At 46.2% G+C, this 141,872-nt stretch overlaps 5 protein-coding genes, 1 long non-coding RNA gene and 1 pseudogene across 12 annotated transcripts; 4 read left to right on the top strand and 3 right to left on the bottom strand.

Annotated features, from left to right (window-relative positions):
* Positions 1 to 38,346: 38,346 nt before the first annotated feature.
* On the top strand, positions 38,347 to 43,150 carry LOC134729495 (single-pass membrane and coiled-coil domain-containing protein 4-like). The gene has a single exon (XM_063598995.1). The coding sequence runs from the start codon at positions 38,549 to 38,551 to the stop codon at positions 38,726 to 38,728; it is 180 nt and encodes a 59-aa protein (XP_063455065.1). The 5' UTR covers positions 38,347 to 38,548; the 3' UTR covers positions 38,729 to 43,150.
* A 2,284-nt stretch (positions 43,151 to 45,434) lies between these two features.
* Positions 45,435 to 71,370, top strand: MEIOC (meiosis specific with coiled-coil domain). Of its 4 annotated transcripts, XM_055101735.2 has the most exons (9): positions 45,435 to 49,700; positions 50,207 to 50,341; positions 55,412 to 55,566; positions 58,459 to 58,563; positions 59,451 to 61,308; positions 62,464 to 62,598; positions 66,448 to 66,628; positions 67,058 to 67,176; positions 70,029 to 71,370. In XM_055101735.2, the coding sequence occupies exons 1-9, from the start codon at positions 49,695 to 49,697 to the stop codon at positions 70,032 to 70,034; spliced, it is 2,700 nt and encodes an 899-aa protein (XP_054957710.1). In that variant the 5' UTR covers positions 45,435 to 49,694; the 3' UTR covers positions 70,035 to 71,370. The 4 variants fall into 4 exon arrangements, with proteins under 4 accessions (XP_054957710.1, XP_003805929.2, XP_054957712.1 ...); XM_003805881.5 differs by having other exon boundaries at positions 45,435 to 49,763; positions 67,058 to 70,372; XM_055101737.2 differs by lacking the exon at positions 45,435 to 49,700 and having other exon boundaries at positions 49,786 to 50,341; positions 55,464 to 55,566; positions 67,058 to 70,372.
* CCDC43 (coiled-coil domain containing 43) lies at positions 70,519 to 83,122 on the bottom strand. Its single transcript, XM_003805882.7, has 5 exons — positions 82,685 to 83,122; positions 76,971 to 77,058; positions 75,087 to 75,222; positions 73,669 to 73,727; positions 70,519 to 72,127 (listed from the first exon to the last, which is right to left on the bottom strand). The coding sequence occupies exons 1-5, from the start codon at positions 83,120 to 83,122 to the stop codon at positions 71,940 to 71,942; spliced, it is 909 nt and encodes a 302-aa protein (XP_003805930.5). The 3' UTR covers positions 70,519 to 71,939.
* A 470-nt stretch (positions 83,123 to 83,592) lies between these two features.
* LOC100979196 (sulfotransferase 1A3) lies at positions 83,593 to 95,276 on the top strand. 2 transcript variants are annotated; one of them, XM_063598994.1, is made up of 8 exons: positions 83,593 to 90,279; positions 91,675 to 91,826; positions 91,931 to 92,056; positions 92,146 to 92,243; positions 93,651 to 93,777; positions 93,873 to 93,967; positions 94,466 to 94,646; positions 94,769 to 95,276. In XM_063598994.1, exons 2-8 carry the CDS (start codon positions 91,679 to 91,681, stop codon positions 94,879 to 94,881), a joined length of 888 nt encoding a protein of 295 aa, XP_063455064.1. In that variant the 5' UTR covers positions 83,593 to 90,279; positions 91,675 to 91,678; the 3' UTR covers positions 94,882 to 95,276. The 2 variants fall into 2 exon arrangements, with proteins under 2 accessions (XP_063455064.1, XP_034797586.1); XM_034941695.3 differs by having other exon boundaries at positions 83,593 to 91,826; positions 94,769 to 95,254.
* Positions 95,277 to 95,287: 11 nt separating this feature from the next.
* LOC100970435 (SAGA-associated factor 29-like) lies at positions 95,288 to 97,476 on the bottom strand (annotated as a pseudogene).
* Positions 96,755 to 97,896, top strand: LOC134729494 (uncharacterized). Its single transcript, XR_010110628.1, has 2 exons — positions 96,755 to 96,877; positions 97,084 to 97,896. It is a non-coding gene; the product is annotated as an uncharacterized LOC134729494 (long non-coding RNA).
* A 15,872-nt stretch (positions 97,897 to 113,768) lies between these two features.
* LOC106634375 (nuclear pore complex-interacting protein family member B6-like) lies at positions 113,769 to 135,887 on the bottom strand. 3 transcript variants are annotated; one of them, XM_055101997.2, is made up of 9 exons: positions 135,774 to 135,887; positions 134,495 to 134,592; positions 134,095 to 134,252; positions 124,293 to 124,472; positions 120,590 to 120,689; positions 120,282 to 120,426; positions 116,146 to 116,206; positions 116,001 to 116,036; positions 113,769 to 114,650 (listed from the first exon to the last, which is right to left on the bottom strand). In XM_055101997.2, exons 3-9 carry the CDS (start codon positions 134,212 to 134,214, stop codon positions 114,123 to 114,125), a joined length of 1,170 nt encoding a protein of 389 aa, XP_054957972.1. In that variant the 5' UTR covers positions 134,215 to 134,252; positions 134,495 to 134,592; positions 135,774 to 135,887; the 3' UTR covers positions 113,769 to 114,122. The 3 variants fall into 3 exon arrangements, 2 of the variants coding, with proteins under 2 accessions (XP_054957972.1, XP_063455063.1); XM_063598993.1 differs by lacking the exons at positions 134,095 to 134,252; positions 134,495 to 134,592; positions 135,774 to 135,887 and adding an exon at positions 127,975 to 128,571; XR_010110627.1 differs by lacking the exons at positions 113,769 to 114,650; positions 116,001 to 116,036; positions 116,146 to 116,206; ... (3 more) ...; positions 134,495 to 134,592; positions 135,774 to 135,887 and adding exons at positions 127,250 to 127,382; positions 128,621 to 128,804 and having other exon boundaries at positions 124,437 to 124,472.
* Positions 135,888 to 141,872: the final 5,985 nt, after the last annotated feature.

Here is a 141,872-nt window from a genome sequence, read left to right as displayed (position 1 = left end):
ACGCTGGCTGGAGGCTGAGTCAGGGCATGAGTGGGGGCTGGCGAGAGTGGAGGCAGGGAACCTGCCATGACTTAGAGGAGACTGGGCTAGGATCTTGGAACGGGTGATATGGAGGTCAGGGGTCTCAGTGACTCAACAGAGCAGGGTTTAGAAGGCAGGAGGGAGGGGGAGGAGAGGCAGGATTATGGTGAGGGATGGAGGGGGAGGGCAGAGCTGGCTCAGGGAGGACCAAGGGGCAGGCCTGGGAGTGAGCAGGAGTGGAAGCAGGGAAGGGAGTGGTAGACCCCTGCAGGAAGAGCCCAGGGCTCTGGAAGGAGTGAGGCGTGTGGGGGGCATGTTTCTGCTCAGTCAACAGAGGCCTGGAGAATCAAAGGCTCCCAGAAGCCCAGACCAGGTCAGTTCATCAAGGAAGGTTCTCGGCAGCCCCCTCCCCATCCTCTCGGGTTACACACTGGTGTTCCCTATTTCAGGCCCTCGCACTTGCCGATGGCCCAGCCTCTCCTCCCCTCTCCTGCCCCCACTTTCCCCAGGGAGGGACAAACACACTTGATATATGAAGTGTTTCCACCTAGACGCTTGGGAATCCCACAAAGGCTTCAGTGTGTGACAGCCCCTCCCCCTTCCTCCCCCAGCCCTTTCCTCTCCTCCTTCTGTCTGGGAGTCTGGGAATGGCTCCTTTACCTGGGGGTGTCACAGAGAAGGGGGGACATGCGGTGGTTGGGGATGTTCCTGGGCCTCTTAAGCCCAAGATCGGGTGGGTGAATGTGGTGAGTGTTGGGGGCGCAGGGTGATGATCGCTGGCTTCTCTGGCTTCCCAGAGGCTGGAGGGGCTTGGTTTCTATGACTGCCTCTCTGCCCACCTCCTTCCTTGCTGCTGATGCCCCATCCACTGGCCCGGGGGAGTGTTGCACACCCCCCTTTCCTCCACATAGGAACCCAAAGGAGAGAGAAAACCAAATTGTCAAATGCTCCCTATGTGCTAGGCATTGTGCTAGGCCATTTTACAAAAATAATCTCAGCTCCTTCCTGGAAAGCTTGTGAGAGTTTACAGCTGAAGACACAGCGAGGCGAGTATGGCACACTGATCAAGACCATGGACTTGGATGGCAGACAGACCCGGGACCAGATCCCAGCTCTTGGCCTCATCAGCTCTGTGAATGGGGCAAGTTTCTTTACCTCTCCTCCCCCAAGCCTCAGTTTCCCCATCCCTAAAGGAAGGATGTACAGCCCTCCACAGAGTTGTTAGAAGTATTAAATAAGATGGGTGTGGTGTCTCACACTTGTAATCCCAGCACTTTGGGAGGCCAAGATGGGAGGATCACTTGAACCCAGGGGTTCAAGACCAGCCTGAGCAACACAGGGAGACCTCCTCTCTACAAAACATTTACAAATTAACCGGGCATGGTGGTGCATGCTTATAGTCCCAGCAATGTGGGAGGCTGAGATGGGAGGATCACTTGAGCCTGGGAGGTCGAGGCTACAAAGAGCCATGATCGTATCACTGCACTCCAGCCTGAGTGACAGAGCAAGACCCTGTCTAAAATAAAATAAAATAAATGATATTGGCCGGGCGTGGTGGTTCACACCTATAATCCCAGCACTTTGGGAGGCCAAGGCGGGCAGATCACTTGAGGCCAGGAGTTTGAGACCACCCTGGGCAACATAGCAATACCCCATCTCTACCAAAAATACAAAAGTTAGCTGGGCATGGTGGTGCACGCCTGTAGTCCCAGCTACTTGGGAGGCTGAAGTGGGAGAATCACTTGAGCCCAGGAGGCAGCAGTTGCAGCAAGCTGAGATCGCACCACTGCACTCCAACGTGGGTGACAGAGCAAGACTTTGTCTCAAAAATAAATAAATAAGACATTGTTCATGAAATACCTGGCAACCAGCCTTGGTAGGTGCTGAGATTATAATTGTTGCCACAGTCCCATCCCCATCTCTGGGCGCTCTCTGCCAAGGTCTGTCTCAGAAGGCAGGAGCCGTGGGCCCTGTGGCATAGGCTTGCCCCTGGAGAGTGGGGTTGGGCAGAGGAAGCACCTGCAGGGGAGAATGCCAGTCCCAGGAGCCCTCAATGGAAGCACAGCGACGAAGGCGATGGTATACTTGACTCCAAGAGCCTGAAGTCAGGGGGCGCGGGGGACACAGACATCCCACCTCCCACCCACAAGCAGGGGAGGATCCCTGACATCACAGTGGGTGGTGGCTCTGGCCCAGGGCTCCTCCTCTGACTCAAGGAGAAGCCGCAGCTGGCCTTGGGCCACACCAGCCACTTACATGGCCCACACACAACCTGTGTACCTCACTCTAACTCCTCTCGCCACCAGCGGTACAGTGAAGAGGGGAAACGGGAACACGTGGATGTTGGGAATAACGTGTTACGTGTGAATGAGCCAGTTTGCGTTGAGCCTGCAAGCGCAGGCACCCGGCACCCATGTGGGGAGTACATGTGGGGTGTATGTGCCTTACATTTTATTTCTACATGTGGGGGTGCATGTGTGCGTACATGCTTGTGGCCGCACAACTCCCAGACTCACCCTGGGGTCTCCGGGTGCATGTGTGTGCCATGTGCCAGGATGTCTGCATGTGTCCACGTGTGTGACTGCTTGTCAAACAAACTCCCTGGAGCTAGGGCTCTGCAGGAAGGGTCAGACGGCAGTCTGAGACACTTTTCATGTGTCAGGAAAACCAGGCTCCCCTTTCAGGAAGCCTGCCCAAGGAAAATAAACTAGCCCAGCTCCTGGGGCAGAGGGGGAGGGCGCAGGGGGTGGGGAAAGAGAGAAGGTGGCTGAGACGGGTGGCGGGGGTCACAAAGCAAGGCCGTCAAATGATGCCCCTTTGACCCCACTCCATCGACCCTCCTGGAGACCCTCTTCCCTCAGCTTTGTCCTAAGGGGGTTTTGTCCTCTTTCTCTTCTTCAGGCTCTGTTTTCTCCTCTCCATCTCTCTTCTGTCTCCACGATTTCTTCTCTGCCTTCTTTTTCATTTGCCCTTCTCCCTCCATGTTTCTCTCTCCTCCCAACTCCCATTACTTTGCAGCTGGCGGCCTGCCAGTCACCTGTCTCCTTTCTTATCTCCACTGCAGAAGCCAAAGCTGTGGTCTACCTATGAGAACAGGTGGTCAGAAAATCCCGAAGGCCATGGTGCAGGTTTTTATTAACTTTTATCCTTCGATGCCAGGTTGGCTGCAAGTCTCTGGCCATTACCTCCAACATGGAGGTGATCTTTCATTCATCAACTGGCTAATTGATGTCATCTTTTATCTTATATTGATTAAGCACCTGGTTTGTGCCAGGCACTGTGGTTGGCTCTAGAGCTACCGTGGTGGGCAATAAGCGGGAGAAATGAATGGGTTCTGCCTCGCAGAACTTTCAGACTGATGGGGAGTCAGAAATTAGTCAAAGTCACACACAAATGTAAAAGTAACTTAAGGGCTGCAGACAGAGGGGTAAATACCTGTATATAAGAGCCGCTAATGAGGGAATTAACATAGTCAGGAGGATGGGAAAGGTTTCGTAAGGAAGTGATAGCCTAGGTTGGAGGGAAAAGCAAGAGTTAATCAGGCCAAGGAGTGGAGGGGGTGAGTGTGCATGAGGCAGCTGGTGGTAGGCAGAGGGAACAGCAAGTGAAAAGGCCCTGAGGCCAGAGGAACAAAGTCCATTTGTGTAACTGAAATAAGGCCTGGAAGAGAGGGGGATCTGGATGAGGCTGGAACAGTAGCCTGGGCTACATTAAGGGTCATTCATCACCACGGAAATCATCTTGATTAAAAAGCCAATATGTTTTATAAGTGTGATCTATTTGATAATTTTTGGCTTTAGAGATGGTCACTGTCACCCAGACTGGAGTGCAGCCCCAACCTCCTGGGCTCAAGAAATCCTCCTGCCTCAGTCTCCTGAATAGCTGGGACTATAGGCATGCTCCACCATGCTTAGATGATTTTTTTTTAATTTTTGGTAAAGATGGGGTCTTGCTGTGTTACCCAGTCTTGTCTTGAACTCCTGGCCAAAAGCAGTCCTCCCACCTCAGCCTCCCGAAGCACTGGGATTATAGGTGTGAGCCACTGCACCCAGCCGTATAATTTTTAGAAGTTAAGAAAGTATAATTTATCTTTTTTTTTTTTTTGAGACTGTGTCTTTGCTGACCAGGCTGGAGTGCAGTGGTGCAACTGTGGCTCACTGCAGCCTTGCTCTTCTGGGCTGTGGTGATCCTCCCACCTCGGCCTTCTGAGTAGCTGGGACTGCAGGCGTGCACCACCACGCCTGGCTAAATTTTCTATTTTTTGTAGAGATGAGGTTTTGCCATGTTGCCCAGGCTGGTCTCCAATTCCTGGCCTCAAGCAATCCTCCTGTCTCAGCCTCCCAAAGTGCTGGGATTAGAGGCATGAGCCACCGTGCCCGGCCAGAAAGTATAAATTAATCAAGAAGTTTTAAATAATTTTATGTTTTTTTTTCACCACAACACCCTCCACACATATTTGGAGAACAATGGGGCACAAACCTGGGCAAGAGTGGAAAATATTAATGCATGGTCCACATAGGATGCTTGGTCCACTTATAATTCCCAGAATCTGTGCAGATTGAGGGCCATTGTGCTGGAGAAGAGAGGAAAGGAGGGAATAGAGCGTCACCCCAGTGTGTTGCAGGGGCCTGGGCCAGACAGAAGAAACCAGGCTGAGCCCTGTTCTACACCTCCCCACTCGGACTCCCACACAGGGTCCCTCCCACCGCAGGGTCTGACCCTGGCTCTCTGCCATGCCCACCATGTACTTAGCCCCTAACAGCTGGGGTGGCTTGTGTTTAGGGAGGGGAAAGGGATGAGACAGCCGAGCAGAGAGGGGAGAAAGAAGCATTCAAGTGCTACTCAAAGTGGGGCCTGTGCACCAGCACCAGCAGCATCGCCTGGGAACTCACTGGGAATTCCAATTCTTAGCCCCCACCCTAGACCTGCTGATCCAAAATCTCTGAAGTGAGGCCAGCCTTACAGCATACCGTGTGTTTTCACAAGCATACCAAGTGATACTCAGGCACTGCTAAAGTTGAAGGACCCACACTGGAGAGGGCAAAATGTTGGAAGTGCTCAAGGCTGAATCAGCGACAACAGGAGTTGAGTCCTCCATCCAGCTGTCATCTGTTGCCACCTCCTCTATGTCACCCAAGCCATTTTCATGGAAGCCTTTTTGTTGGAAAGGCGCAGAGATGGACATGACCTGGCTGTCTTAGGCCTGCCCCTCTTGATTCTCTCCCCAGTCTCTGTCTAGCCTCTTGTTCTGGGTGGGTGGAGAGTACCCCCCTCATTCTCGTCCATGAGTGTGGGGATGGGAGAGGAAGCGTCTCAGGAGGGATGTCAGGCAAGGCTTCCTGCAGACCCAGCTGTCCCTTCCAATCCACATCCCACCCGCCCACCCAACTCCCTCACAACAAGCACACCCAGCAGCTGCAGGAACCACCCTGGCCCAATGCTGGCCCCAATGTCCCCAAGCTCAGGGGAAGTGGAGTTCAACCTGTTCTTCCATGACTGCTCCTCCCAGGCCTCCCCAAGGAACCCAGACCCACCACAGCCTGAACCAAGACATCTCCTGAACCCTTTTCTCCCTCCCCTCAAATATCCTCTTCTGGAGGGCATTGGGAAAAGCTGCCAAAAGTCAGGTCCTCACCCGAGAACCCCCAACCTGAGCCCCAAACCTAGCTCCTCAGGTCACAGCCACTCCCACCGAACAGCACCCCTCGCTGTGGGTGGGATCCCATCGCCACACAGGCCAGGCAGCTGCCTGGACCACCTGCCCCAGGAGAGACCAAATGGAAGGCCAAGAGGAAGGGCAGCGGTGGGGAGGCTCTGGGGGAGAGGAAGCGGGGGCGAAAGGGCTGGGGCCAGGAAGTCTAGGATGTGGGAGCTGGAAGGGATCTGAGGGATCAGCTTGTGACTTTTACAAGCTCAGAGAGGTTGTGTCTTGCTCAGTGTCACACAGCAAATTGGTGTCACAGCCCAGCACAAACCTGATCTCCCAGGCCAATGCTCTTTCCAGACCTCACCCAGAGGGGAAAGGTAGCCAGGGGTAACTGTTCAATGAAAAGCTGCAGCCTACACTACTGCAGCCCACGCCATCACACAAGATCTTCCTCCAGGGAGCTGCCCCAGTGGACGCCTCATTTCTTCTCCCCTATCACTCATTCCACTACTCACAACTGCCTAGAACTTGATCCATTAGTTCATCTCACATTCACTCCATCTTTTGTTTTTGTTTTTGTTTTGAGACAGAGTTTTGCTGTTGTCGCCCAGGCTAGAGTGCAATGGCGCAATCTCGGCTCACTGCAACCTCCGCCTCCTGGGTTCAAGCAATTCTCCTGCCTCAGCCTCCCAAGTAGCTGAGATTACAGGCATGTGCCACACCCAGCTAATTTTTTTGTATTACTAGTAGAGATGGGGTTTCACCATGTTGGCCAGGTTAGTCTCGAACTCCTGACCTCAGGTGATCCACCCGCCTTGGCCTCCCAAAGTCCTGGGATTATAGGTGTGAGCCACCACGCCCGGCCCACTTCATCTTTAAAACTCTCTGTCGTAGGAGAGAGGGAGAGGGAGAGAGTGTGTGTGTGTGTGTGCATGTGTGTGTCCTGCCTTCACCATCAGATGAGGGGGTTTCTTAGACAGAGGGTATGTCTCCACCATCACACTAGGCGTTCCTAGAGGACAAATGGTGTCTCCCTTCGGTTAGAACAGGAGCTTCCTGAGGGCAGGGACTGTCTTCCCTACTAGACTGGGGTTCCCTGAAGGCAGGAGCTGAGCCTCCAGAATTTTGTGGGTCTCCTTCCCACCTCCGCAGTTCTCTTCAACTGAGACAGCCCTGGTGTTAGACTTTAACAGGAGGAGGCCCTCAGAGTGCCTGGTTCAGAGACCACCTATGACAGAAATGCCGCTGGCATTTGAAGCCACTGGGACTACCACCTCGGGACATGATTGGGGATTCTCGGACAGCTCTTATTCTTTGCGCATCCCGAGATTTCCACTTGTTGTCGCAGTAATCACCAGCCTTGGTGTTCTGTGGTTCCTGTTCCACCAACCCTCCAGGGAAATCCTCTCTGAAGTTTTGAAGAGAACTCACCATACCTAAGCTGACCCTCTGAACAAAGGGAGGCTTGTGGAAACAAGGGGTTAGAGGAGAGGGTTTTCTTCTTCTCCTTCACCAAGGCTTCTGGGGATGGCTAAGGCCGATGACTGTCTCTCCAAAGCCACCCTCCACCCCGCCCCTGTCCCGCGTTGACCTTCCTTCTAATATACCAGCCCGAGGTCACACCTTCTCCCACGAAGGGTTGGACGGCAGTTCAGCAGAGGCCGTCCAAGTGAACCCTCTCTCTAAGGAATGGTCATGGCGTCTTCCTCCCTGTTTCCCAAACGGGGTGCTGGGATTTTTGTCACAGGTCCCAACTTTCCCAAGTTCCAGTAGAATTCTTCCTGGAACCTTTCTGGTATCATCACCCCGTGCATCTAACAGTCTTAGCCCCCAGCTGGAGATGTGGCAGGGCCTGAGTGAGAGCAGTAAGTACAAGGGGACCTCAGCTCTGTACCAGATGTAACAGAGCATCCCCCCACAGCTGTCTACCACACGGCGCTGGGCCTGACAGGAGACAGGTCGCTGCCAAGATGGCATCCTGAGAACACACATGTAACAGGCGGGCAAGCGGTGCTTCCTCTGCCACCCTCCATGGCACCAAGTTAGAACACTACTATCAGGTACATAGGACAGACCCAATGCCCATCTGTGGATAAAGGAAGTAAGGCTCAGAGAGATTAAGCTGGGCTCAGTGGCTCACGCCTGTAATCCCAACACTTTGGGAGGCTGAGGTGGGTGGATCACCTGAGGTCAGGAGTTCGAGACCAGCCTGGCCAACATAGTGAAACCCTGTTTCTACTAAAAATACAAAAAGTTTAGCCAGGTGTCATGGCAGGCACCTGTAATCCCAGCTACTCAGGAGGCTGAGGCAGGAGAATCTTTTGAACCTGGGAGGCGGAGGTTGCAGTGAGCCGAGATCATGCCATTGCACTCCAGCCTGGGCAACAGAGCGAGACTCTGTCTCAAAAAAAAGAAAAGAAATAGATGCAAGGCCCCATGCTATTCAGAAGAGCTGGAACGTCATGCCAGGCCTACATTTGGTTTCAGTGTCACCACCCTTTGTGCCACATCTTACAGCAGTGCCAGCTTGGAACCAAACTCAGGCCCCCAGACTCCCAGCCTACTCCCAGGAGCACCGTGTGTAGCTGAGCAGGTCATACACTGCACAACCCCAGGATTGTGCTCCTCACATTGAGGTCAGGGCAGATGGCGTCCCCTGTAGCTGTTGCAGGACATGACCCCCACGGCTCCACGTGGAGGTCCTGCCTCCACACTCAGTCCTCAGCAATCTGTGCACACATTCAACACTTGGGGCACACAAATCCATCCCCTCCTTCTCCTCTTCTCCCACTAGCCAGAGTGGCAGGCAGCAGGAGCTCTTGGGGGCAGGTGGGGATCCCTGAGGAGTGTACACACCACCTCCCAGGACCACCCTGTGCTCCCTGCCTCTCCATGTAGGAGCGCTTTCTGCCATACCCCCCATACCCTCTGTACCTCCCCATACCCCAGTTGCCCCCTCACTGTGCCCACACCCCTGCCTCCACACTCATCCCCACACACATATGGGTACATACACCCACACACACATGTGCACCATGCAAGTGAAGTGCAGGACCCCAGATCTCCAAGCTCCTGTCTGAGATTCCACCAAGCAGGGGGCTGAGGGCTGAGGGCTGGGGGCTGGGGGCTGGGGGCTGGGGGCTGGCCTCCCTTAGCAGAGCCCTCTCCCCCTCTACTCGTGTGCAGGGCCCTGGCCCCTCCCGGGGAACAAGGCTGGGATTAATAAGCGGCCTGGCTCTCTCCCCTAATGGGCTCCAGCTGCACAAACATTCCCAGAATTCAGAGCCGGCTCTGTCTGGGGCGGCCCAGGCCTCAGCCCCAGCATTCCTGGCCCCCTCCCCCAAGGCCTGGGCCAGCTGCTCCGGAACTCCAGCAACTGGCTGGGGATCGAATCCCAATTCAGCTTCTCCAGAGGTGGGGGGCAGTGGAGTGACTGGGGCTGGGGTGGGAGGTGAGGGGACGGGAAGAGGTGAGTAAACTCTGAAAGGACACCTCCCTACCTGCCCTTCCCCCGCCTGCCGGGCCCACCCCTCCCCCAACACTGCTCACACCCTTAGCCTAGGTGCCAGGGCCCAGCTTGGTCTTCCCTAATTTGTCTCACCAGGCAGGGCCCTTGGCTGGCAGTGCCAGGAGGAGGTAACCCAGGCAGGGCTAGGAGAAAAGATAAACATCTCCCCTTGTGTTTTTAAGAGATCCAGCTGGGTCTCCATGGAATCTATGGCCTGGCAGCAGCTTAGTTTAAACAGATTATCAAGCAGGGGGAAGGGGTGGCAAAGGGAGCAAGAGGAAGAAGGAAAGTAGGGGTTCTCACCCTCCCATTATCCAGCTGGGAGTGACACTCAGGGCCCCAGTGGGAGGAATCCTAAGTGGACAAAGATGAGCCCGTGAGGATGATGGCTCTGAACTTGTCTTCCCAGATCCCAGGCCACAGGGGTACAGTCATTCCGCTGTCCCTGATCTGTCCTTGATCTGTTGCCCCCAGTTACGCCTGCTGTGGACACCAAGAGCTGAGGCCATGGAAGGAGTCCCATGACTCCTGTTGGTGCCAGGGTCCATCTGAGCAGGGACTAGTGGAGAGCACGCCACCTAACAGAGGTGTGTGTGGCTGTGTGTGTGCCTGTGTCTCCCTGGCCAAGCAGAAGCAGCTGAGTCAAGTAGCACCTGCATGTGGATGTGGCAGTGTGTGTGCGTGCGCCAGTGCACGTCAGCCTCTCTGTGTTCAAAAACGCCGTAAGCTCCACGCTCACTCAGAAAGGCTGCCTGCTGGCCACCCCTCCCTGAAGCTGCAAGTGTCCCTCCCACGGGGCATGCGCCAGAGAGAGGCTGAGAGGAGAAAGTAGAGGACAAACAAAAGAGAGGTAGTGCCGGGAGTGGTGGCTCACGCCTGTAATCCCAGCACTTTGGGAGGCAGAGGTGGGCAGATCACTTGAGGTCAGGAGTTTGAGACCAACCTGGCCAACATGGTGAAATCTCATCTCTATTAAAAATACAAAAATTAGCTGGGCGTGATGGCACATGCCTGTAATCTCAGCTACTTGGGAGGCTGAGGCAGAAGAGTTGCTTGAACCAGGGAGGCGGAGGTTGCAGTGAGCCGAGATCGCGCTACTCCACACCAGCCTGGGTGACAGAGTAGGACTTCGTCTCAAAAAAACAAAAGGTTGATGAGGCGAGAGCCCTGAGGGAGGCTGTGCGGGCAGCCGAGGCACTGACTTGGGAGTTAGGAAACGTAGGTCTTGGCCTCAACTCTGCCAGAGACCAGCCAGGACGTTGGATGTTTCACTTCCCTGATCAGTATCCTTCCCTTGAATAAGAGAAGATTGGACAAGAGTCTCTCCTGAGTCCCTTCTTGGATTCCACTGTGATGACAGCTGGGTTGGGGGACACGGGAGGATGCTACATCCTCTCAGAGCTGCAAGAAAGGGGCTCTGGAGGGGCCACCAAGAGCAGCCTACAGGGACTGCGTAGAGGGTCCCTAGTCTCTCTGGCCCTGAAGAGGAAATTGAGAAAGGGGTGTGCTCCCTGTCTTGGGGAGTCCCGTTCTGCAGGGAAACCAAGTACACCACAACATGGAGACAGATAAAGGCAGGTGATCTCAATTGGCTGAGCTCTTGGCGGCTGTCCTGGGTTGAAGGGGAAGAGGGCCATTGAGCCAAACAACAAGGATCTGTTTACTCTCTACTCTCTTTTTTTCACGTGCACACAGCAAACACATGCGGCCCCTCCTCAGGCCTCTGCAGGCCGAGGAATGCAGACCCACCGCTCCAGGTCTTGGTCCCCATCAATCACACTGCCCATGCATGTCACATCACTTGCTTCCTCGCAGTCCTGGCCATTTCCCCATGGAGGCACAGAGGGAATGACACTCTCACAGCATTTGAGCCCTTTAACTCATCATTGACCTGTATCTCCACTCCCCACCCCACCCCCAGCTATGGGACCAGCTCCTGAGTTGCAGGGAAACAGTAAGGTGAGACCTCCTTTGCATACATGGAGAAACTGAAGGGCTCTGGGTGGGACGGGAACTCAGGAATTGGACCCCATTTAGGACTCTATCCAAGTGAGCCTCATCTAGCTGTTCATCTGGCATTTCGTGAACACCTACTTTGTATTCAGACTTGTGTTATTAATAGAAGCTGAATAATACAAAGAAATAACATTTCTCCCAGGGGTATCAAATCAGAGGAAAAAAAATCCTTCCCCCAAACCAAAGGTGGACTGGAACCTACCATAGACTGACCAAAGAAACAGAGCCATCAACATGCTATTGAATTTTAGAGCTGTTTATTTGGGCACCAGAGAAACAGCAGACCAGACGCCTGAACTTCCCAGGCTGAAGCTCTGGACTACAAAGCTGTAGACGCTTAGCAGGGAAACAGGAAAGGAGGGAAGCAGCCGGCCATGGTTGTGAAATTCTGAGGTCTAGAACCCTAAGGCAACAAACTGAACCCAAAGCCTCTCTCCTCTACTCCCCACTCCCTTCATTTTTCAGTTATCTATTGAGTAAATAATCCACCCCAAAACTGAGTGCTTACAACAATACAAGTTTTTCTTTTCTTTTCTTTTCTTTTTCTTTTTTTTTTTTTTTTTTTGAGTCATGCTCTGTTGGCTAGCCTGGAGTGCAGTGGCACGATCTCAGCTCACTGCAACCTCTGCTTCCCGGGTTCAAGCAATTTTCCTGCCTCAGCCTCCCAAGTAGCTGGGATTACAGGCATGTGCCATCATGCCTGGCTAATTTTTTTATTTTTTATTTTTAGTAGAGACGGGGTTTCACCATGTTGGTCAGGCTGGTCTCGAACTCCTGACCTCAGGTGATCTGCCCGCCTCGGCCTCCCAAAGTGCTGGGATTACAGGCATGAACCACCATGCCCAGCCAATAATACAAGTTTTTCTTTGCTCACAATTCTACAAATTGGGCAAGATTCAGTGTGGACAGCTTGCCACACTGGTTCTGGAGCATCCAAGATGCTTCACAAATATATCTGGCCCCTCTGCTGGGACGGCTGGAGGAGAAGGGGGCTGGTTGGGGCTCTCTCTTTTCCTTCATAGTCTCTCATCCTCTGGTGCTTCTCCCTCGCTCTCTTTCCCTATAGCTCCCTCTCCTCCAGGGTGGCCAGACCTCTTTACATGGTGACTGGCTTCCAACAGGGAAGAAGTAGAAGTTGTCAGGTCTCTTAAGACCTAGACCTCAGGTTGGGCGCGATGGCTCACGCCTGTAATCCCAACACTTTGGGAGGCCAGGTGGAAGGAACACTTGAGGCCAGGAGTTTGAGACCAGCCTGGGCAACATGGCAAAACCCTGTCTCAAAAAAAAAGAAGAAAAGAAAAGAAAGAAAAATTAGCCAGGTGTAGTGGCACAGGCCTGTAGCCCCAGCTACTCAGGAGGCTGAGGTGGGAGAATCACTTGAGCCTGTGAGGCGGAGGTTACAGGGAGCTATGATCACACCACTACACTCCAGCCTGAGTGACAGAGACCTGTCTCCAAAAAAAAAAAAAAAAAAAAAAAAAGACCTAGACCTCACCTGTCAGGGCATCAGTGTTGCTGCCACCATTGGTCAGAGCAAATCACAGGCCACCCTGGATTGATTGATTTATTAAGTCAGAGTCTCACTCTGTCACCCAGGCTGGAGTGCAGTGGCGCACTTGGCTCGCTGCAACCTCTGCCTCCTGGGTTCAAGCCACTCTCATGCCTCAGCCTCCCGAGTAGCTGAGATTACAGGTGTTCACTACCACGGCTGGCTCATTTTTCATATTTTTTGTAGAGATGTATTTTTTGTTGGATTTTGTCATTGTTTGTATTTTTTGTAGAGATGGGGTTCACCATGTTGGCCAGGCTGGTCTCAAACTCCTGAACCCAAGTGATCTACCCGCCTCGGCCTCCCAAAATGCTGGGATTACAGGCATGTAATCAGGCGCCCGGCTCCACCCTGGATTTAAGGAGACAGAAAATGCACTAACGGAGCAGCATGCGCATGAGGGGACGGCATTGCTGGTGGCCCATCTTCGCGGACCACCCCGCCATCCCCCTAACTTGGCTCCCCTTTTGTTCCTCCTTGGCACACTGAAGCACTGTCTCCTCTCTGGAGTGTCGTCCTTCTTCTTCTCCTATACCCCATGTCCAATCAGTCCCCAGGTTCTGTTATTGATGCCTCCTCCATGTCTCTCAAATCATTCTTTTTCTTTTCTTTTCTATTTTCTTTTCTTTTCCTTTTCTTTTCTTCCCTTTTCTTTTTGTTTTGTTTGTTTGTTTGTTTGTTTGTTTGTTTGTTTGTTTTTTGAGACAGAGTCTCGCTCTGTTTCCCAGGCTGGAGTACAGTGGGGTGATTTCGGCTCACTGCAAACTCCACCTCCCGGGTTCAAGCAATTCTCCTGCTTCAGCCTCCTGAGTAGCTGGGATTACAGAGGCGTGCCACCATGCCCGGCTAATTTTTGTAGGTTTTTTTTTTTAGTAGAGACGGGGTTTCACCATGTTGGCCAGGCTGGTATCGAACCCCTGACCTCAAGTGATCCACCCGCCTTGGCCTCCTAGAGTGTAAAATCATTCTCACAGTCACTACCATCCGCTGTTATCCAGAATGCTCAACGGCTTCCTAAAGGGTCTCCTGTTTTCACTCTTGCTTCAATACCATGTTGCTTTTCAACTTGCAGCCAAAATGAGCATTCCAAAGGCTACACCTGTGGGGTGCTGGATGGCCGGGGACAGGAAAGTCAGGAGGACTTGTGCTTTAATATGTGCTCTTTTGTACCATGTGTGTACCTTTGCAAAAACTAAAATGACTTTTAGGGCCTGGTGCAGTTGCTCACACCTGTAATCCCAGCACTTTGAGAAGCCGAGGCAGGAGCATCGTTTGAGCCCCCGGAGTTTGAGACCAACTTGGGCAACACAGGGAGACCCTGTCTCTACAAAAAAAAAAAAAAAATTATTTACGTAATTTTATTTTATTTTATTTTTGGAGACAGGGTCTTGCTCTGTCACCGAGGCTGGAGTGCAGTGGCACAATCTTGGCTTACTGCAACCTCTGCCTCCCGGGTTCAAGTAATTCTCATGCCTTAGCCTCCCGAGTAGCTGGGATTACAGGCATAAGCCACCGCACCCAGCCTTACACAATTTTTTTTTAATTAGCTGGCCATGGTGGTGGTGTCCCAGCTACATGGTGGAGGGAGGGTGGGGGCTGAGGGGGGAGGATCAACTGAGCCCAGGAGGTCAAGGCTGCAGTGAGCAGTACATCACTGCACTCCAGCCTGGGCAACAGAGTGAGACCCTGTCTGAAAAAACAAAACAAAACAAAACCCCCCACACACAAAACAATTGACTCAAAATCAAATTTAATAATAAATAAAATAAACCAGATCCTCACTGTGTCACTCTTCTACTGGAAACTCCTCAGTGATGGTCCATGGCTCCCAGGATAAAATCTGGACTCTCAATGGAGCTTAGATACCTTTCAAGATCTGCCGCGCCTGGCCCTGCAGGCACTCTTCTCAATTTTGCGCTCTATGTTCCAGTCGAGCCGAACTTCTCTGAATTTCTTGCATTTCCTTGAAAGTACAAATTCTCTCTTGCTTGCAGCTTTTGCACAGGTGACTGCTCACAACACTCTATTTATTCTTCAGGTCTCGGCTCAGGTGTTTCCTCCAGGAAGTATTTCATGGTCCATAAAGTTGGGGTTTGATGTCTCTTCTACAAGTTCCCATAGTGCCCTTGACTTTTCTAGCATTCTGCTCATCACATTCTACCATCTTTTTGTTTGTTTGTTTTAGACAGGGTCTCACTCTGTCACCTAGGCTGGAGTGCGGTGGCGCAATCTCGGCTCACTGCAGCCTCGATCTCCTGGGCTCAGTTGATCCTCCTGACTCAGCCTTCTGAGTAGCTGGGACTACAGGTGCATGCCACCATACTGGCTAATGTTTTGTATTCTTTTGTAGAGACAGGATTCCACCATGTTCCCCAGACTTGTCTCAAACTCCTGGGCACAAGGGATCCACCGGCCTTGGCTTCCCAAAGTGCTAGGATTACAGAAATAAGCCACTGTGCTGGCCTGTTTTGTTTTGTTTTGAGACAAGGTCTCATTCTGTTGCACTGGCTGGAGTGCAGTGGTGCGATCATAGCTTGCTGCAGCCTTGAACTCCTGGGCTCAAGCAATCCTCCTGCTTCAGCCTCCTGAGTAGCTGGACCACAGATGTGCACCATGACGCCAGGCTGAGTTTTTAAATTTTTAGTAGTGATGAAGTCTTGCTATGTTGCCCAGACTGGTCTCGATTTCCTGAGCTCAAGCAATCCTCCCGCCTCAGCCTCCCAAAGTGCTAGGATTACAGGTTGAGGCACCACACCCAGCCTCACACTCTATTGTCTTTACCTGGTTCTTCACTTGTCCCTCCCACCATAGCATACACTTCCAACAGGGCAGGAACCAAGACTGTGATGCTCCCTGCTGCTTCCCTAACACCCGTGCAAAGGTGCTTACTACTTACTGATGGAGGGAGGAAAAGGAGAGGGAGGAAGAAAGAAAAGGAGGAGAGAGAAAGAGAAGAAAGGTAAGTTGGTTTAAAAGCTGCAGCAGGTCAGGAAGCTAATTTTGGAATATCAAGTGGGGAGTTTTACTGTAAGGAATTATGTGGCCATGTGGACTCAACCATGTGAATAAATATCATAGACATTAGATACAAAAGAGATACAACCATTACATGATTCCTTTTCTAGAAGTTCTGTAACAGGCAAAATTAATCAATAGTGATAAAAGTCAGAATAGTGGTTACCTGTAGCACAGTACTCACTGGAAGGTAGCAGGAGCAAAATGTTCTCTCTCGTTACTTAGGTAGTGTTTACATGAGTGTAGACACATGTAAAAATTAATTAAGCTGGCTGGGCACGGTAATCCTAGCACTTTGGGAGGCCGAGGTGGGCAGATCACTTGAGGTCAGGAGTTCAAGACCAGCCTGGCCAACATGGTAAAACCCCATCTCTACTAAAAATACAAAAATTAGCCAGGTGTGGTGGCTTACACCTGTAATCCCAGCTACTCTCCCGAGGCAGGGGAATCACTTGAACCTGGGAGGCGGAGTTGGCAGTCAGCCGAGGTTGCACCACTGCACTCCAGCCTGGGTGACAGAGCAAAACTCCATCTGAAAAAAAATTAAATAAAAGATCAGTGCTCCTCACACTTGAATGTGCAAATTCCCTGGGAATCTTGTTAAAATGCAACTTCTGATTCAGAAGGTATGAGGTCAGCCCCAAGATCCTGCTTTTCTAACAAGCTCCCAGGTGATGGCACTGTTGGAAGGGTAGAGGAGGGGCCAGAATGCAGTTGGAATCACACTTTGAGTAGCAAAGACCTAGAAAACTAGCATTATGATCCAGACGCTGAGGATTCAGCCCTTAAAGGGAGTAGCTGCCATCAGCAACATCAGTAAAATGTTCAGAAGATGATGCAGGAGACAATACACAAAGCAAGCCTGACAAAAATCTGGCCCGCGTGCCTACCCTTCCATTCTTTGATTCTGTGACCATGGCAGACATCACTAGTGGATCCCAGCACTATCTCCCACTAAGCCAAAAGGATGCTTCAGAATCCATCTCACCACAGTACTCCAGGTAGTCACCCAATTAATTACAGTTGGCATGAGAAATAACCCCACTTGCTATTTCTGGTACTGTGGTTAAGAGTCTGACTGCTTTTGCTCCACTCTGGCTAGTTTGATGCCCTTACAGCAGCTTTCATGAACGTCAGTTATTTTAATATGTTGTAATTTGAGGTAAAGAGAGCCCTCATTTTGTAGTTTTGGATGTTAAATGAGGCTGGGTGTGGTGGCTCGTGCCTGTAATCCCAGCACTTTGGGAGGCCAAGGCAGGAGGATTGCTTGAGCCCAGGGGTTTGAGACTAGCCTGGGCAACATAACAAGACCCCAACTCTACAAAAAAATTTTAAAAATTAGCTGGGTTTGGTGGTACACGCCTGTAGTCCCAGCTACTTGGGAGGCTGAGGCACGAGGATCTCTTGAGCTCAGGAGTTCAAGGCTGCAGTGAGCTATGATCACGCCACTGTATCCAGCCTGGGTGATGGAGTGAGATCTCGTCTCAATTAAAACAACAACAACAAAGAACATTAAATGATATTATGAAGGTTAAGTGTCTGGCACATAGAATGTGCAGATATTCAATAAATGGTGGCTAGGCCTGTCACGGTGGCTCACGCCTGTAATCCCAGCACTTTGGGAGGCTGAGGAGTGCGGATCACTTGAGGTCAGGAGTTTAAGACCAGCCTGGCCAACATGGCAAAACCCCAACTCTACTAAAAATACAAAAAATTAGCTGGGTGTGGTGGTGTGCATCTGTAATCCCAGTTACTCGGGAGGCTGAGGCAGGAGAATCACTTGAACCCGGGAGGCAGAAGTTGCAGTGAGCCAAGCTCCTGTCACTGCACTCTGGCCTGGGCAACAGAGCCAAACTCTGTCTCAAAAATAAATAAAATAAAATAAAATAAAATAAAATAAAATAAAATAAATGGTGACTACCATGTAGAGGGGTGAATATATTGCCTGCACAGTTTGACAGGACATGGTGGTGGAATGGGAAAGAGGAAGAGAGGGAGACAGGAGCCAGAGTGCTGGGGTGGGGAAGAATAGGTGACAAAGGCTATTCCTGCCTGAGACTGTGGGCAGATTCCCAGCTCTCTCTGGTTGGCCCTGGGCTCCCTACTGACACTAAAGCTCTTTGAAAGAGGTGAGTGGCACTTGTCATCTTGAAATACCTGAGTACAGAACTTCTTTTCAAGGAGAGTTGTGAAAGACTCCAATATGGTCAAAAAGATTATTGTCTGTCCTTGTGTGTTATTTTCTAGTTTTATTGTCATCGAGCTATTTTACCACCCAATCAATGGAAATAATTCTTGTCCATAGAAATGCAAATTGCCTGGTGCATATGCAATTGATTATTGCTCAGTGGTTATTGACCAATTTAGCATCTATTAAGCAGATTTACTTCATCTTTTTTTTTTTTTTTTTTTCTGAGACAGCTCTGTTGCCCAGGCTGGAGTACAGTGGTGTGATCATGGCTCACTGCATCTTCAGCTTCCCGTGCTCAAGTGATCCTCTTGCCTCAGCCTTCTGAGTAGCTGGGACTACAGGTGTGCATCACCATCCTTAATTTTTTAAAATTATTTTTTGTAGATAAAATTTTTTGTAGATTATTTTTTGGATCTCATTATGTTGCCCAGGCTGGTCTTGAACTCCTGGGCTCAAGTGATCCTCCTACCTTGGTTTGTCAAAGTGCTGGCATTACAGATGTGAGCCACTGTGCTGTGCCTACTTAATCACTCTTTTTGTTTGGTTTGTTTTGTTCTAAGACGGGGTCTTGCTCTGTCACCCAGGCTGGAGTGCAGAGGCATGATCTTAGCTCACTGCAGCCTCAATCTCCTGAGTAGCTGGGACTACAGGTGCACATCACCATGCCTGACTAATTTTTTAAATTTTTGGAAGAGACAGGGTCTCACTGTGTTGCCCAGGTTGCTACTTCATCATTCTTTTTTTTTCTTTTCTTTTTTTTGAGACAGAGTCTCACTCCGTTCACCCAGGCTGGAGTGCAATGGTGCGAACGTGGCTCACTGCAACCTCCGCCTCCCAGGCTCAAGTGATTCTTATCCCTCTGACTCCCTAGTAGTTGGGATTACAGGCATGCACCCCCATGCCTGGCTAATTTTTGTATTTTTAGTAGAGACAGTGTTTTGCCATGTTGGCCAGGCTGGTCTTGAACTCCTAGCCTCAAGTGATCCACCTGCCTCAGCCTCCCAAAGTACTGGGATTACAGGTGTGAGCCACAACGCCCAGCCTATTTCATCATTCTGGATGGCCTAAATACGTCTCTGCTCTTTGGATCGTCCTTTGAACTGACTGTAACATCTTACTGGTTCCTTCACTAATTAATGAGTTAAATAAAAATTTTGACACGATTATTGTATATTTCTATGAGAGTAATTATTTTGCTTTGTAAAAAAAACCTTTTTTTTGACATTCTCATTAACAATGAAGATTGGGAAGGAGGTTTCCAAGACCCTCTGCCCCGGACAAGCTTTTCCACAGGCTCCAGTCGCCATTACATCTGTCAGGTTGTTTTGTTTTGTTTTGTTTTTGAGACGGAGTCTTGCTCTGTCTCCAGGCTGGAGTGCAGTAGCACGATCTTGGCTCACTGCAACCTCTGCCTCCCAGGTTCAAACGATTCTCCTGCCTCAGCCTCCAGAGTAGCTTGGACTACAGGTGCACGCCACCATACCCAGATCATTTTTGTATTTTTAGTAGAGACAAAGTTTCACCATGTTGGTCAGGATGGTCTTAATCTCTTGACCTCATGATCTGCCCGTCTTGGCCTCCCAAAGTGCTGGGATTACAGGCATGAGCCACCATGTCCGGCTCATCTGTCAGGTTTATAGGGGATTACCCCCACTTCATTGCTTGTTTTATGCCATCCAAATAGATACATAATTATTCAATATTTGAGCTGGACACATTCTCAAACATTTATATGAGTTTGTTTAACAAAACATATAACAAACCTACAAGTACCACACCAAATACTTATCCATGTATTCATTCAATGATAGGAAGTTGCATGTGGCAGGGACTGCATTTGTGCCTCTTTTGAGCTTAGCAAGTGCCTAACTCATGGTAAGTACTAAAGACACATCCACTGAGCCAACACATGAATGAATAAGCCCAGCAAGACTTTACTAAGTGTTTACTATGTGCTGAACATTGTTTTAAACACTTTATTTAATTTAATCATCAAACTAGTTACATGGTAGGTACAATTAATTACTATCCTCATTTACACATAATACAGAGAGGTGAATGAACTTGCTCAAGGTCAACAGCTAGCCGTGGCTGAGGCAGAATTCAAGCCCTGGTAGCCTGGCTCCTGAGCCTATGATCTTGGGCACCCATATGCGCCAGGCATCTTGCTAGGTTCTGATATATAGAGATAAAAGACACACCAAACACAGACTTTCCTTAAGGAGGTCACACTGAAGAAAGGCAACAAATAACTAAAAAGAATGTGACGTGCTCTGGCAAGTGAGAACACGATGCTAGGGACAGAGGGTGTCAGAGGGTTGGACAGGTGTGGTTGACGGCAGAGGGGCCACCTGACCTGAGGCAAGTTCTGAGGCTACTGGTAGTTAATGTTCAGATCAGAGGAAGGGAAGAGCATTCAGGCCACTGGTATGGTTGGTCTGAGAAGGTGAGAGTCCCGAGGCCGGAGCCCAGAAGTGCAGAGAAGTGAAACTGGAGAGAGGAGCCAGGTCCAGATCCTGGAAAGCTTCACTTGCTGAGGGAGGAAGGGTGTTGGGATACCCCTTGGAGGCCTCGCAGGACTGTTCGCAAGGGAGATATGAACTCAGACGCCACACTCCACCTGCCCCGCCCAGGACACGAAACCCAGTACACAGAATTCCCTACAAGCTGTATCCCACTCGGGAGAGTTCCCCGGGAGGGCTAGACAGGAGGGCAGTGCTAACTGAGTGTGGGACACAGCCAGTGCCACCTGGGAGCCATGGCTGGGAGTCTCTCTCCAAGCCCTCCCCCACAATCCCTTCAGTCACCCCCCACCCACCCTTGCCAGCTCAGACACTCAGGCACACTCCCTCCGGTCACATCCCCCTTGAGGCCAGAGATAAGAATAAGCAACATGTCTCTTCCCACATCCCTTCCCTGCCCGCCCTCTGATTCCACCATCCAAAGCAGCTGCAGAGCCTGGAACACCCCAGGCCCCAGTCAGGGGAGGGAGCATGGGGAGATGGGAGCTTCCTGGGGGGGCTGTGGCTATGGGCTGTGCCCTCCCCTCCCACAGGGCTGAGGCTGGTGATTAGTTGGGTTAATTATATCCGAGCCATTTCCGACTGGCACAAGCCCACCCACCCACAGAGCCTGCCCAGAAGACAGGCAGGCCGGGCCCAGGTCAGGATGCTGGGGCACCAGCTCCTCTAGGTGGATTCCTGACCCCTGTGCTGATGGCCAAACGGAGGCTGATTGTCCTCCCTGCTCCAGGACGGCCTCCTCTTCACTCACCAACTTTCTTACCCATCCCTCTGTTTTCTTTGTACCAACACAAGTCTCTCTCACTCCCCTCTCCTCCCCCCAGGTTTGGAATGAAATCATGGGGCCCTGAGTTCCGCAGTAGGCCCTGACATAAACACTTTGATTGGGGCTAATTATAAGGGCCAGGCTGGGAGGCTGGAGCCTTCGGAAAGCTTTGGCTTTCAAATAAAGGGCCCACGGCTCAGTCCCTAGCCCAGGCGGCTCTCTTCCAGGCTTCCTTATGAATGAGGGGTTCCAGAAAGAGGCAGTCCTCTAGAAACCCCGTGGTCTGTGGGCTCGCTCCATGTCCCACGCCTCATCTTGTCCCTTCTCGGTTGCTTTTGCCTTGGCCCTTCCAGGCCTCAGATCCCAGGGCCTTGCCGGATGGCTTGGCAGAGCCACCAGTCGGGCCGTGGAAGACAAGGCAGCAGGGGAGGAGCTCTCAGGCTGGGAGGCAGGGGCAGCGGCAGGGGCAGGGGCAGGGGAGGCGCAGGGGAAGCCAGCTGTGACAGCCCAAGCCCTAATTAGTTGGCTTCAAAGCGGGCCGGAGAGAGAGCCCGCCTGCTTGTGGGCCCTGCTCACTCAGGTGAGTAAGACATTTCTGTCCCAATCAGAGGAGAGAGAGAAAGAAAAACACGGCCCACCGCCACCCCGAAGAGCCTTTAGACACTGGGCTGGCACCCGAAGTCAGGGAGAAAAACTGAGAACCCAGGAAACCATTCTCTTCTGTTGAAACTGATACGTAAGTGCTAGGAAGGGAAGTGTGTGGTGCCTTTAAATGATACAGAAAGGGGTAACGGAAGTGCTGGGTACAGGAGGGCGTAGTCCTTGGCTAGGGCTCCACCCCCACGGACCTAGGTGAGGACAGGCATTTTTGTTTTCCTGCCCAAATGTTGCGTTTCCCAAGTCCACCCTGTCCTGCCACGCCCCCATCCTGTGCCTATAAAAACCCGAGACCACCCCCCCGCCCCCCCGCAAAGCCAAGCCAAGCCGCTGGATGTTGAGGAGGAGCACGTCAGCGGAGGCACACACAAGCGGCTAGGCGTTGAGAGGAACGCACTGATAGGCACCGGCATGCTGGCAGGCCACTGATCAGGCAGAGCAACACAGAGTTTGGCTGAGGCAGTCAGAGGAGAGCGCGGGCCACCGAGCGGCCTGATTCCTAGGCGACAACCATTTACCTTCTGGCTGTCCCATATTCTGAGAGCGACTTCCACTCAATAAAACCTTGCACTCATACTCCAAGCCCACATGTGATCCGATTCTGGTACACCAAGGGAAGAACCCCGGGATACAGAAAGCCCTCTGTTCTCGGTTTCTGCGCCAAGGAAGAAGTCTAATTGAGCTGGTAAGACAAGCCACTTATCGACGGCAAAGCTGAAAGAGCACCCTGTAACACGCGCCCACTGGGGCGCCAGGAGCTGTAAGCATTCACCCCTAGACACTGCGGTAGGGCCGGAGCCCCACAGCCTGCCTGTCTGTATGTCTCCCCTAGAAGTTTGAGCAGCGGGGCACTGAAGAAGCGAGCCACACCCCTATCGTATGCCCTGCAAGGGGGACAAGGGAACTCTTCCCATTTCACTAGCACTTTGGGAGGCCATGACAGGAGGATCACTTGAGGTTAGGAGTTAGAGGCCAGCCTGGGCAACATGGTGAAACCCCATCGCTACAAAAAATACAGAAAAAATTAGCCGGCCATGGCACACGTCTGTAGTCTCAGCTACTCAGGAGGCTGAGGTGGGAGAACACCTGAGCTCAGGAAGTCCAGGCTGCAGTGAGCAGTGGTCAGGCCAGTGCATTTCAACCTGGGCAATGGAGTGAGACCCTGTCCAAAAAAAAATTTTTTTTAAAGTTGTTTTGGTAGAGACAGGGCTTTCTCCGTGTTGCCCAGGTTGGTCTCAAACTCCTGACCTCAAGCCATCCTCCCCTCTCAGCTTCCCAAAGCACTGGGGTTACAGGCATGAGCCACGGTGCCTAGCTAACAGTTTTCTAATCTTGGAGAAGGAGGAAACTGGACATAATTATTTCTAAGCATCCTTCTAGCATTTAGTTTTCTTGCTCATCGTCCCAGTGCTCCATATCCCCACCACTACCCCACTCCCAAACATACTCATATGTAGCACCAGGGGCTGGGTTCCTGCATGCAAGTCATCTAAAAGTGACGCTATTGACTGAATGACTGTGACCTAGGAGGCTGGGCTTGATAAGGATCACCTAACAAAAACCAGTTACTGATGTTAGTGCTTACACTAACATCCCCTTGAAGGAAAAGTCTTAAAGCCATTTTATAAATTGTCAACCTATTTGCCCTAATGTGGTCATTCTCATCACTTATTACCCTCCTCAAAGTCTTTATTATGCAGCTAAATTACAATAATGGTTTAATAGTTTTTGGCAAACTGGAACCATGATGTCACAAAAGCCATGCAAGTAGGTAGTAAAGATGTTATTATAAATTCCTCCCCCTTTTTTAAAGCAGATAAGAAAAAAAATTTTTTTTTGAGACAGGGTCTTGTTATGTTGCCCAGGCTGGAGTGCAGTGGTGCGATCTCAGCTCACTGCAACCTCCGCCCCCCAGGCTCAAGCCATCCTCCCACCTCAGCCTCCTGAGTGAGTAGCTGGGACTGCAGGTGCACACCACCACACCCTGTTAATTTTTGTATTTTTTGTAAAGAAGGGGGCTCGCCATGTTGCCTAGGCTGGTCTCAAACTCCTGAGCTCAAGCAATCTGACCACTTCAGCCCCACAAAGTGCTGAATTACAAGCGTGAGCCACCACGCCCTACAAGGGCCAAATGTCCAGTGGCAAGGCCATAAGAGCTGCTAAGTGACATTGCTTCATCATGAACTCATGCCCTCTAATTCCACATCCAGGGCCTCTGTCCTCTGAGAACACACATCCAGGACCGTACCATCCCAGAGGTGACCTGTCTTTGCAGCTGTGAAGGGGAGCTAGAGCTGGGTGTGCCCAACTGATTAGGATTTGCTGAAACAATCCAACCCTTCTTCCATACTTAAAATCCCATCTGGTCTTCGTCCCATATATTTTCCTTTCCGTTTTAAAATGTGAGTCTCTTCTGAGGGAAAGCCAATCCATGTGTTTCTGATTCATTTAAACTTAATTTCTCCAAATAGCACTCTCTAACGTCCCTGAATTTCATACATTTTTAGAAGACAGGAAATAGGAAGAGGCCAAGTATGGGCAGATTGGGAAGAGATGGAGCTCCCAGGCACTCACTGGGATTCTCTTCCTTAGGAAAATAATGTCTCCCATCCTTACAGTGGAGGCTGAGCCTGGATTCAATTCCATATTCTTGCTCCAGCTCTAGCTAAGGTGACAGTTATAACACGTGGGCCAGACAGTATGGGACTCCATCCGGCACACTTTTTTTTTTTTTTTTTTTTTGGTGACAGGGTCTCCCTCTGTTGCCTAGGCCAGACTGCAGTGGGGCAATCCCAGCTCACTGCAGCCTCGACTTCCCTGGCTCAAGTAACTGGGCTCAAGTGATCCTCCCACCTCAGCCTCTCGAGTAGCTCGGACCACAGATGCATGCCTAACGCCCAGCTAATTTTTTGTTATTTTTTGTAGAGACAGGGTCTCCCTATGTTGCCCAAGCTGGTCTTGAACTCCTGGACTCAAGGGATGCTCCCTACTTGGCCTCTCAAAGTGCTGGGATTACAGGCATGAGCCACCGTGCCAGCCCAACGTGGTTTACTATCTAGAACATAGTAAAGCGAGGAATTAACTTGATCCTTGATAGCTTGGCCAGGGCAGGAAGTAAGGTCACCTGTGAGAGAAGCAATGATTCTGTGGTGCTTCTTGAGTATCTCCATCATATACCTCAGCAGGAGGGCTTGGATGCTCCCTCTAGGCAAACATGACTATGACAATGAAGTAAAAACAAACCTGGATAACATGATGGGTGGGCTTTGATGGAGAAAGTATATGGAGGCAATATAGCACGTTAGAAAGTGCTGTGTAGTCAGACAAAACTGGGTTCAAAGCTTGGCTCTGACAATTAAGCCCAGGGACTTTAGGCAAGTCACTTAACCTCTGTGAATATCATCAGTAAGCTTCTGCTGCATGAGATTGTTATAAGAATTAAATAAAACCATTTGTAGGGTATGACAATTAATAGGCACTTAAATAAATGGCAGCCAGTAGTGTCATATTATCTGAAAGTAAGATACAGTGTGTTGAAATTTCTTAATTCAACTCCCCCTTAAATCATGCCCCAGTCTCCTGACACGCTGATGAGGGTCTAATATGGAAATTTTGAAAGCAATCAATCAACAATAATTTGATGGGCATGTGATGGTACAAAGCCAGTGCCAGATGCTATGGATGGGTGGGCAGGGGAAAAGAAAAAAAAGTAGAGGGTTTGCAAGATTGTTCAAAGCTAGACACAGTGTCTCACACCTGTAATCCCAGCACTTTGGGAGGCTGAGGCAGAAGGATTGCTTGAGTCCAGGAGTTTGAGACCAGCCTGGGCAACATAGTGAGACCTCATCTCTACTAAAAATAAAAATAAAAAATTAGCTAGGCATGGTGGCATGCACCTGTAGTCCCAGCTGCTTGGGAGGTTAAGGCAGGAGGATTGATTGAGCCCGGGAGGTGGAGGCTGCAGTGAGCCTCGATTGCACCATTGCACTCCAGCCTGGGTGACAGAGAGATACCCTGTCTCAAAAACAAACAAAAAACATTAACAACAACAAAAACAAGGTTGTTCAAGAGACAACAGAAGTCATAGACACTTGAGAAGAATCACAAAGCAATTTAGCAGCAAATTTTCAGGATCCAAGTTGAGTCTTGGGCTACTGGGGATGTAGAATCATGCTTGGAGTATGCAGACACCCTGCCGGAGGACGATCTAAATCTGGAAAACCTGTATGATTCTGAACTGGGACTTGATTTTTAAGCTTCCTTAATACCTGGTAAACCTGAAGCTTGGGATTTTATAACAAGTTTATTTTTTATGTGTTAAAAATGTGTGGAGAGGGTGAAATGGGAAAAACTGCCTAATGAATATAGAGTTTTGTTTTGGGGCGATGAAATGTTTTGGAACTAGATGGAGGTGATGGTTACATGACATTGTGAATGTGCTAAATATCACTGAATTGTTCACTTTAAAATGGTTAACTTTATGCTACAATTTCACCTCAATTTAAAAATTCATAGAAATTTAGAAATAGGCCAGGTGTGGTGGCTCACACCTGTAATCCCATCACTTTGGGAGGCTGAGGTGGGCGGATCACATGAGGCCAAGAATTTGAGACCAGCCTGGCCAACATGGTGAAACCCTGTCTCTACTAAAAATATAGAAATTAGTTGGGTGTGGTGGCGCATGCCTGTAGTCCCAGCTACTTTGAAGGCTGAGACAGGAGAATAGCTTGAACCCAGGAGGCACAGGTTGCAGTGAGCTCAGATGGCGCCACTACACTCCTGCCTAGGCGACAGAAAGAGACTTGGTCTCAAAAAAAAAGAAGTAAAAATAAAATTTTAAAAAAGCTATTTGGCTTGGCACAGTGGCTTACACCTGTAATCCCAGCACTTTGGGAGGCCAAAGTGGGCAGATCACTTAAGGTCAGGAGTTCGAGACCAGCCTGGCCAACATGGTGAAACACTGTCTCTACCAAAAAATAGAAAAGTTAGCTGGGCGTGGTGACGTGCGTCTGTAATCCCCGTTACTCGGGAGGCTGAGGCAGAAGAATCGCTTGAACCTGGGAGATGGAGGTTGCGGTGAGCCGAAATCACGCCACTGCACTCCAGCTTGGGTGACAGAGTGAGAGCCTGTCTCAAACAAACAATTTTTAAAGGAGTACCCCTACCAGATATCAGAAATTTTTTTAACCTATGCAAATTAAAGCAATATGAGATTGGTACAGAAATAGGAAAGGAAAGAATGGAGTCCAGAGGCAGATTTAAATATATATGGGGATTTTTTTGTTTGTTTCTTTTTATTTATTTTTTTATATGGGGATTTAGTATATGCTAACGAAGACCGTTAAAATCAGCAGGGAGGCCAGGCATGGTAATCCCTGCACTTTGGGAGGCTGGGTCGATTGGATTGCTTGAGCCCAGGAGTTTGAGACAAGCCTGGGCAACGTGGTGAGACCCTGTCTCTACAAAAAAATACAAAAACTAGCCAGGTGTGGTAGCATGTGCTTGTGCTCCTAGCTACTCAGGAGGTTGAAGTGGGAGGATGGCTTGAGTCTGGGAGGTGGAGGCTGCAGTGAGCTGAGATCGCGCCATTGCCACTGTACTCCCGCCTGGGCGACAGAGGAAGACTGTCTCAAAAAAGAAAAAAAGAAAAAAGAAAGAAAATGAAAAGAAAATAAGAATGGATAATTTAGAAAGGAATTCTGAGTGGTCAATAGACATATGAAAATATGTTTAACCTCATTAGTAATCCAGAAAAACGATACAAATAAAACTAACAGTGGTATTGTTTCTATTGCTTTTTTTTTTGAGGCAGAGTCTCACTCCATCACCCAGTCTGGAGTGCAATGGCGCCATCTCAGCTCACTGCAGCCTCTGCCTCCTGGGTTCAAACAATTCTCCTGCCTCAGCCTCCTGAGTAGCTGGAATTACAGGCATGTACCACCACACCCAGCTAATTTCTGTATTTTTAGTAAAGTGGGGTTTCGCCACGTTGGCCAGGCTGGTCTTGAACTCCTGACCCCAGATGATCTGCCTGCCTCAGCCTCCCAAAGTGCTGGGATCACAGGAGTCAGCCACCACACCTGGCCTCTGTTTCTATTGCTTAACAGATTGATAAAGAAACAACCCTCTCTGCCCTTCTAGTGAAGGTATAAAATTGTATAACTTTCCTAGAGGGCAATTTTGTCTCATGAATCAACATTTTTTTGTTTGTTTTTTGAGACTGAGTCTAGCTTTGTCGCCCAGGCTGGAGTGCAGTGGCGCGATCTTGGCTCACTGCAACCTCTGCCTCCTGGGTTCCAGCAATTCACCCATCTCAGCCTCCCGAGTAGCTGGGACTACAGGTGCTTGCCACCATGTCCAGCTAATTTTTGAATTTTTAGTAGTGACGGGGTTTCACCATGTTGGCCAGGTTGGTCTCGAACTCTTGACCTCAAGTGATCTGCCCGTCTTGGCCTCCCAAAGTGCTGGGATTACAGACGTGAGCCACCACACCCAGCCTCATGTATCAACATTTTAAATGAGTTTACCCTTCAACCCAGAAATCCCACTATTATAACTATTATAACTCTATTATAACTTTATCATTCAGAGTTAATAAGACAAGTAAACAAAAATAATAAGTGAAAGCTAAGGAAAAAACCCTGTGTCCATCAATAGAGGATTACTCCATATTCTGTGATATGATGTAGTCATTTTAAAAAAAACACCTGGCCCAGCACGGTGGCTCATGCCTGTAATCCCAGTACTTTGGGAGGCAGAGGCAGGAGGCTAACTTGAGCCCAGTAATTCAAGACCAGCCTGGGCAACATAGTGAGACCTCATTTCTATGAAAAATTTAAAAATTAGCCAAGTGTGATGGTGCATGCCCATAGTCCCAGTGATTTGGGAGACGGAGGCGGGACAATCACTTGAACCCAGGAGCTTGAGGCTAAAGGAAGCTGCAGTGAGCCGTGAGTGCGCCACTGTACTCCATCCTGGGTGACAGAATCTCAAAAAAAAAAAGAAGAAAAGGTAAATAATTGATTTAAAAAACCATATACCTCGATATTTGTACCATGATATATTTATTGTTGGTTAAAAAGGTTGCAGAATCATAGTACATTATACTATGACTCTGTTTTTGTTTTAAAAAAATTAAAATTTAAAAATCCGCCAGGCGTGGTGGCTCATGCTTGTAATCCCAGCAGTTTGGGAGGCTGAGGGGGGCGGACCATGAGGTCAGGAGATCGAGACCATCCTGGCCAACATGGTGAAACCCCGTCTCTACTAAAAATACAAAAATTAGCAGCGTGTGGTGGTGCATGCCTGTAATCCCAGCTACTCAGGAGGCTGAGGCATGAGAATTGCTTGAACCCAGGAGGCAGAAGTGAGCCGAGATCGTGCCACTGCACTCCAGCCTGGTGACAGAGCGAGACTGTGTCTCAAAAATAAAAATAAAAATTAAATAAATAAATAAGTAAATATCCAACTATATATTACTTTTGTTTGTATCAAAGGTAAAAAAGGTCTGGAGGAATAATTCCAAACTATTAACTGGATACTTCTGGAAGGGGGTGGGGAAGATGGGGGAAGAAACTTAAATTTTACTTTGTACATTTGTGTACTGTCTTAAAATGTTTTACAGCAAGCATGTATTAATTTTACAATCAAATAAAACAATTAAATCTGAAGATTAATGATAAATTACAGAATATTCAAATAAGGAAAGACTTTAATCTAAAAGGATTATAAATATCATATATATGTATATTCTAACTTGGAAAGATTTCCATAAAATATTGTCTGGTGAAAATTGGGTACACATTACAATGTCCTCCTCATCTCTTTTATAATATTTTCCAAAGAAACAATGTAATGACCAAAAGCCTCAAAGGGGCGAAATTTTATAATCACCCTAAATACAATAAAACACACACAAAGATGTGTATGAACATTAAAGGGCATGAACTCACCTACATAAATTTTGATTGTAATTTCACAATAGTCAGGATGGAAACTAAAACTAATCTGTGAGCACCATCTCATGGAGATATTTACCACTACCATGTGGTAGTTAAAATTGTGCCTCAGTGTTTCTCTGTGTGTGTGTGACTGAAGGCTTTTCTTTAACAGTATGGTGCAATCTCTAGGAGATTTTTTTCTTTTTCTTTAACCCATTGTGTATTACTTAACCTTTCTACAACCAGCAGTGCTTTCTTTGTAAAATGTAAAAACCATACTTAAGAAAGAAGTGGAAATTAAGGTTAAAAAACTACATATATACAGTTTTTATACGCTCATAATTTTATTTATATATATATATAATTTTAGTTTTTCAGTACTGCTCCCAGCGTGAGAAATTCCTGAAAATGTTTTCTAATAGTGCACTGGTCAAAGTCATGACCCATGCAACTCCCCCACCAAATGTTTGACATTTTCCTAAAGCCAAATTGAAAGCTCAAACAACAAAAATAATAACCAAGACGGCAGGAGGAGTGTGAGCCTGGGAGTACTGAGTAAACAGAAACAGTCAAACTCTCCAGGCGTGGTTTGATCTTAATAGCTAGTGGGCTGACCTGCAAACCACATCACCACAATCCCCTTAACTCCCTTTGGAGATCATTTAGGAGCTCTAACCAATACAGAATATAGCTTTCCACCAGGCTAATCAGATGGGAGTCCTCCTTTCTTTTAAATTAGAACAGTGCAACAACCACACAAATAACCAGACAAAACTGCATCTAACTGTAGCTGGATGGGACTGGATAGGCCAGTCCCATCCAGCTACCTGTTTATTTGGAGGTTTTATCTGTACAACACCAAAACCGCTCCATAATTGGTGGAATTCACTCAATTGACAAAAATAAATAGGTATGTCAATAAAATATTAACACAACTCATTAAAAAGTAGAAACTACAGGAGGCTGAGGTGAGAGGATCGCTTGAGCCCAGGAATTCGAGGCTACAATGAGCTATGATCGTGACACTGCACTGCAGCCTGTGTGACAGAGTGGTGAGACCTCATCCCTATAAAAAAAAAGTTCACCTTTTTATTTTGATAGAGAAGGGGTCTCACTATGTAAAAGTGAAACATTTTGATACTGGTGTCTTGGCCTACTCTACATAATACCAAATAACTTACTTTGATTTTCAGTTCAAGAGATCATTATTTTTATTTATTTATTTGTTTTGAGACAGGGTCTCACTTTGTCACCCAGGCTGAAGTGCAGTAGCACCATCTCAGCTTACTGCAGCCTCGACATCCTGGGCTCAAGCAATGCTCCCGCCTCAGCCTCCCAGTAGCTGGGACTGCAGGCGCGGGCCACCACACCCAGCTAATTGTTGTGTCTTTTGTAGAGACAAGGTTTGGCCATGTTGCCCAGGCTGGTCTCGAACTCCTGGACTCAAGCAGTCCATTCAAGAAGCCTCTCAAAGTGCTGGGATTATAGGCATGAGCCACGGCACCTGGCTAAAACAGAACTTCTCAAAGTCCCCTAGCCAGGAACATCAATATCACCTCAGAAACACAAATTCTGGGGCCCCACCCGAGATCTATTGAATTTGAGACTCTGGGATTTGGGCCAATCTGTTTTCTAACAAATGCTCTAGGGTAGTGGTCCCCAACCTTTTTGGCACCAGGGACCAGTTTCCTGGAAGACAGTTTTTCCACAGACAGTGAGCAGAGGATGGTTTCGGGATGATACTGTTCACTCCAGATCATCAGGCATTAGATCTCACAAGGAGTGCCAACCTAGATCCCTCGCATGCACAGTTCACAATAGGATTCGCACTCCTATGAGATTCCAATGCCACCACTGATCTGACAGGAGGCAGAGCTCAGACAGTAATACTGGCTTGCCTGCTGCTCACCTCCTGCTGGGCAGCCCAGTTCCTAACAGGCCACGGACCTCCACCAGACTGGTCCATGGCCCAGGGGTTGGGGACCCCTGCTCTAGGTAATTCTGATGTAGGCTGAAGTGTGAGATCCACTAATTTAGATAAAATTATTCAACTGATGGTTGAAGCTAGCCATGTTGTTAATGACAAAAAAAATATGATTGCGGCAGATCAAAACAAGGTGATTGGCACAGAACACAATTTTTAAAATGTGTTTGATTTCCAAAATTTTTATGGGTATAGTCACAAACTTATGTCTTATTTCAAAGGTCCCCAGCATTTGTATGTTGAAGAGCCACTTTTATTGTCCTCAAGTCTTCGAATGTGCTAGGTATAAAACCCTAGTTATATATATAAAGAGAGAGGCTGGGCATGATGGCTCACACCTGTAACCCCAGCACTTTGAGAAGCCAAGGCAAGAGGAGTGCTTGAGCCCAGGAGTTTGAGACCAGTCTGGGCAACATGGCAAGACCCTGTCTCTCCAAAATATACAAAAATTAGTTGGGTGTGGTGGCGCACACCTGTGGCCCCAGTTACTTGAGAGGTTTAGGTGGGAGGATGGCTTGGGCCCCAGAGGTTGAGGCTGCAGTGAGCTGAGAATGCGCCTGTACTCCAGCCTGGGTGACAGATTGAGACCCTGTCTCAAAACCTCCCACCTCCAAGAAAAATTATTACATAAAAAAAGAGAAAGAGCAAAGGAGAGTGAGAAAAAGCATTAATATATTTTTCATTCTCCTTCCTACCAAAGAAATTGGAGGAAACTCGGGACAATTGTTCCTAAATTTATGGGCAAATGCCTAACTTAGTTAGAGAGTCTGACATATATGATGCCAAAACACCTGCATAAAAAAAGAAAATTATTACGAATAAGATATTTGCTGCTTTTTTTTTTTTAAGAGACAGGGTCTCACTGTGTCACCCAGGATGGAGTGCAATGTTGTGATAGAGGTGCACTGCAGCCTCAACCTCCAGGCAAGCTCAAGCGATCCTCCCACCTCAGCCTCCAGAGTATCTGGGAATACAGACACACGCCACCAAGCCCAGCTAAATTTTTGTAGAGATAGGGTCTCACTATGTTGCCCAGGCTGGTCTTGAACTCCTGGGCTCAAGTGATCTTCTTACCTCAGCCTCCCAAAGTGTTGTGATTATAGGCATGAGCTACCTCACCCTGCCTATATAAGCTTTAAAATGTTGGTATCAAAAACTTACATTTTATCTCTTTAAAAAAAACAATTTTACTATATCCCTCTCTGCCCCTTATTTTACGGATTATTTTCAAAAGATGGCAACATTGTTTTGAGTACTAGGAAATTATCTCAATTATAAATGATTATAATGGTGATTACATGAGTAGATTATGAGAAGATTATGAAGCCTTACTACAGACTGAGAATTAAACACAAAGTAATCATGATTTTATTAGCATCCCTTTCTCCAGGAGGCAACCCTTGCAGGAAACATGAATTCTAGAACCATCCGTGGCACCACTAGCTGTGTGATTTGGACTTCTCTGAGCCTCAGGATTCTCATCTGTACATTTGAGAGTTGGGCCAAATGATTCTCAAGGGCCCACCCAGATCTAAAATTTTGTAATTCTATGTTTCCAATAACTTGAATTTTTCTGGCTGGGCACAGTGGCTGATACCTATAATCCCAGCACTTTGGGAAGCCGAGGCAGGTGGATCACCTGAGGTTAGGAGTTTGAAACCAGCCTGGCCAACATGGCGAAACCCCATCTCTACTAAAAATACAAAGAAAATTAGCCAGGCATGGTGGCGGGTGCCTGTAGTCCCATCTACTTGGGAGGCTGAGGCAGGAGAATGGCTTAAACCTGGGAGGTGGAGGTTGCAGGAGCCGAGATTGTGCCACTGCCCTCCAGCCTGGATGACAGAGCAAGACTCCATCTCAAAAAAGAAAAGAAAAAAAAACTTGAATTTTTATATATTCCAATTTTATAAGAAGGGAAAATTACAAATAAACAAAACTTTCAAGAAACAAGTATGCATATATAAAAATATATTTATATTTTTATATTTATATATATTTATATATATACAAAATATATATATTATATATATACAAAATATATATATAATATATATATATATTTTTTTTTTTTTTGGATACAGAATTTCATGCTCTTGCCCAGGCTGGAGTGAAGTGGCATGATCTCAGTTCACTGCAGCCTCCATCCCCTGGGTTCAAGCGATTCTTGTGCCTCAGCCTCCCCAGTAGCTGGGATTATAGACATGTGCCACCACACTCAGCTAATTTTTGTATTTTTAGTAGAACTGAGGTTTCACCATGTTGGCCAGGCTGGTCTTGAACTCCCAACCTCAAGTGATCTGCCCGTCTCGGCCTCCCAAAGTGCTGGGATTACAGGTGTGAACCACTGCATCCAGTCTACAATTATATATTGTTAACTTAGCTCAATCTTATCTGTAGCTGCAGTGCCATACAATGATTATGAGTTCAGAATTCTGTTGTGAGGGCCCTGTAACAGACTGAATAAAAAAAATTTATTATGGTTATTGTAATTCTATTGCGTATTTTAGAATAAATACCTAAATATTTAGATAATATTTAATTATCTAAATATTTGTTAACCATATATAGTATATAACAACTTCCATTAACCAACACATGGAATTAATTGAAATATCTCGTTTCTTGCTCCTTCTGAATAAGTGGGAGTTCGATAATCTATCTCTCTTCTGAGGAATTCAACAAGTTTTTATTTTTGGTATTTCATTAGCATTACTCAATCTTCGAATGAGAATAATAGAGATTATTGTCTCTAGGCTATCAATGGGGATGCAGAATCAGAACAATTTGAAGTTGGAAGGAACTTTAAAAGTTGACTAATCAGACCCTTTAATTTACAGATGAGAAGAGTGAGACCAAGCCCAGTGCAGTGGCTCATGCCTGTAATCCCAATACATTGGGAGGCTGAAGCAGGAGGATCCCTTGAGCTCAGTAGTTAAGGCTGCAGTGAGCTATAATCATATCACTGTACTCCAGCCTGGGTGACAGAACAAGAACCCTCTCAAATTAAAAAAAAAAAAAAAAAAAAGAAAGAAAGAAAGAAAGAAAGAAAAGTGAGACCCGGAGAAGGTAAAGGCCAGAAATATGGAGATCATCTGGATAAGAGTAGGAATAAAATACTAGGCTCCCTGATCCCCCAGCTTACTTTCCAACATTTTGAGAAGATTATGAGGCCTTACTACAGACTAAGGATTGAAAACAAAGTAATTGTGATCTTATTGACATCTCTTTCTCAGGAGGCAATCCTTGCAGGAAACATAAATTCTAGAATCAGCTAGAAGCCCTCAATAGATTTCCGTCATGGTGCCCAAAATGTAGGATAAGCTAGATAGAGAAACTCAAGTGTTTTTAGGATTTTCCTATGTTATAGGGTTCTTGCCTTTCCCCACCCCTATGCCTAAATTCAACTCTACTATAAAATCTAAAGGCAATTCTCTAAAGGAAAGAGTTCTTAAATGAAGAGAGATATAAGATCCCTCCCTAACTTTGACAGTTTACATTTTAACCATTAATATTCCATCAATAACCAGGATAACATCATTATAATGGTCAGGGAATTTACTTAGAAACTAATATTAGAAAATTAAACAGTCTTGGCCAGGTGTGGTGGCTCACACCTGTAATCCCGGCACTTTGGGAGGCTGAGATGGGTGGGTCACTTGCATCCAGGAGTTCAAGACCAGCCTGGGCAACATGGTGAAACCCTGTCTCTACATAAAATATAAAAAATTAGCCAGGTGTGGTGGTGCATACTTGTGGTCCCAACTACTCAGGAGGTTGAGGTGGTGGGAGGATCACTTGAGCCCAGGAGGCAAGGGTTGCAGTGAGCCAAGATCATGCCAGTGCACTGTAGCCTGGGTGACAGAGTGAGACCCTGTCTGAAAGAAAGAAGGAAAGGAAAGAAGGAAGGAAGGAAGGGAGGGAAGGAGGGGAAAAGAGGGAGAGAGGAAGGAAGGAAAGAAGGAAGGAAGGGAGTGAGTGAGTGAGTTAAACAGTCCTAAATATAATCAGTAGAGCAAGGAAAAAAGGAATGAAGGACGTGTGTGTGTGTGTGTGTGTGTGTGTGTGTGTGCGCGCGCGCGCGCTTAAGAGAGAGGGAATGACAGAGAACTCCAGACTGGTACTAATCTATTAAGAATAAATGTTATTATTGTGGGTGGAAGAAACAGGTTATGGAGGAAAAGCCAGGAAGAGCACTGTTGCCAAGAACCGTTATCAATTAACATTCTGAAACCATAGCCTTACTCCTCTTCCTTAGGAATCCTATAACATGAGAACATAAAGATTCACTAAGCCAACAAGGCTTTGGTTGCACACTGGGATCAAGAAGCTCACTAAAGGATCCAGATGTCTGCTTCATTGGAGTGGAAAAAAATGTCATAGTGAGTTCCACGAAATATCTTGCAGGAACAGACCATGCAGAAGCCAACTACACTGACTGAGAGTGAGCATAAGCGAGAGCAAGAGCAAGAAAGAGAGGGAGAGAGGAAGAGAGAGAAGATTTAATTCAAGAGGTGTTGCTGGCTGGGCATAGTGGCTCACATCTCTGTAATCCCAGCACTTTGGGAGGCCGAGGCAGGCAGATCACTTGAGGCCAGGAGTTTGAGACCAGCCTGGCCAACATAGTGAAACCCCATCTCTACTAAAAACACAAAAGTTAGCCGGGTATGGCAGTGCATGCCTGTAATCCCAGTTACTCAGGAGGCTGAGGCATGAGAATCGCTTGAACCTGGGAGCCAGAGGTTGCAGTGAGCCAAGATCAGGCAACTGCACTCCAGCCTGGGCAACAGTGTGAGACTCTGTATCCAAAAAAAAAAAAAAAAAAGAGGTATCACTGAGCTGTGAAAAGAAACTGGCCAGCCAAATCATAGGCTCCCCTCTCAGTCTGATGTAGTATCAATCCTGGATTTGCTTGTCCTCTGAGAAGGAAGTCCCTACCTTTGGAGAAAGAAGCTATTGAACATCTCTCTGTTCTCTTTTGCTAGATCCACCAGTTCCTGTGCAGCTCTAGGAAGGCAAGAACATTTTTGGCTGACTTCTTTGTAGTCTAAAGAATGCATAGGTCAGCTCTTGTAACCCCAAAATACCACTGAGATTTGGGCAGTGGCATATCAAGGAGTTGGGCCTAAAAGCTAAGCAAAGATTGAGAACAAAAAAATAGGAGTAAGTTAAAAGCAGGGTCCTCTTCCAGGGAATATATGAAAGCTGATGGTCTAGAATGGGGATCAGCACACATTTGCCATAAAGGGCCAGATAGTAAATATTTTAGACTTTCAAGCTGCACATCCTTATCACAGCTACTCAATTCTGCCACTGTAAAGCAAAAGCAGTCATAGATGATAAACAAATAAATGAGTGTGCCCGTGTTCCAATAAAACTTTACTTATAAACAATGAAACTTGAATTTCATATAATTTTTACATGTCAGAGGACATCATTCTTTTTAAAAATTATTTTCAACCACTTAAAAAATTAAAACCATTCTTAGCTCATGGGCTGCACAAAAACAGGTGGTAGGCCAGATTTGGCCCACAGGCTGTAGTTTGCAGACCCATGGTCTAGAACAACGCTGTCCAATAGAAATATGAGAGCTGTTGGGTACAGTGGTTCACACCTGTAATCCCAGCATTTGGGGAGGCCAAAGTGAGATGATTTCCTGAGCCCTGGAGTTTAAGACCAGCCTGGGTAACATGGCAAGAGATCATCTCTACAAAAAAAATTTAAAAATCAGCTGGGCATGGTGGTGTGCACCTGTAGTCCTAGCTACTGGGGAGAATGAGGCTGGAAGAGGATTGCTTGAGCTCAGGAGTTCAAGCATGTAGTGAGCTATTACATCCACTATTACACTCCAGCCTGGGTAACAGAGTGAGACTCTGTCTCTTAGAAAAGAAAGCCGGGCACGGTGGCTCATGCCTGTAATCCCAGCACTTTGGGAGGCTGAGGCAGGCAGGTCATGAGGTCAGGAGATCGAGACCATCCTGGCTAACATGGTGAAACCCCATCTCTACTAAAAATACAAAAAAATTAGGCAGGCGTGGTGGTGGGCGCCTGTAGTCCCAGCTACTCGGGAGGCTGAGGCAGGAGAATGGTGTGAAATATAAGAGCTGAAGCCAGGCACAGTGGAACATGCCTGCAGTCCGAGTTACTTGCGAGGCTGAGGTGGGAGGATTTGCTTCAGCCTGGGAGTTAGATGTAGCCTAGGCAACATAGTGAGACCCATCTCTAAAAAAATAAAAAGAAAAAGAAATATAATGAGAGCCATATATGTAATTTAAAATTTTCTAGTAATCTCATGTAAAAACTTTTAAAAGGGTAAAATTGATATTTTATTTAACCCAGTATATGAAAAATATGATTTTAATGCTATCAATATGTAAATTACCAGTGAGATATTTTACTTTCTCTGTTTTCATATTAAGCCTTTGAAATCCAGGATGTATCTTAACACTTATAGCCCATCTCGGTTCATTCTAAATATATTATAAGAATTCAATAGTTACAGACTGCTAAAGATCAGTAAAGATGTTGTCCATTTTCCCAGCTGCACCATCTGAGAGTGTTGCATGTTGAAGACATGATCTGTTACAACAAATAAGTCAAGTCACCTGTACTGGAAATCAGTTTGCTGAAATTATTGAATCAAGTTGAAGAAAAGGAGGTTCCAGCCTTGACAAGAGGATTGTGGCCCTTTTTGGAATCCCTCTGGACACAGCCTCCCAGCATCTTCTAGGAAAGATGAGGCAGCTCAAAGGGAAGCCCAGGAAGGAGACATGGAAGGACAAGGAGGAGCAGAAGCAAGCCATGCAGGAGGCCCGGCAGCAGATCACCACGGTGGTGCTGCCCACGCTGGCCACGGTCATGCTGCTGATTGTGGTGTTTGTGTATGCAGCCACACGCCCCACCATCACCAAGTGAGCACCGCGGGCATCCATGGACCCAGTCGGCAGGGAAAGGAGGCACAGGAGGTAGAAGCAAATGAAAAATGGCTTTCATATTCAGAGATGTTCATGCTGCTGAGCTATAAGCAGGAGCACCCTGTCTTCGCTGCTTTTTTTTTTTCTTTTTTGAGACAGAGTCTCACTCAGTCACCCAGACTGGAGCGCAATGGTGCAGTCTCAGCTCACTGCAACCTCTGCCTCCTGGGTTCAAGCGATTCTCCTGCCTCAACCTCACGAGTAGCTGGGATTACAGGCACATGCCACCACGCCCAGCTAATTTTCGTATTTTTAGTAGAGACAGGGTTTCACCATATGAGTCAGGCTGGTCTCAAACTCCTGACCTCGGGATTCACCCGCCTCGGCCTCCCAAAGTGCTGGGATACAGGCGTGAGCCACCGCACCAGGCCCTTCTCTGGCCTTTGACTTGATTAAAGTGTCTCTGCTTTTCTTGGGAGGGAGTAGGGGATGTTTTATCAGTGAACGTGCCATATACCTTACGGTCCACTCATATGCCTTTCAGAGTTCAAAGCAGTGTGTGTGTGTGTGTGTGTGTGTGTGTGTGTGTCTTTTTCTCGCCTAAAAATCGATAAGTAGCTCCACCTGAAGAGGGGCAGAACTTCTGGGTCAGGAAGCAGCTGGAATCCACACTCACCTCATCCCCATTATTTGGATCATGCCTCTTTCCAACACGTGTTCACAATCTCCAAAGGGAATGTATTTCCTCTCTGTGCTTAATGTGATTTGAAATATGTTGAATCAAAGTGAAATATTTATTTTTGAATAAAGGAGATAATAGCATTAAAAAATTCAATAGTTAGAGGCTACCATATTGAACAGTGCAGAGCTCTTAGGTTGGTGCAAAAGTAATTGCGGTTTTTGCCATTACTTTTAATAGAACAATGTTTTCAAACTTAAGTTTGCATCAGAATCACTTGATTCTGATTTTAACAGTCGTTAAAATAAAGATTGCTGGGACCCATCCGCAGTTTCTGGTTTTGGCAGGGTGCAATAACTTCCATTTCTAATAAGTTCCTGGGTGGTGATGATGCTGTTGGTTGAAGGACCACACTTTGAGAACCACTTATCTAGAAGCTGGAGCAGTAAGAAAAAGTAGAAAAGCAATTAGGAGCCAGGGATATATAAAATAAAGTGGTTTAAAAAAAAAAAAAAAAGTCCGGGCGTGGTGGCTCACGCCTGTAATCCCAGCACTTTGGGAGGCCAAGGCAGGTGGATCATTTAAGGTCAGGAGTATGAGACCAGCCTAGCCAACATGGTGAAAACCCCATCTCTACTAAAAATACAAAAATTAGATGGGTGTGGTGGTACATGCCTGTAATCCCAGCTACTCGGGAGGCTGAAGCAGGAGAATTGCTTGAACCTGGGAGAAGCAGGCTGCAGTGAGCTGAGATCGTGCCACGGCACTCCAGCCTGGGTGACAGAGTGAGACTCCCTCTCAAAAAAAAAAAAAAAAAAAAAGAACTAGGCCAAGCAAGATGGCTCATTCATGCCTGTAATCCCAGTACCTTGGGAGGCCAAGGTGGAAGGATCACTTGAGCCCAGGAGTTTGAGACCAAACTGGGCAACACAGGGAAACTCCCTCTCTACAAAAAAAAAAAAAAAAAAAAACCTAAAAATCAACAAAGCATGATAATGACTAGTCCCAGTTACTTTAAAGGTTTAGGTGAGAGAATCGCTTGATCCCAGGAGGTCGAGGCTCCAGTGAGCTGTGATCACACCAATGCACTCCAGCCTAGGTGACAGAGCAAGACCCTGTAAAAAAAAAAAAAAAGCACTAAACAATGAGATACCACTACACATCTATTACAATGGCTAGGCCAGGCATGGTAGCTCACGCCTATAATCCCAGAACTTTGGGAGGCCAAGGTGAGCAGATCATCTGAGGTCAGGAGTTTGAAAATACCCTGTCCAACATGGTGAAACTCCGTCTGTACTAAAAATACAAAAAAAAATTAATTGGGCGTGGTAACATGCACCTGTAATCCCAGCTACTTGGGAGGATGAGGCAGGAGAATCGCTTGAACCCAGGAGGCGGAGGTTGCAGTGAGCTGAGATCGTGCCACTGCACTCCAGCCTGGGTGACAGAGAGAGACTCCACCTCAAAAAAAAAAAAAAAGAAAAAAGAAAAAGAATGGCTAAAATCCAAAATACTGACAATTCCAAATACTGGCAAGGATGTGGAACAACAGGAACTCTCATTCATTGCTGGTAGGAATGCAAAATAGTATAGACACTTTGGAAGATAATTTGGCAGTTTCTTACAAAACTAAATATACCCTTACCATATGATCCAGCAATTGTGCTCTTGGGTATTACCCAAATGAGTTGTAAACTATGTCCACACAAAAACTTGCACACTGGTGTTTATAGCAGTTTTAGTCATAATTGCCAAAACTGAAAGATGTCCTTCAGTAGGTGAATAGATAAACTGTGGTACATCCAATGAAATATTATTCAGTGCTAAAAAGAAATGAGCTATCAAGCCATGAAAATACATGGAGGAACCCTAAATGCATATTACTAAGTAAAAGAAGCCAATCTGAAAAGTCTACATATGGTATGATTCCAATTCTATGACATTCTGTAAAAGGCAAAACTATGGAGATAGAAAAAAAAAAATCAGTGGTTGCCAGGGGTTGAGCGGGGGGGAGGAATGAAGAGGCAGAGCATAGAGGATTTTTAGGGTAGTGAAACTATTCTGTATGATACCAAAATGGTGGATACATGTCACTATATACTGTTCTAGACCCATAGAAAGTACACCACCAAGAGTGGATCCTAAAGTAAACTATGGACTTTGATTGATAATGATATGTCAACATAGGTTCATTGATGATAACATATGTACCATTCTAGTGCAGGATGCTGATATTGGGGGAGGCTGCATCTGTGAAGGAGCAGCAAATCTGTATATGAGAACTCTTTGTACTTCCCTCTCAATTTTGCCATGAACCTGAAACTGCTCTAAAAAATAAAGTCTTTTTTGGGCTGGGCGCAGTGGCTCACACCTGTAATCCCAGAACTTTGGGAGGCCGAGGCAGGCGGATCACCTGAGGTTGGAAGTTCAAGACCAGCTTGACCAACATGGAGAAACCCCATCTCTACTAAAAATACAAAATTAGCTGAGTGTGGTGGTGCATACCCATAATCCCAGCTACTCGGAAGGCTGAGGCAGGAGAATTGCTTGAACCTGGGAGGCAGAGGTTGTGGTGGGCTAAGATCGCACCACTGCACTCCAGCCTGGGTGACACAGAGAGACTCCATCTCAAAAAAAGAAAAGAAAAGAAAACAACATTAATTCTCACTTTTGAAGGGATAGCAGGAAGATGCATATTAATATTACAGCATCTTTGATAAAAACCAATCTATTTGGCCGGGCATGGTGGCTCATGCCTGTTACCCCAGCACTTTGGGAGGCTGAAGAAGGAAGATCCCTTGAGTCCAGGAGTCCGAGACCAGCCTAGGAATACAGTAAGACCTTGTCTCTACAATAAATACACAAAATTAGTGAGCATAGTGGCACGCACCTATAGTTGCAGCTACTCTAGAGGCTGAAGTGGGAGGATCCCTTGAGTGCTGGAGGTCAAGGCTGCAGTGAGCCAAAAAAAAGACCAATGAATTCAAGTGTCTACCCCCTAACCCAAACAGAAGCAGACCCTAAATCTTTCAGGGTGTCATCCTAAGCTAAGTAGAAATCTAAAAGTTTCCTAGAGCACAGATAAGAGTGACCTAGCACTCCAGCCAACCAGAAGGGGAAAAGCAGAACATAAGCTTACTTTCTACAAAGGAAGCAGCTATACAAATTATGCCACAGAACTAGAAAAACACTAATTTGAGTATCCAAAAAGGGGGAAGTAGTTCCAAATATTTCTAATAAAGAGCATTCTGTAAGGCTTCCAACAAGCTATTAAAGGTTGAGAAAACCTATCTGGCAACCCAGTTAATTTCAGGACACATAATTACAGGAACTTAGTCCCTCAAGTCAGAGATGCCTGTGAGGAATTGCACGGTTTGAATCACAGCAGATTTGCAGCCTATTTGAGTTTTTGGACCACTAGAAAACTGGAAAAACAATTCGTTTAATATAGTTGAGAGAATACTTAAAAATCCTACATCAATTCAATTATATACTGACTTAGAATTATATGATTGCTTCCTATGGAGGGTTAATTCCCTGGCATTTAGGTTGAGCCCCTACATATACCTTCAATTTTCAAAAAAAAAAAAATACTTTATTTGAACTCAAAGTTTTACTTATGAGAATAATGAAATCTTACTTAGATTAACACTCAAAACATTTCTTGGGGATAGGCTTTTTAAAATGAAACCCATAATTTATTTTTGTTACAAAAGGAAATGTTTACGTCCCTGTTAAAGTATAAAAAGGGTCTCATTAGTGTATCTGAAGAGTACTACATTGTACATTGTCTTCCAGAGGTGGAAAAAAAAAGAAGTTAACTTTTACATATACTTGAAAGAGAAAGTCTGCATTCTGCACTAAGTTTTCTTGAATGGAATAAGTTTAAATTGTCCTCAGTTCTAGCAAAGAATGTTCTTAAATATCTTTCTTTAAAAATCCAATAGTAGGGCCGGGTGAGGTGGCTCACGTCTGTAATCCCAGCATTTTGGGAGGCAGATGGATCATCTGAGGTCAGGAGTTCGAAAACAGCCTGGCCAACATGGTGAAAACAGCATGGCCAACATGGTGAAACCCTGTCTCCGTAAAAATACAAAAATTAGCTGGGCGTGGTGGCGGGCGCCTGTAATCCCAGCTACTTGGGAGGCTGAGGTAGGAGAATCACTTGAACCTGGGAGGTGGAGGTTGCTGCAAGCCGAGATTGCACCATTGCACTCCAGCCTGGGCAACAAGAGCAAAACTCTGTTTCAAGAGAAAAAAAAATCCAATAGTAATTTCAGATTCACTTAAATATCCCCAAAATAGTAAGTGGAAAAAAAAGTTTTTTACTTGGGAAGCCGAGGCAGGCGGATCACAAGGTCAGGAGTTCAAGACCAGCCTGGCCAACATGGTGAAACCCCGTCTCTACTAAAAATAGAAAAATTAGCCGGGCCTGGTGGTGTGTGCCTGTAATCCCAGCTACTCAGAAGCCTGAGGCACGAGAATTGCTTGAATCCGGGAGATGGAAGTTGCAGTGAGCCGAGATCGTACCATTGCACTCCAGCCTGGGCAACAGAGTGAGACTCCAAAAAAAAAAAAAAAGAAAAAAGAAAAGAAAAAGAAAAAGTTTTTTTTACTTGAGGGCAGCATCATTCTGAATTGGATCAAAGTTACTGAAATGTAATTAATCTTATTGTATAAACATGTCTTTCGTCATTGTCCCTGTATAGAAACAATAAATGGAGAAAGAGGGTCAATAGTCTCTCCCTCCACAAAATTTTAAGTTCAGATCAAGGCAGAGAAGACATAAAACAATTATTTGAGTATTCCTAACTCTTTCTCGCTTTAATCTGAGGTTTGTATATATGTCTGAGTAAGACTGGGAAACCAACCCCACCCAACCCTCAACACACACGTTGAAAATGAGATCTTCCAAAAGAGAATGAAAGAACTGAAAGAACTAACTGCATATTATATACTTACTCTGTTCATAACCAAAATGTTTTCTTTGTTAATGTATTCACTTGAATTCAATGGAGTGTTAAATTTGCCAGTAATTTTTATTTCTACGACAAACCATATTAATACACGACAAGACAGTATGACTTCAAAAAATGAGCCAAGAACTTAAATAGGTATTTCTCCAAAGAAGATATACCAATAAGCACATGAAAAGATGGTCAACATCATTAGTCATTAGGGAAATGTAAGTCAAAACCACAATGAGATACCAATTCACATCCTCTAGGATAGCCATCTTTTTTAAAAAAAAATTTTTTTTGAGAGATGGGGTCTCTCATCTCTCATGCACTCCAGCATGGAGTGCAGCGTCATGATCACAGCGCACTGCAGCCTCAAACTCCTCGGCTTAAGGGATCCTCCCACTACAGGCTCCGGACTAGCTGGGACTACAGGAGCATGCCACTGTATCCAACTGGCTTTCTAAAAAAAAAAAAAAAGAAGAAAAAGAAGAAGAAGAAAGAAAACAAAACAAAAAGGCTGAGTGCAATGTCTCACACCTGTAATTCCAGCACTTTGGGAGGACTGCTTGAGGCCAGAAGTTCAAGACCAGCCTGGGCAACACAGAAAGACCCTGTTTCTACAAAAAAAAAATATATATATATATATATTTTTTTTTAAAGAAAGAAAAAGAGACTGGGTGTGGTGCCTGTAATCCCAGCACTTTGGGAGGCTGAGTGGGGAAGATCACTTGAAGCCAGGAGTTTGAGTATTCAGTAAGCTATGATCATGCCACTGTGGTCTACCAGTCCACCCTGGGCAGCAGAGCAAGATCCCATCTCTCTCTCTCAATCTGTGTGTGTGTGTGTGTGTGTGTGTGTGTATACATATATATATACACACACACATACAGTAATACATATATATAGTAATTTCAGATTACCATAGATTACTATATATAGATCTATACAGGGATATATAGATATTTATAGATCTATAGATATATCTCCCTGTCTATATATATAGATATATATAGATAGATATACAGAGATAGATCTGTCTATATCTATTTATATCTATCTATATGTATATCTATAGAGAGAGAAATTTTAAAAAGAAAAATAGGCTGGGTGCAGTGGCTCACGCCTGTAATCCTAGCACTTTGGGAGGCCGAGGCAGGCGGATTGCCTGAGCTCAGGAGTTCAAGACCAGCCTGGGTAACATGGAAAAACCCTGTCTCTACTAAAAATACAAAAATTTAGCCAGGTGTGGTTGTGCGTGCCTGTAATCCCAGCTACTCGGGAGGCTGAGGCACGAAAATCCCTTGAACCTGGGAGGCAGAGGTTACAATGAACCAAGATTGTGCCACTCTACTCCAGGCTGGGTGACAGAGGGAGACTCTGTCTCAAAAAAAAAAAAAAAAGAAAGAAAGAAAAAGAAAAAGAAAATAACAAGTGTTGGTGAGGATGTGGAGAAATGGGAACTCTCATGCATTGTTGGTGAGAATGTAAAATGGTGCAGCCACAGTGTAAAACATTTTGGAATTACTCAAGACATCGAATACAATTACCATATGTCCCAACAATACCACTCTTAGGTATATACCCAAAATAATTGGAAAAAAAATAAATCAAATACTTGTACACCAATGTTTCTAGCAGTACTATGCACAATAGTGAAAAGTTGAGGGCCAAGCGCGGTGACTCATGCCTGTAATCACTTTGAGAGGTCAAGGCAGGCAGATCACTTGAGGTCAAGAGGTCGAGAACACCCTGGCCAACATGGTGAGATCCCATTTCTATTAAAAATACAAAAATTAGGCTGGGCACGGTGGCTCAAACCTGTAATCCCAGCACTTTGGGAGGCCGAGGCAGGCGGATCACCAGAGGTCAGGAGTTCAAGGCCAGCCTGGCCAACATGGCAAAACCCTGTCTCTACTAAAAATACAAAAATCAGCCAGGCATGGTGATTCATGCCTGTAATCCCAGCTACTCAGGAGGCTGAGACAGGAGAATCACTTGAACCCAGGAGGCAGAGGTTGCAGTGAGCTGAGATCATGCCACTGCACTCCAACCTGGGTGACAGAGCAAGACTCTGTCTCAAAAAAAAAAAAAAAAAATCAGCCAGGTTTGGTGGCACATGCCTGTAATCCCAGCTCCTGGGGAAGCTGAGGCAGGAGAATCATTTGAACGATTCCTCCGATAAGGGGGAGGTTGCAGTGAGCCCAGATTGCGCCTGCACTCCAGCCTGCAGCACACAGCAAGACTCTGACTCAAAAAAAAAAAAAAAAAAAAGGTGGAAACCACCCATGTGTCCATAAACAGATGAATGCTTGAACAAAATGTGGTATATCCATACAATGGAACCTTAGCCATAAAAAGGAATGACATTCAGGTATATGCTATAACATGAAGGAACCTTGATGACAAGGTTTATTTTACCTTAGTAAAATAAGCCGGGCACAAAAGGATAAATATTGTATGATTCCACTTACATATGGTACCTAGAGTAGTCAAATTCATAGAGATAGAAAGTAGAATGGTGGTTGCCAGAACTGGGAGAAGGGGGCATGGGGAATAATTATTTATGGGATGCTGCAGAGTTTCTGTTTGTGATTAATGAAGTTCTGAAACTGTAGAGCGGTCATGGTTACACAACATTATGAATGTGCTTAATGCCACTTAACCAAACACTTAAAAATGACAAATCTTATGTATATTTTACTATAAAGATACATAAGGGGATTCACAGCTTTTCAAAATGCTTCTAGGGAGTATAGGAGAGGGGGAAAAAGCCAGTAGTCCTCAATGCAATGAGCCCTACACCAGCAACTTTAAGGCTGAGGCAGAGAAATGTAACTGTTAGAGCCACACCACCTGGTCAGCTTTTTTTAAGTGTGTGTGCGTGTGTGTGTGCATGCACATTTTGTTTTTCCTTTTCGTGGAGCACTATATTGCCCAGGCAAATCGTAAACTCCTGGGCTCAATCTATCCTCCTGCCTTTGCTTCCCTAAATGCTGGGATTACAGGTGTGAGTCCAGCAGCTTTTTTTCTTTTCTTTCTTCCTTTTTTTTTTTTTTTTTTGAAACAGGGTCTTGCTCTGTTGCCCAGGCTGGAGTGCGATGGAGTGATTATGGCTCACTGCATCCTCCAACTCTCCGGCTCAGGCGATCCTCCCATCTCAGCCTCCCAAGTGCAAGTACCTGGGACTACAGGCACACACCACCACACCCAACTAATTGTTAATTTTTTTGTAGAGAGGAAGTCTCCTTATGTTGCCCTGGCTGGGCAACTCCTGGGCTCAAGCAATCCTCCTGCCTCGGCCTCCCAAAGTGCTGGGATTACAGGCATGAGCCACTGCGCCCAGCCTTGGTGAGCTTTCTGAACTCAAAGCTGAGTAGAGACCTGAAGTAACTATCAGGACAATATGGGTCAATAAAACTCATCCTCCTACTTCCATTCGTGTCTGAGTTAAAACAGTATCTTCCACTTAAGTGCTCATTTCTCAAGTTTTGATTTTAAATATAAAAACAGCCTAAAGGTGCTTACTGTGTTTACTTCTTTTATATTTCAACTATTTGATTTTTTAGCAGTGTCTGGGGACAAAAACTAGCATTTCTCTGAGACCATCACATCCCCAATCTGACTGCTATGTGAATGGTTTGTTGGGTGCCTGGAATGGCTTGTTTATGTAAGCTCTCACCTGTAATCCCACATTTTGGGAGGCCGAGGCGGAGGATCACTTCAGGCCAAGAGTTCAGTTCAAGACCAGCCTGAGCAACATAAGGAGATCCAACCCCCCACCCCCATCCCCACCTCCAACCCCAGCTCTACAAAAAAATTAAAAAATTAGTTAGGGCCAGGCGCCGTGGCTCACGCCTGTAATCCCAGAATTTTGGGAGGCCGAGGCGGGCGGATCACGAGGTCAAGAGATCGAGACCATCCTGGACAACATGGTGAAATTCCCGTCTCTACTAAAAATACAAAAATTAGCGGGGTGGGGTGGCGTGGGCCTGTAGTCCTAGCTACTCGGGAGGCTGAGGCGGGAGAATCGCTTGAACCCGGGAGGCGGAGGTTGCAGTGAGCCTTTGCGCCACCGCACTCTAGCCTGGCGACAGTGAGACTCCGTCTCACCAAAAAAAAAAAAAAAAAAAAATTAGCTGGGAGTGGTGGCACGCGCCTGTAGCCCCAACTACTCGGGAGGCTGAGGCGGGAGGATCGCTCGAGACCAGGAGTTTGAGACCAGCCTGGGCAACATAAGGAGACCCAACCCCCCCGCCCTTCAGCTTTACAAAAAAATTAAAAAATTAGCCAGGAGTGGTGGCGCCGCGTGCCTGCAGCCCCAGCTACTCGGGAGGCTGAGGCGGGAGGGTCGCTTGAACCCGGGAGTTCAAGGCTGCAACGAGCTATGATAGCGCCACTGCACTCCAGCCTGGGCGACAGAGCAAGACCCTGTTTTACACAGACAAACAAAAACGAACAAAAAGGTCACAGCGAACTTTGTTCAAAAGTCACATTAACACTTAAATGCCTTAACCCGGACTGAAAGCCCGGGCTTAGGACACAGGGCAGCTCTCCCTCAAAAAGGGGTCTCCCAACAACACCCAATCCACAAGTTGCTCCTCGCCCTCCCCAAACCGGTACAAGATGTATCAGTCTCTGGGCAGCTCCAACGGATTCTGAGAGCTACGGGAGGGACTAAGGAACAAATATGAAATGTCGGACAAATGAAATGTGCGCAACGGCTAGGTTTTGGAGGATAAGCCAGTTGCTGAGCGACTTCTCAAATCTTCCAAGTGCCTCCAACACCTCTCCCACCCGGTAGGGCTGCGCTCTTTAGCTCTTTCAACCTTCCACGACCGGCCTCTCCGCTGCCCTATCAGCAAATCATCGGGCCGGTGCCTGCCAGTCCGGGCCAATCCCGAACACATTTACTTTGAGCGGGAAAAGCTCAGAAGCGGCGAGAGAGCGTGGTCCGCTAACCGCCCCTTCCTCTCCTTGTCTCTGGGGGGTAACGGAGCCTGGAGTGGTCGCCCATTGGATGGGCATCGGGCCAATGGCGGGGTGCGAAACGGGAGGGGCGGGCCTCACAGCGGGGCGGGGCGCGCCTGTGCCGTGTCGCGTGCCGAGCCGCGAGCCCCAGTCAGGCCAGGTAACGGCCTCTGCCCCCGCCCCTCCCTCCCCGCTCGGGCTTCCCCTACCCGCACACTGGCTCCAGGCAGCGCCCGAGCGGCGGAGGCGGCTGCGGAGACGGCGGGGTGCGGGCTGAGGGAGCCGGGCCTGGACGCCCCCCCCATCACCCCCGTACCCCAGGAGCTGTGCCTAGTCCAGGAGAGGCTGGGGGGCGCCCCATGGAGGTGAGACGCGGAGACACCTGCCCGCGCCCTCACTCCTCAGGCCTGAGGGAGGAAGGACTTGAGGTAATGGATGAGGAAGGGCAGGGTCCAGGGGGCGGCCAGACTTGCAAGAGGCGACAAGGAGGAGAGGCTGAGAAGGGGGCGCGTCCCTAGACGGGGCGGCAGAGGCGGGTCGTCGGTGGGGAGGCCGGACGGGGCGGGCGGGCGGGGGCGCGGCGCGGGCTGACTGGACGGGCCGGACGGAGCCCGGGTCGCCGCGATTCCCGGGAAGCAGCCGTCGCGCCGAGGCGGTGGCCGGGGAGGGGCGCCCCTCGGGGTCAGCACTCACGGGGCCCGAGGGGAGAGTGAGAATCCCGAGGCTGGAAGCGCGGGCCCCCAAATTCGTGTCCTCTGAGAGGGTTCGGAATTGAGCCGAACAGCCGAGGTAGAACAGGTGTCGGGCCGTTTCAGCTCCGGCGTCACCCTCGTGACCGCTTTCTGATATTTCCTGTTCCCGTGTGCTGCAGCCCAAAGTCGCGTTCCCCGGAGGTGCGAATCGCTGTTGGAACCTCGGCGCCGACGCCGGCAGCAGGTTAACCGACGTCTTCGGCAGCGTGATGTTGACTGGCTCCGCTTCCTTCTACGATTGCTACACATCGCAGGTCCTTTAGTAAACTCTGCCTCTGTTAGACGATTTATTCTCAAATTGATTTACTCGAGCCACCGATTCATAGGTGTTTAATGGCTCCACAGTTAAGGAAGAGAAAACCAGGGACAACTTTTTTTTTTTTTTTTTTTTTTTTTTGAGACAGGGTCTTGCTCTGTCTCCTAGGCTGGAGTGCAGTGGCGCCATCTCGGCTCACTGCAAGCTCCGCCAGCCGGGCTCAGGCGATTCTTGTGCCTCAGCTTCCTGAAGCACGCGCCACCACGCCCGGCTGGCTTTTGTTTTGTTTTGTTTTTGTTTTTGTTTTTTGTTTTTGAGATGGAGTTTTGCTCTTGTTGCCCAGGCTGGAGTGCAGTGGTGCGATCTCGGCTCACCTCAATCTCTGCCTCCCGGGCTCAAGTTATTCTCCTGCCTCAGCCTCCGGAGTAGCTGGGATTACAGGCATGCGCCACGACGCCTGGCTAATTTTGTATTTTTAGTAGAGACAGTGTTTCTCCATGTTGGTCAGGCTGGTCTCGAACTCCCAAACTCGGGTGACCCGCGCACCTCGGCCTCCCAAAGTGCTGGGATTACAGGCATGAGCCACCGCGTCCAGCCGTTTTCTTTTGTTTTTTGAGACGGAGTCTCCTTCTGTTGCCCAGGCTGGAGTGCAGTGGCGCGATCTCGGATCACTGCAACCTCTGTATCACTGGTTCAAGCAGTTCTTCCGTCTCAGCCTCCCCAGTAGCTGGGATTACAGGCACCTGCCATCATGCCCGGCTAATTTTTGTATTGTTTTTAGAGACCGGGTTTCACCATGTTCCCCAGGCTGGTCTCGAACTTCTGGGCTCCAGCCATCCTCCCGCCTTGGCCTCCCAAAGTGCTAGGATTTCAGGCCACAGCGCCCAGCCCAGGAACAATTTTTTTTTTTTTTTTTTTGAGACGGAGTCTTGCTCCGTCGCCCAGGCTGGAGTGCAGTGACGCGATCTCTGCTCACTGCAAGCTCCACCTCCCAGGTTCACGCCATTCTCCTGCCTCAGCCTCCCGAGTAGCTGGGACCACAGGCACCCGCCACCACGCCCGGCTAATTTTTTGTATTTTTAGTAGAGACGGGGTTTCACTGTGTTAGCCAGTATGGTCTCGATCTCCTGACCTCGTGATCCGCTCGCCTCAGCCTCCCAAAGTGCTGGGATTACAGGCGTGAGCCACCGCGCCCGGCTACAATCTTTTAAATACAGTGTTTGCAGAATACATACTTTGCTTTGAAAATAAGTTAAGGGCCGGGCGCCATGGCTCGTGCCTGTAATCCCAGCACTCTGGGAGGCTGAGGCGGGTGGATCACCTGAGTTCGGGAGTTCAAGACCAGCCTGGCCAACATGGCGAAACCCCATCTCTACTAAAAATACAAAAATCAGCCGGGTGTGGGGGCAGGCACCTGTAATCCCAGCTACTTGGGAGACTGAGGCGGGAGAATCTTAAACCAGGGAGGTGGAGGTTGCAGTGAGCCAAGATCATGCCACTGCACTCCAGCCTGGGTGACAGAGTGAGACTCCCTCTCAAAAAAAAAAAAAAAAGAAAAAGAAAAAAGAAAACAAATTGAGGAATAAGATTTTTCATTGATTCGTTTGCATCTTGTCCTTAGCATAACATAATGCCAGAAATGTAAGAAAATCCATTATTTAGTAAGATTAAAATATGTTTTTTTTCCTTCAGGCATTTATTGCAAGTTGGTACAAACATATTTTTGATAATTTAAAGGTGAAAATTTCACTTTACTCCTTTATTTTCTGGTTTTAACAATGTCTTAAATTATATGCTACCACTTACCTCACCAAGACATTTAGATTTATTAATCAAAGGAAATAAAGCTTGGGTAATGTAAGTAATTTTCATTTGAAATTATTTAACCAGGACATCAATGTTGATATTGTTGTACTTTGAATTATAACAGTATCTAGAAATAAATTATTTTATTTAATCCACACTAAGAATCTTGTATATTATTATGCCACTGTACAGATTGAGAAACTGAGCCTCAGAGAGCTTGATTTGTGCCCTAAATGACAAAGCTCAAGTGGAACCCAGACCATAGTTCCACTGCTCTCTGCAGTGTTTACATCCGGACTAAAATTTACTTGGATTTAATTTCAGTTCACTGTTTTAAGTATGTTAAGGATATAAGTGATACATTTTAAAGTTAATCCAGTTAATATACCCACTCAAATATTTGCATATTTCCTGGCCTCTGTTAACGAAAGGGATGCAGATATTTCAAGTATGATTGTTTGAATCCACCACATTACTCTAGTTGTTTTAACCCAAGAATACAAAAGTTAGGTCAGTCCTTTAAAAGGATTTTTATTTGTAATATTCAAAATGTATTTTAAAATGTAAAATGTACTTGAAAGAATACTCCCAAAATATTTTCAATTTCCAATACTGTTTATTCATTTCACATTACATAATCTGAAAATGTTCCTTTTGTTTAAGCAACTATTTCAAAAAGATGAACAATTATTTATGTCACTTTGGATACTTCACACATAAGAGTGGGCCTATGATGATAACTTTAGAACTCAAAGGATAAAATTAGGAAAGAAAGATAAAAAGCCTTTGTAAAAGTTGCTGCTAACCAACAAATTCTGGAAAGGTAGTTTTTAGTTTTAGCTCTCAGCAAAATCCCTTCTGTGTTTCCATTTCCTCAACTTGAGAATAGTCGTAATATAAACTATAAACAGAAAAATTATAATGTGTGGGTTTTAAATAGAATCATAACCAGAACTTAAACAAATGGCTGTAAAATATTTTGAGATTCTTGAAGATGGATGATTGGAAGGTATTTCTTAATGTTCACATTTTGTTGGTATCATATAACGTTGTATAGTTTAAATGTTTTTCAGTGATCATATCTATTAGGAACAAAAATTTAGAAATATTAACAGAATAAAAGCAATTAGAAAATACTTTTAGCCAGAATTATATCTTTTCCTTTTTTCTTTATTTTATTTTATTTTATTTATTTATTTATTTATTTTGAGATGGAGTCTCCCTCTGTTGCCCAGGCTGGAGTGCAATAGCTCAATCTTGGCTCACTGCAACCTCCGCCTTCTGGGTTCAAGTGACTCTCCTGCCTCAGCCTCTTGAGTAGCTGGGATTGCAGGCACCTGCCACCACACCTGGCTAATTTTTGTATTTTTGTCGAAACGGGCTTTCGCCATGTTGATCAGGAGTTAAACTTCTGACCTCAGGTGATCCGCCCACCTAGGCCTCCCAAAGTGCTGGGATTACAGGTGTGAGCCACTGCACCCGGCCAGAATTACATCTCTTCTGTATTTATAAGAAAATACTATTTTCATTGTGTTTATGTCTGGGTATTTATAGTTATTGCATCTCAGGTTTTAATAGTTACTTATCTGGAGAGTTAAAAATTTTGAATTTATACTTTCAGTCTTCTTTAAGGAAGCATTTTCTAGAATAAACAATGTATAAATTAGCTTAATCTTTTTTTGTTTGTTAAATTCACTTTCCCTACATGGTCCCTTTTGGAAGGAGGCAGGGTTTAAATCATTAAAATCTTAAAACCCAAGGCCTGGCAAAGTGACTCACACCTGTAATCCCAGCACTTTGGGAGGCCAAGGCAGGAGGATCGCTTGAGGCCAGGAGTTTAAGACCAGCCTGGGCAACACAGTGAGACCCCATTTCTATTTAAAAAAAAAAAAAAAGAAACTTAACACCCAAAGTTTTTGTTTACTCAGGTTCATTACAGAAGCATTCACCGAGGCTGGGTGCAATGGGTCACGCCTGTAATCCCAACACTTTGGAAGGCCCAAGGCGGGCAGATCACTTGAGGTCAGGATTTGAGACCAGCCTGACCAACATGGTGAAACCCTAAAACTCTCTACTGAAAATACAAAAATTAGCCAGGCATGGTGGCAGGTGCCTGTAATCCCAGTTACTTGGGAGGCTAAGGCAGGAGAATAGCTTCAACCCGGGAGGCAGAGGTTGCAGTGAGCCGAGATCTCGCCACTCTACTCCAGTCTGGGCAACAGAGCCAGACTCTTGTCTCAAAAAAAAAAAAAAAAAAAAAGATAGTGTATAAAATGTCCTCAAATAGGAGGAAAAAGACCTTCAGTTTTGGTTTTAGATTTGTTACATATTGGCTGAGTGACTTGCAGCCTCAGTTTCCTTGTTTTTAAAGTAGAGATAATACTCATGTCACAAGGTTTACTGGATATGATAATATATGTGAAATTTATTTGAATAGTGTAAAATTCCATATAAATATACATTAACTTTTTTCAGAGATTGGGGACATTAAGACTGAAATTAATTTGTTTATTTTTGAGACAGAGTCTCGCTCTGTTGCCCAGGATGGAGTACAGTGGTGCTATCTTGGCTCACTGCAAGCTCCGCCTCCCAGGTTCATGCCATTCTCCTGCCTCAGCCTCCCAAGTAGCTGGGACTACAGGCGCCCATCACCACCACAGCTGGCTAATTTTTTGTATTTTTAGTAGAGACAGGGTTTAGCCAGGATGGTCTCATCTCCTGACCTCGTGATCCGCCCACCTCGGCCTCCCAAAGTGCTGGGATTACAGGCTTGAGCCACCTCGCCTGGCCCCAAGACTGAATTTTATATATAATGTATTAAAAATAACATTGCTAGTATCCACATAATGCTTATCTATTCAAAAAATTACAAAAAACTACAATAATTATAGGTATTTTATACCACAGACCAGCAACAAGGAGCCAGAGCTGCCCGATACCTGTTTTGTAAATAAAGTTTTATTGCAATGCAGCCAAACCCATATGTTTATTGTCTATGGTTGATTTAGTGCTGCAGCATTAGAGTTGAAGAGTTTTGACAGCAACCTTAATGGCCAGCTAAGCCTAAAATATTTACTATTTGGCCTTTTGCAGAAAAAGTTTGCCAATCCCTGGTATAAAGCAAGCTTAAGTCACTAAGTCTGCATTTGAATGTAATTCTCCCAACTCTTACATCTGTGTTATTTCCGCTTTCTTATTTTTCTCATATTCTACAACAAATGAAGTTTTGATGTGTCTGATAAACATTTCTTAAAACTTTCAGAGTGAAGACAATGTAGACCTAAGGCAGACCTATACTCCATTTTCTTCAACAGAATATTCAAGTTCTGTAGATTCTTCACTTTTCTGTGCACCATGGTCTACTTATGGAGATGACATTAAACAACCTTCTAATTCTCAGATCAGTATAAAGAACAGGTAAATTAATTCATTTCTCAAGGTAATTGAGGTATTTTTAAATTTAATTACATAGGAACTGAGGTTTATTTGCTCTCTGTTCCCTACATCATCATTTTACTATTGTGGCATTTTGTGTTTTTCAAACTTTTAGGAAAGTGTAAACTGGGCAGTTATTTGTGTATAGTTTTTACGGTGTTTTGTTTTGTTTTGTTTTGTTGAGACAGGGTCTCGCTCTGTCACCCAGTCTGGAGTGCAGTGGCGAGATCATGGCTCACTACAACTTTGAACTCCTGGGCTCAAGCCATACTCCTGCCTCAGCCTCCACAGTAGCTGGGACTACAGGTATGCACCACGGTGGTCAGCTAACTTTAAAAAAATTTGTTGCCTTTTCTTTTTAAGAAACGAGGTCTCACTTTGTTGCCTAGGCTGGTCTTGAACTCCTGGCCTCAAACCATCCTCCCACCTTGGCCTCCCAAAGTGCTGGAATTACAGACATGAGCCTCTGCCCAGCTAGGTTATTACTTAAAAAAATTCATTAGTGGGAACATTTAGTGCATAAATCTTAAGTTCTTCTTTCTAAAGATGACTTATATGAATGAGTTAAAACTTTTAGATGTTTTTGTCATCCAGTTCTAAATTTTCCATTTTTTTCCTTCACAACTCTACAACAGGGTTTTATCAAACATAAGATATTTTAAATTATTTTTCTGTTCAATTCCACAAATAATAAGGGCCCCCTGTACATCAGATGCTTTTCTATGGGGGATACCAGAATTTAAACATGGCAAATATTATCCTTGCCTTTATAATCTTCATGATGATGATGATGATGACGACGATAACTAGGATATTATGGGAGCCTATTGCAAAGAGGAGCCCTAAGGGAGTGACATCTATCTTTAATTATATATGGGAGCTATTTATAGAGGCTGATGCCTCATTAGTCTAACCAGGAAATAGTTATTTGTATTTATTAGAAAAGTGTTAAAAAATTAAAATTCTTGGCAAATTCTCTAAAATAATTTTATTAGAAAGTCTATGTAATATATAATTCTACAAAAAACAATATTTTTAAAGTTGATACATGCTATTGAAAAAATTCAAGCCTATTCTCGCTTTTGGCTAAGATCAAGTGAAAAAATTCAAACTTTTCAGAAATATATATCAAGAAAAGTGAAAGTCTGTCTTAACCTTCTCCCCCCACCACCCAATAACAGCTGCTAGCAGTTTGGTATATATTACATTGAATTTTTTTTAGATATATACTAATACATAATTACACAAAAAAGCTTTTATATTGAACTTTTATGAGATAACACATGTAGTAGAAAAGGTATTGGACTTACAGGGAGACTATTTAGCAAGTATGTAGTAGTTTGGCAAGTCATATACCCTTGCAAAATACAAGTTTCTTAATATCTTAAATGATCATTCATTTATTCAACAGATAATAACGAATGATTACTAATGCTTACCTTTCCAATGTTATGAAGATCAATTAAATATGAGTGTTATGCAAATATAAGGTATTTTATTTCGAAAATATCCCAACACTATGAAATGTTGAAATATGAAAAAACCGGAAGTTACAATTTATTATAAAACAACGTACAGGGCCGGGATCGGTGGCTCACGCCTGTAATCCTAGCACTTTGGGAAGCTGAGGTGGGCAGATCACAAGGTCAGGAGTTCGAGACCAGCCTGACCAACATGGTCAGGCTGAAAATACAAAAAAAAATTAGCCAGGCATGGTGGCACGCGCCTGTAGTCCCAGCTACTTGGGAGGCTGAGGCAGGAGAACCGCTTGAACCTGGGAGGCGAAGGTTGCAGTGAGCAGAGATCGCGCCATTGCACTGCAGCCTGGGGAACAGAGCGAGACTCCATCTCAAAAATAAATAAACAAACAAACAAACAAACAAACCAACAAACAGACGTACAGGTTGAGCATCCCAATCTGAAAATCCGAAATCCAGACTGATCCAAAATCCAAAACTTTTTGAGCGCTGACATGATGCTCAAAACAAATGCTCATTGGAGCATTTCAGATTTTGGATTAGGGACGTTCAACCAAATATACAAGTATACATTATATATTTGGAGTATAATGTATATTTCCAGAATCCAAGAAAAAAAACCTGAAATCCAAAACACCTCTGATCCCAAGCATTTTGGATAAGGAATACTCAACCTGTATTACTTCAAGGAAGAAATTACCCAAAAACTGTAACAGGTAAAAGGTACCAGTCTTCCACGTGCTTGTGGTTTTTACATTTTGTATTTAGTCAGTATCAGTCACTAGGTGGATTTCTGGGATAAAAGGAACTCCATCCAGTCATGCTTTGCAAGCATTAGGGATGGCTCCCAAATCTGTTACATTTAAGCGACAACTGCAAAATTGCTGTGGTGTCTAGGATGACCATATCGCATTTCACTTTTTTATCCAATATTAATATAGAGTCACAAAAATAGAATAGAGTATCAGGTTCATATGGTTTTCAAATTGCAAATGAGGAAGCTGAGCAGGTGTTGATGGAATAATGTATAATAAGACAAGACTTGCTTTCAGGAGCAGCTATGATACCAAGCATGTCTGTGACATCATAGATGAGAGATTTATATCTTGGTCACCTAAAATGAAAACCATGTGTTGTGGAGAAATAAGAGGTAAGCATACACTGTAAGTTAGATATAGGATTTGAAATGAAGGAGAAATATTTATGTGGAAAAGACATTTCCACATAAAAATATTTATGTAGAAAAGAAAATATTCTTGAGTTCTAGTCTCTTCTTTATTTGAAATGATGGTGTAGATTCAGTCCACATATTTTATAGATAAAGATGGTAAGGTAGGATAAGTCTGGAAAGAGTAATCAATATATTGTATTTCAGCATGAATTCATTTATTTTTAGGATTCAAACAGAAAGAAATGACTATGGCAGTGAAACAGACTTATATGGACTTGTGTCTAACATTTTGGAAGAACAAGATAAGTCACAGCCATATTTTGCTGAAGGGTTAGTATATAATCTATATAGTATATAACAGGCTTTTAAACTAACATACACTAGTTTACCCTGTTTATTAACTTTTATTTTTACTTAATAGTGGATCATCTGACAGTAGGTATCTTAATTCAAATATTGTTTCAAGGAGACTTGATTTTGCTGAAGTATTTGCTATATAATTGGAAGTCCAGTCTAAGGTTTTGTATAAGGACTTTCATTGAAAAATTATTCTTGCATAATTCAGAGCTATTTCCCTTGAGTTCATGAACTAAAGATTGGCTTAAATAATATAAATTCAAAGGAACTTTTATACATAGATCCCAAAGAATAAAACTCATTACTACTATGCAGAAATACATATGGATTTTATTCATGTGTTAGAAAATTTTGTAATGTTTCAATTGTTTTATTGAAGTGTGGAAGCTATATTACCCAAATATACTATTTCATAAATAGGGAAGTATGTAGCACACATATAACCAATTAAAATATTTTAATTTCACAAAGTTTAAGCAAAACACATTTTTTTCATTAAAAAAAACTGTGGTCAGCAATGCTTTTATGTAATAACCTAAGCAAAGGAAAAACTTATTTTCTGCTTACTATAGATAAATAATTCATCTAAGACCATGAAGTCACATATTAGGCCTTAGTTATTGTCTCTTGGGAAAGTACAGTGAAGACATTAAAATGCATATTTATGTAACATACAGCACATTTCATGTGACAGACAATTATCTGGAGCTAATGGTAGCTTATAAAGCAGAGTTGAAAGGGATTAGAGAATGGTGACATGGGGCAAGATAAATGTTTTTGAAGACCTTTTCTCCCTTTTCCACTGAGGAAATAAAGTCTTTAAAACCTAAGTTGTAATTAAATATATTTATTTGTTCTAGGACCTGCTCCTCCAATTTAAAGTCAGTTTGGCCAATGAACACAAGCAGATTTGCAGATCACCATGACCTCTTAACAGAAACCAAAAGGCCAATAGATACAGTCATCTCTCAGCAAGCTTTTTATAGTGGTGAATCTGTGTCAGCAATGGAAAAGCAATACCTGCGTAACAGTAATCTCACACCACAACAAAAAATAGATGAACTTTATCATGGATTTACTGGTTTAGATCTTGAAGAACAATGGATGTACCCCTCACGAAGTGATCATTCTAACTGTCACAATATTCAGACAAATGATACAGCTAAGACAATATTCCAAGAATATCCACTTATCAAAAACTGTTTTACACCCCAAACTGGTCTGTCTGATATCATGAAAGAATCAGGAGTTGATATCTACCCTTATGGAAGAGACAGAATATGTACTAAAGGTCTTGAAGCACCACTACAGCAAAAAAGGGCAGAGATGTTTCTTTCTCAATTTAATAGATACAATGAAAATGTAGATTATTGTAGAGACCCAGAGTATGTTCATCCTAATAAGGCTAAGCTTAATAAATGTTCAAATTTTAGTGTCCAAGATAGCAAAAAATTAGCCAATGGCATACCTGAAACACCAACTGTAGAAGCAGACACCTACACAAAGTTATTTCAGGTTAAGCCAGCGAATCAGAAAAAAATGGAGGAGACAATCCCTGATCAGCAGAATTTCACATTTCCAAAAACTACGCCACATCTGACAGAGAAACAGTTTGCAAAGGAAGCAGTATTCACTGCTGATTTTGGCTTAACATCAGAATATGGACTAAAACCTCACACAGCTTGTCCCGCTAATGATTTTGCTAACGTCACAGAAAAGCAACAGTTTGCTAAACCTGATCCCCCACATTCTGAGTATTTTAAATCAGTGAATTTATTATCAAACTCAGCAACATCTTCAGGAGGTATCAATTTAAACAGACCAACTTGGATGAATGTTCAAACAAAAAATAACACTCCTATTCCTTATCGAAATCAAGGTAACTTCATGAAATTAAATAGTCATTTAAGTGCAGCTTCAAAAGGTTCTAACCATTCTTCAGATTTCCCCCAACTATCATCCACAAACTTAACCCCAAATAGCAATTTATTTCAGAAATATTGCCAAGAAAACCCTTCAGCATTTTCTAGTTTTGATTTTAGTTACAGTGGTGCAGAAAGAATCCAATCTGTCAATCACATAGAAGGACTAACAAAGCCTGGAGAAGAAAATCTCTTCAAATTGGTCACGGATAAAAAAATAAAGCAGCCAAATGGATTTTGTGATAACTATTCAGCTCAGCAGTATGGGATAATTGAAAATGTAAACAAACATAATTTTCAAGCCAAGCCCCAGAGTGGACATTATGATCCTGAGGAAGGTCCAAAGCATTTAGATGGCTTATCACAAAATACATACCAAGATCTACTGGAGTCACAGGGTCATTCTAATAGCCACAGAACGAGAGGTGGAGACAATAGCCGTGTGAATCGCACACAAGTGTCATGCTTTTCTAATAATTATATGATGGGAGATTTAAGGCATAATCAGGGTTTTCAACAACTTGGTTCAAATGGGTTTCCCCTAAGATCCACCCACCCATTTGGCCATTCAGTTGTTCCACTGTTGGATTCCTATGACTTACTTTCTTATGATGACTTAAGCCATTTGTACCCTTATTTTAATATGATGTATGGTGATAATTCTTTTTCTGGTCTCATGCCAACTTTTGGATTTCAAAGACCAATTAAAACCCGTAGTGGACCAGCCAGTGAACTTCATATTCGTCTAGAAGAGTGCTGTGAACAATGGAGAGCATTAGAAAAAGAGAGAAAAAAGGTAACACAAAGTTAACCACTTAGGAATAACAGTATGTTCCTTTTGCCTGTCTTCATTCTGTTTACCTTAGTGTAGCGTAAGAGTACTTGCCTTATTTCTTTTTGCTTTATTTGTTGTTGTTTTAAAGAGACAGAGTCTCGCTCTGTTGCCCAGGCTGGAGTACAGTGGCAGAATCATAGTTTACTGTAATCAAACTCCTGGGCTCAAGCAATCCTTCCTCCTTAGCCTCCTGAGTAGCTAGTACTACAGGCACATGCCACCATGCCTGGCTAATTTTAATTTTTTGTAGACATTGGGTTTCACTATGTTCCCCACGGTGGTCTCAAACCCCTGGCCTCAAGCCATCCTCCCACCTTGATGTCCCAAGTGCTGGGATTACAGGTGTGAGCCACTGCACCCGGCCAACTTGCCTTATTTCTGAGCTGAATTCTATAATGTCCAGGATTTGCTGTAAGTTCATTACTGTAAGGAATTAAGTGGGTTACTTAAAAACTAAAAATGGATGGGGTTGGCCAATGGGAAGCTTAAATAAATGAAGACGAAAAATGCTTGACATTTTAAAGTTATTGTTATTCTAAGTTGACTTGCCCTGAAGTAGATTTTTTACCCCCTTAGTGGTTACAAGTTTATTTCTTTGAATTTTTTAGTGTTAACCTGTTGGTATACTCAGGTATTTTATTTGTATTAAGACGATAGCTGGGCGTGGTGGCTCACGCCTGTAATCCCAGCACTTTGGGAGGCCAAGGTGGGCAGATCACAAGGTCAGGAGTTGGAGACCAGCCTGGCCAACATGGTGAAACCCAGTCTCTACTAAAAATACAAAAAATTAGCCAGGCGTGGTGGCAGGCGCCTGTAATCCCAGCTACGCGGGAGGCTGAGGCAGGAGAATCGCTTGAACCCGGGAAACGGAGGTTGCAGTGAGCCGAGACTGCACCACTGTACTCCAGCCTGGGCAATAGAGTGAGACTCCATCTGAAAAAAAAAAGATAGAAAAATACTGTGGTATTGTGGTTTACATTTGTTGTCTTTTGATACCAAAACAGAATTTTCATTTAAAGTGGTAATACTCTATTTATTAGGCTTACGAAAACTATTATTCATGGTCGAATCATATTTAGAAAATTCTACATCTAAAAAGTATGTAATTTTTTACAGACTGAATTAGCCCTTGCCAAGAATTATCCTGGAAAAAAAGTATCCAGTACTAACAACACTCCAGTTCCAAGGCTGACTTCCAACCCATCTAGAGTTGATCGCTTAATTGTGGATGAACTTCGAGAACTAGCCAGAGTAAGCTGTAAAAATAGATAACAGTGGATGGATTTTTTGTTAAATTTTTTTTAAGTTTCAGGCCAGGCGTGGTGGCTCACTCCTGTAATCCCACCACTTTGGGAGGCCGAGGCGGGCAGATCACCTGAGGTCAGGAGTTCGAGACCAGCCTGGCCATTATGGTGAAACCCCGTCTCTACTAAAAATACAAAAATTAGCTGGGGGTGGTGGCATGCGCCTGTAGTCCCAGCTACTCGGGAGGCTGAGGCAGGAGAATCATTTAAACCCAGGAGGCAGAGGTTGCAGTGAGTCAAGATCACGCCACTCTACTCCAGCCTGAGTGACAGAGCGAGACTCTATCTCAATAAATAAATAAATAAAACTCTCATCAAGTTTTAGAGCTTTGAAGGGTTTTAAAATCACATTTACATCTAACTCTCTGAAATATATTTTTTTCATGTTTGGTCCTAGAACTATAATATTTAGGAAAGGGGCTGGGTGCAGTGGCTCACACCTGTAATACCAGCACTTTGAGAAGTGGAGGTGGGAGAATCACTTGAGTCCAGGAGTTTGAGACCATCCTGGGCAACATAGGGAGATTCTGTCTCTACTAAAAATTAAAAATTAGCTGGACATGGTGTCACATGCTTATGCTACTCAGGAGGCTGAGGTGGGAAGATAGCTTGAGCCTGGGATGTCAGGGCTACAGTGAGCCATAACCACACCATTGCATTCCAACCTGGGGAACAGAGCAAGATCTTGTCTCAAAGAAAAAAAAAGAAAAAGGAAAGGGAAAATAGTCCCACTCAATCATTTTAAAAGTAATTTTCGTAATTTAAATGGTTCCTCTTGAAGCTCAAATTGGCAGTGGAGCTAATCCTCAACTGAAAGAATTTTTTAAAAAGCAAAAATCATTTTGAGTATTATTTATGGAGAAAGTCTCATTTCTTTGTCACATTTGTTTTCCAGCTTGATGAGCAAGCTGTGCTTACATAAGATGGTAACTTAATAGGGAATTACTATCTTTCCTTTTTTTTTTTTTTTTTTTTTTTTTGAGGCGGGTCTCACTTTGTCACCCAGGCTAGAGTGCAGTGGCATGATCTATGCTCACTGTAGCCTTGACCTTCTGGGTTCAAGAGATCCTCCTGCCTAAGCCCCCAAATAGCTGGGACTACAGATGCACGCTACCACACATATCTAATTTTTGTATTTTTTATAGAGACAGGGTTTCGCCATGTTGCACAGGTTGGTCTCAAACTCCTGAGCTCAAGCAATCCACCTGCCTCAGCCTCCCAAAGTGCTGGGTGTGAGCCACCACCAGTCAACAAAATACTTTTGTTTTGGCGAAGTAGGATATGACTTCAAGTCAAATGTTGTAAAGAATCCTCGTTAAGTCATTTTGTAATTTAATGATTATTCCTATTATCTTCTTTATAATTTCAGAATTTTCTAAGCAACTTAGGGTAGGTAAACTTTTCCTTTTTTGACCTTCCTCTCTTAAAAACTTAGTTTTCCAAATAAAATTTGATAAAGATTCTTCCTGGGAAAAAAAAAATGCAGCAAAACGGATTACCTCTTTTATTGAATAAAACCATTTTAGGAATTAGAAAAATCAACATGGGTCAAATTTGTAAATCTGTACAATGGAATTTATCCATGGTACATTCAGAGCCTAACATATGAGGTACAGCCAGATGTTAATACAAACTTCAATCTTTTATTATTTAAAAAAAAAACTTCCAAATTAAAATTTCTTTATCTCAGTAATACATTTCTAGGAAATGAAGGATGACATACTGTGGTTAGTGATATACTTTTCCCAGCTTTGCTTATGCTTCACATTAATTTAGAAGGATATGTTTATGCCTGTTACAATAATTTTATTTTCTTTACAAAAATTAGCTGGGCATGGTGGCATGTACCTATAGTCCCAGCTACTCGGAAGGCTTAGGTGGGAGGATCACTTGAGCCTGGGAGGCAGAGGTTGCAGTGAGCTGAGATGATGCCACTGCATGCCAGCCTGGGACAGAGTGGGACCCTGTCTCAAAAAAAAAAAAATTCATTTTATCTATACTTAGCAACATTATTTCATTAACAGAGGATTTAAAAATTACATTTTCGCCGGGCGTGGTGGTTCATGCCTGTAATCCCAGCACTTTGGGAGGCCAAGGTGGGCGGATCACAAGGTCAGGAGATCAAGACCATCCTGGCTAACACGGTGAAACCCGGTCTCTACTAAAAATATAAAAAATTAGCCGAGCGTGGTGGCAGGCACCTGTAGTCCCAGCTACTCAGGAGGCTGAGGCAGGAGAATGGTGTGAACCCGGCAGACGGAGCTTGCAGTGAGCCGAGATCGCACCACTGCACTCCAGCCTGGGCGACAGAGCAAGACTCCGTCTCAAAAAAAAAAAAAAAAAAAAAAAATTACTATTTTCTAGTTTGCTAGCTTTGTAGAATTTTGAAAAAAAATATATTTTTTAAACTTTATTTAAAAATCACCTGTGCAGACTTTTCTCTTTTTTTGAGATGGAGTCTCACTCTGACAAGATCTTGGCTCACTGCAACCTCTGCCTCCTGGGTTCAAGTGATTTTCCTGCCTCAGCCTCCTAAATAGCTGAGATTACAGGTGTGTACCACCACACCCGACTAATTTTTTGTATTTTTAGTAGAGACAGGGTTTCACCATGTTGGTCAGGCTGGTCTCGAACTCCTGATCTCAAATGATCCGCCCGCCTCGGCCTCCCCAAAGTGCTGGGATTACAGGTATGAGCTACAGTGCCCAGCCCCAATTTGCACATTTCTTTACTCTTTCTTTATCATTTGCTCAAAATTATTGTCTTATTTAAAAATAATTAGTAGTTCCCTGGAGGTTTTTTTTGTGTGTTTTGTTTTCCCCGAAGGATCTGGCTGATACACAGTTGAGAGGAAAATATTTAACATACGGAATAGACTTATTATGAAGAAACTTAATACGAGTTTGAGGTTAGAGAAACATTAATTCCAGTGCCATTGGTTTCTTGAGAAGCTTTTTCCCCCTATATTCTCCAATCAGTGAACACCAAGTTCTGCTATCAATTGTTAAATCATTTAACTCCCAAAGACAATTACTGTATTTACTTGATCTTCAAATTGCAATTATTCAAAAAGTTCTCTTTCCGTATACTTTCCAAGTTTAGAATTTGAAACAAGTTAGGCATATGAAACATACTCCCCCTACTGACCTAATATATCAGTGCCCTTTTTTAAGTTTCATCATCCAGAGGATTGAGAAGCATCCTAATTTTCTTTAGCAGTTTTGACAGTTACAGGAGTCATTTTGTATTATTTTAATGTAAATTTAAATCAGTATTTTCTGTATTATGGATTCCTTAAAGCTATCACTAGTCAGTATTACTATCTGAATATTTCTGATTTCCAAAAAGGGAACATTGGAGGCCCAGAAAAATTAAAGACTTGTTGAGGTCAGGATTAATCAGTCAAGCACTTCTCTTTTTAGCTCAAAACTTTTTCCATTAGATTACAATACTTCCTAACAATGCTGTTTGCAGGCTGGTCTCTTATTTGTCAAAAACAGTATCAGATCTTGTATTTGCAGTTAATGACATGGTAATGTTTGAATATTTAACATTTTCATTGATGCTTATTTTCAGTAATCAACTACCACATATTTTTAGAATTAACATAGACAAGTAGATAGAAAACACTTTCCATTTTTGTTTCCCCCAGCATGGTGTCAGGACACAGTAAGCATTCTTTGATTTATTGAATGAATATTATTGCTGTCATCTCTATTCTGCTTCACTGAAGATTTGTTTTTACTTAAGTTAATGGCAGGACATGTCTTATCAAAATTTAAAATGCTTCCCTCAGGTTGTGACTTTACTAGGCAAAATGGAACGTCTTCGGAGTTCTCTTCTTCATGCCAGTATCTCTACTGCTCTTGATAGACACTTGGAGTCTATTCACATTGTACAGTCACGTAGAAAGGATGAAATTGTTAATGCTTCCAATCGGCAAAGGCAAGGAGTTCCTAGATGCCAAGATGACAGAGGTACAAATATTAATGCATATTCTTGTGATAAGTCAGTGTGATAATTTAGGTATTGATAAAATCAGATTCTCAGGTTGAAAGATTAGATTTCTAAAATTAACACTTACCTACAGAATAAATTGGTAAATAATCTCCACATTATTTACTCCAAAAGTATTTCCATTTTATTAATTTTGTCTGTTATAACTGTTTCAAGACAGTCTGTGTTCTACTCAAACTATAGTCACTATTGTACAAGTCAGAAATAAAGTATCAATACTTTTAAATATTTTAATGATAAAGGACAGGACTTTGGTTCAATCAATAACTATCCTTTTTTTACAAAAATAACATTTGATCATTTAGTAGCAAAAGCACTGGGTTTTGTAAGATTTAACAGATATTTAAATGGCATTTAATATGAAATGACCCTGAATGTTTATTTTACAGATGTTTTTGCCCTTGCTTCAGCAATTAAAGAGATGTGTGTGGCTACTCGGAAAACACGCACTGCCCTGTGGTGTGCACTGCAGATGACCTTGCCAAAAACAGCCAGTACAGCTGATGTGGTAAAGCCTTTACAAGATACAGTAAACTGTGAAGATAAAGTCCATGAAAGCATAAATAGTAGCAATCCAATGAACCAGAGAGGTGAAACAAACAAACATTAAGGAAATGCCAGCAGAAAGAAGAATAAAAAGCTGATAAATATATCAAGACATGCTAAAAATGTTTTAATGAACTTGTCAAACTTTCAGTATGTTTTCTTTCAGATTTAAAGTTAATACCAGTACCTTAATGAAGTCTAACTTCTATTTAAAAATCTTCTATTTGAAGTGAATCCGATATAGTTTTAAGTAAACGCAAAGGTACAGTTGACTACTCAGAGTTCTGAGGTCAGATAACAAGTTTAAGTAAATTAAATATTTCCTAACAGCTAAAATGTGCTTAAACTCATTCTGCCATGCAGGTAAATGCAAATGTGAAATTCTTCTAGGAGATAAATTTCATTTAGGTTTGTCTTAAGTATAATTCCAAATATGAATCTAAGTGACTGTAACCCAATTACGGCTACAGCCTAGTAACCAAGACAAGTTTTGATTGTGATATCAAAGTGTTTTCCTTACAAAACTGGATAATACCTGGGAAACAAAGGAAAATACGGATAAACCCAATATTCATGTACAAACTTAATATTTAAAATATTATACTACCATATTTATAGATTTGAAATCTTAATGCCTAGGTATATGGAGGGAAATGCATCTGATTCTCCTAAATTAATGATAAAAGTGCCAGTGTAAAAACCATGCAAGTTACTGAATATAAAACCTATTCAGATCATTTGTGTATATTCTTTAAATTTTAATTATATTATCAATTATTAAATGTTTCCAATTTTAAAGTTATTTAAATTGAATCACAAAACATTCCCTTTATCTGGATCTTTTAGACTTGATGCACAGTAACTGAAATAATGACTACTGTTTTAATACCCTTAGTTTGCTGCCTTTTATGAGGGTGTCACGAAGTTCTAAAATGTATTTTTTTAAAGGTTAATCTCTAACTAGTTTAGCTTGCAATTGGTTAGTGTATATTTTGTGTAGTTGTGTTCATTAGTTTGCTTCTAAGTTCTAAAATGTATTTTTTTAAAGGTTAATCTCTAACTAGTTTAGCTTGCAATTGGTTAGCCTATATTTTGCGTAGTTGTGTTCATTAGTTTGCTTCTGTATTTTTTTAAAACTATTGAAAGCTTAACTTTTTCTGTTTCTCATCACTTAGTATCTTTGTATGGAACTTGAGTAATTTATTCGTTAATATGAAATGTTGGTATTATGTGACTCAGAAGATCTTGGGTTTTAACATTTCTAGCATGAGTTAAACTATAATGTACTGATGAAATTTAATTGAAATATCCTTGACTAGAAACACTGATGTTTTAAATGTTAGTGTTTTTCTTAGTTTTAGAAATTCTGGTATTAAAAAAAAAAAAGAGTGTAATCATACCACATAAATTTTCTTTAGATGATGTGCAGAAGAAACTGATTGAGAATGCAAGAGTAACTGTAGGGAGAAACATTTTGATCACTGATATGCCTTAGAACTACCCAAATGAATTACATTGAGGGTAGTCAAATAAAATAGATCATCTCACCACAGTCACTGCATAGAAAGTGGTTAAGTTTAATATAAGACATGTTGGATGTTATAAAAACAAATACTGTACTGAATTTAGTCTCAGGAAAAAAATAAATTACTTTGTTGAAAACATTTGGTTTCATTTTTCTAAATTCATATTAGTTTCTAACCTTAAGAGTCACTCATATCAGAAAGTCAAATGAATTTCATTTAAGAACTTATACTAAGTTTTAGATTTCATTATTAACGCACAAGTAATAATGTTGGTTTATAAATCAATGCCATTCAGATATCCATGGATCTAACCAGATCTCCTTCAAAGATGAAATTTTTGCTCTATCTTTATGCTAATCCATGTAAACCAGAATAAAAATTTTAGGGAAGCTTTTACATGATACTGGTCAGAAATGAAATACCAGTCCGTTAATAAGAACCAAACACTTAAAAAAATTCTTTGAAATATTGTTAATCATATCACCCAATAGATAATTTTTAAATTAGTTGGTTGTCCCTTTCAGTGGCATATCCTCTAACAGATGGTTCTTATGTACTTGTATTTCTGAATTACAACCTATAAAACATTGTACTTCTGAATTACAACCTATGAAAACATTATAAAACTTTTACAAAATTTGCAGTGAAATTGATAAAACTGATGCTCCCGCCATTTCTAATCTGAAAGAACTTGGTGTACTCATTCTTTTTAATGGAAAAAGCAAAATTACCTTGAGTTGTTATCAGTGCCCTTCTCACTTGAATAATCTGCTACTATAAAGTTTTAGAGGGTTGAGAATTTATGACTGAAATCCAAAATCTGGCCTAAAACTCAATCTTACCATAGAAGATATGGTTGTTTAAAATTTGCCCTTTGCAGCTGGGCGCCGGTGGATCACACCTGTAATCCCAGCACTTTGGGAGGCTGAGGCGGGTGGATCACGAGGTCAGGAGATCAAGACCATCCTGGCTAACACGGTGAAACCCCATCTCTACTAAAAATACAAAAAATTAGCTGGGTGTGGTGGCCCTCGCCTGTAGTCTCAGCTACTTGGGAGGGGGAGGCAGGAGAATCACTTGAACCCGCAAGGTGGAGGTTGCAGTGAGCCAACATGGCGCCACTGCACTCCAGCCTGGGTGACAGAGTGATCCGTCTCAAAAAACAAACAAAAAAAATATGCCCTTTGCAATACTGAACATTTTAGATGTAAAGGATTTATTAGCACCTGAGTCAAGTGGATAACTAAACTCAAAGCCTAATGAGCTGATCCTCTATTTTCTGTTTAAGCATTAGTTTGAGAGTATACTTAACTGTGACATACATAGCAGAGTCCCAGAAGAAAGAACTGACTACTAACAAATTGAAACAAGTACCCTTCAGGGGACCGTGGATATAACCTGACTCCTTCAGTGACAAAAATCAAGGTGAGAACAACCCAAAATCCCAAAATAAGGATTACTAAATTAAAATAGGCTCTATCATACCCTATCGCTACCACCACATAAAGGACTAAGACTGTAATAGTAAGGACCTCTAAGCCAATTTCCTGATGTTCCAAAAAACATGCTAATCTTTCTGATCTAATTCCTACTTCACAAAAAGGAAAATTGAGAAAGAGGATTTATGGATTCCAGGAAGAGCTTCCACTAGTGGAATGTAAATTATAGGGCGAATCAAAACAAAGCATAAAATAAAAATCAACACATTCCTAAGTAACTACTCACACATATTTCATTTCCATGGGTACGTAGAAGCAATCAAAATAAGTCAGAAGACAGCAATTTAAATAAGATTTATTTTTTTTAAAGGTGGTTATTTTTATTTTTTGCAATGCCACGGTTATAGGAGTGTATGAAGAGGTAACATGTCTCCTTTTCCTTAACCATGTTTTTTTTTTTTAACCTTCTGCACAAAGGTAAAAGTTTTTGTTAATCTCATAGTTAATGGTATAAAACAGAGATTGGCAAACCTTTCCTCCAACAGGCCAGGTAGTAAATATTTTAGATTTTACAGACCACATATTTTTTTCTTTTATAACTCTTTAAAAATGTAAAAATCATTTTTAGTTTGCACCATACAAAAACAGACTGGGCCAAATTTGGCCCGTGGGCAGTAGTTTGCCAACCCCTGGTATAAAATATCTACTTTGTCTTATCAGAGAAATTGCTGTCCTTAGGCTTCTAGACAATCTGCTGCCTGAAGTCAAGTGGAGAAGGGCCTTATTTACAATTTAATGTGGTTTGCGACAGAAGTAGAAATGGAGAGCTTCTGCTCACTTTTGACTCTCCCAGTTTTTCCATTCACTCATTCATTCAATAAATTTGTTGAGCACCTACTATGTACACTCTTAAATATCTTGGTGTTAGCAGAAATTTCCAGTGTTTCTTCCTTAAAAGGGTGATTTCTCCAGTTTCTCCAAACCAGGAATTATTTCTTAATACTCATGTTTTATGGAAAAATCAGGATTAAAATCTCTACCAGCACTCAAGAGGATACATGATTATACAAAATGAATCTAGCCAACAATGATATCCTTGCACCCAATAGTGACACAGCCTAGATGAGAAAAAATATGTAACTATCTCTATTTTAAAAGATACCTCTTTTCCTCCCACAGGCTGAAACTTTCAAAAAAAAAAAAAAATCAGATCTAGAACACCCCGCAAGTAATTTCTTCCCATTTTCCTAGTTTTGCTGCCATGTTAACATAAAATCTGGATCCAGGTAGGCCTCTTCATTAGCTTTCTATTTCAGCCATAAAACAATACTACACTTACAGCTGAATACTGACTCCAAAGCAATGTGCATGCCCACATTTTATCTCAGGGAGGGATTGATTATGTTTCTGCTCCTTCAGAATGAAAACTGTTAGCTTTCTGAATCCTCCTATTTATCCAAGGTGAGGGAAGACTTTTTAAAGTGGCCAAAAGGAGCACAGGACTTGAGTATTAAAATATAAAGGTGGCCCCCATTCCAGATCTTTGGTACAGTCATCAACTATAATAATCTGATTGCCCACCCCACCAAAACATAGCACATTTTGTAATTAGAAGTGATTTTGATTTTCCTTTTGACCATGTAAACAATAGGGGAAATGCCTTGGGAAACTACTTTGCAATGCACTCTCATTTCTCTTAAATACACAACCAGTTCTCCCTTTGATAAGTTCATGGGAGGAAAGAATAGTGTAGGCCAAGGTTATCGCTTTCGCTCCCCTCTCTGTGTCCTTTTTTTTTCCTTTTCCTTGCGCTCCTGCTTGGCTAGTTTGTCTCTCTCCCTCTGCAGCTTGTCCTGTTCCTTCTTCCTTTGGGATTCATCCCGAAGTGAGTCTCGCTCCAGTTTTCGGGCATTAAGGACATCTTCCACATTGGTGTTTCGGAACAGAACTACAGGTGAGTTAAGGGATTAGGGTACAGGTCACACAGATCACACCTACTGCTGCCTTTCCTCATTCTACTTATCCTCTCTCCACCTGCTGAGTCCTGAATCGTCTTTATCTATTCCTGGTTTTTTTAAAAAAACCCTTATGTTTATCCTTGGTCTAACAGAGAAATCCTAAAGCTATATTACAAAAGTTTTAAAATGTCCTTTGGAATAAAACTCTTATTCAGATTTACCTAAATCTGAATTTTAAAATATTTTACCAAAGAAACAAAAAAATAAGAAAACAAAATATTTCATCAAAATGAAATTTCATTCTAGAATAAGTACTTATATCATTCAATGGCAGAATATTAGAGAATCTAGGCTAGTTTTGGTGAACAGAGTAGTAATGTAACTGACTAAATGTTTATGTACTTGGCTCTGTTAAAATGCCTTAAAAGAGTTAAATAAGATGTTTAACGTTATTAAACCTTATCAATTTGCTTTTGTTCCTAGACTACTAATGCTGAAGTGAAAACCACATTCTAATAACCATACACACTGAATTTATAAGAGATAGAAAATGAGTTTAGGCTGGGCGCAGTGGCTCATGCCTGTAATCCCAGCACTTGGGAGACTGAGGCAGGTAGATCATGAGGTCAGGAGATCGAGACCATCCTGGCTAACAGGTGAAACCCCGTCTCTACTAAAAATACAAAAAATTAGCCGGGCATGGTGGCACACACACCTGTAGTCCCAGCTACTCGGGAGGCTAAGGCAGGAGAATCACTTTAACCCAGGAGGCGGAGGCTGCAGTGAGCCGAGATTGCACCACTGCACTCCAGCCTGGGCAACAGAGCGAGACTCTGTCCCAAAAAAAAGAAAAAAAAAAGTGTTTGGTGTTTGTATTCTCTGACAAATTATAAGGTTTTTGAGGAAAAAGAGAAAATTTCAACATTATTTTATTATTTTTTGAGACACAGTCTCACTCTCATATCCCAGGCCAGAGTGCAGTGGCAAGCTCTCGGCTCACTGCAGCCTTGACTTCCTGGGTTCAGGTGATTCTCCCACCTCAGCCTCCTGAGTATCTGGGACTATGACTATAGGCACATGCCACCACACCTGGCTAGTGTTTTGTATTTTTTTTAGTAGAGACAGGGTTTTGCCATGTTGCCCAGGCTGGTCTCAAACTCCTGGGCTCAAACGATCCACCTGTCTCGGCTTCCTAAAGTGCCAGGACTACAGGTGTAAGCCATCACGCCTGACCTCAATATTATTTTAATTTTCTCCCTAATGCTGGGCAACTCAGAGTATAGATTTTTATTTTTCCCTTAGAAATCCTTCCTCCAAACTAATCCCTTTACAGTACTTGTTAACTTGTTTTCTCTGGGGAAAGTTCTTGCTAAACTGACTATCTAGGGCTGTCCTAGGAATAGGGCTCCCAATGTTAGCATGACATGAGTTCCTGAAGGTAAAGGGGAGCCGCCAGCAATGACAGCAAAATAAAAACTGATCTCAAGAGGACTCTATGGAGAAACACATAGGGAGGGACCCAGAAGGATACGTTTGTCAGAACCAATGTTCATTATGGTAGCACCTGAATCATCCTTCTCATCTGCTTCAGTAAGTGATGTTAAGGAAAGTCAGATGGAAAACAACATCCCAACCTAACATTAGAAAACATTCAATAGACTGGTAAGTAGGAAAATCACACTGAATGGAGGGAGCACATTATCAGGGATATGGCGATAAACCCAGGAGATCCATCTTTGGAAACCTCAACTTAGGAAAGATTGATATATCTTCTATAAGATCCTTTTCTTGGAGGCTGAAAAGAAACTTAAGTTGGTCTGGGTGGATTGCCACATTACCTGGAAGCCAGATGACCTTTAAACAGTGGTTCTCAAAGTGTGGTTCACAAAACCCCCAGGAATATATTAGAAATACACATTCTTGGGACCTATGCCAAACCTACTAAATTGTGGGTGAAGCCCAGCAATCTGTGTTTTAACAAGTCCTCCAGGAGAACCACTGCTTTAAAAGTCCTTTTCTAGCCCAAGATGAGAAATTATGTCACCGGAACCATAGCTCTGCCAACCCTGGCAAGAAAACTCGTAAAAAAAAAAATTAGAAGAGAGGCCAGGCGCGGTGGCTCACGCTTGTAATCCCAGCACTTTGGGAGGGTGAGGCAGGCAGATCATGAGGTCAGGAGATCGAGACCAGCCTGGCTAACATGGTGAAACACTGTCTCTACTAAAAATACGAAAAATTAGCTGGGCGTGGTGGCACGTGCGTATAGTCCCAGCTACTGGGGAGGCTGAGGCAGGAGAATGGCTTGAACCCGGGAGGCAGAGGTTGCAGTGAGCCGAGATTGTGCCACTGCACTCCAGCCTAAGCAACGAAGCGAGACTCTGTCCAGAATTATTCTGGTATTGCTTTGGAGGTTCAGCCTTACTTTTAACTACCTGGTCATATAAGAAAGAAAAGATGCAAACTGCTCTAAATTTAGAGAATCTTTCACCCAAAAATACCCAGGTTCTAGTCCTGGTTTTGCCACTAATCTTCTGAATGCCTCTGATCACCCATTCATCTGTTGGTGTCTCAGTTTCCTTATTGACTGGGAAAGAACATAAAGATGGATTATACTTTATACTACACTGTATAGAAAAGTATTATACAAATATAAAGAATTACAGCTATATTGTATTTTCTGAAAGCATAATATAATGGACTATTAAGACATTATTTGTTTTACACCAAAGTTTTCAGGAATATACTGATTATGTGTTGAAAAATATAAGTCCAGTATCAACTAATCCAATATCACTCCGCATATCCACAAAGGGCCATAGATTACTGCCATTTTAGAGGGGAAAATTAAGCTACAGAGGGGGATTCGCAACTTGCCAAAGGTCACTGTAAACCCACAAATATGTCTGGCTTGAGCTTTAGGGAATGGTGCCGAGACTCCAGAAAGGATATTCCTCTTCATCTGTCACATCAGCATACTGGGCCAGGAGGGCAGCTTTTCTCTGCTTCTCCTCTTCTGACACCATCCTTGGCTTTACTACGATTTGTGCCTGCTTCTCAATTAGGGTGGCAATGGCCTGTACTTCATCTGGGAGGTGGTGGAAGGAAGAACAAGGCTGTATGAGAGAGAACAAGCTCACTGAACCACTAGTCCACATAGGCAACACTTGTACTAAAGACATTGGCATCTGCTGCCTCCTTAGAGCCCGGCAGTTCAAAGGACATGGCTCGGGGGCCATTGAGAAAGGAAAGGAAAGGCCATGCAGGCCAAGCTTTGTATCCATCTTCAATCAGAGCAGCCCTGATTTTACTTGTTTTATATACTGAAGTTCTGCTGCCTTAAAAAAAAAAAAAAAAAGGTTGAAAAGCACTGCATTAGAACCACAGAAAACTAAGCCTCTGAACACTCAACTTCCTCCCCATGGCATCCCAAAAACCTAAGCAGGAATCTAAAATCAACTTAAGCTGGTCCTGTTTATGTTTCTGATTATGCCAGGTGGAATTCTTAGATTAAGAATATTTTGGCCGGGCGCGGTGGCTCACGCCTGTAATCCCAACACTTTGGGAGGCCAAGGCAGGTGGATCATGAGGTCAGGAGATCGAGACCATCCTGGCTAACACAGTGAAACCCCGTCTCTATTAAAATACAAAAATTAGCCAGGCGTGGTGACGGGCGCCTGTAGTCCCAGCTACTCGGGAGGCTGAGGCAGGAGAATGGCGTGAACCCGGGGAGGCGGAGCTTGCAGTGAGCCGAGATCACGCCACTGCACTCCAGCCTGGGCGACAGAGCGAAACTCCGTCTCAAAAAAAAAAAAAAAAAAAAAAAGAATATTTTGCCATGCTATAAAATAAAATCAACTAGTAAGTTCTCCAGTCTCAAGAAAAGGAAACAATGGTGTAAAATAGTAGTTCTCACACTTGGTTGCACATTAGAATCACCTACAGGAGCTTTTAAAAAATACAAATGCCTGGGCCCCAACCCAGGTACATTAAGTGATTCTAATATACAGCCAAAACTGAGAACCAACAGTGTACAGAGTTCAGAATCTTTCCAAATTTGGCTTTTATGATTTGAGTTTTCTGTAGCTAATTTACCATCCTAGTGGTGGGTATATTCGCCCATTTCTCTTCCATTTTAAAGGGTAAAGTGTTTAGCTGAATAAAGCCAAATACCAACCATAATTTGTGTTATGAAATGACAACATGAGGCAGGGTGCTGTAGTTCATGCCTGTAATCCCAGCACTTTGGGAGGCTGAGGTGGGCAGATCACATGAGGTCAGGAGTTCGAGACCAGCCTGGTCAACATGGTGAAATCCCCATCTCTACTAAAAACACAAAAATTAGCCAGGCATGGTGACATGAGCCTGTAGTCCCAGCTACTCACGAGGCTGAGGCACAAGAATCACTTGAATCTGGGAGGCAGCAGTTACAGTGAGCCGAGATTACGCCACTGCACTCCAGCCTGGGTGACACAGCAAGACTCTGTCTCAAAAAAAAAAAAAGACAACATGAAAAAAGTAGGAAGTGGTAAAAATATAGTTGACTCCATACCTGCAATGCAAATCTACAAGAAGCAGTGGAAAGATGATGAAAAAGAAAAAGTAAAAAACCACAATGAAGAAAACTGTGGTCAGTCGAAATGGAAAAATGCAAAAAAAGAAAAGGAAGCCAATGTTCAGTAAAGTTAACACAGGCTGTTGGGTGTTTGCCAGTGTACACTATCTTCGGGAAAATGAGCATCCAAGGGGAAAATGAAAAGATCTCTTCCTAACAGCTATACAGTCAAGGCTGCCGGAAAAGGCTCAGGAAGTTAAACACAGAAACTCTGACTCTACCTTCTTTTTTCACTTTGGTGACAACATTCTGAGTTTCTGACCATCGTTCCACAATCTCCTTGCAGATATTAAGGAGGGAATCTTCTTCCTAGTTGGAAAAGCAGACCAATTAATTTCCTGAGGGAGCCCTCAAAAACAATAGTAACCTCAAAAAAGCCTATGAAGAAAGCACAGCTCTCCATGCTGTGAAATTATGGAAGGGTCTGGGAGCCACAATAGAGTATGTTTCTTTTCTGAGGCTCTGGACACAGAATTGATGCTGCTTGTGTGTCCCAGAACCCACACCTCCTACATCAAGAACAGCCACTCCATCCTGATAAGCTCCAAGGGAAGATTCATACCAACTCAGGGCAGCCTTCCTCATTCTCTCTTAAAATATTTATTTTATTTTTAATTGACAAATAATAACTGTATATATTATATATATGTAGGGTACCCTGTGATGTCTCAATATTATGTTCACATTGTAGAATAATTAAATCAAGCTAATTAACAAATCTATCACCTCACATATTTCTCATTTTTTTGGTGGTGAAAACATTTAAGGCTGGGTGCAGTGGCTTATGCCTGTAATCCCAGCACTTTGGGAGGCTGAGGAGGGTGGATCACTTGAAGCTGGGAGTTCAAGACCAGCCTGGCCAACGTGCTGAAACCCCATCTCTACTAAAAATACAAAAATTAGCCGGGTGTGGTGGCACACGCCTGTAATCACAGTACTCGGGAGGCTGAGGCACAAGAATAACTTGAACCCAGGAGGCAGAGGTTGTGGTGAGCCGAGATCACGCCACTGCACTCCAGCCTGGGAGAGGGGAGAGAAATTGTCTCAAAAAAAAAAAAAAAAAGAAAGAAAGAAAACATTTAAAATGTACTCTTTTAGTAATTTTGAAGTATACAATGCATTATTATTTATTTATTATTATTACTTTTTAGAGACAGGGTCTCACTCTGTTACCCAGGCTGGAGTGTAGTGGTGCAATCACAGCTCACTGTAACCTCAAACTCCTGGGCTCAAGCAATCCTCCTGCCTCAGCCTCTCAAGTAGCTAGGACTGCAAGCATGTACTACCACACCTGGCTAATTGAGTTTGTTGTTTTTTTTAAAAGATGGGGTCTCACTATCTTACCCAGGCTGGTCTCCAGCTCCTGACCTCAAGCAATCCTCCCATCTTGGCCCCCCAAAGTGTTGGGATTACAGGCCTGGGCCACCACATCCAGCCAATTATTACTTATTATAGTCACCATTCTATGCAACAGATCACTAAAGTATATTCCTTCTGTCTAACTGCAATTTTGTACCCTTTGATCAACAATCTTCCCTTTTCCCATCCACCTCCCCCAATTCTTTTGGAGCAAAAACCTGTTCCCTAAGTCAAAACTCCTCTGGTGAAATATTCCTTGGCTGATGTATACAATTCAGAACCTTCCCTAAGGTTATCAACTTTCATGCTAGATCATATCCATTAGCTTGCTGACACATAATAAAGAGGAGATACATGACAAAATGGTCTCTTGTCCAACCATCCCGCTGTCCATTTTAGAGAAGCATACATATTCTGCATACCAACCAATCTCCCTCCTCAGCATGATATAACAAAAATCTTGTCTTTAGTGTTAGAGATACTTAAGTTCAAATCCCAGATCTGTGAGGAAGTTTCTTAACTTTCTGATCTTCACATCCTCCCAGGATTTTACTGAGGATAAATGAAAATGTATATAAATGCCTACCCTACTTGTCAAAGAACAAGCATCTAATAAACACGAGCACTTCCCTCCATCTTCATTACGGCTGCATTCCCCACCTTCACGTTCTACCTCTCAGGGCAAGCTGTCAGCATTCACATTTATTAAGCATTTACCATGTGCCAGGCACTGCTCTAAAAGCTTTACATGAGAACTCTCAATTATTAAAATAATGCCATTAAGTACTATTTTACTCTCAATTTATAGAAGAGGAAACCAAAGCACAGAGGTTAATTACCTTGCCCAAGGTCTTACAAGTAATAATGGATTAAACACAATTTGAACCCCAGCAGTTTGGCTTAGAGCCCATGTTCTTTTTTTTTTTTTTTTTTTTTTTTTGAGACAGAGTCTCGCTCTGTTGCCTAGGCTGGAGTGCAGTGGCGCGATCTCGGCTCAATGCAAGCTCTGCCTCCTGGGTTCACGCCATTATCCTGCCTCAGCCTCCCAAGCAGCTGGGACTACAGGCGCCCGCCACCACGCCCAGCTAATTTTTTGTATTTTTAGTAGAGACGGGGTTTCACCATGTTAGCCAGGATGGTTTCGATCTCCTGACCTCGTGATCTGCCTGCCTTGGCCTCTCAAAGTGCTGGGATTACAGGCATTAGCCACCGCGCCCAGCCGAGCCCATGTTCTTAACCATTATATATACCATCTCCCAAAGAAAAGTGGAGAGTCAGAACACAGACTTATTATGTATATCCTTATTTTGTACCCAGCAAAGGATTTCTTCCTCTACCTTGCATCCTTTTAGCATATATGCTAGACACACAGAACTTCCTTGGTCCAGAGTTTCAATAGTTCATGGGTTTCCCCCAACCCCCACCAGCAAGAAAAGCAAAGAAACAGAAAAAGAAAAAAGGATGAGGAAGTGGTACAGCTCTTTTAAAATCCCCCACCAAAAGAAAAAGAATGGCAGGAAAAGGAGCAGCAGAGAGGCAAAAGAGAACGGGAACTCTTAAGAGGACAAAGTGGTTTATTTCCTCAGTCTCCTCATCCAAATCAATGTAGTTCAATCATCCATTCCTTCATTTATTTATACAGAAGGTGCCTGCTATGTTCAAGGCACTAAGAGGAAAGTTTATCCTACTTACAATGCTCCTTTTTCCCTGGCACTTATCACTTTGTAACATACTATATAATTTACTAGTGATGCTTTTCCATGCTAGAATGTAACCGCATGAGGGCAGGAATTTCTATCTGTTTTATTCTTTGAAGTGCCCCAAGCACTTAGGGTAGTGCCTGGCATACGGTAATCCATCAATAAAAATTTGATAAATCAATCAACCAATGCAAGTACTATTGAAGAGAAGGATGACAGGAAGTTTTTGTTTACTGTTATTTGCTCCTAACTATATGCCACTGTTCTTGAATTTTACCTCAGATTATTGCTAACAAACTTCTAAATTCCTCATATTAAATCCTAGCCCAAGTCAGGCACAGAGGCTCACATCTGTAATCTCAGCACTTTGGGAGGCCAAGGAAGGAGGATGTCTTGAGCCCAGGAGCATAAGACCACCCTGAGCAACATGGCAAAACCCTGTCTCTACAAAAAAAAATTTTTTTTTTTAATTAGCCAGGCATGGCTGGGTGTGGTGGCTCACGCCTATAGTCCCAGCACTTTGAGAGACTGAGATGGGTGGATCACTTGAGGTCAGGAGTTTGAGACCAGCCTGGTCAACATGGTGAAACCCCATCTCTACTAAAAATATAAAAATTAGCCAGGCATGGTGGCATATGCCTGTAATCCCAGCTACTCGGGAGGCTGAGAATCACCTGAACCCAGGAGGCAGAGGTTACAGTGAGCCGAGATTTTGCTACTGCACTCCAGCCTGGGTGACAGAGTGAGACTCTGTCTCAAAAAATAAAACATAAAACATAAAAAAAAAGTTAGCCAGGCATGATATGTGATGGCAGGTGCCTGTAGTCCTAGCTACTTGGGAGGCTGATGAGAGGGGATTGCTTGAGTCCAGTCGTTCAAGGCTACAGTGAGTTATGATCACATTACTATAACAGAGCGAGACTCTCTTAAAAAAAAAAAAAAAGGCAAACTAATGTCTACCTTTATCAACAGAAACAGCTCCAAATAATGATGGACTGATCAAGAAGCTGGTACCAAGAAGTCTCAAAGTTATTTCAACAGCTTCATGGAGTGTTTAGAAACTTCCCAGCTGTAAATAAAAACTACCTTAAATTGCTTGCCTCCTACTCTTTCTCCCTATAATCTGTAATGTTGTGGTCCAAAAAAAGAACTGATTCCACTGTCTTGTATTTCCAGTGAACTTCCGAGCTTCCTCACAGGCTGTGTTAAAGTTTTCCCATTTATAAGCCAATCTTGCCAGAAGAGGCTCTGGAACGCAAATGGGTTACTGCCAGAAGAATCTGGGACAGCTGCACTAGTGTTATATTTCAACCATGTACCCAATCTATGAACTGCTTCCACCAAATGTGAGTGATTTTTTCCTAGCACTTGTTTCCGCTTTCACAAAACACTTTTGGATTTGAAAATGTTTCTGCCTTCTACCCTTTTAAAAAAATGAGATATGAATATGTACATTTATATCTATATATATTTATACTAATTTTTTTTTCTTTGAGACAGGGTCACTCTGGCACCCAAGCTGGAGTGCAGTGGCACAATCACGGCTCACTGCAGCCACAGCCTCCTAGGCTCAAGTGATCCTCCCACTTCAGACTTCTGAGTAGCTGGGACTACAGGTATGCACCACCATACCCGGCTAATTTTTAAAATTTTTTTGTAGAGACAGGGTCTTGCTATGTTGCCCAATGTGGTGTGGAACTCTTGGCCTCAAGCAATCCTCCCGCCTCAGCCTCCCAAAGTGGTGAGATTACAAACATGAGCCACTGTGCCCCACCTCATGGTACATTTTGATTCTCTCTATTACTAGCCTTTCAAAATTGGTTTTGAGAATAACAAAGAACCCATTTTCCTAACCTGTCCATTGTAATAAATGCCAGAGGATAAAGCCTTTGATGGACAGACAGGTGGCTCTCACAGTAGCAGTCAGGTATCCAGGATCTCCTCTAATCCATGAATGCAGAGACAACTCTAGCTTCTACAGCATTTAGTGATGATTCAAGTAAATTTTATTTTTAAGCTTCTATTTAAAAGGAAACAATTTGTTAGACAGCCACAGGTAGCACCTGCAACCAATTTAATCTGTAATAACCAGTCTAATAAGTGTGTATGTTGGAGGTGTGGGAAGTGAAGATGAAGGCAGCAGAAATGATCAGGTTGAAAAAGTGGACATCTGGGTGACTTACTATGTAAACATAGCTTAAAGTACACATTTCTGAATAGCTTGCTTCTAACAGGCTAAGGACTAAGTTTATCTCTCTTCGTTAAAGCTCTGATCTCTCTCATACCCTCCTTCCCACCACCAATGATTACTGTAAATACTGTAATGGATCAAGCACGACGTTTGCTTCAGTTCTGCGTGGGCATGAAAAGACTTCTACCACCAGCTTACCTTTTATGGACTCCTACATCCATATAAGAATCAAAAGGGCACTTCCTGCAGGCTTCTGTCATGGGACAGCCCTGGGAACTGCCTTGTAATAGGCACAGACCTCCCAAGTGCATTTTAATACCCCCAGTGAACACTGTAAACGGATGGAAATGGAATTGGTCGTCAGATATTTATGATAACATTCCCATTCTGACATTTCAATGCCTTCGGAAGAACCCTCCTCGGCTCACTCACAAGCATCGGAGAGGGCCTTGTCCCCAAGAATACGAGAAAGCCCTTCCTCTCTGTGTACCTGCAGCTTTCAGGCTTCCCACACCTGGTTGGGGAGCAACCTCCTTCCCCCGCCGCCCAGATATCAGAGGAGTATACCTCTCCCAGGTGAGACCACTGAGCCTCTGGGATACCCGGTAGGGGAGGGAGGGTGCAAAGTACTGACAGGTCCTCAGATGCTGGCCAGAGGCTGAAGGAATGTGTCCAGGTTACTCACCAGGAAAGCAGAGAGGATCCCCTGCAGAGCGTCCAGCTTCTCTTCTTCCTCCTCCTCCTGCAGGATACCCAAGATGTAGGCTCCATAAACGGCTCGGTCCACTCCCAGTGCCTCCAACCGTCCGTCCAGCCAGGAGCCAAAGCCGCTGCCTCCGCCATCGCCTTCGCCAGGGGCTATCGTGGCCACTTCGCTGGGCGCCGCCATCTTGGGGTCAGGGTCCTGCAAGCCCCTAGGGCGCCTACCGCAGTGCCTGACGGGCCGCGCCGCAGGTCCACCGCGCATGCCTGAAGAGGGAGCCCAGGCCCGTAAGTGCAAAGAGCGCAGCCGTGTCGGCCGGCTTGAGAGTTTTGTGCTTTCTAGATGAAGCGCGTCTTCGCATACGTGCGGTCGCGTGATCTCACAAGATGCTTGGCATGTGAGTATTCTTAACAGACTCATTCTACAGTTCGGGAAGTTGAGAGAGGTGCAGTAATTTGGCCAAAGTCACGCGGCTAATAACTACCCAGGACTGGAGCTCAGCGTGGATTCCATCGCTTCCTCCACCCGACCGAGCTGCCTTCCCCGCGCTTTCGGGGGATGCTGGCCGCCCACTCCCACACAGCTGTCTGGCAAGAACCTCCTGACAGCCTGGAATACCCTCGTCGTCGCTACCGACGGCTACCACCTTCACCTGTACAAGCCCTTCCCTGTCAAAGTAAAGGTTGCAGAAAACCTTCCCTGATTCCATGGTAGGCACTCAGTAAATAAACAGGCAACCTCAAGTTATTTCTTCCACTCATTGATTCAACGCGTGCACGGGACTATTCTTTGAGAAGCGTACTCCACCCTCTGCTAGGCACTGTGCCAAAAGCTTTTCATGCATTATCTCTTGTAATCCTCCCTACAGCCCTGTGGGGAGATGCTTTTATTGTCCACATTTTAAAGATAAGGAGACAGGCCGGGCGCCATGTCTCACGCCTGTAATCCCAACAGTTTGGGAAGCCGAGGCGGGTGGATCACCTGAGGTCAGGAGTTCGAGACCAGCCTGGCCAACATGGTGAAACCCCGTCTCTAGTAAAAATACAAAAATAAGGCCGGGCACGGTGGCTCACTCCCGTAATCCCAGCACTTTGGAAGGCCAAAGTGGGCAGCTCACCTGAGGTCGGGAGTTCGAGACTAGCCTGACCAAAATGGAGAACCCCCGTCTCTACTAAAAATACAAAATTAGCCGGGCGTGGTGGGACATGCCTGTAATCCCAGCTACGTGGGAGGCTGAGGCAGGAGAATCGCTTGAACCCAGGAGGCGGAGGTTGCGGTGAGCAGAGATCGTGCCATTGCACTCCAGCCTGGGCAACAAGAGCGAAATTCCGTCTCAAAACAAACAACAACAACAACAAAAGCCAGGTGTGGTGGCGCGGGCCTGTAATCCCAGCTACTCAGAATCGCTTGAACCCGGAAGGCGGAGGTTGCAGTGAGCCAAGATCGCGCCACTGCACTCCAGCCTGAGCGACAGTGAGACTCCATCTCAAAAACAAACAAACAAACAAACGAACAAACAAAAACACTAAAGATAAGGAGACAGATATGGAGAGAGTCACACAACTAGAGGGCGCCTAACCAGTGCCAAGAACTCTTCTTTGGCAGAGTTATGAGAGCTTCAGCTGACGTCAAAACACCTGGCTCTGGGCTGGAATGAATTACCCAAGAATTTGGTTGGCTTTAGCTGAAGTGCAGAGGAAGCTGGCAAGGTCCTGGCTAACTCCTTCCTCAAATATGTACTGAGTACCTTCAGTATGGCATTGTTGCTGGCACTGAAAACACAAAAATGAATGTCACAAAATATATGTCCTCAGGGGTTTTTAATCCATTAGGAACAGACATGTTTAAACAAATGATGACAATATAGTGATATAAATGTTTTAATGGAGCTTTGTCTAGCGGAGGTTGCAGTAGGATGCCTAGAAGATTGAGTTAACTTTACCTGTTGGAGTGGAGTTGGAAGCAGGTGGGGAGAGGGTCATAGGAAATCCAGGAAGGCTTCCCAGTGGAGATGATGCTTGAACTTTCTTGAAGAATGGTAGGAGTTCTTTACATAAAGGGACTGGAGGGAAAAAGGGGGTAGATCCAGATGCAGGGGAACTGTGAATTCAAAGGCTTGCTAGGGGGCCTCCAGAGAGTCATGTATGGCTTGAGCTACAGGATTCAAATAGAAGATATTCAGGGGATAACAACAAAAAAAGAAGGAAAGGAGTTTGTATACCTTGCAGAGGTCCTCTTATTGCAGAGGTCTACCCTTAGTGGCATTGGGATTATGTAAATGAATGGACACTAAATGAATGGCACAGATACAAATGTAAGAAATATGGCAGTGTGAATTTTAGTTGCTTGGCTTCTGTGTGCTCGCTGAGTTAGATAGAATGTGACACTAACAGAGTCAGAGGCCAGAGTCAGCCTCCAAAGGCTTGCCTCTTTTTCAAGTCCTCAGTTATTCTTTCTAATCTAGTAGCTGTCTTGCAGGTAGGGCTTGTCAGTTCACAGACCTGGGTGCCATCATGGCTCAAGGATGATAGCTGGTCAGTGCAGAGCCCCCAAACCAGAAAAACATCACAAAATTTTGTTTTTTAGAAATACAGCCTCACAAGAAGTTTCAAAAATAGTACATAGAGTCCTGCACACCTTCACCCAGTTTCCCCCAATAGTAACATCAAACATAAAGACAGTATAATAGTAAATCAGGAAATTGATATAGGTATAATGCAATAAGGTTTTTTTGGTTTTTGTTTTGAGGTGGAGTCTCACGGTTGTCGTCCAGACTGGAGTGCAGTGGTATGATCTCGGCTCACTACAACCTCCGTCTCCTGGGTTCAAGCAATTCTCCTGCCTCACCCTTCCGTGTAGCTGGGATTACAGGCACCCAGCACCACACCCGGCTAATTTTTTTCCTATTTTTAGTAGAGATAGGGTTTTGCCATGTTGGCCAAGCTGGTCTCAAACTGCTGATCTCAGGTGATGCACCTGCTTCGGCATCCCAAAGCGCTGGGATTACAGGCATGAGCCACCGCTCCTGGCCATAATGCAATAAGGTTTTTTGAAAGCATCAACAAGCTTCTCAAAAACTGAATCAAGGTTCTCCAGACCCTAAATTTTAAGAATATCCTCAATGGCTATTTTACTACAAAAGTAACATAGCTCATGCTTTAAAAAATATTATATAAGGCCGAGCACGGTGGCTCACGCCTGTAATCCCAGCACTTTGGAAGGCCAACGCGGGTAGATCAACTGAGGTCGGGAGTTCGAGACCAGCCTGGCCAACTGGTGAAACCCCATCTCTACTAAAAAAATACAAAAAAATGGCCCTGCGCGGTGGCTCACACCTGTAATCCCAGCACTTTGGGAGGCCGAGGCGGGCGGATCATGAGGTCAGGAGATCGAGACCATCCTGGATAATACGGTGAAACCCCATCTCTACTAAAAATACAAAAAAAAAATTAACTGGGCGCGGTGGCGGGCGCCTATAGTCCCAGCTACTAGGGAGACTGAAGCAGGAGAATGGCGCGAATCCGGGAGGCAGAGCTCGCAGTGAGCCGAGATCTGACCACTGCTCTCCAGCCTGGGCAACAGAGTGAGACTCCATCTCAAAAAAAACCAAAAAAACAAAAAAATTAGCCAGCTGTGGTAGTAGGCGCATGTAATCCCAGTTACTTGGGAGGCTGAGGCAGGAGAATTGCTTGAAACCAGGAGGCGGAGGTTGCAGTGAGCTGAGATTACGCCATTGTACTCCAACCTGGGCAACAAGGGCAAAACTCTGTCTCAACAAAAAAAAAGAAAAAATTATATAAATGGATAAGCGACAAATTGAAAGCTTACAAAAAATAAAATATGCAAATTAAGATTGCAGTGAAATACCACGTCCGCTTTTCAGATCAAAAAAGTCTGATAATATGCTGTATTGAACTGTGCTTGGGTAAAAGACATTGGAAAATGTTAGAGCAGAAAGTAAATGGATCTGGTCTTGTTGGAGGACTGGTTGTTTGAAAAGACCCAGCATTTCTGCTTCTGGGAATTTGTTCATAAGTTATTCATTTATTTTTATCTTTACTTGTGGTAAAATACACAATTTGCCATCTTAACTATTTTTAAGTATACGGTTTAACAGTGTTAAGTATTAATTATTTTTAAAATTTTTGGTTTAAACCGGGCATGGTGGCTCATGCCTGTAATCCCCGCACTTAGGGAGGCCAAGGTGGGTGGATCACTGAGGTCAGGAGTTCAAGACCAGTCTAGCCAACATGGCAAAACCCTGTCTCTACTAAAAATATAAAAATTAGCCAGGTGTGGTAATGCATGCCTATAGTCCCAGCTACTTGGCTACTTGAGAAGCTGAGGCAGGAGAATCACTCGAATTCGGGACATGGAGGTTGCAGTGAGTTGAGATAATGCCACTGCATTCCAGCCTGGGCAACAGAGTGAGACTCTGTCCCAAAAAAAGAAAAAAATTTTGATTTAATATTTTGTATAATGGCCAGGCACACTGGCTTACACCTGTAATCCCAGTACTTTGGGAGGCTGACAAGGGAGGATTGCTTGAGGCCAGGAGTTCGAGACTAACCTGGTCAACATAATGAGACCCCAGCTCTACAAAAAAAAAAAAGTGGTGGTGCATGTCTTTTGTCCTACCTACTCAGGAGGTTGAGGCAAGAGGATCACTTGAGCCCAGGAGCTCAAAGTTACATGAGCTATGATGATGCCACTGCATTCTAGCCTGAACAACAGAACAAAACTCTGTCTTTAAAAAATAAAACTGTGCATTTGTGTAGAATCACATTTTTCTAAGGATATTCATTGTAGTGAAGCTTTTTGTAGTAAAAGAATAGTCTACATTTTATGTATATGAGACTGGTTCAAAAACTCTGGTAGCCACACAAAGAAGTATTGCACAGCTGTAAAAAAAAAAAAAAAAAAAAAAAAAAACGAACAAAGAGGCCGGGCGCGGTGGCTGGTGCCTGTAGTCCCAGCACTTTGGGAGGCCAAAGCAGGTGGATCACCTGAGGTCAAGAGTTCGAGACCAGCCTGGCCAACTAAAAATACAAAAATTAGCTGGGCATGGTGGCAAGCACCTGTAATCCCAGCTACTTGGGAGGCTGAGGCAGGAGAATCGCTTGAATCCAGGAGGCAGAGGTTGCAGTGAGAGGAGATCATGCCATTGCTCTCCAGCCTGGGCTACAGAGCAAGACTCCGTCTCGGGAAAAAAAAAAAAAAAAAAAAAAGAACAAAGAAGCTCTTTATGCACTGACATGTATCAAAGTTCGAGATACATTGTTTAAAAAGTACAGATCAACAATGTGTAATGCTTGCCACCATCACTATTTAAAAAGAAGTTAGGGTAGGGGAATACATGTACATATGTGTCCTTGTATGTGCATAGGCTATCTCTGGAAAGATACACCAGGGATATGTGAGAATGGTTGTCCACTGAGGAGGAGAACTGAAGGAGACTGGTTTTGAACTGTTATATGTATTTACTTTGTATCTTTTTGTAAAAGAAAGCAAATTTGAAGCCCTTTCTCCAACCTCATTTTCTCCCCTCTCTCCCCAGATGTAACCACTATTCCTGAATTTGGTGTTTTATTTTCTTCTTGAATGTTTTTAAACATAGTACACATTGCTACATATATAATACATATTACAACATATGGATGTATCCATAATATATCACATTGGTGTGCATGCTGTACTTTTCATTCTGCAATGTGCTTTTTCACTCAAGGTCGTTTAAAATATTTACCCATGTTGGGCCGGGCGCAGTCGCTCATGCCTGTAATCCCAGCACTTTGGGAGGCCTAGGCGGGCGGATCAGCTGAGGTCGAGTTTGAGACAAGCCTCACCAACATGGTGAAACCCCATCTCTACTAAAACTACAAAACTTAACTGGGCGTGGTCGCGCACGCCTGTAATCCCAGCTACTTAGGAGGCTGAGGCAGGAGAATAGCTTGAACCTGGGAGGCGGAGGTTGCAGTGAGCCAAGACTGCGCCACTGCACTCCAGCCTAGGTGACAGAGCAAGACCCTGTCTCAAATAGGACAGAGACCAAGGAGGATGGGGGGATGCCCTCCTTCCACGGGGCCCTGTGGCTTCCAAGTCTTAATCTCCTCTAGTCTCTTGTCTACGGAGCCTCCTTCAAACCCAGGGAAAGAAAAGCACCTGCCAGGGTTGTTTTTCTTCTAGGATCTTCTATTGATGCTCTGTGAGGTCCCCCAGGAGCCATGAAGCTAGGGCTGGCTCCTAGGGCAATGGGGCTCCAGTGTCCTTGTCCTTTCTTATTCTTTCTGTTCTTTCTTTCCTTTTTTTTTTTTTTTTTTTTTTTTGAGACAAGAGTCTCACTCTGTTGCCCAGGCTGGAGTGCAGTGGTGTGATCTTGGCTCACTGACACCTCCGCCTCCTGGGTTCAAGTGATTCTCTTGCCTCAGCCTCCCAAGTAGCTAGGATTACAGGTGCCCGCAATCATGCCCAGCTAATTTTTGTATTTTTAGTAGAGACAGGGTTTCACCATGTTGGCCAGCTTGGTCTCGAACTCCTGACCTCAGGTGATCCTGCTGCATCGACCTCCCAAAGTACTGGGATTACAGGCGTGAGCCACCACGCTCAGCCTCTTTCTTGTTCTATATGTCCATGCTCTGCTCCACTTCTGCCCCTTCACTCTGCCCCCACACATCACTCCAGACTGGCCTTGTGGTCAGAGCCTGGAATGCCTGGGCTGCTGGGGGCCTGTGGACTGCACTGGGCCAGAACCCCTGCCGCCTTCAAGACTGGCCTGTAGCCAGCAGGTAGGTGACTTTTCCCAGGCCTGCCTATCCCACCTTTCCCCTCCACTCACTCACCTCCCTTGCCTGGGTCAATTAGAGAAAGCTTGTCGGCCAGGCATGGTGGCTCATGCCTGTAATCTCAGCACTTTGGGAGGCCGAGGCGGGCGGATCATCTGAGCTCAGGAGTTTGAGACCAGCCTGGCCAACATGGCAAAACCCCGTCTCTACTAAAAATACAAAAATTAACCGGATGTGGTGGTGTGCACCTGTAATCCCAGCTACTCGGGAGGCTGAGGCAGAAGAATCGCTTGAACCCAGGAGGGGGAGGTTACAGTGAGCGGAGATCGTGCTACTGCACTGCAGCCTGGGCGAGAGAGCGAGTCTCCATCTCATATAAAAAAAAGAAAAAGAAAGAAAGAAAGCTTGTCTGTTGGCCTGCCCTGCAGGGTGGAGTTCAGAGGGAAGGTCAGGAGCCTAGTGACAGCTCAAAAAAAAAAAAAAAAAAACCCAAATACCAATGTTGGCCCCTTTTGCCTTTCATTCATGTGTTTTCTATACACTAAACTCACATCTTGGGTTTGCAGATCACTCCAAGCTTGGCTGGAGCTGTGGTGGTAAGGAGGGTAATAGAGAAGCTTCCCCACCCTCAACCCCACCCCTTCCTTCCTGGAGTTCCCAGCCCTGACTTTAGATCCCTCCCACATTGGACCTTCAAAACCCTCAGGGCAGAGAGCAGCCCTACACTCCCTACACCGCACCCATACTCAGCCCCTGCAGGCAAGGAGAGAACAGGTCAGGTTCCCGAGAGCTCAGGTGAGTGACACGTTGGAATGGCCCAGGGCACCTTCACCCTGCTCAGCTTGTGGCTCCAACATTCTAGAAGCCGAGGCCTCTGCCATCCCTGCCCTTTCCCATGGATATTCCATTTCAATTAGACAACCCAGCCTGGCCGGAATCCCCCTGCGTTCCTTCTTTTCCTTTGTGTATTTTTGAGACAGGGTGTTGCTCTGTCACCCAGGCTGGAGTGTGGTGGGATCCTGGCCCACTGCAGCCTCAAATTCCTAGGCTGAGGCAATCCTGCCGCCTCAGCCTCCTGAGTAGCTGGGGTTACAAGAGCAAGCCACCACACCCAGCTAATTTTGAAAAATATTTTTTGTAGAGGAGAGGTCTTGCTTTGTTGTCCAGGTTGGTCTCAAACTCCAGGGCTCAAGGGATCCTTTCCCGTTGGCCTCCCAAGGCTCTGGGATTACAGGCGGGAGTCACCCTGCCTGGGCCCCTCCTTTTGATGAGTCACAGTTTTCATTCCCACACGAGGCTCTAGCCCCTGGTACCAGCTTAGTTGCTCAATGGGCTGTGTTTGTTCTGGAGCCCAGATGGACTGTGGCCAAGCAAGTGGATCACAGACCTGGCCGGCCTGGGAGGTTTCCACATGTGAGGGGCATGAGGGGGGCTCAAGGAGGGAAGCATCGGGGAGAGGAGCGCACTGGGTAGAGGCTGGGGGTCACAGCAGGAAATGGTGAGACAAAGGGCACTGACTGGCAGGGAGACAGCACAGGCAGGCCCTAGAGCTTCCTCAGCACAGCTGGACTGTCCTGGAGACCTTCACACACCCTGATATCTGGGCCCCGCGCTACGAGGGTGCTTTCACTGGTCTGCACTATGCCCCAGGCCCTGGGATTTTGAACAGCTCTGCAGGTGACTGAAAGGTGCGGCCAGGCTGGGGAACGACCTGGTTTCAGCCCCAGCCCCGCCACTGACGGACTTTGTGAGTGCGGGCAAGTCACTCAGCCTCCCTAGGCCTCAGTGACTTCCCTGAAAGCAAAAACTCTGCAAAGGGGCAGCTGGGTGCTGGCTCACACCTGTAATCCCAGCACTTTGGGAGGCTGAGGTAGACAAATCACTTGAGGCCAGGAGTTCTAGACCAGCCTGGCCAACATGGTGAAACCCCATCTCTACTAAAGAAAAAAAAAAATTAGCTGAGCATGGTTGTACATGCTTGTAATCCCAGCTACTTGGGAGGCCGAGGCGGGAGGATTGCTTGAACCCAAGAGGTGGAGTTTGCAGTGAGCTGAGATTGTGCCACACTGCACTCCAGCTTGGGTGACAGAGTGAGACTCCATCTCAAAAAAAAAAAAAAAGAGAGAATCCCGCTTTCTTGCTGTTGTGATGGTGGTAAGGGAACGGGCCTGGCTCTGGCCCCTGACGCAGGAACATGGAGCTGATCCAGGACACCTCCCGCCCGCCACTGGAGTACGTGAAGGGGGTCCCGCTCATCAAGTACTTTGCAGAGGCACTGGGGCCCCTGCAGAGCTTCCAAGCCCGACCTGATGACCTGCTCATCAACACCTACCCCAAGTCTGGTAAGTGAGGAGGGCCACCCACCCTCTCCCAGGCGGCAGTCCCCACCTTGGTCAGCAAGGTCGTGCCCTCAGCCTGCTCACCTCCTATCTCCCTCCCTCTCCAGGCACCACCTGGGTGAGCCAGATACTGGACATGATCTACCAGGGCGGCGACCTAGAGAAGTGTAACCGGGCTCCCATCTACGTACGGGTGCCCTTCCTTGAGGTCAGTGATCCAGGGGAACCCTCAGGTGCATGGCTGGGTCCTGGGGGTAAGGGAAGTGGAGGAAGACAGGGCTGGGGCTTCAGCTCACCAGACCTTCCCTGACCCACTACTCAGGGCTGGAGACTCTGAAAGACACACCGCCCCCACGGCTCATCAAGTCACACCTGCCCCTGGCTCTGCTCCCTCAGACTCTGTTGGATCAGAAGGTCAAGGTGAGGCCGGGCTCAGTGGTTCACACCTGTCATCCCAGTTTGAGACTGAGGAGGGAGGATCCCTTGAAGGCGAGAGATGGAGACCAGCCTGGGCAACATTGCTGTAGAGATGACATCCCATCTCTACAAAAATAAAATTAACAACCTGGTATGGTGGCATAGACTGTTCCCAGTTACTTAGGAGGCTCAGCGGGGAGGATTGTTTATGCAAATAGGAGGCTGCAATGAGCCCTGATGATCCTGCTGCTGCACTCCAGCCTGGGCAACACAGCAAAACCATCTCTACGAAAAAAAAAGTTCCCACTGACTGGCAAGGAAAGCCAGGAAGGGGGGCTCAGGTGCCCTCTCAGCCATGTTCCTGTTCTTCTGGAAGGGCCTCCTCGCTTCTGCCAGGCTCATCACATCTTTTTTTTTTTTGAGACAGAGTCTTGCTCTGTCACCCTGGCTGGAGTGCAGTGACATGATCTCAGCTCACTGCAACCTCCGCCTCCCCAGTTCAAGTGATTCTCCTGCCTCAGCCTCCTGAGTAGCTGGGATTACAGGCGTGCGCTACCACACCCGGCTAATTTTTGTATTCTTTTTAGTAGAGACGGGGTTTCACCATGTTGGTCAAGCGGATCTCAAACTCTTGACCTTGTGATCCTCCTGCCTCGACATCACAAAGTGCTGGAATTACAGGCGTAAGCCACCGCGCCTGGCCCTTTTTTTTTTTTTTTTTTTTTTTGAGACAGTTTCACTCTTGTTGCCGAGGCTAGAGTGCAATCGTGTGTTCTCGGTTCACTGCAACCACCGCCTCCTGGGTTCAAGCAATTCTCCTGCTTCGGCCTCCCAAGGAGCTGGGATTACAGGTACCTGCCACCACGCCCGGCTAATTTTGTATTTTTAGTAGAGATGGGGTTTCACCATGTTGGTCAGGCTGGTCTTGAACTCCTGACCTCAGGTGATCTGGCCACCTTGGCCTCCCAAAGTGCCGGGATTAGAGGCGTGAGCCACCACGCCCAGCCTTCATCACATCTTGAGAGAGGACACTGTCTGCCTCTTGCTCTGATGAGGGTCTGATGCAAGGATAGTGAGTCTCTACAGTGCACACTTAAGAAAGGCAGCATGTGGGTGCTCACAGGTCAGCAGAGGAGGGGGAGCTGGTGGGGACCAGGCATGCCTTGCTCCAGATCAGGGTATGATGGCATTGGTGCAGATTATATTAGTATAGAATATGGTCTCAGGAACCAGGCAGGACTTTGGCTTCCGAGCAGGGTTCAGATCCCAGCTTGGCCCTACCTGTGCAGTGAGATCTCAAGCAAGTCAGCCTCTAAGCCTCAGGTTCCTCCTTTGCCAGTTCAACAGATGAGCTGGCCTGGGGTGGGCTGTGTGGTGATGGTGCTGGGGCTGGGTCCTCTGCCCCTGCAGGTGGTCTATGTTGCCCGAAACCCAAAGGACGTGGCGGTCTCCTACTACCATTTCCACCGTATGGAAAAGGCGCACCCTGAGCCTGGGACCTGGGACAGCTTCCTGGAAAAGTTCATGGCTGGAGAAGGTGGGCTTGACTGGAGGAAGGAGGGTGTGAAGCCGAGGGGTGGTGGCTATAACGTACAGCAACCCTGTGTCGGTGCCCCCTGCCCGCTTCTCTAGTGTCCTACGGGTCCTGGTACCAGCACATGCAGGAGTGGTGGGAGCTGAGCCGCACCCACCCTGTTCTCTACCTCTTCTATGAAGACATGAAGGAGGTGAGACCGCCTGTGATGCTTCCCCCCATGTGACACCTGGGGGCAGGCACCTCACAGGGACCCACCAAGGCCACCCAGCCCCGTCCCTGGGCGGCTCCCACAGCAAGCCCAGATTCCCCATCCTACCTCCCTGGCCCAGGCCCCCCCACTGCAGCCCCACCTGGCAGCAGGCTCGGCACAGCTTTCATCTTCTGCACCTGAGTCAGCTGCATGGGTGGCCACGGATCAGATACTTAGTCCTATTGCTTATCCTCACCAAAGGGTGTGCTACCCAGGGCCACAGTCACGGAAGAAGACCATCCCGGTCCTCACCCATAGGCGCCAAGCCCTGTTCATGATGGGATCACAGGGCAGAGATCAATTCATTTTACTCCAGAGACTAGGGCCCCAGGGGTTGAGGCTCTTTGGGGTTTCTAGGGGAAGTGGCCAGATCCCCTCTGAGGTTAGAGAGGGGGACCCGTTTTGTTTTGCTCCACTGAGGAGCCCTCTGCTGCTCAGAACCCCAAAAGGGAGATTCAAAAGATCCTGGAGTTTGTGGGGCACTCCCTGCCAGAGGAGACCATGGACTTCATGGTTCAGCACACGTCGTTCAAGGAGATGAAGAAGAACCCTATGACCAACTACACCACCGTCCCCCAGGAGCTCATGGACCACAGCACCTCCCCCTTCATGAGGAAAGGTGGGTGCTGGCCAGCACGGGGGTTTGGGGCGGGTGGGAGCAGCAGCTGCAGCCTCCCCATAGGCACTTGGGGCCTCCCCTGGGATGAGACTCCAGCTTTGCTCCCTGCCTTCCTCCCCCAGGCATGGCTGGGGACTGGAAGACCACCTTCACCGTGGCGCAGAATGAGCGCTTCGATGCGGACTATGCGGAGAAGATGGCAGGCTGCAGCCTCAGCTTCCGCTCTGAGCTGTGAGAGGGGCTCCTGGAGTCACTGCAGAGGGAGTGTGCGAATCTACCCTGACCAATGGGCTCAAGAATAAAGTATGATTTTTGAGTCAGGCACAGTGGCTCATGTCTGCAATCCCAGCGATTTGGGAGGTTGAGCTGGTAGGATCACAATAGGCCACGAATTTGAGACCAGCCTGGTAAAATAGTGAGACCTCATCTCTACAAAGATGTAAAAAAATTAGCCACATGTGCTGGCACTTACCTGTAGTCCCAGCTACTTGGGAAGCAGAGGCTGGAGGATCATTTCAGCCCAGGAGGTTGTGGATACAGTGAGTTATGACATGCCCATTCACTACAGCCTGGATGACAAGCAAGACCCTCCCTCCAAAGAAAATAAAGCTCAATTAAAATAAAATATGATTTGTGTTCATGTAGAGCCTGTATTGGAAAGGAAGAGAAACTCTGAGCTGAAAGAGTGAATGCCCAGTGGGGCCACATATGGTCACCTCTCCCCCAGCCTTCAGCTCCCCAGGTCACCATATCTGGGGAGGGGAGAAGGGTTTGGAGAAGTAAAACCCAGGAGATGTGTGGAGGGGGGATGTCTGTTTAATCCCAGCACATCCTCTGCTGTCCTGCCCCAAGATGGTGGAGGACATCGAGTCCGCCGGGCAGTGTCACTTTTTCTTGGGCTCCTTAGAAGCTACCAGGTACCTCTGGGCCACACTGAGATGAGGGGAGTAGCCGTCTGCATAGGAGGTGTCTTCAAACAGGATAGAGTAGTCCTCCTGGGGCTGTGGGGCAGGTGGGCAGGAAGGGCAGAGAGCAGCCCCGGGGCTGGTGTCACTCACTTGTTGGTGGCATGGCTGTAACTGACCACCTCGGCCAGGATCCACTGCTCATCCCCATCCACGGCCTTCACCCGGGCAGCCACCTTGTCTCCAGGTCTGGCCACATAGTCTCCTGAGGCAGGGATGGCCCCACAGAGGGGTGGGGGCCTGTGAGTGGAACAAAGGGTCAGTCCCAGCCCCTGGGCACCAGCCCCTCCCTCGCAGCTGCTGCCCTCACTTGTCACCAGGCCTCCCAATCCACAGGGGCAGGGTCATGGCCGACTGCTGCAGCAGGGTCATCAGCACCCCTCTGCGCATGGTCTTCCGGGGTGGCTCCGAGTCATTGTAGAGACCCGTGATCTTGGCCACTGTGGGAAGAAAGGGAGGCCTGAGGCCCCAGGGACAGGGGCTGGCCCTGACCCCCCAGCATGCTGAACTGAGCTGCTGGAGGAGCACCTGGGAGCCCCCAGCTCCCCAGTGAGCCCGAGGGCACAGCAGGACTGTGACCTGATCTGCCAGGTGTCCTACAGGGGCTGGGGCGCTCAACTACATATGGGTGAGACGGCAGCACACCAGGCACCCAGGGGAAGGAACCAGGGAGGGACAAAGCGGGTTCTGAGGTGCTGGTGAGGTTCTCTTCTTGATGTCGGTGCTGACACAGAAGTGTGTTTCGTTAGTGAAAAGTTCCTAAAATTCGAAGGGTCCCGCGGGAATCGGGGCGAGGCCGGGTGCTTCTTCAGCGTCCAGCTGCTCTAGTGCCTGAATCCCTGGTACCCGGGCCCTGTCTACGTGGGGCTCACTGTCAACCCTGTTCGTCCAGCAGCACAATGGTGGCCGCAAAAAAGGCGGGGCTTGGCGGACCATTGGCCGAGGTCCCTGTTAAGAGGGGGAGGGTCTCTGTGCCCGGAGGAAGGCTCCCTGGAGGAGGCGGAACCGGGGGGCACAAGCCTGCTGAGAGGGACCCACTAGGCCTGTGACGTGCGCGGGACGTCCCGGGCGAGGCCGGTTGGTGGGGGGCGGCTGTCGCAGGGGAGGAGCCTAACGGGGAGGCGGTGCCCTGGGAATCTCGGCGGTGGAACTCCGGAGAGCAGCTGGCTGAGGCGAGGGTGATGATCCAGGCTGGGGTCCAGCGCAGGGGTCTTGGTGGGCACGCTGGGGTCGGGTGGAGCGCAGGAGGGAGAGGAATGAGAACAGGTGGGTACCTGGGCTGGAGGCGGGACCTGAGGTGGGCAGGTGCAGGGGGCGTGCCTTCAGGCAGTTGCGGGGCCAGGGCTCGGCTGAAGCTGGGAGTGAGGACCCCGTTCTCCGGTGGGATAGGAGGGGACCCGCGATGCTGGGCTGCGCTGGCGGTAGGGCGCGGCGGGGCTCACAGGAACATTCCTGTTCTCCTCCCCATGGAGATTGTGCTCGTCGTGCACGGCTTCCCATCCGCCGCGGCCGCCCTTCGGGTAAAGAAGAAGACCGGGCGGCGGCCTGTGGCCTGGATTTGGGGTCCGACCCCCGCCCGGAGCCGCCTTGACTCCAACCCCGCCGCGGTTGGAGGGGGCCTGGCAACCCCGCCCTGGGCGCTCCTCCCGGTCCCGTTGCGCCCCGACCTCCGTCAGCCGCACGGCACTGGCCACTGACCTTCGGGCCTCCTCCGCCCCAGGGCGCCGCGCAGGTCCCTTTGCTGACGCCGAGCCTGAGCCTGAGCCGGTCCCGGGGTCCAGGAGGGCTGTGTGCACCCTGCGCGCCCGCGCGCTCCAGGGGGAGGTGCGCTCCAGGGGAGGTCCGCCCCAAGCAGAGCGGCACATCCTCCAGATCCTCCAGACGACTTCGGATCCTGCTGTTGAGGAGCCAGGAAACGCCCTGACACTGTTGCGGCCCTGTCCACATCTCTAAGATGGGGATGATAGTACTTCTGGCCATTCCTGAGCACAGCAGGACCTGCCTTTTCCCTTTGACTGGAAGGTTCTTCTCTACATCTTCAGTCTTGATAACCTGCCACCTCCACAGGGAGGTCTTCCCTGGCTCCCAATTTAAAATTGCAGCTCTGAGAAGCCGGGCATGGTGGCATATGCCTGTAGTCCCAGCTACGGGGGAGGCTGAGGTGGGAGGATCGCTTGAGCCCAGGAGTTGGAGGCTGAAGTGAGCTATGATCACTCCATTGCACTCCAGCCTGGGGGAAACAGCAAGACCCTGTCTCTAAAAAAATAAAATACAATAAAATTGCGGCTCTTTCTTGTGCACTTCCCTGCCCGCCCCCCTTTCCTGAACCCTTATTATTTTCTGCCATACTACAAATTTTATGCATCTCATTAAACCCCTTCTGAACCTGTGTACTAAACTGCCTGGGGGCAGCTCTTGTCACTGCTGTAGAACAAAGTCCCACATAGAGCCAATGGCCAAGAAACAGTTAATAAAATAACAGACGATGGTCCTGGCCTCTACTGTGAGTGAGTAAAGGGCTTGCCCTGCAGAGATTCAGTGATCTGGCGGGGGTTGCTGAGCTATGAGGAAGTTCAGATCTGGCTGCAATGGTGAGGCTGTGACTCAGTCAATCACTGCTCATGCTCACAGGACACTGGCCAGCTTAGTCCCTGGGGGCAAGGATTTTACCCCCCCCCCACCTCCATTTCCTCATCTCTAAGATGTGAATAATAGTCGCCCCTGCCTCACAGGATTGAGCTGTGTAACCCCCCTCCCACCTTTTTTCTATGCCACCCACTGCAGGTCTGGGGCTTTTTACTGGAATGCAACACAAAGTCTGAGTCAAGGGTGCCTTCTGTTGGTTGCTGAGGGCGGAGGCAGAGCTAGTTGCCTGTGGTCCTGCCAGTCAAGGGGCTTCCAGAGGAGGGAGGAGGGGCCTGTGGCCCTAGCATGTGAGCAGCTTCTCCTCTGCCTGGAAGCCGGATGCCTCAGCTTCTCCCACACTCCCACCTGCCCGCTTGCCTCTGAACTCACACAATTCTTGGAAGGCTTGGGAGACTCACCTTTACTCAAATGGTTACCTGTCTCGTGTCTCGTGCCCAGCTTGACCTTTTTTTTTTTTTGAGTTGGAGTCTTGCTGCGTCACCCAGGCTAGAGTGCAGTGGCGTGATCTCAGCTCACTGCAATCTCCGCCTCCCGGGTTCAAGCAATTCTCCTGCCTCAGCCTCCCCAGTAGCTGGGATTACAGGTGCCCACCACCGTGCCTGGCTAATTTTCGTATTTTTAGTAGAGACAGCGTTTCACCATGTTGGCCAGGCTGGTCTTGAACTCCTGACCTCGTGATCTGCCCACCTTGGCCTCCCAAAGTGCTGGGATTACAGGCGTGAGCCACCATGCCTGGCCCCAGCTTGACCTTGAACTTTAAATAGTGAAGACAAAGAATGAGGAGGGTAGGGGGATGCCCTCCTTCCACAGGGCCCTGTGGCTTCCAAGCCTCAACCTCCTCTGGTCTCTTGTCTGTGGAGCCTCCTTCAAACCCAGGGAAACAAAAGCACCTGCCACGGGCTGCTGTTTTTCTAGGATCTTCTAGCGAAGCTCTGTAACTTCCCCTGAGAGCCATGAAACTGGGGCTGGCTCCCAGGGTGATGGGACTCCAGCGTCTTTGTTCTTTCTTGTTCTATGCATCCATGCTCTGCTCCACCGCTGCCCCTTCAACTCTGCCCACACATATTACTCCAGACTGGCCCTGTAGTCAGAGCCTGGAATGCCTGGGCTGCTGGGGGCTTGCATGCAGGCTGCACTGGACTAGAAGCATTGGTGCCTTCAAGACTGCCCTGGGAAACATGACCTGCCCTGTTTCTGTCTAGTGAGTACCCATTTTTCCCCACTCACCGGCTCACTTCCCTTGGCTGGGTCAATTAGAAAAAGCTCTTCTGTTGGCCTGCCCTGCAGGGTGGAGTTCAGAGGGCAGCTCAAGAGCCCGGTGACAGCTCAAAAAATAAAAAAAGCTGCCAGGAGCAGTGGCTCATGCCTGTAATCCCAGCACTTTGGGAGGCCGAGGCAGGCGGATCACCTGAGGTCAGGTGTTCAAGACCAGCCTGACCAACATGGTGAAACCCCGCCTCTACTAAAAATACAAAAATTAGCCGGGTGTGGTGGTGCATGCCTGTAATCCCAGCTACTCAAGAGGCTGAGGCAGGAGAATTGCTTGAACCCAGGAGGTGGAGGTTACAGTGAGCCGAGATCGTGCCACTGTACTCCAGCCTGGGCGACAGATCAAGACTCCATCTCAAAATAAATAAATAAATAAATTATACATTGGGCTCTTTTGCCTTTTATTCTTGTGCTTTCTAATCACAACTAAACACTAAACTCACATCTTGGCTTTGCAGATCACTCTAAGCTTGGCTGCAGCTGTGGTGCTGAGGAGGCTAATGGAGAAGCTCCCTCGCTCTCAACCCCACCCCTTCCTTCCGGGAGCAAACCCAAGTCTGGTCCCGACTCCGGATCCCTCCCACATTAGACCTACCACACCCTCAGGGCAGACAACAGCTCCACACACCCCACACTCAGCCACCAGGGCAAGGGAGCAAAATTCCAGAAAGCTCAGGTGAGTACCAGAGTGGAATGGCCCAGGGCGCCCTCACCCTGCTCAGCTTTTGGAGCCAACATTCCAGCAGCCAAGGCCTCTGCCATACTGGCTGTTTCCCCACAGATATCCAGTTTCACTAGGGGAACTCCAGCCTGGCTTCCCTTCTTTCTTTTTTATTTTTGTTTTTTTGAGACAAGGCTTGGCTCTGACACCCAGGCTGGAGTGCAGTGGCCAAATTGTAGCTCACTGCAGCCTCAAAATCATGGGCTCACATGATAATCACGCCTCAGCTTCCCTGGTAGCTGGGTGTACAGGAGAGAGCCACCATGCCCAGCTAATTTTTTAAACTTATTTTTAATTTATTTTTTATTTTTTTGAGACGGAGTTTTGCTCGTGTTGCCCAGGCTGGAGTGCAGTGGCATGAGACAGCTCACTGCAACCTCCACCTCCTGGGTTCAAGCGACTCTCCTGCCTTAGTCTCCCAAGGAGCTGGGATTACAGGCATGCGCTATCACACCCTGCTAATTTTGTATTTTTCATAGAGAAGGAGTTTCTCCATGTTGGTCAGGCTGGTCTTGAACTCCCGACCTCAGGTGATCCGCCCCACCTTAGCCTCCCAAAATGCTGCGATTACAAGTGTGAGCCACCACACCTGGCTGCCCAGCTCAGTTTTAAATATATTTTTTTCTAGAGATGGGGTCTTGCTGTATTGCCCAGGTTGGTCTCAAAGTCCAAGGCTCAAGTGATTCTTCCCCACTGGGCCTCCAAAGCTCTGGGATTACAGGCATGAGCCATGGTGTCCCCTCCTCATTCTGCGGAATCATCAGAGTTTTGTTCATTCCCACACCAGGCTCTGGCCCCCAGTACCAGCTCAGTTGCTCAATGGACCATGCTTGTCCTGGAGCCCAGATGGACTGTGGCTGGGCAGGTGGATCACAGGCCTGGCCGTCCTGGGAGGTTTTCACATGTGAGGGGCCTGAGGGGCTCAAGGAGGGGAGCATCGGGGAGAGGAGCCCACTGGGTGGAGGCTGGGGGTCACAGCAGAAAATGGTGAGACAAAGGGTGCTGGCTGGCAGGGAGACAGCACAGGCAGGCCCTAGAGCTTCTTCTGTGGGCGGCAAGCCACCCAGGCACTGAGGCAAGAGACAGAGGACACGAGCTATTCCAGTATAATAAAATATAAAACAAGAATAGTTATACCAGATATAGATCTTAGATATGATTATATATGAATATCATTAATCATTAGTTTGTAGCAATTACTTTTTCTTCCAATATTATAATAATCCTCGCGCTATAATCATAGCCTAGGAAAAACCAGGCCATACAGAGACAGGAGCTGAAGGGACATAGTGAGGTGTGACTGCAAGACAGGAGTGCGAGCCTTCTGTTATGCCCGGACAGGGCCACCAGAGGGCTCCTTGGTCTAGCGGTGACGCCAGCGTCTGGGAAGACGCCCGTTACCAGGCGGATCGTGGTCCAGCGGTAGCAAAAGGTGTCAAGAAACAACACCCGCTACTTAGCAGACCGGGAAAGGGGGGTCTCCCTTTCCCTGGGGGAGTTTAGAGAAGACTCTGCTCCTCCACCTCTTGTGGAGGGCCTGACATCAGTCAGGCTCGCCCGCAGTTATCCGGAGGCCTAACCGTCTCCCTGTGATGCTGTGCTTCAGTGGTCACACTCCTAGTCCACCTTCATGTTCCATCCTGTACACCTGGCTCTGCCTTCTAGATAGCAGTGGTAAATTAGTGAAAATACTAATAGTCCCTGATATGCAGAAATAATGGCGTAAGCTGTCTTTCTCTTTGTCTCCTCTCCCTCTCTGCCTCGGCTGCCAGGCAGGGAAGGGCCCCCTGTCCAGTGGACACATGACCCACGTGACCTTACCTATCATTGGAGGTGACTCACATTCTTTACCCTGCCCCTTCTGCCTTGTATCCAATAAATAACAGCGCAGCCCAACATTCGGGGCCACTACCAGTCTCTGCACATTGGTGGTAGTGGTCCCCCGGGCCCAGCTGCCTTTTCTCTTGTCTCTTTGTCTTGTGTCTTTATTTCTACACTCTCTCGTCGCTGCACATAGGGAGAGACCCACCGACCCTGTGGGGCTGGTCCCTACAGAGAATGACTTGAACCTGGGAGGCAGAGATTGTAGTGAGGTGAGATTGCACCACTGCACTCCAGCTTGGGTGACAGAGCAAGACTCTGTCTCAAAAAAAAGATGAGGTGAGTTCAGTTTGGGAAATGTTGAATGCCAGATGCCTTTGGCCTATTCAGAGGGAGATTGCCGAAGCACAGAGGAGAGTTCATGACGGGGTTTAATTATTTTTAGTGCTCTCATGTCCCAGATTCGGCCAGTTGGAGTCCCTCCACGCTGGTTCCTGTGTCCTGTGACATCACCCATCTTCTTTCTCCTTTTCTTCTTTCATAAGCCACTTCCTTCCTGGCATGACAGTGTGTTCCAGGACCATCTTATACCTTGCACCTGCCCTGCCCTGGCCCTAGAATCAGCCAATTCTCTGAGGCGTCCTGATTCCTTTTTGTGGGGGAATGGTTTGAGAACAAAATATACTACTACATGATACTACATTCTGACAGGAAAAAACACAGCCATAAGAAATAAAGCCATGGCCGGGCACAGTGGCTCCTGTAATCCTAACACTTTGGGAGGCGGAGGCAGGAGGATTGCTTGGGGCCAGGAGTTCAAGACCAACCTGGCCCACATAGTGAGCCCTCATCTCTATTAAGAAAAAAAAAGAAAGAAGGAAAGCCATGTTTGGATGAGTTTAGTCTTCTGATTATTTTTGCTAAAGTTTTAAATTATTATTATTATTATTTTTTGAGACAGAGTCTCGTTCTGTTGCCCGGGTTGGGGTGCAATGGTGCAGTCTCAGCTCACTGCAACCTCTGCCTCCCAGGTTCAAGCAATTCTCCTGCCTCAGCCTCTTGAGTAGCTGGGATTACAGATTCCTGCCATCACGCCCTGCTAATTTTTGTATTTTTATTAGAGATGGGGTTTCTCAATGTTGGTCAGGCTGGTCTCAAACTCCCGACTTCAGGTGATCCGGCCGCCTTGGCCTCCCAAAGTGCTGGGATTACAGGGGTATATTTTATATTTAAAGTATATTTAAAAATTAAGGGCCAGGCTCAGTGTCTCACGCCTGTAATCCCAGCACTTTGGGAGGCCGAGGTGGGTGGATCACCTGAGCTCGAGAATTTGAAATGCACAAGAGCGAAACTCCGTCTCAAAAATATATGTAAAATATATTTTATGGCCAGGCATGGTGGCTCACAACCGTAATCCCAGCACCTTGGGAGGCCGAGGCGGGCAGATCACCTGAGGTCAGGAGTTCAAGACCAGCCTGGCCAATATCGTGAAACGCTGTCTCTACTAGAAATACAAAAAATTAACTGGGCGTGGTTGTGTGCACCTGTAATCCCAGCTGCTCAGAGGCTGAGGCAGGACAATCCCTTGAACCCGGGAAGTGGAGGTTGCAGTGAGCCGAGATCGCACCATTGCACTCCAGCCTGGGCAACAAGAGCGAAACTCCACCTCAAAAACAAAACAAAATAAAACAAAACAAAACAAAACAAAAAAAATATATATATATACACACATTATATGTAATATCTACTTTTAAATATAAACATAAATATTATAAAGCTTTTATTGCAATTGTTCATTTTAGAAACTTCAGAAAGTACAAATTAGTAAAAAGAAGAAAATAAGTCTGTAATACCACTTTTAAGAACTATTTTAAAAACCTCTAGCTTTTTTTTGAGATATAATTTACATACCAAGACTTTTTTTTAAAAAAAAATTCATAATGGTGACTTTTTTATCGGACTGTATAGGATAAAGCTTGTTAAAATGTCTAAGATATTTTGTAATATATGAAAATTTCAGCTAAACTTGTGCTATAGCATCCCATGGTTTGAATATATTATTGAAAATCATTCCATAAACAATGGTTTGGTATATAGTTTTAACAATTCAAGGCTGGGCACAATGGCTCACGCCTGTAATCCCACCACTTTGGGAGGAGGAGGCAGGCAAATCACCTGAGGTCAGGACTTCAAGACCAGCCTGGCCAACATGGTGAAACCCTGTCTCTAATAAAAATACAAAAATTAGCCGAGCATGGTGGCAGGCGCCTGTGATCCCAGCTACTGAGGAGGCTGAGGCAGGAGAATCACTTGAACCTAGGAGGCAGAGGTTGCAGTGAGCCGAGATCTTGCCACTGCACTCCAGCTTAGGCGACAGAATGAGACTCCATCTCAAACAAAATAAATAAAATAATTCAGCAGGATGAGGTGGCTCATGCCTATAACCCCAGCACTTTGGGAGGCTGCGGTGGGACTATTGCTTTTGCCTGGGAGTTCAAGACCAGCCTGGGCAACATAGAGATACCATGTCTCAGAAAATATATATGTAATTAATTTTAAAAAAGAGAATTCATTGATGATTCTGTATTTACAAATATATTCCTGCATCATTTGTTCATGGTAACCAGGAAATTGCAATGCATAAATACATGCTGTCATTTCCAAAGTGGCTCTCTTCCAGAATTGGTACTGATTCTAGTAGACTTTTCATTCTGATGTTAAAAATATAATTAATAGAAATGTCTTGTACCTAATAGCTTTTTTCCCCACAACTCCCCAACCCCCTCACTCTAGAGGCCTTAGTACTCTAATTTAATCAGCTTAGTCTGAAATATAATACTACCTTGGCATCTTGTTGGCCTAGTATTTCTTACTCTTTTATGGAATGAACTGTGCAATTGTTTTGTGTGGCTAAAAGGTATTCTAGGTCGAGTATAGTGGCTCACACCTGTAATCCCAGCCCTTTGGGATGCCGAGGTGGGCGGATCACCTGAGGTCGGGAGTTCGAGACCAGCCTGGCCAACATGGTGAAAACCCGTCTCTACTAAAAATGCAAAATTTAGCCAGGTGAGGTGGTGTGCATCTGTCATCGCAGATACTCAGGAGGCAGAGGCACGACAATTGCTTGAACCCAGGAGGCAGAGGTTACGGTGAGCTAAGATTGCACCACTGCACTCCAGTCTGGGCAACAGAGTGAGACCCTGTCTCAAAAAATAAAAAACAAAATAAATAAATAAAAAATAAAAGGCATTCTAATTAAGTTGTTGCTTTTTTTTTTTTTTTTTTAATTCCAGAGCGGACTGATGTACTGGCCCTTTGTACAGGTGAGTTCCGCCTGCTCAGTAATATGAACTCAGGGCTTTGGTTTCCATGTGGCCCTAACGGACTCTCTCTCTGTTCCAGCTAACCAACTTCAGCCTTGTTCCTGTTCAATGGAGAACAGCTTACGCTGGAGTCTGTGGTTTTCTCTGGGCCACCTTCATCTGTTTTTCCCAGCAGAGCGGTGACGGCACATTCAAGTCAGCTTTCACCATTTTATATACAAAGGGGACCAGTGCCACAGAAGGGTCCCCGGAGAAATGAGAAGTCAAGGACTCTCTTAAAGGGACCACATTTTTTACCTAAAATGCACAGAATTGCCTGCAGACAAAATATTTGATGTGCCAATTATGCACTTCATTTTGAGGAATTACTACTATTTATAGACCCACTTTTTAAAAAATTATCAATGATTATTTTTGAATTGTATTCAGACATTTTTTCAGATCTAGTCTGAAATATTACTTCTCTAATATTTTGGTTAATATGAATAACAGTGGCAAAATGGCATTTTAGAATTATTAATATTTCTAATATTTTAATGCAAGTTTCAGGAAACTTGGTTTCTTGGTTTTGATTGTTTACATTTCTATTCTAAAATCTCAGGTTATCTCCTGAACACTTGGGCAGATGAAGTTTTATACCAAAAAATAGTTCTTAGAGTGAATTTTAATTTACATAGAACTCAATCGAAATGAAGATTTAATAACCAGATTTCTTTCCCCAAAACATACATAATTTGTTATTTTGATACTAAAATTTAGTAAATACCTTTTTTTTTTTTTTTTTTGATATGGAGTCTGGCTCTGTCACCCAGGCTGGAGTGCAGTGGTGCCATCTTGGCTCTCTGCAACCTCTGCCTCCTGGGTTCAAGCGATTCTCCTGCCTCAGCCTCCCAAGTAGCTAGGACTACAGTCGCCCAGCACCACGCCCAGCTAACTGGTGGTGGTAGAGATGGGGTTTTACCATGTTGGCCAGGCTGGTCTCCAGCTCCTGACCTCGTGATCCGCCCTCCTCAGCCTCCGAAAGCGCTGGGATTACAGCAGTCAGCCACTGCGTCCTTCCCCCAAATTTGCTTTGCATGGAGAAAACTCTAACAGGTCCTCTTGAACACAGTTTTCTGATAACCCAGATCAATGAACTACCCAGGCTTCACCACTATGCGATATAGGCATGTGAGAAACTCGTACTTATACCCCCTCAATACATTAAAACTAAATATATATATATTTTTCAATCAATGGGCCAGGTGCAGTGGCTCACGCCTGTAATCTCAGCACTTTGGGAGGCCAAGGCGGGTGGATCACTTGCGGTCAGGAGTTCCAGATCAGCCTGGCCAGCCCGCCTCTACTAAAAATACAAAAATTAGCCAGGTGTGGTGGTGCATGTCTCCCACCACGGCTGGGAGGTGTGCCCAACAGCTCATTGAGAACGGGCCATGATGACAGTGGCGGTTTTGTGGAATAGAAAGGGGGGAAAGGTGGGGAAAAGATTGAGAAATCGGATGGTTGCCGTGTCTGTGTAGAAGGAAGTAGACATGGGAGACTTTTCATTTTGTTCTGTAGTAAGAAAAATTCTTCTGCCTTGGGATCCTGTTGATCTGTGACCTTACCCCAACCCTGTGCTCTCTGAAACATGTGCTGTGTCCACTCAGGGTTAAATGAATTAAGGGTGGTGCAAGATGTGCTTTGTTAAACAGATGCTTGAAGGCAGCATGCTCGTTAAGAGTCATCACCACTCCCTAATCTCAAGTACCCAGGGACACAAACACTGCGGATGGCCGCAGGGTCCTCTGCCTAGGAAAACCAGAGACCTTTGTTCACTTGTTTATCTGCTGACCTTCCCTCCACTATTGTCCTATGACCCTGCCAAATCCACCTCTGTGAGAAACACCCAAGAATGATCAATTAAAAAAAAAAAAAAAAGAGTTCTGGAGATCAGTAAAAAAAAAAAACAAAAAAAAAAAAACAGGGTTTCTCCATGTTGGTCAGGCTGGTCTGGAACTCCTGACTTCAGTTGATCTGCCCACCTTGGCCTCCCAAAGTGCTGGGATTACAGGCATGAGCCACTGTGCCTGGCCCCAAATGTGTTTTACATTTTCTTCCTATTTGATTCATCTTTGTCCTGCAACATAAATATGCTACTTTTCCACTGATAAAAAGACAAAATGGAATTTAAATCTGGCCTGGACTTCTCAAAAAAGTCAGTGTGATGAAAACATGTTCTAGATAAAACAGAAACGAGACTGGGCATGGTGGCTCATGCCTGGAATCCCAGCGCCTTCGGAGGCCAAGGCAGGAGAATCACTTGAGGCCAGGAGTTTGTGAACAGCCTGGGCAACATAGTGAGACCCCAGATCTACTAAAAATTTAAAAATTAGCTGGGCATGGGGGTGCATGCCCATATGTCTGGAGGCTGAGGCAGGAGGATCACTTGAGCCCAGGATTTGGAGGCTGCAGTGAGCTATGATTGTGCCACTGCACTCCAGTGTGGGTGACAGAGTGAGACCCTGTCTCTAAAAAAAAAAAAGAGAGACAAGATGATCAGGATGAGCGCAGTGGCTCACGCCTATAATCCCAGCACTTTGGGAGGCCAAACCAGGTGGATCATATGAGGTCAGGAGTTCAAGACCAGCCTGGCCTAGATGGTGAAACCCCGTTTCTACTAAAAATACAAAAATCAGCTGGGTGTGGTGGCGCACGCCTGTGATCCCAGCTACTCGGGAGGCTGAGGCGGGACAATTGCTTGAACCTGGGAGGCAGAAGTTGCTGTGAGCAAGATTACACCACTATGCTCCAGCCTGGGCAACAGGAATGAGACTCTGTCTCAAAAAAAAAAAGGGGGGATGATCAAACACAATGCATCAACCTCCCGGAGCCGTATAAACCCTAACCCTAACCCAGGAAGCAGGCAAGCCTGTGTGTGAGTTTCCACTCTATTGCTGGTACCACTCGGCTCTGGCAACCCGGAAGGCCACCTTCCCCTGTTGTTACTGTGTAAGGAGGAAGGAGCACTGGTTTGCAAGTCAGAAGCCTGGGTTGAAGCCTCTGCTCGGGTTCCTGCTGGCTGTGGGAATGTGGGGTTACCTTTCCCGGCTGGCCTCGTTTCCTTCATGTCCAATGCAGGGGTTCCAGTCACATGCATTGGGCACCATTACATGTCCAAGCTGTGCCAGGATCTAGAAAAATGGCTGGGCTCAGGCCAAGGGGCCTTCCTGTCTGGCAGTGAAAATAAGAGGAGATACCAAGGGCCCTGAGTCTGGAGGGGAAGTCATGAGCACAGGGCAGTGCCAGGGCCCGGGAGCTGCCACAGAGGAGCCCACCTTGGTGACAGACACCTGTAGGCGCATCCGTGATGCCCAGTGCCCAACACAGGGAACTGGACAAACGTTTCATGCACGACTCTTTTTTCCCTTCTTGGCTACCTTGAGGACCTTGATTATAATAGTTATCCTTTTTTTCTTTTTCTTTTTTTGAGACTCTTGCTCTGTCGTCCAGGTTGGAATGCAGTGGCAAAATCTTGGCTCACTGCAATCTTCACCTCTCAGGTTCAAGTGACTCTCCTTCCTCAGCCTCCCTAGTAGCTGGGATTACCGGTGTGCACCACTAGGCTCGGCTAATTTTTGTATTTTTACTACAGATGGGGTTTCACCATGTTGGCCAGGCTGATCTTGAACTGCTGACCTCAGGTGATCTGCCCACCCGGGCCTCCCAAAGTCTTGGGATTACAGGTGTGAGCCACTGAGCCCAGCCGGATTATAATAGCCTTTTCATGCACCAGGGGCTTTATACTCATTATCTCATTTCATTCATATGAGTTGAAGTCAGCTTATCCCCCATTTCACAGATGAGGAAACCAAGGCCCAGAGAGGTTAGGAATTTGTCCAAGGTCACACAGCTAGGAAGTAGGATTCAAACCCAGACAGCCAGGCTGTAACACCTAGGCTCTTCTCAGGCTCAGGCCCTTCCCAGGGGTCTGGGAAGCCCTGACCTGCAGCCTGTCACCTTTGTTTACCCCCCACCCTCCAGGATATTATGTGTGACCCGGCGTGGGATCCTGGAACTGGCAGGAATTGTGGGTTGTGTTGGTCCCTAGACTCCCATCGCCTATATGAAATATGGTTCCTTTTGTGGCTTGGGAGGCCATGGCCAGCCCCGCGATGCCATTGACTGGTGAGTGCATGCCTGGGACCAGGCTACAAAATCCCTCACACTCTGGGGTAGTCAAGGCTTATGAGGAAGTACCCAAAACTGAAGCTGGGGTCTGGTCCAGGGAGATCCCAGTGTGCAGTACTACTTTGCAGGCAGGCAGAGGCCTCTTGGATAACATGGCCAGTGAAGCCAGATCTTGGTACCAGCTGCCCCTTACCCTGGCCATGGGCTGAAAATGTTGCCTTAAAAAATTGGCCAGGAGCGGTGGCTCACTCCTGTAATCCCAGCACTTTGGGAGGCCGAGGTGGGCAGATCACTTGAGGTCAGGAGTTCAAGACCAGCCTGGCCAATATGGTGAAACCCCATCTCTACTAAAAATGCAAAAATTAGCTGTGTGTGGTGGCAGGTGTCTGTAATCTCAGCTACTGGGGAGACTGAGGCAGGAGAATTGCTTGAACCCGGGAGGTGGAGTTTGCAGTGAGTTGAGATTGCACCGCTGTATTCCAACCTGGACAACAGTGCCAAACCCTGTCTCAAAAGAAAAAAATAATAATAATATAAAGTGACCAGGTGTGTTGACTCATGCCTGTAATCCCACCACTTTGGGTCGAGGCAGGAGGATCACTGGAGCCCAGGAGTTTGAAATGAGCCTAGGCAACAGAGTGAGACCCTGTCTCTATATTAAACACAAACACACACACACACACACACACACACACACAAAGGCAGCCAGACTATGCACTAGGAACTGCCCTGGGAATCCCTTTGTGTTCTCACAACAATCCCATTTCACAGATGAAGAAACCTAGGCACAGAAATATTCAGTAACGTGTCCAGGTGCGGTGGCTCACGCCTGTAATCCTAGTACTTTGGGAGGCTGAGGCAGGCAGATCATGAGGTCAGGAGTTTGAGACCATCCTGGCCAACATGGTGAAACCCCGTCTCTACTAAAAATACAAAAATTAGCTGTGTGTGGTGACAGGTGCCTGTAATTCCAGCTACTCAGGAAGCTGAGGCAGGAGAATTGCTTGAACCCGGGAGGCAGAGGTTGCAATGAGCCGAGATCACACCACTGCACTCCAACCTGGGTGACAGAGCAAAACTCCTTCTGAAAAAAAAAAAAAAAGAAATATTAAGTAACTTGTCTGAGGCCACATAGTTACCAAGACATGGGAGCTGGGACTTGAACCCAGGCAGTCTGGCTGGATTCATGCCTGCAGCCTCTACACTCCTGCTACTTACTGTGTGAGAAGCGCCTGTTCTGTGGAAGGTTGTGGGCTGAGATCTTTCCATGAGTTCCACTCATTTACCCCCAAGGCTGTTCTTAAAGACGGGCATGACAGTTATGCCCATTTTACAGATGGGGCCCTGGGGCTCAAAAGGGCATGCCACTCACCCATTCCCACAAAGCTATAGTTAGTTAGCAGAGGGCAGAATTCGGCCGCCTCTCCCCTAGCTTGAAGGCTGTGATTGACACAGAGGTTTTTTTGTTGTCGTTGCTGTTGTTTGTTCCTTTTTCTTATTTTTGAGACAGGGTCTTGCTCTGTCATCCCAGCTGGAGTGCAGTGGTGCGATGTCAGCTCACTGCAAACTCTGCCTCCAAGATGCAAATGATTCTCGTGCCTCAGCCTCCCAAGTAGCTGGAATTACAGGTGTGCACTACCATGCCCAGCTGTTTTTTGTAGAGATGGGGTTAGTAGAGATTTGTTTTATAGAGACGGGGTTTCACCATGGTCTCTACTAAACCCTGTCTCTACTAAAAATACAAAAATTACCCAGGCGTGGTGGCACATGCCTGTAGTCCCAGCTACTCAAGAGGCTGAGGCAGGAGAATCACTTGAACCTGGGAGGTGGAGGTTGCAGTGACCCAAAATCATGCACTCTAGCCTGGGGTCTCGCTTTTGCCCAGATTAGAGTGCAGTGGCACAATCATAGTGGCTCACTGCAGCCTCAAACTCCTGGGCTGAAGGGAATCCTCCCACCTCAGCCTCCCAAGTAGCTAGGACTATAGGCATGTGCCATCATGGCGAGTTAATTTTTTGTGTGTTTTTATTGTCTCGAGACAGAGTCTTGCTCTGTTGCTCAGGCTGGACTGCAATGGCATGATCTTGGCTCACCACAACCTCCACCCCCTGGGTTCAAGCAATTCTCCTACCTCAGCCTCCCGAGTAGCTGGGATTACAGGTGCGTGCCACCATGCCTGGCTAATTTTGTATTTTTAGTAGAGACAGGGTTTCGCCATGTTGGTCAGGCTGCTCTCGAACTCCTGACCTCGTGATCCACCTGCCTCGGCCTCTCAAAGTGTTGGGATTACAGGCATGAGCCACTGAGCCTGGCCTGGTGAGCTAATTTTTAAATTTGTTATAGAGACAAGAGTCTCTCTTATGTTGCCCAGGCTGGTCTCGACCCCCTGGCCTCAAGTGATCCTCCCACCTCAGCCTCCCAAAGTGCTGGGATTACAGATGGGTGTCACCGCACCTGGCCTCTGAGGAGGATTTCATTATAAACCTGCCCTGAAGGGAGGGAATCCAATTTTACGAGAGGGTGTAGCCTGGTGAGGCCTGGATGACCTCCGGAGGCAGGGGCTTGTGCCTGGGCTGAGGCCTAAGGGTCAATGGGCAGACATGAAGTTGCCCCAGGCAGACGGTACAGTGTGGGCAAAGTCAGGAAGTGGCAGGGCTTGTATCACTCCAGGAAGAGAGAGGAGTCATGTGTCACAGAAGCTCGAGACCCAGAGGGTGAGGCAGGCAGGCAGGCAGGGACCAAGCTTGGGCACAGCCAGGAAGGCAGGACAGGGCATGGTGGGGCCAATGGAATCATTACCCAAGTCGGGGATTTTCAGGGAAACAGCTTAGATAAGGCCAGGTGTACAGTAGCTCCCACCTGTAATCCCAGCATTTGGGGAGGCTGAGGTAGGAGGACTGCTTGAGCCTGGGAGTTCAAGACCAGCCTAGGCAACATAGTGAGACCCCCATATCCACAAAAAATTTAAAAAAGGAGTTTGTGTTCCTGTAGTAGCAGACTTGGGAGGTTGAGCTGGCAGTATCACTTGAGCCCGGGAGTTCAAGGCTAAAGTGAGCTGATTGAGCCATTGCACTCCAGCCTGAGCAACAGAGAGATACGCTGTCTCAAAGGAAATACAAATTAAAAAACCAGCCGGGCATGCTGGCGTGTGCCTGTAGTCTCAGCTACTTGGGACACTGAAGTAGGAGGATCGCTTGAGCCCAGGAGTTCAAGGCTGCCGTGAGCTATGATTGTGCCTCTGCAGTCCAGCCTGGGTGACAGAGAAAGACCCTGTCTCTTAAAAAAAAAACAAAAAAAACTTAGATAAGAGGATGCTGTGCCTCCCTGGGGGTCTTCAGTCACCCATGGTCCTGGCAAGAGAGGAGGGCCAGGAGAGAGCTTCACCCACCTGCTGTCCTGCCCATGTGACATCCGCAGGTGCTGCCATGGCCACAACTGTTGTTACACTCGAGCTGAGGAGGCCGGCTGCAGCCCCAAGACAGAGCGCTACTCCTGGCAGTGCGTCAATCAGAGCGTCCTGTGCGGTGAGTCCCCAGCACCACTATGCCACCCACCCCGAGTGTCCCCTGGGCATCCTGGCATAGCCAGATGACTTCCGTGCCCCTGTTGCAATAACCACTGCTTCCAACTCTCTATAGAACACCCCTTGGGTATATCTAATGTAAGTGATATTTATTTTATTTATTTTTTGAGTCAGAGTCTCGCTCTGTCACCCAGGCTAGAGTGTGCTGATGTGATCTTGGCTCACTACAACCTCTGCCTCCTGGGTTCAAGCGATTCTCATGCCTCAGCCTCCCAAGTGGCTGGGACTACAGGCATGCACCATCATGCTCAGCTAATTTTTGTATGTTTTTCAGTAGAGGTGGGGTTTCACCAAGTTGGCCGGGCTGGTCTCAAACTCCCCACCTCAAGTGCTCTGCCCGCCTTGGCCTCCCAAAGTGCTGGGATTACAGGCATGAGTCGTGGTGTCTGGCCCTAATGTGAGTGATCTTTAACAATGAGGACTTGAAAAAGAAAACCCTGAAGAAACCTAATTCTTTGATGTCTGGACGACAAGGAAGAAGATAGAAATGGCATCAGATAATAAACAGTGTAAATGTTTATCGAAAGAGGCTGGTGGTCGGGACCAGTAGGAGGATCGCTTGAGTCCAGGAGTGCATCTCTACAAAAAAGTTAAAGGATTTTTTAACATTGGCCAGGCGTGGTGGCACACATCTGTGATCCCAGCTACTTGGGAGGCTGAGGCAGGAGGATTGCTTGAAGCCCAGGAGGTTGAGGCTGCAGTGAGCTGTGATCGAGCCACTGCACTCCTGCCTGGGTGACAGAGCAAAACCCCGTCTCAAAAAAAAAAAAAATAATAATAATAATAATAATATTTTACATAACCAACCACTTCTAAAGATTAAAAAAAAACCCCACAATTAATTAAAAACCTCAGGTCCCTCAGGCAATCATACCAGATATTGAAACAAAGCAATAACATAAGGACTGCAGTATTTATTTTATTTTTATATTATTTATTTATTCTTCGTTAGTTTGTTTTTGGAGTGTGGGTTTTGTTTTATTTTTTGATTTTTTTCTTTTTTTCGACCCACGGATTTATTCTTATTGCCCAGGCTTGAGTGCAATGGCGTGTTCTCAGCTTACTCAACCTCCGCCTCTTGGGTTTCAGTGATTGTTCCACCTCATCCACCCTCCACCTCTTGGGTTTGGGTGGTTTTTCTGCCTCGGCCTCCTGAGTAGCTAAGGGAGGAGTCTTGAGATCATCATCCACTGAGGGTGGAAGAGGAGAGGGTGGAAGAGGGATAAGGAGACACTCGTTCAGATTATCATCCACTGAGGGTGGAAGAGGAGAGGGTGGAAGAGGAGCAAGAGGACACTCCTTGATATTATCATCCACTGAGGGTGGAAGGGGACAAAGGAGACATTCGGGAGGTGTCTTGAGGCTCAGGGAGTTCTCAGTTTTAGAACGTTGTTGATTTGGAGGAGGTGGCTGGTGGCCCATCCTGTTTTTTAAAGTTTCAGCTGTGAGGTAGGGCCAGTAGGGCAATCCTGAAGAATGACGATGCTCCGCTGCCGCCATTCTGACCTGTAGGGCCGAAGAAGGGAATGTTTTCACACATATTCATTTGATGGACAAAATTACTGCCACCAACACGGTCTGCACCTTCTGTTGCTGGTGATAGATTTTTGCACCTTTCCATCCTCCAGGTTTCAAAATAGCAGTATCAGTGTCATAATATCACCCTTCCACTAAGTACTGCCGACAGCTGGGGAGTAAAGAAAAGTCATTGGGACACACTGTTGTCTCCACATGCCACTGTGTCTGTCTGCAAATGTAGGCAGGCTGGGGTCCTGCCCCAGGGAAGACAGAGTCATAACAGAGTAATAAAGAAGCATGTTTGAGACACAGGAGTGTCTATGTCTATCCTCATTCCTCCCTCACAGCCATCACCAGAGCATGTTTCTTGCACCAGGTCAACAGACAGTAAGAGAGGCATGAAAAGCCCATTGTCCACACATGTTGCAGCTTCTTTTTGGAGAATGTTTTCCAGGCCTTTTATGTTCTGTCTCTGATTCTCAGAACTCTGCAAGGTCAGTGTGACCACCCTGCTCCAAATCTAAGAAAACAGAGGTTTCCAGAGGAAGGAGAAATTGTGCCCAGGGTCACACAACTTGCAAGAGGCAGAGTGGAAGTTGATTCCAGCTCTGCCTGCAGGACCCTCTCATTTCCCCTCTGTTTCCCTTCTTGACAAAGGATCTTCTTCACTCTGGAGGTGCCACCCATGAGAACAAAGAGCTCTGGAGAGATGTGGATTCCTGAAGAGCTGCAGGGGAACTGGGAGAGGGTTTTCTGACAGAACAATCTTACCTCAAGAAGTCAGTTAGGCATGGCTGTAATATTTCTTTTCACTCCCAGGTAATACCAAATTGTAAGTGCACTAGGACATAAAGAATACTTTTGTCCATGGAAAAATGAGGTGGGAATTCTAAACAAAGCAAGTTTTAAAACTGTGTTTCACTTCAAGTGTACAAGTCCCATCACATGTAATCATAGGACTCGGCAGCTTTTGAAGGTACAGAGGCCACACAAGAACCAGCTTAGCTGAGCATCATTTAAGGCCTTCATTTGGAATTGTCCCTGTGGGTAATAAGTTACATTCACTCTTCACTAATTTACAGTCAGGGCCCATTTGCTATTACAAATATGGAACCTCTGACACTTTGAATATTAGATCAGAGGCCCCACTGGGTGGGGATGAAGGTGTTTTTGCACAACACGGTTACCAACAGGGATGGGACTGTGATGCTTGTAGGCAGCCTTTCTCTCTGCCATCTCCCTCTGCAGGGCTTGAGCACAGAGCTGTAGGGAGAAAAATGTATCCATGTCCTGACCTGGCAGACTATGTTCAAAAGCAAGGAAAACAAACAAACTTACCCAGTTGCAAAGAGGCTTTCTTGCAGAAGGGGGGATCTGAAAAAGCCAACACATGAGAAATTGAATGTTGAGAGAATCTAAGAGCCGTGGCATCATCTGCATCAGCACTGAACTATCCTGCAACTGCGGGGAGGAAGCTCCTTACTTTGCATTTGTGGTAGTCCTCTGCCCGCCGCCGCAACTCTTGTGCACGTTGAAACATTTTCCTATGGATTACAATCACTTTCATCAGATAAAGCACCACTTTCAGGATGATTTTAAATAATCTGCCATGTTTCTGTTATCCTCACAACTGTACCCTTACACAATCTATCTCTACCTAGAAAACGTATTTCAGATGGCTATAAGAGTACAGTCTGAGCCGGTCGCGGTGGCTGACGCCTGTAGTCCCAGCACTCTGGGAGGGCGAGGCAGATGGATCACGAGGTCAGGAGATTGAGACCATCCTGGCTAATATGGTGAAACCCCGTCTCTACTAAAAATACAAAAGATTAGCTGGGCGTGGTGGCAGGCACCTGTAATCCCAGCTACTCGGGAGGCTGAGGCAGGGGAATCACTTGAACCTGGGAGGCGGAGGTTGCAGTGAGCCAAGATCACATCATTGCACTCCAACCTGGGTGACACAGCGAGACTCCATCTCAGAAAAACAAAAACAAAAACAAAAAAACTGTACGGTCTGATCCAAACTGTTGCTATATTGATTCCTCCTCTTGCTTACTGCCTGCTGACTTCTGAGATGATAGTTTCCTTCCCCATTCTCAGTATATCCCTAATTCATCCTTCATTGAGCATCTTTTATCATAAAGCTGTATTCTCTTTGTATTAATATCCTTACCGTGTTTCACAGGGCAGAAACAGCTGGGCTTATAAACAGGCATAGTCCTTTTGAAGGATGTGGTTGATCCTACAACAACACACTTTCCTAAGGATGACAACAACTCACCCCACCCCTAGAATGGCTGGTATGAACCGAGTTTCCACACAGTCTAGCTGGCAATGGGGTCAGGAGACGTTTTGCTGCTTCACATCTTTTGGTCACTGGTAAATATTAAGGTACTTTGTTTTCTGTTTTGTGAACTCTCTCTCTCTCTCACGATATGTCTTCTGACCATTTGTTTCTATTTCTGCATTTACTGGGTCTAAACATTGTACAGAGGTTAAAAACAACACTCCAATGGGTGTTTCCCAGGAGGGTGGGGTTCAGTTTCTGAACTCACTTGTAGGTGTGTATTTCTTTCATATCCAATTTCCCATTTTCCTCTGCCTCTGATACCTGCCTCTCCTTTTCTGCGTGCTCACATTCTTTCATGCTTAGTTTCCTCAGGTTAGAAGGGAGAGAAATGCACACACATGATCCACCAGCCCGTGTGGGATTCCCCCTGCCCTTCTGGCATCTGAAGGCTGTGATTCAAAGATCCCCCTGCAACCTTCCCACAAATGAACCAACTGATTCTCACAACTGAAGGGAGAATGGACACCTCCCATTGAGGGACAAAAAAAAAATCACACTCTGGCCTGCTGGCAAGTCACCTGTCATTTCCAGCTCATCTTCATAGTTCCATAGTTAGTCCTATTCTTTAGTAAATATAAAGACTATTAAAAGCTTCTATGAGGTGCAGTATGTGTGTCTCTGGGGTCAGTCTTGTGCTTGACACAGCGAAAGATCATTTTAGTTCAGTGTGAAAAACCAGACCTCACCAACTCATCACAACTAACTCCATCGGAAGCAGAGGATTGTTCCTCATCTGACTCCTCCTGTGTGAGACCTGATTCTCAGTCAGAGGCTGATGCCGGAACTGAGACCATCAGCCATAGAGAGATCCTTCCAGAATATGGTGTCATTAACCCCGCAGTTCACTACTGCACTTTGCCATGATTCAGGACTGGAACTCTTGTCATCGACTTTAAAGATCCTGGTTGAGAGAAAAGGCAATCTGAATGCTGGGCGCATCTATTGAATTAGAAATGATCGGAATGGCTCCTAAGTCAGGGTGTTATGTCCTGAAAATAGGTGACAACTGCAAACCATCCAACCTGGTGTTGACTGACTTTAACAAGGTTCAGTTCACAGAGATTGAGGGCAGAAAAAGGAAATGGCCTAAAAAGGGTAAGTTTGCTGTGTTGCCCTCACACCACTTGATTCATGGTCCTGATCCTAAGGATCTCACCTGATACTTGGTTTTATAGGAAGGATGTGTAAAATTCCCAGAACGCTAGGAAACAGGGACGAAAACACTTCAAAGAGAAAGTTAATGAACTTGTTTCTGACCACAGGGCATCCTTCAGCACATGCTGTCTGGCGTGGCCTCAAACAAGGAGTGTGTGGTGTGGTGCTGAGAATGCAATGGGAGCAGGGTCCTGTCCCCACGCTAAAGAAGCTCACAGTTTAATGCAAATGAGAAGCCAGTGAGGGCACCGCTACTCCTGCTGTGCACTTGGGAACTAGAAACACAAAACCTGACTCTGGAGGGAAGCTAAGGAAGCATTCTACTCTTGAGTTGACATAAGTGCATCTGAAGCTTCTGATCTCCGATGAGAACAATGGGGGACACCAAACAGAATATAAAACCCATGATTGAATACATCAAATTGCTAACATGGCAGTAAACAGACATGAGGTGAAGGTGGAGAAGAAGGAAACCCAGGACGAAAGTCAGCCTCGCATTTGGAACCCATTTCCCTGAGTTTCATTGCTGAATTCCAGAAGGAACTACTGAGATGCAAAGAAGCAGAGCAGCTTTTGCACACATGCATGGGATTAGATGGAAAACAAGTGGATTGAGGGTCTGCCAATGAAAGCGACCCGTACTGAAGTCCACTGGCTCTGGTTGAGACCCAGAAGAGTCACACATCAGAATAGAGGTGGACAGGAAATACCCTGGCCTTTGTAGGGACTGAGCCTGCACTGACGACCTCAATTGCAGCCTGTATGGAGGACCCGTGACCATCCCCCAGAAGTAGACTCCCATCTCTTCTGCAGCAAGATAACATGCCACTAGGCCTCAATTCATTGCTAAATATTTTTTTAACAAGTATCTCACATTTAACAAAAAGAGATCAGTCATATGGCAGCAAAATACAATGTAATATGACCAAAACATGAAAGACTGTGAAAATGAATCTGGAGGTGACCCAAGCATTGAATTCAACAATCCAGGCTGGGTGCGGTGGCTCACACTGGGAGGCTGAGGTAGGCAGATCACCTGAGGTCAGGAGTTCAAGACTAGCCTGGCCAACATGGTGAACCCGTCTCTACTAAAAATACAAAAATTGGGCTGGGCACGGTGGCTCACGCCTGTAATCCCAGCACATTGGGAGGCCGAGGTGTGTGGATCATGATGTCAGGAGTTCTAGACCAGCTTGGCCAATATGGTGAAACCCCGCCTCTACTAAAAATACAAAAATTATCCGGGCATGGTGGCATATGCCTGTAGTCCCAGCTACTCAAGAGGCTGAGGGATAAGAATCGCTTGAACCTGGGAGGCGGAGGTTGCAGTGAGCCAAGATCATGCCACTGCACTCTAGCCTGGGTGACAGAGTGAGACTCTGTCTCAAAAAAAAAAAAAAAAAATTGGCCGAATGTGGTGGCACACACCTGTAATCCAAGCTACTCAGGAAGCTGAGGCAGAATTGCTTCAAACGGGGAGGCAGAGGTTGCAGTGAGCCAAGATTGCACCATAGCACTCCAGCCTGGGCGACAGAGCGAGACTCTATCTCAAAATTAAAAAAAAAAAAAAAAAAAAGCCTGGGTGTGGTGGCTCACACCTCTAATCCCAGCACTTTGGGAGGCTGAGGCGGGTAGATTACCTGAGGTCAGAAGTTCGAGACCAGCCTGGACAACATGGTGAAACCCCATCTCTAGTAAAAATACAAAAATTAGCTGGGTGTGGTGGTGGGCACCTGTAATCCCAGCTACTTGGGAGGCTGAGGCAGGAGAATTGCTTGAACCCAAAAGGCAGTGAGCTGAGATTGTGCCATTGCACTACAGCCTGGGCAACAAGAGCAAAGCTCCATCTCAGGAAAAAAAAAAAAAGAGAGAGAGAAAGGAAAACCAATGCCAGTACTAGCAACTCCTCTTCCCCCGAAAAAATTACAAACAAGAATGTAGGAAGGGAAAGGAATTATACAGCTTAAACTAATGAAGCAGAAAGGACAAACTCAATTTTGAGCCCACTGAATTTGCCACAAATATTGTAGAAAATATTCTCAAGGACTTTACAGTTGTCTACTTTGATTGGCACATGGTTCATACAACAGTATTTGTGTCAAGGCACATCTTACTGTTTTTTGGCGGTCTTCCTCTTTCCATTGATTTTGTCATGATGGTTGATTTTCGTTGTCACTTTCATCTTACGGATTTTACCTCTAACTTTTGTTTCCGCATATCTCCATAAAGTCACAAGGTCTTTCAGGACAATTTTATTTCCTGGAAAGGAAGAAACTCTTTTCTTTGTGTGCATACAAATGGACCTCAGTCCTTGGTGAGAGTGAGGAGAGGAGAAGGTGAGAAACCTGAGGGCAAGAAGCTGTTCTTTCCCTTTCCAGGGCAAATTCATTTCCACACTATGGGGACTCCAACAGAGCCATACCTTCCTGTCTACTGCGGTTGGACCTCCAGGCTCTCTGCTGTACATCCGTGGATCCATCATGTCCATTTCGAGACCGGAAGATAGTTTTCAGGAAAGACACCTGGGAAATAATAATATAAGAATGACGGCTGGGCACAGTGGCTCATGCGTATAATCCCAGTACTTTGGGAGGCCGAGGCAGGTGGATCACGGGGTCAGGAGTTCAAGACCAGCCTGGCCAAGATGGTGAAACCCCATCTCTACTAAAAATACAAAAATTAGCCAGGCATGGCAGCGGGCGCCTGTAATCTGAGCTACTCGGGAGGCTGAGGCAGAGAACCGTTTGAAGCTGGGAGGCGGAGGTTGCAGTGAGCCGAGATCACACCACTGCACTCCAGCCTGAGCGACAGAATGAGACTCTGTCACACACACACACACACACACACACAAGAATGACATGAGGCTGGCACGGTGGCTCACTCCTGTAATCCCAGCACTTTGGGAGGCCGAGGCAGGCGGATCACCTGAGGTCGGGAGTTTGAGACCAGCCTCACCAACATGGAGAAACGCTGTCTCTGCTAAAAATACAAAATTAGCCAGGCGTGGTGGTGCATGCCTGTAATCCCAGCTAGTCGGGAGGCTGAGGCAGCAGAATCACTTGAACCCAGCAGGAAAAGGTTGTGGTGAGCTGAGATTGTGCCATTGCACTCCAAACCTGGGCAACAAAATTGAAACTCTGTTTCAAAAAAAAAAAAAAAAAAATAGGCCAGGTGCGGTAGCTCACGCCTGTAATCCCAGCACTTTGGGAGGCCGAGGTGGGTGAATCACAAGGTCAAGAGATGGAGACCATCCTGGGCAACATGGTGAAACCCCGTCTCTACTAAAAATACAAAAATTAGCTGAGCATGGTGATGCACGCCTGTAGTCCCAGCTACTCGGGAGGCTGAGGCAGGAGAACTGCTTGAACCCAGGAGGCAGAGGTTGCAGTGAGCCAAGATCCCACCACTGCACTCCAGCCTGGTGATAGAGTGAGACTCCGTCTCAAAAAAAAAAAAAAATGACATGAATATACTTCACACAACTGAACTGTACACTTCAACACGGTTAGATGGTAATTATCATCTTATAAGTGTTTTACCACAGGTTAACATGTTTCACAACTTGAAAAGGAAGTAATTACCTTCAGCTCTCTGAGTTCTAGAATTTGTAACATTTCACCCCCTGCTCCTTCCTGATCTGCACTGGAGCATCTTCCTTCTGTCCCTGCTCTACTCAGAGTTCACTTTCCCTTCCCTCACATCAGCTTCATTGAGGCTGGTTTGAACTTAATGCAAAACATTCTCACTAATGACTGAATTCCCACCAAGATTTCCATATTATCACAGTATGCTTTTAATCTTCTAAGATATTAAATATTTGTTCTCATCATAGCGAAAATGCAATGCAAATCCCATCTCAGATGGGGGTCAGATACCTATGAATCTCCTGAGGTAGTCATTGAAATGACTTTTTTCTTGAGATGGAGTGTCACTCTCAACCATGCTGAAGTGCAGTGGCGCTACCTTGGCTCACGGCAACCTCCACCTCCCAGATTCAAGCGATTCTTGTGCCTCGGCCTCCCAAGTAGCTGGGATTACAGGTGCCTGCTACCATGCCTGGCTAATTTTTGTCTTTTCAGTAGAGATGGGGTTTCACCATGTTGGCCCATCTGGTCTTGAACTCCTGACCTCAAGTGATCCACCTGCCTCAGCCTCCCAAAGTGCTGGGATTACAGGCATGAGCCACCACACCTGGCCTGAAATAATATCTTTCAAATTCTTTGTAGAATTTGTTTTTTCCTGATTTCTGCACATAGGATAAAAAAAAAAAATCATGTACTAGGATTTCGAGAGAAGCAATGGGTAATCTAAAAAGATGAAAAGAGCAACCACGTCAATCCCACAACTACTGCTAGATTTCATAGGAAAGGTAGCTAGCCCAGTTTGGAGCTAGGAGAAATGTCAAACACATGAAGAAATGACAAGCAAAGAAATGCCATCACGCATGAATGCTTCATGGCACCCATGATGTCCCTGCTTAGGAGGTAATGGTATAGATGACTAGATGACAAGGACAAAGATGAGAGGTGCGAAGTTGTCCAAGTCCAACAGCTCAACTGAACTTTCCTAAATGGAACTGTTAAAAAGTGGTAAATTTAAAAACTTCCCCTGGCTCACGTGGTGGCTCACGCTTGTAATCCCAGCACTTTGGGAGGCTGAGGCGGGTGGATCATTTGAGGTCGGGTTTTGAGACTAGCCTGGCCAACATGGTAAAACCCCGACTCTACTAAAAATACAAAAATTTGCTGGGCACGGTGGTGGCCACCTGTAATCCCAGCTACTTGAGAGGCTGAGGCAGGGGAATCGCTTGAAGCCAGGAGGTGGAGGTTGCAGTGAGCCGAGATCACACCATTATACTCCAGCCTGGGCAACAGAGGGAGACTCGTCTCGGGGGTGAGAAAAGAAAAAAAAAAAAAGCTTCCTCCAATTTATACCGAAAATTCTCTGTTCAGGACTAAGTGGCATAGAGAATGTTAAATGTGCCTAGATATCTTCATAACTCATATATTTTCTGTTTTCTACATATCTTGAAAGGCAGTGCCAAATGACGTGAAATTATCTAGGTGGTTAAACTGAAACATACTTCCTCTTCCCTTGAATATAAAAAAGCATTGTGGTATTAGTACTTTTATCTTGGATCATTGTTCAGAAGGAGGTTCAGCCCCCAGACAACCACATTTTTACTGTCATGAATGGCAAGACAAAATGTAGAGCTCAACTTACCCAAAGGAAAAAAGGCTCAAAAGACAAATTATGGCACAACTTAGCAGCCAAATTCTTACCAAGTACAGACTTTTGACATACTGATCTCTCTCCAGTTGCAAGTGGGAACATGCACTTTGAATGATGTCATTCAAAATTACCCTGCCCAGACACACTTTTCATTGATTCTCTTGGAGGGCAGTTCTAAGAGATTCTCTGGGGCTTTCTCTGCATCATGAGACGCAGTGCAGTTCTGCCCTTCACCTTCCGGCAGTTTGTCACCTCGTCCCTATGACCTCAGAGGAACTTTGTCTCAAGCCAATTGTTTGTTCCTTGGCCTCTTTCATTTCCCCTAAAAATCATTTGCTGCCCCTCTAAATGGCCTACATCTCCATCTATCTCCCTCTCCCCTCAGAAGAGGGTGCTCTTTAAGCATCAACCATCCGGCCCTTCTAGCAGTCTCATTTTTCAGCTGGTTCCCATGTTTATGCCTGTTCTATGTTTTTCTTTTCCTGTTAAGCTGTCTGTTGTCAGCTCATTTCTGCAGTGAATCTTCAGAGAGGAGATTGGAAGCTTTCCTTCCACCCATACGATAGAACTATAAAGCAGAAGAGTTTAGAAAGAATTTCCTATTTAAGTGACGAAACCTCATACTCCATTTGTGATAAATAGCACAAAGGTTAAAAAAACTTATTTTTGACCAAAAGCTCTGTTGACATTCTATTAAACAAACACCGACCTATTTAATTTTCATAACGTAAATGGCAGACATTTTCATAATTCTTATGCTAATAAATCATTTCCCTGATTTTTTTGGGTAAAACCACATATTCATAATGAAGTCCAGAAATGTGAATTGTTTTATATAATTTATTCTTATTTGTGATTACAAGTATACCTCTACAGAAAGTTAGTATACTCACACAAAGGTAACTTGTGCAGAAGAGAATGGTAAATGTGTAAGGTCTCAGAAACCCAATAATGATAATTATCAAATTATCCAATTTTTGTGGAGATGGGGTTTTGCCATGTTGGCCAGGGTGGTCTCGAACTCCACAAAAGTCAGTCTCACGATGACGATAGACAGCCAGAGTATTGATAACCTGGAATAATAATAGTTGAAATAATGAAAAGGTCAATGACACCGACAATATTTCACTCAGAAAGAATCATCCTTAGAAACCGTCAACCTCCTCCAAAAGGTAACCACATCCCTCAGATATCACCGTGGGATTCCACTGCTACAAAAAAGAACAGAAGTTAGAAGTCTCATGTTTTTCAGATGGCTGGTAGTGTTTTTAGGCATTGCAAATGTGGGGTGCTGTCTTTCTTGGTATAAAGCAGGGATATCCAATCTTTTGACTTCCCTGCCTATATTAAAAGAAGCAAAGTTGTCTTGAGCCACACATAACATACACTAACACTAACAATAGCTGATGATCCAAAAAAAACTCTTTTTTTTTTTTTTTTTGGAGACAGAGTTCCGCCTCACTCAGTCGCCCAGGCTGGAGTGCAGTGGTGCAATCTCGGCTCACTGCAACCTCCAGCTCCTGGGCTCAAGCCATTCTCCTCCCTCAGCCTCCCGAGTAGCTGAGATTACAGGTCTCTGCCACCATGCCTGACTAATTTTTGTATTTTTAGTAGAGATGAGGTGTCACCATGTTGGCCAGTCTGGCCTTGAACTCCTGACAGGCGATCTGCCTGCCTCGGCCTCCCAAAGTGCTGGGATTACAGGTGTGAGCCACTGTGCCCAGCCATTTTTTTTTTGTTTTTGTTTTTGTTTGGTGTTTTGTTTTTGAGATGGGGTCTCACTCTGTCACCCAGGCTGGAGTGCAGTGGCGTGCTCTCGGCTCACTGCAACCTCTGCCTCTCAGGTTCAAGTGATTCTCCTGCCTCAGCCTCCTGAGTAGCTGGGAGTACAGGTGCCTGACAATGCACTCAGCAAATTTTTGTATTTTTTGTGGAGATGGGGTTTTGCCATGTTGGCCAGGGTGGTCTCGAACTCCTGACCTCAGGTAATCTGCCCACCTCAGCCTCCCAAAGTGCTGGGATTACAGGCATGAGCCACTGTACCTGGCCAAAATCTCCTAATGTTTTAAGAAAGTTTACAAATTTGTGTTGAACTGCATTCAAAACTGTCCTGGGCCACATGCAGCCCGTCACTCATGCGTAAGACAAGCTAAGTATAAAGTAATTATCTTTTCTTTTTGTTTGGAGACAAAGTCTTGCTCTGTCACCCAGGCTAGATTGCAGTGGCATGATCTCAGCTCACTGCAACCTCCGCCTCCCGGGTTCAAGCGATTCTCCTGCCTCAGCTACTGAGTAACTGGGATTACAGGCGCCTGCCACCGCACTCGGCTAATTTTTGTATTTTTAGTAGAAACAGGGTTTCACCATCTTGGCCAGGCTGGTCTCCAACTCCTGACCTCATGATCCACCTGCCTCGGCCTCCCAAAGTGCTGGGAATACAGGTGTGAGCCGCTGCACCTGGCCAGTAGTTATCTTTTCTTTAAAGTTATTTACTTGTTTTTTAAATTGATGTATAACATTGGATGCATTTATTATATATCACATGGTAAAAGAATCCCTCTAAATAATACTTCTCTCTTGGATTATATGAATCTTTGTCATTTAAAGCTCAGCATAAGTTAAAAAAAATACAATGAAGAGATTACTTCATTCACAAATAAGTATCAAATTTTAGTGCTTAAAAATTAACAAGGTGGGCCGGGCGTGGTGGCTCCCGCCTGCAATCCCAGCACTTTGGGAAGCCGAGGTGGGTGGACCACGAGATCAGGAGATTGAGACCATCCTAGCTAACACGGTGAAACCCATCTCTACTAAAATTACAAAAAATTAGCAGGGCATGGTGGCACGCGCCTAAAGTTCCAGCTACTTGGGAGGCTGAGGCAGAAGAATCACTTGAACCCGGGAGGCAGAGGTTGCAGTGAGCCGAGATCGCAGCACTGCACTTCAGCCTGGGTGACAGAGCAAGACTCTGTCTAAAAAAAAAAAAAAAAAAATTACCAAGGCGGAGATCATGAAAATGGCATGAATAGTGTGGGATTTCTCTAAGATTGTTGATATTAATTCCATTAGACTCTTATGTGAGTGAAGACGAAGACTTCCCCTGAGTAAGTTCAGACAGCTTGTGATAACATTTCTACATCGATTCCTCAGGATTTAACTATATATTCTTGAAAACATCTCAATTTTCAATGTTTCTTTCAAGATGGTGAATTAAACAGAGATAGCCCTTCATCAGGTTGAACTCAGCATATGCTGAGTCTGAAATGGAAATGATGGAGTTAGAGAACCACACAACAATGGTAATGATTTCAGAAACATGGTGTTGAGCAGAACAAAGCAGACACAAAACAGTACCTATGGCATGGCATGCATCTGTATACGCGAAATTCCAGAATAAGCAAGCTAACCTATGATAAGAAAGAGACTGGCTGGGAAGAGTGAGAGTTCACTTTCTGGGGTGACATAATAGTGTAGATCTTGGCTGGGCACGGTGGTTCACGCCTCTAATCCCAACGCTTTGGGAGGCCGAGGCGGGCGGATCACCTGAGGTCGGGAGTTCAAAACCAGCCTGACCAACATGGAGAAACCCTATCTCTACTAAAAATACAAAATTAGCTGGGAGTGGTGGCACATGTCTGTAATCCCAGCCACTCGGGAGGCTGAGGCAGGAGAATCGCTCGAACCTGGGAAGCAGAGGTTGCGGTGAGCTGATATTGCCCCATTGCACTCCAGCCTGGGCAACAAGGGAGAAACTGTCTCAAAAAAATAAATGAATAAATAAAATAATGTAGATCTTGAAAGGGGGTTGTTTTATGCTGGTGTATGTACTTTCCAAAGTTAGTAAACTTACACTTAAGGTTATATATTTTGGCCAGGCGCGGTGGCTCACGCCTGTAATCCCAGCACTGGGAGGCCGAGGCAGGCAGATCACGAGGTCAAGAGATGGAGACCATCCTGGCGAACATGGTGAAACCCCGTCTCTACTAAAAATACAAAAATTAGCCAGGCATGGTGGTCTACTAAAAATACAAAAATTAGCCAGGCGTTGTAATCTGAGCTACTCAGGAGGCTGAGGCAGGACAATTGCTTGAACCCCGGAAGCGGAGGTTGCAGTGAGCCGAGATCTTGCCACTGCACTCCAGCCTGGGCGACAGAGTGAGACTCTGTCTAAAAAAAAAAAAAAAAAAAAAAGTCATCAAACCAGATGACACAAATCAAATGACATTTCACTTTGTTTTGGTCCATTTTGTTTGTTAGAGACAAGAGTGCGGCGGGGCCATCTCGGCTCACTGCAACGTCCAGCTCCTGGGCCCAAGCGATCCTCCCACCTCAGCCTCTCCAGTAACTGGGATAACAGGTACGCACCACCAGGCCCAACTAATCTTTTTTGGAATTTTTTGTAGAGATGGGGTTTCGCTATGATGCCCTGGCTACTCTTCAACTCCTGGACTCGAGTGATCTGCCCACCTCGGCCCCCTAAAGTGCTGGGATTACAGGCCTGAGCTGTATAATTTCATGCCGCGTGACACAGCCCAGTAAAAAGGAAGAAACCCCGCGGGTCCAGCGTCTACTCACAGGGGTGGGATGATGGCTGATAAATCCCAGCAGGAGCCAAAAGAGGAGCCAAAAGCGCAGCCACATGTCCTGGTCCTTTCAGGGTGCCCTGAGGCGGCCAGGACAGAGGTGGAGGTGGCTTAGGGCAGGGGGGAGGGAAGGGGACGGGGACCGGGGCCGGATCTGAGTTGGGGAGGGGGAGGGGAGGGGGAGGGGAAGGGGAGGGGAAGGGGGGAAGTAAGGGAAGGGAAAGGAGGAGAAGGGGGCTGTTGGGCACCTGGAGGAGGTGGAGGAGGAGGAGGAGAAGAAAGGGGTCTGGGAAAGGATCCGGTTCAAATTAAGTTCTCAAGCGCTGGTGGAAGGTTTAGCTACAGGTCACGGAGAAGATCAGGGAAGCAACAGGACACGCGGGGCAAGGGAGCGTGAGGCTTAGGAGCGATTAGAGGGAGACAAAAAGGTTCTGCTTTCCACCAAACCTTCTTCGGTCTGGGCCCTCCCTTGGCAACCCTGGGGCTTTATACTCCCTCTCCACCAATCCCTGATGACCCCGGTGGTGCCTCACAATGGACAATTCCAAGTAGCACCCGCATCATTCCAATGACCCCTCCCCCATCTCAGTCTCCCACTCTCCTCGCAAGGGCAGGTCCTCTCTGGAACCTTCACAAACCTGATTTCTGGTCCTCCCCAACCAGCTCCCTGTCCCTGCTTCTGGGCGCTCCTTCCTTCCTGAGCTCCCAGGGTTCCTCAAGGTCACTTTTGGTGACAAAACATAAAAAACAAATGATGGCAGGATGGCAGGAAGAACCTCATACCCAAGCAGGGTGCCAGGTTTTACAGCCTCCGCTCAGCCATTCATATCCTAAGCAACAAAACATCAGCAGGATGCGAAAGGTCCCGATAGTAAACCATCTCCATCACATCCATGTAGCCATCCGTCCATCAACCTGTATCTCAGGAACAAATGTAGATACATTCATTTTAAGCATGCATGGTACATTTACAAAAATTAACCTGACTTATTTTGTTCCAGCAAATCTCAATATATTTGAGAGCAATCAAATCACACAGCATGTTTCTGATCATATAACTGTGCTAGAAGTCAATGATTAAAAGCTAATTCAAAATTATTATTTGCTTGGAAATTCAAAGTGCCCTTATAAGACATAAACATAAGAAAGAATCCAAAATGAAACAAGATTGCCTTTCAACTCAATGATAAGATCATAACATGGCAATAAAATGTCTCCCTCTGGCCTGGGAATTCCTCTTTGTGGCACAAGGTTGTGTGATCTCAAATCACCCCTAACCCACCTAGACATTTTAACATCCGAAACCGAGTGATGATGTCCTTATCTATATCATCTTACTGCCTGTGTGTGTGGACTTTAAATTCTGAACCCAAATGACGGGGAGAAAACCAAGTTGACTTTCATGATTGACCTCTCAGGGATGTCCAAGGAATCTGTGCATTTCAAGAAACAAAGTTCATCAGCTTCTCTCCTAAGGTATTTGCCCACAATACCCAGAGGGCTTGGCAGCATCATGTGTGATGGGTGGGGAGCTGCAAGCAGGTGGGCAGGACCCAGGGGCCTGGTGACCAGGACAGACCCCCACTGTCCATCACCTTTCCCGGCCCTGTCCTCTGCTAAACTTCCCACAGGCCTTCTGCCCAATCACACAGAGTATGCCCAAACTCTCTCAGGCCTCTGGCAGCTGAAAACCACTGCTTTAAATCCCTTTACCATTTACTATGACATAAGGTTATTGTAAAAAGGAAATATTCTATTGATGCTACAAATGGAAAGCCAATGCCTTTACCATAAATAGAAAAACAACCCTAAGAAGCAAGCAAAACAAAAACAAAACAAGGGCTGGGTGTGGTGGCTCACACCTGTAATCCCAGCACTTTGGGAGGCCGAGGTGGGCGGATCACAAGGTCAGGAGTTCCAGACCAGCCTGGCCAATATGGTGAAACCCTGTCTCTAATAAAATACAAAAATTAGCCGGGTGTGGTGGTGGGTGCCTGTAGTCCCACCTACTTGGGAGGCTGAGGCAGGAGAATAGTTTGAACCCGGGAGGCAGAGTCTGCAGTGAGCCGAGATTGCACCACTGCACTCCAGCCTAGGCGACAGAGCGAGACTCTGTCTCAAAAACAGCAACAACTACAAACAAACAAAAAACAGGGTTAACAAAAGTATGGAATTCAATTCTTTTTATATGCTGCAGCCATGTTCCGGCCCTAGATTTGGCTGGGCATGGTGGCTCACGCCTGTAATCCCAGCACTTTGGGAGGCTGAGGCAGGCGGATCACGAGGTTAGGAGTTCGAGACCAGCCTGACCAACATGGTGAAACCCCGTCTCTACTAAAAATACAAAAATTAGCCAGGCATGGTGGCACACGCCTGTAATCCCAGCTACTCAGGAGGCTGAGGCAGGACAATCCCTTGGACCTGGGAGGCAGAGGTTGCAGTGAGCCGAGATCGTACCATTGCACTCCAGCCTGGGTGACAGAATGGAATGAGATTCTGTCTCAAAAAAAAAAAGAAGCCCTAGATTTCGGTTGTGTTGGTTGTAAAAGGAGAGACCAAGTAAGTGGGGGTTGAAGTCAGATTAGAGCAAAAGTGAATGGCAGAGAGTAGTATAATGTCCATGAATGGCTGCTAGAGTCACCGTGATCATAGCCCAAGCAGAGACAGGGAAAGGAAGATGTGAGCAGAGTTTGGGGTCTCGAACAATGGAGGTTATTCGTGCAGCCCAGGAAAGGCTCCCCAAAGCCAGGATCAACCTCCCTTGCAGGCGGTCCCTCGTGGAGGCATGGCCAGGCACCTTAGATTTGAGACCAGCTATGTTGCTGCTGACCAGCTGTGTGACCCTGGGCTGGTTTCCTTCCATACAATGGGAGTGCCAATGGCTGCATGCATGCAAAGACCGTCTGAGGATAGGAGGAAGCAATCTGTTGAGCACCCGTGTACCTGAGTGTCATCACCTCCCAAGGGCATCCTTCATTCCAGAGCTGGCACCTTGGAAGGCCCTTGGTCACTGAAGGCAGTGATGATGGTAACAGCAGTAAATCATCATTTACGGCTGATGAGGGAAGGCCAGGGGTAGGGCTCCTAGGTCCTGGATAACAATGAGGGTCTGGGCACTCCTGGGGACAGCTGAGTGGTAGGACTCCTGGGTCCCCAGGGGGCAGGTCCATCTTCAGTGGCATTGGGCCTAGGCTGGGATGTTGAGTTATCCACTGGAGCATCAGCAGTACAGGCAGGCACAGAGGCAGTGGATCCATCGGAGGTGGCAGGTGTAGGATCATCTGGTGAGCAAGTAGAGTCACCAAGCCTGGCTGACCACTACCCCCACTACACCCACTATCCCCACAGACGGTGCCCTGTCCCTTGCCTCATGCTCCGGCAGGGTACAGGCTCGCACCTGGGGCCTCATGGAGCATCTCTCTAAGACCTCTGTGTCCTGGTCATTGAATGGGCACTTGAGTCACCCAGGGCCATTGGAACAAAGAGGAAGAATCAGGCCCCACGATGTTTTGGAGAGTGTTTAGCACAGGAAAATGCACAGAATACATGCACGACACGGGGGCACTGTCAGTGTGGGAGCAATAGTTTACAATCTCCAGCCCTAATCTGAGCACTCTCACCTGTGCAATCTGAAAGGAACAGGAGACTTGCAGGAAAAAGAGTGCCTGGATTTAACTTAAAGGAACTAAAATGTTGGAATTTTTACTCTTGATATCCTTCCAAATCAACTCTGTCAATGTTCCCATCCTCAAAACTATCATATGGGGTAACTGAGGCAGTCAGAGATTTACTGACTCAATGTCACTCAGTTGATTCTGAGTTCACTGCTGATTACATCTGACCAAACTGCTTTTTCTGAAGTCTACTCCGTTTCATCATGCTGGTGATGATTTTGTGCAGCTCCGGGACAAACTCCACCTGGCTGAGGATAAAGCAAATCTGCGGTGACTTAGTCCTCCTGTCATTTCCCATCAGTTCCCCACTCTCCTCCTCTGCCCCTCCACAGTCTCCCATGCAGGCTGACACCATATGACGGCCTTAATGGAGTCCACCGAGTATTTCAGGTTCTCTCCTGGGCCACTTGAAAGTGGATGTACCCATGGGATTTGCTTTGACCCAAGAGATGTGAGTGGAAGTGAAGCATGTCACCTCAAGGCAAAAGAGTTGGGAGCCATTGAGACTGGCCACTCTCTCCTTCATCTCTTAGAGCAGCTGACAGCTCCCATATGGAGGCTGCTCCTTTACTCTCGTGGCAGGATGAGGGCATGTGGGGCACAGCGCACAGGAGAGCCATGGAGGATGTGCAGCATGGGCAGGAAAAGAGCCTTCAGTGGTGTACATTTCCATCGTTTGGGGCTGTTTGTTACCTACAGTGATACCTAGCCCATCCTAGCAGGCATGCACCATCTACCCCACACTCTGTGATGCAGACTAGCCTGCCGTCAGAACATGAACTGGTGGTCAGACACACGTAGGTTTCAGTTCCAGCTCTGCCTCTTATTGACTGTAACCTCAGGCTTAACTTTCAGTCTCTGAGCCTCAGTTTCAACTCTGTAAAATGAGGTGGCTATACCATCTCAGGTTGCAGAGAGAATTAAATGAAATATAAGTGCATGTAGAGCATTGAACCCAGGGCCTGGCACACACAGTGAGTACTCAATGTTAGCCATGAAGCTTCATGATGCATACTGATTGTCAATATTCAGACAATCCAGTAAAGTATTACCAAAAATAAAAGTAAACTTATTTGCATATGCATTCTTTCAATCTTTATTTTTAAACAGGGTAAAACTATGCATATTCTTTCATAGCCAGTGTTTTTCTCTTCATAGTATATTGTTAAAATAATTTTATCTTGGACCGGGTGCAGTGGCTCACACCTATAGTTCCAGCACTTTGGGAGGCCACGGTGGGCAGATTACGAGGTCAGGAGTTGACACGAGCCTGGCCAATATGGTGAAACCCCATCTCTACTAAGAATACAAAAATTAGCTGGGCATGATGGTGCACACCTGTAGTCCCAGCTACTCAGAGGCTGAGGCAGAGGAATTGCTTGAACCCGGGAGACGGAGGTTGCAGTGAGCCAAGATTGTGCCACTGCACTCCAGCCTGGGCGACAGAGTGAAACTCTGTCTCTATCTCTCTCTCTATATATATATGTGTGTGTGTGTGTGTGTGTGTGTGTGTGTGTGTGTGTGTGTATCTATATAAATCTCAAAAATAAAAGATCATTTTTGAGATTATCATTTTAAAAGACAAGATAATGTTCAACTTAATGACTAATTTAATTATTACTATTGGACTTTTTGTAGACTGCACAGAGCATTCAAAACAAATGAAGAATAAAAATATGTATTACATGTTGTAAAATAAATGTGATGTGGTTAATTCTTTTATTCAAAATTATAGAACATATATATGTACTATAGAATGTATTTCTTATTATGAGTCATGTTAAAAAGTAGTTTAGAAGCTGTTGATTTGAATTTCCTTTTCAAATTTTCCAGGATAATTTTTTTTTTTTTTTGACAGAGTCTCGCTCTTTCGCACAGTCTGGAGTGCAATGGCGTGATCTCGGCCCACTAAAACCTCCACCTCCTGAATCTAAGCAATTCTCCTGTCTCAGCCTCCTGAGTAGCTGGGACTACAGGCTCACACCATCATGCCCAGCTAATTTTTGTATTTTTAGTAGGGACGAGGTTTTGCCATATTGGTCAGGCTGGTCTCGAAGTCCTGGCCTCAGGTGATCCACCAGCCTCAGCCTCCCAAAATGCTGGGATTACAGGCATGAGTCACCATGCCCAGCCTAAACTTGGCAAGATAATAAATAACCTTTTTAAGTGTCGTTGGGCACTTGTCTTGTTGTTTTTCTTTAGGTTACCATGCCAGCAATGATTCCTTTTGAGTTTCTGACAGAAGATAGTGGTTTTCATCCAAATAAGTCAACTACTCTACCCCATCCCTAAGCCACTTGTATGGAAAGAAAAAGAGGAAGAAGCCAGTACTGTGACTGCATAAGCTTCCCCCAGCATCACCCGCTATGAGATGTGTGGCAGCTGAGACCCGGGAACTGCTCAAGGGCACCAGGCCCCATCTGTCTGCATTCACTCACCTTCCTCAGGTACTCGCATGGGCATGTCACTGACTTTACGTGCTGCTGCAGCTGCTTGGTGAGCTGGCCCTGGTCATGGGACAGGAACTGTGGGGTCAGGACAATAGAGAGCTTCACCATTTGCAGAATGAGAACAGGGGCTCATGATGATTGCCAACCTATTAGATAATTAAAAAAAAAAAGTGTTGAATGAGTGGAAAAACAAGGTGATGTTTGAGTCTATAGTGGTCAAGGGCTTCAGAAAAGGACAGAACCAAGTTCAAATTCCTGTACTTTGAATTTCTACTTCATGCCATGCAAAATTACTTTACCCCTTTTAACCTCAGTTTTCTTCTGTGTGAAATAGGAACAATAGTTTCATTCATCATTCAGTTTCTCTCAAGGTTTCACGAGATCATACCTATAAAACATCCAAGTCATTTAAATGTATCATCATTTCTGTCATAATTAGTGGGATCCATTTCACTATTATTGGATATACAGTTCTGTGCCTGAAACCTACAAAAAAAGAAAATGTTAAGTCTAAAAAGCGTTAGTGATTTCTCATTTTTATATTATTAATTATAACCCTATTTAATCACACAAGGCCTTGTCCGTGGCAGGTGCTCAATAAACACTTGTCAAATCAATGCATGTGGGCTCCGGAGCCACACTGTTTAGATTCTATTCTGCCTCCACCACTTATCAGCTGTGTGATCTGGGTAAGATAATTCACCTCTTTATGTCTGCACTTCCCTCTCCATAAACTATATATAATGAGAATCCTTAGCTCATTCAGTTGTGGTGAGAGGTGAATGATATGGCACACAACCCCAGCTACTCGGGAGGCTGAGGCATGAGAATCGCTTGAACCTGGGAGGCAGAGGTTGCAGTGAGCCAAAATTGTGCCACTGCACTCCAGCCTGGGCGACAGACTGAGACTGTGTCTCAGAAATAAAAATAAAAATAAACAAAAATCAATGAACTAAAAACCAATTTCTAGTGGTTTCTAATAAGGAAAAAATGGTTCAAAAAACTGCTAAGCGAGATCAAGCAAAACAAAAAAATCTATTAAGATAATGTTTTTATAACTCGTATTTAAAACATTGTTGATTCATTCTTTATTTTTATTTTTATTTTGAGACGGAGTCTCACTCTGTCACCCAGGCTGGAGTGCAGTGGCAGGATCTCCGCTCAGTTCAGGCGATTCTCCTGCCTCACCCTCCCGAGTAGCTGGGATTACAGGCGCCCGCCACCACGCCCAGCTAGTTTTTGTATTTGTAGCAGAGACCGGGGTTTCACCATGTTGGCCAGGCTGGTCTCCAACTCTCGATTTCAGGTGATCACCCCCTGCCTGGGCCTCCCAAAGTGCTGGGATTACAGGCTTGAGCCGCCGCGCCTGGCCCTTGTTTTGTTTTCTAGATTGAAGAAAGTTTTTTCTCAGAAGTTATCTAGAATTTACACCAATTTGGTAAAGCACACTTTTGTGAACAAAGGTGGGTGGAAGCGTTTGTTTTTCCTCCCTATTTGATCCTTCTAAAGTTTGGAAACTATTCATAAATATTCTTATTTTCATGTACATATGTTCTCTTTATAAGCAGGCTACAATCAGAAAGATTGGTTATATTATCAAGGCTTTGACTGAAACATCCTATTAAAGAATATGCAGAAAATTCCTGGCTTCGAGTTTGCAGCCTTACGTTACAGTCGGGGGAAACTGTCACTCCCTGCAGGCCTGAGAACCTTAGAGCTTTTCGGGGAGCAACTTGGCAAGGGGGGTCCCAGCAGCTGCTCACGGGCAGGAACCATGGGGCACAGCCCCGGGCGACCCTCGGGCCGGCGGGGGCCTTCCGCTTCCTTGTGTCTTTCTTCCCCGCCCCGCCAGCTGCTGGGGAAGCGGCGGGCGCCCAGTGCCTGGAGGTCGCTCCCTCGCCTCCTCTGGCTGCGGGAACGGAGAGGCGGCGGCGGCCGGAGCAGGGTGGGCGGCCTGAGCCCAGAGCCCGGCCGGCCCCCGCGAGGAATATGGCGACCTGCGGTGACCGGAGCAGCAGCGGCGTCAGTTGCTGCACCGCCGACTTCTCGGAGCAGCGAAAGCGACTCGCAAGAAGACGCCGCCAAGTGGAACCCGGGCCCTGCGGCCCTGGGAGGGGGCAGCAGCGACACAGCCATGAAGCCCCGGGCGGCGCTGGGCGCCAACGAGCGCCATGGCAACCTCCAGACGGCGCCACAGCAACCTCTAGGCAGTGCCCACACCAGCCTACAGGTGGCGCCCCTCGCACTGCACCTGCCGCGGCCGCCCCGGGGCGTAAACTGCGCTGTCAGCAGGGCCGTGCTGACCCGGGCGGCCCAGGCCCGCAGCAGCCGAGGAGCCCAGGGGCACTGCCCGGGGTGACGAGAAGGAGAAGACGGTGCCCCAGAAAAAGGCAAGAGCTCAGAGCTCGGGTCCCCGTGCCAGGAATGGCCAGGAGCAGAAGATGGAGAGGTGCAGATGGAGATGGAGAAGCAGCAGGTGGGAAGGAGCGGCGCTCCACCGGTGGGGTCAACATGCGCTGGCTGAGCTTAGAGTATGAAGAGGATGAAGCAAGGCAGAAAGAGCGGAAATGAGAAGGTGCAATGCCACAACAGAGCACAATGCAGAATCCAGCCCTAGGACTCCAATAAAGGCTGGGTTTAATTCCAACTCACACCCTCCCACCCCTAATCAGAGAGGATCACGGGAGAGAGAGGACCCAAGGAACACTGGAACCTGAAGGACAGGAATCTGAGGCCAAGACTGATTGCTGGAAATTGTGGGAATCAGGAAAGGAGAAACTGAGGCAGAATGGGGGGATGGAGGGTGGTGGTGGGGGGCAGTGAGCTGGGTTAGGAAGGATTAGAAATCAGAACCTTAGGAAGGATCCAGAAAGGAACTGTCCTTAAGAAGGTGCATGCTGCGGCTGGGTACTGTGGCTCACGCCTGTAATCCCAGCACCTTGGGAGGCCGAGGCGGGCAGATCACCTGAGGCCAGGAGTTCGAGACCAGCCTGGCCAACATGGCGAAACCCCATCTCTACTAAAAATACAAAAATTAGCCAGGAGTGGTGGTGTGCACCCGTAATCCCAGCTACTTGGGAGGCTGAGGCAGGGAGAATTGCTTGAACCTGGGAGGTGGGAGTTGCAGTGAGCTGAGATCGTGCCACTCCATTGCAGCCTGGGCAACAAGAATGAGATTCTGTTTCAAAAAAAAAAAGAAGAAGAAGATGCATGCTGGGGATGAAGGAATGGGTTCTAAGACTCAGGGAGTGAGGGAAGGGGAGGGACAGGGGTTGGGGGTGCAGTGGGGTGCTACTGCAGCACCCAAACAGAAGACTGGAGGAAAGCAGGGCCCTTCCCCTCCAACTCCAGCTGCTCCTCTGAGTCCCAGGCCACCTGCTCCTGTGTCTGCCGACCTACTGGCCTGTCTCTGAATCCTGCTGGAATGCCATTCCTCCTGATCTCTGCCCTGCCTCAGACCTTTCACTAACACCACCACCCCTACTGCCCAGGGCCCACCACCCCCACTGCCCCCGACCATAGCCTGCCCCTATCCCAGAAGCCCCTGCGTCCAGCCACATGCCCTAGGTGACCTAAAGGGGACCTGGACATGCAGGGGAAGAGGGTGCTCTTCTGGTTCCTCCTGCTTAGGTATCCCAGTCTCGCAATCATGAGTGTGAGTAAATGTTGGATATGACACAGATTCTATTTCTCAAGCTGTTTCACACTGTGGTTTACCTAACAGTGTTTTGTAGGGTGATCGATGGGGATTTGGTTCTCCCTGCAGACCAAGGACCTCAGCGCAGATTTCTTGAGCAGCCTAGAGAGGCTCTGGCCTCACCTGGCCACATCAAGTTCTGGGTCCTGCCTGCCCTGCTTGGCCCAAACACAGCAAGGGTGACAGGAGGGAAACGGGAAAATGGTGACTTTATAATATCGGAAAGGAAGGATTTCATGGCCCAGTGGAACACAACAGAGAACCCAGAAATAAATCCATGCATTTACAGCCAGCTCATTTTGCACCGAGGCACCAAAAACATACCATGGGGAAACAGATGGTGTCTTCAATAAGTGGTGCTGGGAAAATGAGATATATCTATGTGTGAAGAATAAAACTAGACCCCTGTGCTTCACCACATATAAAAATCAAATCAAAATTAATTAAAAACTTATATGTAAGAAACTACAGGCTGGGCACTGTGGCTCACACCTGTAATCCCAGCCCAGGCCGAGGCGGGAGGATTGCCCGAGCTCAGGCGTTCGAGACCAGCCTGGCCAACATGGTGAAACCCCATCTCTACTAAAAATACAAAAATTAGCCAAGCGTGGTAGCGCACACCTGTAATCCCAGCTACTAGGGAGGGAGGCGGAAGAATTGCTTGAACCCAAGGGGTGGAGGTTGCAGTGAGCTGAGATTGCGCCACTGCACTCCAGCCTGGGTGACAGAGTGAGACTCCATCTCAAAAAGAAAAAAAAGAAAAGAAAAGAAAAGAAACTACGAAAATATTAGTAGAAAACATTGGGGAAATGCTTTATAACACTTGTCTAGGCAAAGATTTCTTGAGTAAGACTTCAAAAACACAGACAACAAAAGCAAAAATTGATAAATAGAATTACATCAAGCTAAAAAGCTTCTGCACAGAAAAAAAATTTGTTTAATGAAAATTAAAAATAAACAAAGTAGACCAGGCACGGTAGCTCATGCCTGTAATCCCAGCACTTTGGGAGGCCAAGGTGGGCAGATCACTTGAAGTCAGGAGTTCTAGACCAGCCTGGCCAACATAGTGAAACCCTGTCTCTACTAAAATACAAATAATTAGCTGGGGATGGTGGTGGGTGCCTGTAATCCCCAGCTACTAGGGAGGCTGAGGCAGGAGAACTGCTTGAACCCGGGAAGCGAAGGTTGCAGTGAGCCGAGATTGTGCCACTGCACTCCAACCTGGGCCACAGAGTGAGACTCCATCTAAAATAAATAAAAAAACAAAGTGAAGAGACAACCCACAGAATGGGAGAAAATTTTTGCAAACTATTCATCCATCAAAGGATTAATACCCAGAACATATAAGAACTCAAAAACAAAAATCCCAAATAATCCCATTAAAAAATGGAAAACAGCCACGGCGGGCCGGGCCAGCAGGTCCATGCCTCGCCTGGGGCCCAGGCCCGCTGCCCCGAGCGCGGCGCCCAGCCCGGACCGCATGGACTCGGCCTCGCCCGGTGCCGCCCGCGGCTTGGACCCACAGGACTCTCCGCGCTCGCGCTTCTGGTCCAACTTGTGACCCTCACCAACCGCCCTGCGGGGCCCAGGCTGGCCCGGGGCGGGGCGTCATCCAGACCAAAGCCCTGTCATTGCGCTGTCCCGGCCACCAGCCCCTCAAGAAGCTATAGACGAGACGTAGGTAGCCGTAGTCGGACTGACTACACTGGCCGGGGAGCAGTCCCCTCCGAGCCCCCGGCCGTCCCCCCTCATCGCCCTGCGCCCACCCCCATCGCCCCTGCCCCCGGCGGCGGCCTCGCGTGCGAGGGGGCTCCCTTCACCTCGGTGCCTCAGTTTCCCCAGCTGTAAGATAGGGACAGGGCGACCCAGTGGCGGAGAGGAGCCGGCTGTGGAGCCCTGCCCGCCCCCTGCCCTCTAGGTAGCCCGCCGTCTGATGAGGATTGTTATTCTAAGTGCAATACTTGGCCCTCCGGCTTCCCGCTGCTCCCACCGCGCTCACGCAATAACCTGCCCAGCCGCCGTCCACGCGCGTCCCGCGGTGACCTCCCGGAGCAGTGCCCCGGCTCCCTCCAGCACCTGCGCCGAGGGGCGGGCCGTCCTGGCTGCGCAGGGCGCGTGGGCGAGGCTGCAAAGGCTGGAGTCCCGCCGCCGTGATTAATGTACTGACCGAGGCAGTACATTAACCGAGTACATTACCCAAGGCAGTAGTGCCCCCATCACGACCCCCACGCCCCACTAACCCCCACGCCCCCACTCCGCGCAATAAACGACAGCATTGGCAAAAAAAAAAAAAAAAAAAAGGCAAAAGATCTCAATGGCTATTTTCCAACAGAAGACATACAAGTGGCCAACGGGTATATGCAAACTTAACATCACTAATCATCACAGAAGTGCACATCAAAACCCAGTAAAATTTCATCTAACCTCAACTAAAATGGCGACTATCAAAAAGTCAGAAAACAACAAATGCTGACAAGGACGCAGAGAAACAGGAGCACTCAAACACTCTTGGTGGGAATGTTTTTTGTTTGTTTGTTTGTTTGTTTTGAGACAGAGTCTCTCTGTCGCCCAGGCTGGAGTAGTGCAATGGCGCGGATCTCGGCTCACTGCAACCTCCGCCTCCAGGGTTCCAGCATTCTCCTGCCTCAGCCTCCCAAGTAGCCGGGACTACAGGCGTTTGCCACCACGCCCAGCTATTTTTTGTGTTTTTAGTAGAGATGGGGTTTCACCATTTTGGCCAGGATGTTTTTGATATCTTGACCTCGTTATTCTCCCGCCTCAGCCTCCCAAAGAGCTGGGATTACCAGCGTGAGCCACCACGCCTGGCCGGTGGGAATGTAAAATAGCTTATCCACTATGGAAAACTGCATGGAGGGTCCTCAATAAGCTAAAAATAGAACTACCGTATAATTCGGCAATCACACTGCTGGGTATAAGTCCACAAGAAAGAAACTCAGTATCTCAAAGACACATCTGCACTCCTATGTTTATTGCAGCACTATTCAAAACAGCCAAAATACAAAATCAACCTAAGTATCCATCAACAGATGAATGGACAAAGAAAATGTGGTACATATACACAAAAAGAAAGGATTTGTGAATATACTAAAAGCCATTGAATTGTATGCCTTAAATGGGGAAGTTGTATGCTACGTGAATTCTATTTCAATAAAGTTGTTTTTAAAAAACGTAAGGGGTCAGACACAATGGCTCATGCCTGTAATCACAGCACTTTGAGAGGCCTAGGCAGGTGGATTACGAGGTCAGGAGTTCAAGACCAGCCTGGCCAAGATGATGAAACCCCGTCTCTACTAAAAATGCAAAAATTAGCCAGCATAGTGGCGGACGCCTGTAATTCCAGCTACTCGGGAGGCCGAGACAGAGAATTGCTTGAACCCAGGAGGCGAAGGTTTCAGTGAGCTGAGATCGTGCCACTACAATCCAGCCTGGGTGACAGAGCAAAACTCAAAAAAATAAATAAATAAAATAAGGGGCCGGGCACCATGGCTCATGCCTATAATCCCAGCAATTTGGGAAGCTGAAGTAGGTGGATCTTCTGAGGTCAGGAGTTTGAGACCAGCCTGAGCAACAGGGTGAAAGCCTGTCTCTACTAAAAAGACAAAAAATAAGTCAGGCATGGTGGTGCACACCTGTAATCCCAGCTACTTGTGAGGCTGAGGCAGGAGAAGCACTTGAACCTGGGAGGCGGAGGTTGCAGTGAGCTGAGATCGCACCATTGCACTTCAGCCTGGGCAACAAGAACGATCACTTTGGGACTGTGATTTTTGAGATTTTAGATGTGAGGGATTTTGATCTTTCAGGATTTAACCTATTTTACAGTTGAGCAGACTGAGCCACAGAGAGGGGATGTGAACTGCCCAAGGTCTCACAGGTGGTAAGTGTTTGTAGCTGGAACCTGAACTAAGGAAGGAGACCACTACTACTCCAGCTGCCCTCCTCCCACCATCTTGCCTAGTTCACAAGACAGGAGGAAAGAGAGAAAGCAAAAATTTAGAAACAAAAGTAAGATAAGTAGCCAGACACCTTGGCACCACCACCTGCCACAGGA

Source organism: Pan paniscus, chromosome 19 (assembly GCF_029289425.2).
Source record: "Pan paniscus chromosome 19, NHGRI_mPanPan1-v2.0_pri, whole genome shotgun sequence".
NCBI lineage: Eukaryota > Metazoa > Chordata > Mammalia > Primates > Hominidae > Pan > Pan paniscus.
This window is presented reverse-complemented; position numbering and strand designations above follow the sequence as displayed.

Coding starts and splice junctions, on each gene's coding strand:
- LOC134729495 (XM_063598995.1), top strand. CDS start 38,549: ATGAGGCAGCTCAAAGGGAAGCCCAGGAAGGAGACATGGAAGGACAAG.
- MEIOC (XM_003805881.5), top strand. CDS start 49,695: ATGGAGGTGAGACGCGGAGACACCTGCCCGCGCCCTCACTCCTCAGGC. Junction 49,764..50,206: donor TGAGGGAGGAAGGACTTGAG/GTAATGGATGAG, acceptor CGTGTGCTGCAG/CCCAAAGTCGCGTTCCCCGG. Junction 62,599..66,447: donor AACTTCGAGAACTAGCCAGA/GTAAGCTGTAAA, acceptor TGCTTCCCTCAG/GTTGTGACTTTACTAGGCAA.
- CCDC43 (XM_003805882.7), bottom strand. CDS start 83,122: ATGAGTCTGTTAAGAATACTCACATGCCAAGCATCTTGTGAGATCACG. Junction 73,728..75,086: donor GATGTGACAGATGAAGAGGA/ATATCCTTTCTG, acceptor AACATCACTTAC/TGAAGCAGATGAGAAGGATG. Junction 72,128..73,668: donor GAACATTGGTTCTGACAAAC/GTATCCTTCTGG, acceptor ACTCACCTGTAG/TTCTGTTCCGAAACACCAAT.
- LOC100979196 (XM_063598994.1), top strand. CDS start 91,679: ATGGAGCTGATCCAGGACACCTCCCGCCCGCCACTGGAGTACGTGAAG. Junction 92,057..92,145: donor TGATCCAGGGGAACCCTCAG/GTGCATGGCTGG, acceptor CCCACTACTCAG/GGCTGGAGACTCTGAAAGAC. Junction 93,778..93,872: donor AAAGTTCATGGCTGGAGAAG/GTGGGCTTGACT, acceptor CCGCTTCTCTAG/TGTCCTACGGGTCCTGGTAC.
- LOC106634375 (XM_055101997.2), bottom strand. CDS start 134,214: ATGGTGAAGCTCTCTATTGTCCTGACCCCACAGTTCCTGTCCCATGAC. Junction 124,473..134,094: donor CATGCGAGTACCTGAGGAAG/GTGAGTGAATGC, acceptor TTATTATTCCAG/GTTATCAATACTCTGGCTGT. Junction 114,651..116,000: donor GAAAGCCTCTTTGCAACTGG/GTAAGTTTGTTT, acceptor TCGGCCCTACAG/GTCAGAATGGCGGCAGCGGA.